The sequence below is a fragment of the Solanum lycopersicum genome, chromosome 8 (assembly GCF_036512215.1).
Source record: "Solanum lycopersicum chromosome 8, SLM_r2.1".
Taxonomy (NCBI): Eukaryota; Viridiplantae; Streptophyta; class Magnoliopsida; order Solanales; family Solanaceae; genus Solanum; species Solanum lycopersicum.
Window position 1 is genome coordinate 54573079 of NC_090807.1, and position 144179 is coordinate 54717257.

Sequence of the window (144179 nt, forward strand, 5' to 3'; positions counted from 1 at the left end):
AAATTAAAGTTTATATAGAAAATTAGTATCCTACAAAAGATAGAGGAAATTAAGACACATAAAATATTATAAACGTAATACAATATATTGTTATTTCAACATATTACCCTTATTCCATTTACTTCACTATGATGAATATTTTGTTTAACCATATACATATGGATAGTTTGCACTTAAAAAAAATACACAAAACAAAAATTTATTGTATATGCTTAAAAAAATGAAAAAAAAACATACGATATTGCATATGAAGAGAAAAATCGATATTATTTTATATATTCAATACTAACTTAAATATAAACATTCCATATTATTATATCTTATAAATATTGTTTTATCGAAAAAAATTATTTCGAAACAGTTCGTTTTATTTTAAGATATTTTCGACTTTTAGGAGTCGTCACTTAATTTTGAGAAAATTAACAAAACTTGTTTCCTTTCAAACAACTTAAACAGGGAAATTGTTTTGAAAACTTTAAAGGGTTCGGGATTCCTATTAGCGTCTTAGGAAGGTTTCGAAAAAGCACCTAAGACGCTCCGCTAACTACGGTTTTCCGGCAATTAACAATTTGACTATTTATTTTTAAAGATTTGCAAATTTTGAACTTCTAGGTAATTTTTACAAGTTTTGAAATGTTTATCGTTTGTCTTGCAATTTTGCGAATCTGTTCGAAGTTGAACTTTATTAGAGCTTTACTTAGCCAAATTTACTAGTTGAAATATTTTGTCGTTTTAGATTCGGTTTTAGTTTTAAGGTTTGATAAAATAAAAGGCGTCCGACGGGGGTTTTGGAGTTTCTAATCCTAAACTAACGGCATTTAAGTAAAAACACGTAAACAAATAGTAAAGTGGGAGAGAGAGAGAGAGAGATTTGGGTCCAAACTCGGGTTCTGTTCGCCTTGACCGAGTTTTGGACCCACCTGTTTTTGGGTTTTGACCAATTCACCTGTCCTATTCTAAACATACAAAATAAAATATCGAGAGAAAAAAACAACGAGGGCTTATGCCCGTTACAAATAAAATACAAAATAAAAATAAAATAAGAGTCTTCTAGTCCATCTTCTTCCATCCCCTCGACACTTGACTTTCTACGTTTGCCTTTTCTTTCTTTTTTCTCTTTTTCCGGTCGGTTGACTCATTTGGAGACGAGTCATAATGACTCTCTCGGAACCCAAGGGATAAAGAATCCATGAGGATTCACATGAGTTCACATGTAACAAGGCAAAAATAAAAGAAACAAGAGTAAGTCTCGACTAGTATCACTAAAATGCTACATCAGCAAGTCAAACTCAAACATTAGACTATGATAAAAAGAAAAATATTATTTTATTTATCATTGCTTTCAAAGGGAAACTTAAGCAACCGACCAAGGTTTTGCTTATAACATATGATTGAACAGTAACTCTTGACGGCATGCTATCAAAGATTAAAAAAAACAAACTTAAGTCATAGGCTTAACTAATAATTAATGAACAAGCTTCTAAGACTATATGGTAAAATTAACAATGATGATTTTGACGAGATATACTTGGAACAGAGAAATGATTAATAAATTTTCTTAAAATCGATTAGTACGTTGGCATGGAAGCTAATGACAAAGGCATGTCAATAATCATGCAGAAAGATACAGAAGCAGTTCCAATTCAAGCAGGCTATTAAACGACGAACAATAATCAACCCAACAAGGAGACACAACAAACAAACTAGCGAAGAAATGCGTGCGGTCGAAATGGGCAAAGAAATTAGTAACAAAACAAGGGGAAACCCATATCGAATATCATATCTCATCTGATATTGAAACAAGCCGCGACTTGACAAACAACGACTAAATAAACTTAACATGAAGAGACACAAGGATGGAAACAAACACAAAACCGATGGGTCAAAATGTAAACAACCCAACCGTACATATCCACGTTCGAGTATCTCGATACCACTCAACCCAAAACAAAACGAAAGATAGCAGATTGATTAACAGCATTACATGTCATCAGGCGATGGCTCTTCAAAACAGAACAGAGTCATGGCTAATACGACAGGATCTACGCTAACGACGGACTGACTCGTAAAAAAACCGAGAGCAACATGAACGAACAGACACGAACAAAAACAGAACCAATGCGAGACACATTTCGAATTCAAACAACAATAACATCAGGTGCAACAACTCCTGTTTTTAACAACACCAACAACAACTTAAACCCTTAAAGAAAAAAGATTAACATGAAAAGTATACCTTCTTCATGGCAGCGACTGAGACGAAAACGAGCAGCAGCGACGGCAACTTCCACACCAAACGGAAAAATGCGAACACGAGATGAAGAATCACGAATCGCGGAAACGAACGACTCGCCGGTCCTCTATGATAGAGCGGTACTTCTGGAGTTTCTGAAACCTTTCTTCCAATAAACAGTGAAGCCAAGGATTCTTCCTCTCTTTTCCTTTCAACCTCAAAAATCTCTAACCCAATTTCTAACCACGAAAATCTTTTTTTTTTGTTTTTAGCTTTCTCGGAAAACAATATAGCAATCCGAGAACTTCTTTCCAAAATTCTCTCGGCCAAATTTCTCTAGCCCTGAAACTTCCCTCTTGTTCTATTACCACAGACAAAGAGCAGAATGTTATTTTTCTTCAGAAATTTTTTAGCCAAAACCTCCAACTCAAATCCTGAAAGGAGGGAGTTTATATAGAGGGAGAATTTTTAGGGTTCTTGGGGTCGGAGGGCGAGGGGAATTCTAACAAAGCTAGGGTGAAAATCGACATTTCCCTCAAAACGAAATTCAAAATCCTCCCAAACTTATCCAAAGCGATTCAAGCGGGAAGGGAGGTAGAGGGTCGAGATAAAATCGACCGTCCTTGCGAGCTTCGTGGCGCCATCGAGGCCAAGGACCGTTTTTCAGCCTTCTTTGGTGCCAGACCTGCGGGAACGTACGACTTGCAGGAGGAAACGGCTCCGAAGATGTTGCGCAGCTCGCGTGAGAGGGGTGGAGAGAGAGGAGGGGGGAGAGCGTGGGAGGGAGACGTGGGGTGGATTTTGGGGATTTTGTGAGTATCGCGTGAGAGGGGTCGCATCTGGGGGGGGGGTAATTTTTCCATTTTGGGGGTCTGTTTTCTGGGTTCTTTTGTTCTTTTCTCTTCTGGGAATGGCGTAGGGGGGGAAGAAAGAAGAAAGGGGAAAGGGAAAGGTGGGTCAGGTCTGTCGGGAATGGGGCGGGTTAGGATGAAATGGATGTTGGGCCGGTAAAAGGGAAATGGGTTGCTGATGTGAGGATTGGGTTGAGGGGTTTTTATTGGGTTGAGGGGTAATTGGACTGGACTGAAAGTGTTGGTGCTGGGAATTAGGAATAAGTTGGGCTGAAATAAAAAAAAAGAAATGGGCTGGATAGAGTTAACCAAAATGGGGAAAGGGAATTGGGTTAAGTGGGAATAAATTGGGCCTGGGAATTAGGAAGTAAAACTTAGGAGGGAAAGGGCCCAAATTCAGTTCTTCAAAAAGGATTAAAGGGAAAAAGAGTTAAATTTACTAAATAGCCAATCGATTTAAAATAAAACGAATTTGGTATAAATTTATTGACGAGCTTACTTATTTAGTAACATAATTATTTAAATTGTAAAATAGCGACTCAAAATAAAATTGTGATTTAAAATAAAGTAGTTAAATAAAACATTTAAACGTATATTTTGATGGTCTTTGAGATAAGCATAAGATATACTACTTATATACAAAATTATGTAAATATGTATATCACCTAAAAATTATGGCAAAAGGTATTCGAAGTAACATAACTTTCATGTATTATATTATTATATTCGTAAAATTTATAAAACTAATTAATTTAAAATATTTGAAAAATTTAGGAAGCTCGATAATTAATTTATACCGACACAGGTCAAAAATTGGGTGTCAACAACTGTCCCTCATTTTACTTGGGTTGATGTAAGCAACTCGAAGAAAATGAAACTGACCGAACCAATTTTGACCAGCTCCCTTCGCTTTTTAAAGGAAGGATTTGACAAAGGGTTTAGGAATTATGGCCAAACCCTCGAAGCGGGTTTCCTACTTATCTCAGGCTATATGAGAATTCAGGCCACTTGTAGTTCGATGAGCTTGATTTACCGCATGATTTTTAAAAAATCAAAAGCCACTTTGATACCAAATTATGAAGGTATCGGAATGCTCGAGAACAGAATTTGAGAGCGAATGTTGGAATACAGCCGAGTTTTCAACATTCAACCCGCCTACATATCCGTAAACCGTCAGAATCAGGTTGTGTGTAGTTCGATTCAATCGGTGGAAAAGGAAACCTATTACGCTAGATAACCTTCGGTTTTGGACAAGTGACAAGTTAAACGAGTATGAAAAAGAGGCTTGTAACCTCTTAGCCATGAATGTGGCGCGCTTCACACCCGTAATTAAGAACCTACACGGACATAATTTCTGAAACTCTTGGCGCACTGTCACTCAGATTGGAAACTTGCTTCAAATAGATTGAATCTTCCAGATGCGAGACTGAAACTGACAGAACTAAAGAAAACCCCGCTTGCCCCAAGAGGGGTGGTTCGATTGTGGTGGAAGTCGCTCCTCTGCTCGCGTCCTAAGAGTTTGACACTTCTCCTTTGGACTGTGTCCCAGTTCGCTGCTAAGAAAAGTTCCACGTTGTGCTGCATTCTTTTTAATGTCATCCGCACCTGTGGTTTTTTAGAGAATTCATCCTTTTAGATGCTCTCGATAATGACTGAGATAAAACTCGTCAGCTTAAAAATGCAATTAGAATGGGAGACAGTGTCTTTTTACCGTACCGACACTTCATTGTTCTCCTCAAACCAACGTCGACTCAATCGGTCTGACGTCCGCCAAATAAAGCTTATGCCTTATGTTTTGCCATATGATCTTCAATGTATTCTATAATTGATGTCGAAATAAATAAATAGATTCTGATGCGATATTGATGTCTCTTTTGTCGTCATCTTCGATGCTCTTCTTGGTGCTTATTTTTATCAAAACAAAAGATGCAGTTGAGGCCAATGGATAAATGTTGTTCTTGGGATACACAATTTCCCTTTCTTTATCTGTGTATGTCCTCTTGCGGGGCATGAGTATCTTCCCGCAATGTCTAAATTTCAGCGAAGCATAAAATCTTCTCGCGATGAATAAATTTTGACGAGGCACGAAATCTTCTCATCGTACATAATTGTCAGCGAGGCATGAAATTTTCTCGTCTTACATAATTGTTAACTCTCAATGCATGATTTTCCGCAATGCATGATTTTTCACGATGCATGATTTTCGACGAGGCATGGATTCTTCTCGTCATGCATAAATTTCGTCGAGGTATGAATTTTCCTCTCGATCTCTAAATTTCAACGAGGCATGAAGTCTTCTCGCGATGTATAAATTTTGGCGAAGCATGACACCTTCTCGCGATGTATAAATTTTGACGAGGCATGAAATCTTCTCATCGTACATAGTTGTTGACTCGCAATGCATGATGCTCCGCGATGCATGATTTTTCTGTGATGCATGATTTCCGCAATGCATGATTTCTACAGTATATGATTTCCGCGATGCATAATTTTCCGCATTGCATGATCTTCAGTGTATGAATTTCACGATGCATGACTTCCGCGATGCATGATTTCTGCAGTATATGATTTCCGCGATGCATGATTTTCCGCAATGCATGATCCTCAGTGTATGAATTCCCCGATGCATGACTTCGCGATGCATGATTTCTGCAGTATATGATTTCCGCGATGCATGATTTTCTGCATTGCATGATCTTCCGTGATGCATGATTTCTGCAGTATATGATTTCCGCGATGCATGATTTTCCGCAATGCATGATCTTCAGTGTATGAAATCCCGCGATGCATGGTTTTTATCTCGCAATGCATTAATACTCATATCGTCTATGTTGATGATAATGGCAATGACGACCTCCAAATAATATATCGACTGAATCGATAACTAAATAATAAAATAACCGTCTCTTCTGGAGTAGTACATTGTCTCGATTAACATTAATTATCTCGCTTTGATAACGCAACGCAAATAGCGTCCTTTACGAAAATCGTGAAACCTTCGTTGAGATTCCTGTTTGATTCACCTTTGGATCTGGCTAGACCCCTTTCGTAAATTTCATATTGTTGGGAATGACTTGAAATAAACAAACCACATTCTCAAGCCCCTGGCACAAACAATACGAACTGCGTTCTGCTTTCTGCAAAATCACTAGTTTTAGAGATAGTTTTCTCCTCTTTGGGAGCTCTCCGTATTCATCCGTCGGAAGAATTCGGCCGATTTCAAAGCAAAGCTATAAACCTGCATCCACAGAAAAATTGTCACTTTTAAAACATACTGATCTATGTCGATTTCTTCAGTTGTTTGCTCCTCGTCTCGGTATCTCCGGTTGATTTCCCGATTTCCCAACTCTTGATAGATAAGAAGAAATATCTTACGCCAAAACAAATGAAACTAAGAGGAAAATTTTTAAAAGAAATGGGAAATCTTTAAGAAATAGTATGTTGAAAAAGTCATTGCCAAGTCATGTCATATCAGGCTTTACGAGCTCCTTTGAATCCGACACTTGCTGATGAGTTTCAGAGGCATTCCGGACTTGTAGGGAAAACCCATAACGAAATTTTGAGGCCATCCCCAAAATTTCTGTCCCAGTTTACTGTATTGCTTATCTTTCTACTGTAGCTCAACAGATTGCGGGATTTTTGAGATCCTCTCAAAAATTCTGTCCCAGTCGCAAATCTCAAAACGTCTTTGGTTTGATCCGCTGAAAAGAAGGCTTCTTCTGGAGAATTTTTGAGTCCCCCTCAAAAATTTTGTCCCAGTTTCTATTGCAAGAGGGGGAAATAGAACTTACGAGATATATGACCGAGCCCTTGTGGCGCCTATGTATCCCGTTGAGGCGGGAATCAGGTCAAACGTAGTTCCCCTTAAAGGTTAACAAGTATAAAATTTACAAACAAACCCGACCGAGGCCGACAAAGACCGCCTACGTATCTCATTCTTGAAAATTCAGGTCGAACGTAGTTCAGATACAAAGAAATAATTAAAGGGGAAAATGGGGTGACCGAAGCCGACATAGGCCGCCTATGTATCTCGTTCTTGAGAATTCAGGTCAGACGTAGTTCATTACAAAGAGGGATAATAAGTCTAAATAAATACAGGCAAACAGAACAATTACAAATAAATACTAGAAAAATGCAAAAATGAAACTTCACGCATAGTATCTCTTGACAGCATCTGAGTTGATAGGTTTGGGCCATACAGTGCCATCCATCTCGGACAGGACCAAAGCACCTCCAGATAGTACTTTATGAACCATGTAAGGACCTTGCCTGTTTGGTGCGAACTTCCCTTTGTACTCATCTTGATGGGGAAAAATACGTTTAAGGACCAACTGACCAACTTCAAAATTTTTGGCTCTTACTCTTTTGTGAAAAGCGCGAGTCATTCTCTGTCTATACAACTGGCCATGGCAAACGGCGACCATTCTCTTCTCATCAATCAAGGCTAGTTGATCAATCCGCTTGCTAACCCATTCGGCTTACTTAATTCGGATTCTTGGATGATCCTCAATGACGGTATCTCGACTTCAAAAGGTACGACTGCTTCTGTTCCATATACTAGCAAGTATAGAGTAGCCACAATCGATGTTCTGACCGTCATTCGATAACCTAGCAAAGCATATGGCAACATTTACTGCCAACCTCGCTGTTTGTCGATCATTTTCATCAAAATCTTTTTGATATTCTTGTTGGCGGCCTCTACAGCTCCGTTCATTTGAGGGAAATAAGCAGTTGACCTCCGATGAATAATCTTAAATTGTTCACATATCTCTTTCATCAAATGACTGTTGAGATTTGCACCGTTATTAGTAATGATGGATTCTGGAACTCCAAATCTGCATATCAGATTGTTGCAGACAAAATCGGCCACCACTTTCTTGGTTACCAACTTGTAAGAGGTTGTTTCCACCCACTTGGTGAAATAATCAATGGCAACCAAAATGAATCTGTGTCCATTAGAAGCGGACGGCTCAATAGGACCGATGACATCCATTCCACAAGCTACAAATGGCCAAGGTGAACTCATAGCATTAAGTTCGTGAGGTGGCACCCGTATCAGATCGCCGTGCACTTGACATTTGTGGCATTTTTGCACGAATTTGCAACAGTCATTCTCCATAGTCATCCAGAAATAACCGGATCGAAGAACCTTTCTTGCCAAAGTAAGTCCATTCATGTGTGTACCGCAAACTCCAGCATGTATCTGTTCAATAAGCCTCACAGCTTCAACAGCATCCACACATCTTAAAAGACCCAAATCTGGAGTTCTCCTATATAGGACTTCTCCATTCAGAAAGAAATTGAGAGCCATGCGACGTATCGACTTCTTTTGATTAGATGTAGCATCTTCTGGATATGTCCCAGACTCCAAGTATCTCTTTATGTCGAAATACCAAGGCAAATCGTCTGGTTCTGATTCAACGTGTGAACAATGGACTAGATGTTCTTTCAACTCTATACCCAGCGGGTCGATGTAATCAGTATCCAGATGTTTGATCATCGAAGCGATGGTGGCAAGAGCATCGGCTAATTAATTCTGTATCCTGGGAGTATGTCTGAACTCGATCTTGCGAAACCTTTTATACAGATTTTGCACACACTGTACGTAAGGTACAATTTTTGGGTTTTTCACAGCCCATTCTCCTTGAACCTGATGAATTAGAAGGTCTGAATCTCCAATAACCAATAGCTCGTACACGTTCATGTCGATGGCCATTTTCAAACCAAGAATACAAGCTTCGTATTCAGCCATGTTTTTTGTGCAATTGAATCGTAGCTTAGCTGTCATAGGATAGTGCTGACCAGATTCTGATACCAAGACTGCTCCAACACCTTTACCCTAGTGATTCGCCGCTCCATCGAAGAATAATCTCCAACCTGGATAAGCTTCAGAGAAATCTTCACCCACAAATGACAATTCTTCATCGTGAAAATATGTCTTAAGTGGTTCATATTCTTCGTCAACGGGGTTTTCCGCAAGATGATCAGCCAAAGCTTGTGCCTTTATACCTTCTGAGTCACATACACGATATCAAACTCACTCAACAACATTTTCCATTTAGCCAACTTCCCAGTTGGCATCGTTTTCTAGAAAATGTACTTCAATGGATCCATTCTGGAAATGAGATACGTGGTGTATGAAGACAAGTAGTGTCTCAGCTTCTGGGCAAGCCACGTCAAAGAACAGCATGTTCTCTCCAGCAAAGTGTAGCGAGATTCATACGGAGTAAATTTCTTGCTTATGTAGTAGATAGACCTTTCCTTATTCCCTGTCTCGTCGTGTTGACCGAGTACACATCCAAAGGCACTATCCGAAACAGACAAATACAGTAACAGAGGACTCCCTTCCCGCGGAGGAACCAATACTGGTGGGTTAGACAAATACCTCTTGATAGCATCAAAAGTAGTTTGGCACTCCTCAGTCCACTTAGTCGGGGCGTTTTTCTTCAGCAACTTGAAAAAAGGCTCACATACCACTGTCGATTGTGCTATAAACCGGCTGATATAGTTTAACCTCCCCAAGAAACTCATCACCTCTTTTCTCATTTTTGGTGGAGGTAACTCTTGAATTGCTTTGATCTTTGAGGGGTCAAGCTCAATACCTCTTCTGCTGACTATAAACCCCAACAACTTCCCAGCTGGGACTCCAAAAGCGCATTTGGCGGGATGTAACTTCAAATTGTACCGACGCAAACGTTCAAAGAATTTTCTCAGATGTGTCGAATGATCCGAACTCTCGCGGGATTTATTAATGACATCGTCCACGTATACTTCAATTTCCTTGTGAATCATGTCATGAAAGATAGTCGTCATGGCTCTCATGTAAGTGGCACCGGCGTTCTTGAGGCCGAACGGCATCACCCTATAGTGATATACACCCCAAGGTGTAATGAATGTTGTTTTTTCCGCGTCTTCTTCATCCATCAAAATTTGGTGGTACCCTGCGTAACAATCCACAAATGATTGCATCTCATGTTTGGCACAGTTGTCAATCAGAATATGGATATTAGGCAATGGAAAATTATCCTTCGGACTAGCCTTGCTGAGGTCTCTATAGTCAACACAAATCCTGATTTTTCCATCTTTCTTGGCGACCGGAACGACATAGGCCAACCAGGTTGGATATTGCGTTACTTCAACCAATCGAGACTCTATTTGCTTGGTGATTTCTTCCTTGATCTTCATACTCAATTCAGGCATGAATTTTTGAGTCTTTTGTTTCACCGGCTCGAACCCTGGGTTGATAGGTAGCTTATGAGATACGACATCAGTACTCAAACCCTGCATATCAATGACTTCCCAAACAAACACATCACTGTATTCAGCAAGCAAATGAACCAGGCTCTCCTTCTGAGTTTCATTCAGGTGAGTGTTGATCTTAACCTCTTTGACACATTCTGAATCTCCCAAATTCACCATCTCTGTCTCCTCCAGATTCAGTTTATGTTGATTCTCGAACTGTCAAAATTCTTCTGCCACATAATCCGATTCCCCACTTTCTTCATTGTAGTCGTCAACCTCGTCGTCATTTGCCTTATTTTGCTCATTTAGCCCATGACATGACATGACATTGGCAGGTTTGTAACTTACGTTACTGAAATTATAAACAGACAAAATTAGGAAAGTAAAATATAACAAGCAATTAAATAAACAAAGTCAAAATAAGGAGGCTCTCATTTAAATAAAACAAAATGCAAACTTGGGTCATGGAACATGGCCATGTCGCCTTTTAAACATCACAACAAAATTCAAAATCAAGAAAAATGCAGAAATGGTGGGTCTCGAGCCTCTTCCGGACGACCACCAATTTTAGTATGCACAAAATAACTCCTTTCTACCACAGAGTTCAGGACATTAGGATTGGCGTGGAAGTCCAATTCCGCAGCATCTCCCCTAGTTCCGCATCACGAATGCCAGCTGGCTTGACCTCCTCCTCGATGATAGCATTGATCTCCTTGAAAAGGTCACAGATTCCTTCCCCACAGTCTTCAGGCTCGGCATGCTCACGGATTGGAAAGGATTGATACAGATGCGGGATCGGTTTGGACAACTCTTGATCCCTTTTCCTCTTCATCTTCACATCATCATCTGCGGGGATGTACCCCAAACCATACTTTGATCCTGTAGCAAGGACTGAAACTGGATCGATGATCCCTTGGGCATTTCTTCCTAATCCGAAACCTGGTTCGAACCCATTCTGCAGCATTACCGTGGCGATCATTCTGTACACGGCTGGCATGGGAGTCTGTGGAGCCAAGCCTTCATCGGTGGCATTTACCAACTCCATCGTGTAAAATCCGAACCTTGCGGTGCCTCGTCAAAGACCGGCACTTGCTTGCCTAAGTGGCTCCTTTCACTGTGAATAACTAGCTCTTCATTTTTCCATACCAGTTTCATCATTTGGTGGAGAGTAGAGGGGACAGCCCCAGCCATGTGAATAAATAGACTTCCCAAAAGAAGGTTATAGCTGGTGTCGATATCCAACACTTGGAACTTTGCCTCGAACTCAGCAGGGCCCGTTTGGAGGGTCAAATTCACCGCCCCCAAGGTGTCTCTTTGCACACCATCGAACACTCTTACGTTAGCCTAGTTTTGCTCAACCTTTCCGAGTTCAAACCTCAACTGCTTCAATGTGGACAAGGGGCATATGTTCAACCCAGATCCATCGTCTACCAAAACACGACTAACGACCTTTCCGCGGCATATCACAGTGACGTGTAGAGCTTTGTTATGGGATCTCCCTTCGGCTGGCATTTCATCATCGCAGAAGCTGATGCAGTGTCCCCGAATGACTTGGTGAATCATGGCAGCTACATTATCGCTACTCGTATCCGAGGGCACGTATGTGTCATCCAGAGCTTTCATCAAAGCCTGTCTGTAGGACAAGGAGCTCATCAGTAGGGCCCGCATAGAAATCTGGGCTGGAGTCTTCTCCAAGTGCTTGACAATGGAGTAATCTTTAGGCTTCATTCTCCTCCAGAACTCCTCGGCTTCTGCTTCACTTATGGGTCTCTTGGCATGATCTTTCTTTTGTCCTCCGAGAGCAAGCTCATCAGGAGTGTAGCATCTACCAGATCTAGTCATGCCTTGGGCCACGGTCGTTTCTATGACAAACTTGGGTTTGGCGAGAGTCTTCGAGGTCACCAAGGCAATCGCCTTCGCAGGTGTCAGAATAACGAACTCTCCTTTTTCCCTGACACTTAAAGAAGCGACATCCTTTTCCAAGTCTTCCTGCTCAACAGGAGTAATCCTCTTAGTCTCACGCTCATCTTCGTCTATTTCTATCATGTTGATGTTTCCACCCCCATGATTCGGCAATGGATTCGTGTTGACGTTCGGTGCCGCAGGCTGAAGGGAGACCACATATGGTCAAAAAGATCCTGGATCTTGTGCTTAAGATTGATACAGTCTTTAGTGTCATGTCCAACGCTGTTGGAATGATAAGCACATCTGTTTTCCGGTTTGTAGAATCTGGAGTTGATATCCACGGGCTTGGGCCCCACAGAGTGGATGTATCCGGCCGCGGATAATCTTTTGAACAGCTTGGTTCTGCTTTCAGCCAGCGCGGTAAAGTTTCTGGAGGGCTTCTTCTCAAACCTGGTACGAGAAGGATCATACTCGCTCTGTTGAGGGGGAGGAACTTCTTGATAGTTGCAAACATTTGGGCGAGGAGCTTGGGTTCTAGGGTAGGGATTTGTCTGGTAATTTGGCATTGGAGCTTGGTAATTTGGGAGGGGTCTTTGATATGCTGGAGTTTGGATTTGATATGCGGGGGAAGATGCTCGATATCTTGGCTTTACATTAGCGCAGCTGGGAGCGACATTCTGGTAAGGGGGAGGAATTTGATAAGCTTGGGGGTAATTTGGGTATGCGGAAGGAAAATTTTGGAGATTTGGGGTGGATTTTGATTAGGACAAAATCTGGGCATCTGGATAAGTGGGGGCAGCATGGTAGTTGCCGGAATGATTGGATTGTGGACGATAGGCTTGGTGAGACTTCGGTAGAGGCTTGGGGCGGTCTTGAGGACGCGAGGAGTTTCTAGGGACTTTCCTTCCCCCGTATGAAATAGCCGCAACCTCCTCCCTCTTCTTCCTCACTAGTCCGGAAGATCCACGCGATGCAGACACTCGAGCTATCTTCCCCGACTTCAGGCCATCTTCGATAGTCTCATCCACTTTGACTATCTCGGCGAACTTGGCGCCGATTAACAAGATGATTCTGTCGTAGTACTCGGGCTCCTTCACCCGTACGAACACCTCTACAATCTCTTTTTCTGTCATTGGAGGCCTCACCTTCGCTGCCTCTTTCCTCCATCTGTATGCAAATTCTCGATAGCTTTCTGTGGATTTCTGTTTCATCTTCTCCAAGGAGTACTAATCAGGTCCTATCTCGACGTTGTACGCGAATCTGTCAATGAAATCTTTAGCCAGTGAGCTCCAACTGGGCCATTTTTGAGTTTTGTGCAACGTGAACCATTCCAGGGCCTCACCGCACAGACTCCGGCTAAACAACCTCATCAGCAAAGCTTCATCTTTGCCAACTCCCACGAGTTGGTCGCAATACGCTCTTAAATGCGCCATGGGGTTGCCCACCCCTCCGAAGGTATCAAATTTCGGGATCTTGAACCCTTCAGGCAGGTTCAAGTCTGGGTGGATGCACAGTTCTTCGTAGCTTAACCCGGTGACGTCTGGAATGCATTGCAATTCTTTCATTCCCCTTTTGATCTCCTCCTTTATGTCTATCTTCGCTTCTTCCCTCGCCCTCCACTCTTTCTCCTTCTCCTCATAATGGTCCAACTCGGAGCCGTGCACCTCATGCTCGGTCGGGACTGGGACTTGGAATGTGGTTCTTTTTGGGAGGCGTGGGGATATGGAAGGGCTCGGGACGTTCTGTGCAGTTTGATAGTTTTGTGGATAGTTCTGAGGGTTGGTATTTTGGGTCAAGTGGGGATGTGGCATTTGGGAGTTGAAGGCGGTGGGATTTTGGTTCTGATTTAGGGGTGGTGGGGCTGTTTGAGCGTTCTGGGGGTGTGGTGGTATTTGTGGAGGGTTGTTTGGGAGCGATGAGGGAGTTTGATAGGAGACTGAAGCGTACTGGGGGTTTTGGATTGTCATATCTATCACGGACGGGTTATGCACGGGCGTCGATGAATGGTTCTAAGTAGGATCCAAGTTGGACGAGGGGAAGTACGTAGGAGGTCTTGCGTCGATAAAGTTGGGGCCAAATCCGGGTGGAGGCGTGTCCTGCCTTCGTTGCATCTTGACCCTCATGTCAGCTATTTGCTGCATCAGTTGCGCAATTAGCTCATTTTGCTCTGCCACGGTGGGCTGAGCCACCACAACATCAGTGAGGCTAACTTCATCATTGTTGTCTCCCATGGCTGTGTTTCTTCTGTCAGCGTTTGGTTCGAGGAAGGAATCTGCGGGACCTTTTGATCTGGTGAAGTAGGGGTGATCTGCCAGCTTTTATCAACACAAATCAGTTGAAGGTACCTGAGAGGTGAAACAACTCAAAGGCAAATTTGTTAGTGCGTATTCGGAGTACAAAATACATAATATCGCACAAAAATAGATAAACACACAAGTCGCTTTGTTTGAGGATATTTTAACCCACGAATGAGAACGGAAATATATTTTGGACAAACAGGAATTTGTTTTGTTTAATAACGCTATCTCAGGAAGGCCGAATCACGTTGAGCTATGGTCTTCTTGCATCTGCTTTTTGATGTCCGTTGATCTTATCTTCGTATCTTCGAAACACAGAGGAGAATGAAAATTTTCAGCGATAGGGGCCGGGCCGGGAAAGGCTGCCTACGTATCTCATAAGGAGAATTCAGGCCCAACGTAGTTCGAGTCTTAGGATGAAATCTTTTCATTCATTCTTTCATTGCGGTTACAAGGGAATTGAGAAACAACATTGACATTCCTAGAAGACAACATTTTGGCAATTTCTCGTCTTGTGGTTGCGTCATTCCTTTCCTTTCAAACAGTCGGAAACGGAGGCTTGTAGAAGATTTCCTCCTCATCGTCCTCCTCAATTACTTCATGGTCGGGGCCACTGTTATCTGCTTCCTGACCACGGGCGAGGTATTTTCCGCCCTTTAAGTTGCTACAGGTCGTCAATTTCTCATCGAGTGCCGCACTTCTGGCCAACAATACGGCAGTCTCAAGATCTATCTTCGCTTCTCTTGCCTTTCCTTCGTGTACCTCCAAACGAAGCAAGTTCAACCTTTTTCTTAGGCTTTCGGTTTCCATCTCAGCCTCCTTCTTTCTTTTTATCTGCGACGCCAGATCTTCATCCAAGGTCGTGACCGCAGCTTTGTAGATTGCCGTGGTCATGTCTACTTTAAGTCCTTCCTCCTTAATCTTCTGAATTTCTCGAGTGACTCGCTCGATCTTTCTTTGCAACTCATCCTCAGTGAGCTCTGTCTGGACGTTCTTGCCTTTGTCCATAGCGGTGATTCACCTTTCCTGAGATGATAGAGCGGTATTCAGGATTTGTGGTATAGGAGATGGATTTTTGCGTGAGAAACTTGAGACTCGGGAATTTTGGTCGGACATTTATAATAGTGGCTTCTGTATACTCTTTGGAATTTTGGCTAGGAGTGGGCTTACGATATCCTCAATCATAGCGACATAACACATAAACATTTAAACACATATATCGCGTCCTAAACATGCATGTGACCCTTTTGTGCCAAGGGTAGGCCTAACAATCTAAAGGATGTATTGCGCCATTTAAACAAGCAATTGTATCCCCGAAACAAGTTTCACTAGATATCATAGCGTTCGTTACATAATCAAAATCAAACGGGATACATCTTAGGAAGGGGATGTAGTGCGAATATACATATAAAATCAATCCCACGCAGGGGAGTTAAGGGTTGATGATTCAGCTCCTCTTCGGGCCTTCTCTACTTCTTCTCGGATAATGCACTTGCTGGTGAACACGTACGGCTCAGCGAATGCAGCTTTGGAAGATGTTGGTACGGCGCGTAAGGTGTTCATCTGCTCATCCAGAATAGTGTCCAAACGCATCAGACAAGCCCTTGTGTCAGCTAATTCTTGTGACGTCACAGCCAAAACCCTCTGATTTTCTAATTCCCGAAGCTAGTACTCTCACTCCTTTTGTTGAAAAACCTGCTCTTTCTTATGAAATTCTTATTTCATTCGGTCCCACTCTTGCTGAAAATGGTATGCGTGAATCTGAAGCCTTGTCTGCACGTCTTCTATTTTCCGACCCGTACGTGGTACTGGATCCACTACACCATGCAAATCATTGTGCAACCATGTCTTGTATTCGTCGACATACCCAGCTCCATACCTGTCTTCGGTAACCTCCCACTTCATGTTGACACGTCCGGCCCATTCCTGGAGGTTAATTTTAGTGAAAGGTATTTTATCCTTCTCGTTGTAATCAACAACGAAAGAGCTGGCATCCCCTTAGACGGGTACGATTTGGACTTTCCCGAATTGCCGCATCACTCTCGTCGGGTTGTAAGGACGCAGTCCTCTGATGTCGGGAAGGACTAAGAATGGCAGTTTGGGCCCTTGTGCTGCTATCATCTGGGACTTGAAGCTCGGTAATACCCACTATATGTCTCCTTCATTCAAATCATAAAACACCCTTGCCCACGCATCCCTGGTGGTGTGAATTGGAAAATTTACGGATACTCAAGTAGAACTTGTAATTATCGAGAGGACTTGTTTGAATCGGTTCGGCCAACGCCTGTGGCTGGGGGTTGTCTCTTTTACATAAATGTTCTGTCAACCACCATTGGAGTAGGATGTTACAACCTTGGAAAAACGAGAACCCATTTTTGCACAGACTCAAGGATTGGTAAATGTCAGACAAGATGACTTAGGCCAAGCAGCAGTATTTCTTTTCTTCAGATTTTCTAACGATTCCTCTGAACATGGCATTCACTACCATCACTACCCGGGTGTCATTTCTTTTCCTTCGTCTTTAGGGAACACCATAGTTCCCAAGAGGCATGCGGAGAAAGCGATAGCTTGAGTTTGTCTCCAGGTACTGTAATCATGGAATTCTTTCAGGAATAGTCTAAAATAATTGTCGTGCCCCAATCTCTCGAAAAATATCATTAGTGGAATGTCGTGGGTCTCTAACCAATTTGCATCCACTAGGAATAATATGTCTCTCAGTTCGTTCTTAGTTGGCCTATTTGGCAGGAGAATGTGATGATTGGGACATTTTTTTCCTTTTGCCACACGTCCCAATCGAGTCAAGGCAGTCTTTGATTTCTTCTAGTGTGGGCGTTATTTCGACATCTCCAAATCGAAAGACCACTCGTCATCCCAAAATTGAGTGATGACCTCGATAAACGTGGGCCATACCTTGAAGTTCATTATCGAAGGTAGTTGACCCAAGTAAATTGAGATTTCTCTCTTCTGACACTCCTTAAGATTGCCCCACCATACTCGAAAAATATCGGGCGCCTAGGTGACCATTTTGAAGTGAAGGAACTGACTCGACATCTACAAAAACATAGAACTAGTTAATTTTCAATCCTCCCGATACAATACCCAGTTAAACACGCAATACATCATTCAGATTTAAACACATAAGCATGAACGTCCTATCGAGCCGTAGGCTCTTTGGACTCAAGGTGGTCTTTTCTAATGGGCCCAACACTCCTTGGGTGTTGGGTCGTCTTAGGCCAATGCCCTACTTTTCGGGATTGGGATTCGCTCTATCTTAGTTTGACTAAGAGTGGGTTGTATTTAGAGTGGAATGGGTAACCCAAGCGGAGGGCTGAGACAATTAACGATCGTTAACAATCAAGTAGTCAACTACACTCGTTAGGGTGCCCCGAGAAGATTTTGGTTAATGAACGACTGCGAACCCGCATAATCTTTCTTTAAGTGTAAATGTAACAAGTGTCGTTTGACGGAAGTATGATATGTTATGCATGCAACAGTTTAAAAAGCTAAGAAATTAAACACTTAAACAATCAATCGCAAACAATCAAATATGTTAATCCTAGGGTTAGAATCGCCATTCCTAATTTATCGGAAAAAATTATTGAGAAAGAGTTCATTTTATTTTAAGATATTTTTGACTTTTAGGAGTCGCCACTTAATTTTGAGAAAATTAACAAAACTTGTTTCCTTTCAAACAACTTAAACAGGGAAATTGTTTTGAAAACTTTCAAGGGTTCGGGATTCCTATAAGTGTCTTAGGAAAGTTTCGAAAAAGCACCTAAAACGCTCCGCTAACTACGGTTTTCCGACAATTAACAATTTGACTATTTATTTTTGAAGATTTGCAAGTTTTGAACTTCTAGGTAAATTTTACAAGTTTTGAAATGTTTACCTTTTGTCTTGCAATTTTGCGAATCTGTTCGAAGTTGAACTTTATTAGAGCTTTACTTAGTAAAATTTACTAGTTGAAATATTTGTCTTTTTAGATTCGGTTTTAGTTTTAAGGTTTGATAAAATAAAAGGCGTCCGACGGGGGTTTTGGAGTTTCTAATCCTAAACTAACGGCATTTAAGTAAAAACACGTAAACAAATAGTAAAGTGGGAGAGAGAGAGAGAGAGAGAGAGAGAGATTTGGGTCCAAACTCGGGTTCTGTTCGCCTTGACCGAGTTTTGGACCCACCTGTTTTTGGGTTTTGACCCATTCACCTGTCCTATTCTAAACATACAAAACAAAGTATCGAGAGAAAAAACAACGAGGGCTTATGCCCATTACAAATAAAATACAAAATAAAAATAAAATAAGAGTCTTCTAGTCCATCTTCTTCCATCTCCTCGACACTTGACTTTCTACGTTTGCCTTTTCTTTCTTTTTTCTCTTTTTCCGGTCGGTTGACTCATTTGGAGACGAGTCATAATGACTCTCTCGAAACCCAAGGGATAAAGAATCCATGAGGATTCACATGAGTTCACATGTAACAAGGCAAAAATAAAAAAGAAACACGAGTAAGTCTCGACTAGTATCACTAAAATGCTACAGCAGCAAGACAAACTCAAACATTAGACTATGATAAAAAGAAAAATATTATTTTATTAATCATTGCTTTCAAAGGGAAACTTAAGCAACCGACCAAGGTTTTGCATATAACATATGATTGAACATGTAACTCTTGACGGCATGCTATCAAAGATAAAAAAAAAACAAAACTTAAGTCATAGGCTTAACTAATAATTAATGAACAAGCTTCCAGGACTATATGGTAAAATTAACAATGATGATTATGACGAGATATACTTGGAACAGAGAAATGATTAATAAATTTTCTTAAAATCGATTAGTACTTTGGCATGGAAGCTAATGACAAAGGCATGTCAATAATCATGCAGAAAAATACAGAAGCAGTTCCAATTCGAGCAGGCTATTAAACGACAAACAATAATCAACCCAACAAGGAGACACAACAAACAAACTAGCGAAGAAATGCACGAGGTCGAAATGGGCAAAGAAATCAGGAACAAAACAAGGGGAAACCCATATCGAATATCATATCTCATCTGATATTGAAACAAGCCGCGACTTGACAAACAAAGACTAAATAAACTTAACATGAAGAGACACAAGGATGGAAAAAAACACAAAACCGATGGGTCAAAACGTAAACAACCCAACCGCACATATCCACGTTCGAGTGTCTCGATACCGCTCGACCCAAAACAAAACGAAAGACAGCAGATTGATTAACAGCATTACATGTCATCAGGCGACGACTCTTCAAAATAGAACAGAGTCATGGCTATTATGACAGGATCTACACTAACAACGGACTGACTCTTAAAAAAAATAAACCGAGAGCAATTAAGGTGCAACAACTCCTGTTTTCAACAACACCAACAGCAACTTAAACCCATAAAGAAAAATGATTAAGATGAAAAGTATACCTTCTTCAGGGCAGCGACTGAGACGAAAACGAGCCGCAGCGACGGCAACTTCCACACCAAATGGAAAAATGCGAACACGAGATGATGAAACACGAATCGCGGAAACGAACGACTCGCCGGTCCTCTATGACAGAGCGGTACTTCTAGAGTTTCTGAAACCTTTCTTCCAATAAACAGTGAAGCCAAGGATTCTTCCTCTCTTTTCCTTTCAACCTCAAAAATCTCTAACCCAATTTCTAACCACGAAAATCTTTTTTTTTTCTGTTTTTAGCTTTCTCGGAAAACAATAGAGCAATTCGAGAACTTCTTTCCAAAATTCTCTCGACCAAATTTCTCTAGCCCCGAAACTTCCCTCTTGTTCTATTACCACAGACAAAGAGCAGAATGTTATTTTTCTTCAGAAATTTTTCAGCCAAAACCTCCAACTCAAATCCTGAAAACGGAGGGAGTTTATATAGAGGGAGAATTTTTAGGGTTCTTGGGGTAGGAGGGCGAGGGGAATTCTAACAAAGCTAGGGTGAAAATCGACATTTTCCTCAAAACGAAATTCAAAATCCTCCCCAACTTATCCAAAGCGATTCGAGCGGGAAGGGAGGTGGAGGGTCGAGATGAAATCGACCGTCCTTGCGAGCTTCGTGGCGCCATCTCGTGGCCAAGGACAGCTTTTCAGCCTTCTTTGGTGCCAGACCTGCGCGAACGTACGACTTGCAGAAGGAAACGGCTCCGAAGCCGTTGCACAGCTCGCGTGAGAGGGGTGGAGAGAGAGGAGGGGGAGAGCATGGGAGGGAGACGCAGGGTGGATTTTGGGGATTTTGTGAGTATCGCGTGAGAGGGGTCGCGTCTGGGGGGGATTTTTTCCGTTTTGGGGGTCTGTTTTCTAGGTTCTTTTGTTCTTTTCTCTTCTGGGAATGGCGTAAGGGGGGGGGAGAAGGAAGAAAGGGGAAAGGGAAAGGTGGGTCGGGTCGGTCGGGAACGGGGCGGGTTAGGATGAAATGGGTGTTGGGCCGGTAAAAGGGAAATGGACTGCTGATGTGAGGATTGGGTTGAGGGATTTTTATTGGGTTGAGGGGTAATTGGGCTGGACGGAAAGTGTTGGGGCTGGAAATTAGGAATAAGGTGGGCTGAAATTAAAAAAAAAAAAGAAATGGGCTGGATAGAGTTAACTAAAATGGGGAAAGGGAATTGGGTTAAGTGGGAATAAATTGGGTCTTGGAATTAGGAAGTAAAACTTAGGAGGGAAAGGGCCCAAATTCAGTTCTTCAAAAAGGATTAAAGGGAAAAAGAGTTAAATTTACTAAATAGCCAATCGATTTAAAATAAAACGAATTTGGTATAAATTTATTGACGAGCTTACTAGTTCAATAAAACATTTAAACGTATATTTTGATGGTCTTTGAGATAAGCATAAGATATACTACTTATATACAAAATTATGTAAATATGTATATCACCTAAAAATATGGCAAAAGGTATTCGAAGTAACATAACTTTCATGTATTATATTATTATATTCGTAAAATTTATAAAACTGATTAATTTAAAATATTCGGAAAATTTAGGAAGCTCGATAATTAATTTATACCGACGCGGGTCAAAAATTGGGTGTCAACAAATATTTCATATAGCCGCGTGAAACGCTGATAATTTCACTAATTTGGAATAATTTGGGATGAATTTTTAGTACTCCTAAGATAAGTTATTCCTACCTAGCGCGAATAATTATACTAATTTGAAATAATTTGAGATAATTTTTTAGTATCCCTAAGATAAGTTATTCCTTTCTTCTTCTCCATTAACTCAATGATTGTGGCATATATGCATATGTGTTGTTGAATTCATAACAAATGGATATATTGAAATATCAAGCTAAAATTTCATATCAAATTCAACCATCAAAGATATGATACATTACTTTGGGAATATGCAACATCAAAACATACCAACAGTGCAATCAACAAAAGCAAGGTGACTAGAATGGCTCCAAGCAAACTTGGTGGACAAGTACTTAGAAGAGAAATTGTTCAGATAGATGCTAAAGATTTTTAAATGTTTTGGATTATTTTACTTATCAAGTATGCAACTTTTGACTTGGTAGTAATTTTGATATGACATTGATATCATTTTCGCAAAATTTTTCAAAAAAAAAAAAGGTGCAATAATAATAATTATGAAATAACTTATTCCATGATAAAAAAAGGTTAAAATGACAAAGATACTCACCCCATAAAATTAATTTTTTGTACTTTACTTTTCACATTACTTACACTTATGGAGAGTATTTTAATAAACAAACAACTTACTATTAGAAACTAGAAAGTATGCTATATATATTCTTTTTGATATAACAAATTAAACATTTAATAAAAAATAATACCATAATAACTAATATCTTCAAAACAAACTACCCCTTATAATAATAAATATTGTTTATATTCTTAGGATATATAAATTAAATTCAAATACTTTATATTGTAATGTATTATTTAACTACTAAATCGTAGCAAATGAAAAAATTGTTATCGAAGCTATCAGAAGCACAAAACTGATGATCGATGTAGCTGCTTCTGACCAAGAATATTTTTTATATTTTACATATTTTTCATAATTTGACAAGTTTATACCTTATTATTCTATAAATGTACCTTTCTTAAGTAGACATTAAAATTGTTATGTAATTGACTTTGTATGGACTTCATCTTTTCCTTCTTTGTTCGATGTTTATTCTATGCTTGATGTTTTTTTGAAAATTCTACACTTTATTTTTTTTTAACTTATTATATATTTAAGAATTACATTAAAAATTTATAAATTATAATAATGGTAATAAGAATAACTTAAAAATAAAAAAAATTGACTTACTAAATTCTATTTATTTCACATAAACGCTTCGAGCGGTCCTATTTTCTATATTTAATTGATATATAAGAAATTACAAATAAAAATAATAACATCGAGAACATGATGATTTTTTAAAAATATTGTAAAAAGATTTTAAAATAAAAATTCACAAGAACTAATCATAATTTAACCTAGTAAAATATGTATGTACTACTACAATCATATAAAAGAAAAAAGAATCTTAATCAAGTTTTTCTTTCTCAATTTTCTGATTTGTCTTACTAATCATTTTATCAGCTTCCCATTACATTTTTAAAATACAACTTTAAGAAAAAAAAATAAAGGTATAATTAAGTTGATTTTAAAATATAATTTAAATTCTTCAATAAAGTAAATAAATGAAATATAGAGAAAAGGAAAGAAAAATTTAAAGATTAAATTAAAGTACTATAGTAATAATTTTAGTGTAACACCACTCTACATCATCTTCTTTCGAAATTCATATTTTTCTCTACTTTTGTATCATCCTGAACTCTCTTCTTCGTCCCTACAAGCATAAATCAAGAATAACCTTGTAATTGTTTTTTATTTCATGATTTTATTTGTATTGAGTCATCCAATTCAGCTTTAAAAATTAGTTAAAGTGATTAATTAAATTAATAAATAATATCACATAAATTTAAAAAACATAATTTAATAAATTAAAAGAAATATTTTTATCCATAGATTCTTTATAACTTTATTAAAAGCAACCATATGATGTGATGATCATCATTTTCTTCCTCACCCTATTGTATGATACAATGATGGAGAAGTTAAAAGAATAACTTTAAGTGAAAATTTTCTTGAAACAAAATATGAATTTATATAGTAAAAGAAAGAGAAATATCATAAGGTATCATAAACTAATAAATTTAATTTTGGGGGTTAGGAAGATTAAGAAAAAGAATTATGATTATCATTATTAAGATTATAAGTTGAAGAAGGGGGAGATATTTGTAGTTATTTTTTATTTTATTAAAGATATTAAATATATATATATATATATATATTATAATGATACGTGAAAAGTTGAGTAATTGGATATCAAGATTTTTTGTGTTATTGAAAATAAAATAATTAAAGAATAAAGAAAATGTGATGACCCATAAGGTTATTTTTGAAAATTTTAAATGTTAATTTTAATTTGAGCTAATCAATTGATGGGTAATTGACTTAATCGATAGTTAATGGGCCAAAGTGATTATTTAATAACACCCTATACTATTTGACCTTTACATAATAAAATAAGTGAGTAAAATTTATCACTTTTAATACTAATTAATTCTGAAAATAAATAAACAAAATAAAGAAGGAACAGACGAAGGGTTACAATATCTTGCCGGTTACCAATTACTTCAGGTAAAATTTCGATTGAACTTTTGATCTTTCTATGCATGTTATTGCATTAACTTCTTTATAATGTCTAGACTTTCATTAAATGTTATATATACATGTGTACAATTGAAAAGGGGGTTGTTGGAATAAATAAATCGTCAGATCTTATACATTAATACTATTATATTATTATATTGTTGCATTAGATTGAAAATGAGAATGAAGAAGGTTAATTAATGGTGTGCGCATTGTTCCGGCAGACTTTGAATATGTGAGGGACAAGGCAGTGCTAAACTTATAATTTGTTGTTATGTTTCTTTGTGATTTGTTGTCAAATTTTGGGAGCTATGTAAAATAAACTAGTGGTTGAAATTAAAGAAAGTAGTGAAAGATAATAAAATAAAATCAATGGATTAGAAGTATTGAATGAGAGAATATGCAAGTGAATATATATTCTGGAAATTTAAGGCATTGGGGGTTAATGTATGTTTGTTAAATGGTGGGCCAGTGATAGGTCATAATAAGTCAATCATTGGTTGGGAAGAAGGTGTCAAAAAGAAGGATGTTCGAAGTCATTTGAGTGTAATTTTCATATTTTTGATTATTATATTATAATTCAAGTTTTGATATATTAGTATGTATAGTTAAATATTAAATGAATAGTATTTTGTGAGTATCATTCGAATTATGATATTGAAAAAAATGAGATTAATCTTAGACTTGAACTTGAAAAATGTGATAGTTGAGAGTTAGTTGGTATCAAGAATTATGAACTTGATTATAAAATTGGGTGAATTTTTAGGTCAAGGTTAAACACATAATAATGTGAGTTTGTTAGTTCCAAAACCTTATCGTGAATATATACTTGAATAGATTCCATTAGATCGGAAGCTCAACTAAAAGGGAAGGCTCAAGTCTCGGAGTGATTATTTGATTGGCTAAAGCAATTGAATTTCTAAACCCTTGTTAAGCGTATGAAATTTATGTATTTCCTTGTGTGATGTTGAGAATGATTTGGAGGCTTATTGCTTATTTGTTGGTGTTGTATGTGTAGACACATAGTTGCATTGGATCAAATTCATACAGAATTTGAATTAAATTCATGTTCATTTGGGCTGAAATAATTTGGGCTTTACAAATATATAATTCCATCTTATTAAATTCAAATTCAAGGTTCATTCACCTTGAAGCCCAAATACATGCCACATGTCACAGTGACTAGGCATCCAAAACCAACAAGGTGACGCCACGTGTCCAAATGAGGTGTGTAGTCCCAGTCAAATGCAAGAATGAATCACAATACGTCAAGTGTCAATATGACATCATTTAGCCAATCACAAGCAACCTTGTCCACTCTCTACAACTATAAATAGAGGATAGACATGACATTCTAGGGGATACAGAAAACTCTTTAACAAGCATTCAACAAATTGGAGAAAGCTACAACATCAACATCAATAACTCTTCGAAGGAGTGATCAGTGGAGTTCTTCCCGGAGATCGACTTACAACGACGAAGCGCTTTCCAACGTCCCAGAAAATCGACAACATCTCAAGGAGGTCTACATCATACAACTATTCGGAAAATATGCTACTGAAGGTCCTCGAATCGCGAAGAAACTTAGGAGAGAGAATCAAGAGAATAACAAAATTGTACTCACAACGATTCATTAATAAAAATCACATTTTTATTTTATTTATTTTTGCTTGCAGTCGATTTTCAGCGCTTACGAAATTTGTTGCAAACAGTATGCATTGTTGTAAATTGTGCCTTGTTATCAAAATGGTTATCTCTTCATTTTTATTTGAGCATGTCATTTGCATTGATCTGAGACATGATTGTGATAAGTGTTATGTGATAAGAGGATATACCGTTTCGAGGTTCGTATCACGGGCTGCGATGAAATTTTCATTTCGAGGGACGTATCGTGCACCGCGATGGTTACTATTATCGAGGGTTTATCGCACACCGCGATGGATGCATGGCAGATATGTCCCCCATAGGTCCCAGACTGAGAGACAGCTGGTGTGTATCATTAGGTCATACATGCATCACTGTATTTGACATAGCCTTTCATGACATTGCACATTTTAATCATTAACAAACTTGAACTAGTATTTACTGATCTTGTGAGTGTTTTTCTGTGAAACTTATGACTGAAGAATATTGAGTTGTTATTGAGAATAGTAATATGTTAGAGTGTTGTTATTAACTTGTATGCTTTGTAAACTGTGAACTGTTAGGTTGACTGGTTTTATGCAGGTTGTAGTGTGGAGGTTCGAATAGGGTGTAAGGAGTACCCATATTTTGTTCTCTTATCTTTTTTTAGAGGTCTGCTTGTTGGGTACCGTGTGGTTTGGTACTCACCCCTAGCTTATACAAATTTTTGTACGTTACGAGACCGGATCTTCGTGATACCTTCGTTCTATTCGTTTTTGAGGCATCTTGTGGAGAATTGTGAGGTAGTTGTTTGTCATCTCAGCGAACCTTCCTACTCCAATTTATAATTTTGTTTTTACTTGAAAAACAACTTCATTGTATACTTGTTTTATTTCAATTCTAGTATATACATTATATTAGAGGTTTGTGCACGTGACAACCAGATTTGGGTATTGAATTATTATTGGACTTTTGTTTTATCTCTACACTTAATTAGGTGAATGGATTTTAGGCTGACTTGTCTTGGTGGGTATGACGAGTGTCATCACACTCATTTTTTAATAGTGACAAAAATAAGGTTAAAAAATGAGAGAGAGAAAAAAAATATGAATGGAGGCCATAGAGAGGTGCTACATCACCTTCTTTATTTTATGAAAAATACGTAAATTCTATAAATCTTAATAATTCACAACTAATATTTAAAATAAATATATAAACGTATTTATTGACACTACAAATTCATATGTACAACATAAATTAAGCCCAAAGAAGTTACATAAGTTAAGTAAAGGGTTAATTACTTGTGTGAATCTTTTCTAAAAAATAATTACTTTTGCTCTTTCTCTCTATGTTCTTTTTGTTTTTTTTATTGTTTTCTTTCTGCTATTTTTTTCTCTTTCTTTCTGATGATTTTTTTTCTTTATTTATTTCTCTATTTTCTTTTGTAGATTAGTCCATGATTCGTAGAATCAGTAAAATTTATATCAATAATTAATTAATTAATTAAAAAATAATTTAATCGTAATAAATGAAGAGACATAATAAATTGTAAAATAAATTAAAGTTGAATTTAAAATGTATTATACACATATTAAAATTGAATTAGAAGAGAATTAAGCATGAGTGCAAAATGTAGCAAACGAAAGAGCATTTTATGCTTTTTCAACGGAATGAATTTGTATCAATAATGAATTTAACAAGTAATTCATCGTAACAAATCAACAAATAAATTGCAAAATGAATTAAAGTTGTAATTCAAAGTGTATTGCACAAATATTAAAGTTGCATTGGAAGAGAGAATTAAGCATGAATAAAAAACTTAACTAATGAAAGAGTAGACAATGATTTATAGAGTAAATTAAACTTGTATTAACAATAAATTAAAAAAGTAATCCAATAGTAACAAATAAATTTAAAAATTTCAAAATGAATTAAATCGTTTTAAAATTATTTTTTACACAATATTAAAGTTGAATTAGAAGAGAGAATCAAAAATGAATGAAAAACGTAATTAACGAAAGACAAGACAACAATCTATCAACTGAATTAAATTCATATGATATATGAATAAAACTTATATCATATATATAAATTATCTTTGCTTTTATCACTGAGAAAATGAGTGATGATTGCAATAAGTATCAAAAATGTATTGTGTATGTCTTATAAATGTATTAAAGTGTGTTACCTAAATTATTCTTGCTTGTATATGAAAGAAAAGAGCGAAGTATACAATACGTATTATAAATGTATTATTCAAGAATAAAACATGTATTATGTGTGTCTTATAAATTACTTTTGGTTTGTACCACTACGAACGTGAGGTGATATTTACGTAAATATGTATTAAAAACATATATATTGTGCATGTATTATATGTGTGCATGCATAAACTGCAGAATGAATTAACTTATTAAAAATGCATTATACAGATATTAAAGTTGAATTAAGCATTGATAAAAAAAATGTAAATAATGAAACGCTAGATAGAGTGAATTAAACTTATATTAATAATGAATTAAAGAAGTAATCTAATAGTAACAAATAATAAACTACAAAATGAATTAAATTTGTATTAAAAGTGTATTATATAATATCAAAGATGAATAAGAAGAGAAAATTAACAATAAGTGAAAAGTATAACCAATGAAAGACAAGACAATAATCTATAGATTGAATTAAACTTGTATTATTTATGAATAAAACATGTATTATATGTCTTATAAATTATTTTGGTTTGTATCACTAAGAACATGACTGATGTTTGCAATATGAATTACAAATCTATTGTGCATATGCTATAAATTATTTTGATTTGTATCACTAAGAACATGACTGATGTTTGCAATATGTATTACAGATGTATTGTGCATATGTTATAAAATATATTATAAGAGTGCTACTTAAATTATTTTGATTGATATCACTAAAAAAAGGAGTGGAGTTTGTAATATGTATCATAAAGTATTGTTCGTGATTTTAATACAATTATGAAACATATCTAATACAACTTTAATATAATTGCGATATAGTTCCATAAATTTCACGATTTAAACTTTCAATCTAATATTTTTCCTGTAACAATTATAAGCTTATCCAAATCCACTTAAAAATTAAGATATAAACTCCAAAACGAGATTTTTTTAAAATTATTTGTAGGAACATTCTGTCCAAACTAATCACAAATTCATAAAATTCAAAAAATGAATTCAAAATTGAAGTTTTATAATGACCAATTAATAGTGAACTCTTGTTGCTATAGTTTTAAAGATTTGAAATTTCTATTTGAGAACATGATATTTTACAAATATTTAATTTTTCTATTTCTCTTCTCGTCATGTTTTTTGAGTAAAAATAATGAAATATGGGCAAAAATTATATAAAAGTAGTTATTTAAATGGAATTTCAAAGAAGAAAAATAAAGAAATTAAAAAAGAGAGAGGATGAATATAAATAATGAGAGAAAAGAGATGAAGAAGAAAAAGAATAAAAAAAAGAAGAGGACAAAGAGAAAAAAGGGGGTGAGAAAGAGGCGATACAATTTGTTTAATTTTTTTTAAAAAAAGTTATATTTAGTTAGAAAAATTATGTTATCATAGATGGTAAATATTTTTATAGTATAACATATATATGTGATTTACCCATAAGTAAAAGAGTTATAAATTGTAATAATTAATAGCTAAAATATTTATTAAAAAAATAATGATTAACTTTAAATTTTATTCATATCACGTATATTAAAATATAAAAAACATAACATATGTTAGAGTCATGCTAGCATGGAAAACTCTTAAGTTAAAAAGTTTTTAATGCTCTATTAGAAGCATGAAACTCTTAAACTAAAAAGTTCTAATGCTCTATTAGAAATTCTTTCATAAACTCTAAAGCCGATAAATATCGTTCCCGTAGTTTAAATAAGAAAATAATTAATAATTAAAATTTTACATCGCTTTAATAGACACTAATAAATTATGTATATATGTATGCACATGTATATAACAAATAATATAAACACTAGGACTTTTTATATAATTCAAATAAATAAATTAATTAAAATTTTACAGCTCTTTAATAGACGATAATAAATTATAATAAAGTTGAAGGACAACTTTCCATAAATAATAGTAATATGTTTTTTTTTAAAAAAAATCTAAAAAGAGTGACATTAACATTAGTTTTGTGCCAATAGAAAAAAAATGTGTCAGACAACCATGAAGCTTACCTGAGAAATTAGGAAGATGAAAGAAAGAAAAGCAAAAAAAGGGGATTGCCTCATAGATCAAATAGGCATAGATCGATAAGATTCAAGAAAAGAAAATATTCACAATAAAATCAAAAGACCTTATTAGATTGTTTTTAGGTCCAAGCGATGAATCTGAAATTTTACTTGTGCCTACAAGCAACTGTCTCCTATGATTTCACAAGGAAAGGTTTGTACATTCAGAATATTTTTTAGCATATTTGATCTAAGCTATCTTTATCCTAATTGTATTCAAAAATCTAAATATTATATATTTTTATTTATAATAATATTATATTTATAATAATATTATATATTTTTATTTAAATATATAATATTAATATTATATATTTTTATTTAAAAGTATTTTAAGCTTTACAGCCTTCTAAATATTGGTAAGTGGTTTAAAATGTTTTTATTTATGTAGCATTGGTGTTCACGGAATATGTAGGACACTCAATTTGTAGTGCGGAAAAAGATTTTAAATGTTTAGTACAATTTTATTTAACAAATACATAATTAATAACTCAAACAATCAAGTAAGGCGTTTGGCTATATGAGATTGTGAGATAAAATTGATATTTGGATATGTGATTTCATATTAATTTCAGCTCATGATTTCATATTAATTTCAGCTCATGATTTCATATCATGACATGGAATCTCATGTTCTCCAAAAAATATAATATGAGAATTTAATATCATGATTTGAGATTTTTAATACAAAAATTGATCCATAAGTTAATATTTTGTTAAAATAATCCCAAATTTATATTTACTAACCATTTATTTCATATGTAAATAAAATTTATAATCACATCATCACTTTTTAAAATTTATTATTCTCACCAACATAAAATTTATTATTACTTTAAATTTGATGAATATAAATGATAAAGTAGAAAATAGGGGTGGGCATTCGGTATTTCGGTTCGGTTCGGGGGTTTTTCGGTTTTTTTGGTTTTCGATTTTTGTAAATTGCATACCGAATATCGAACCGAAATATTTCGGTTCAGTTTTTATTAATTCGGTTCGATTTTTTATTTTGGTTTTTTAATGGGCCTATTTAGTGGGCTTTTTAAAATTTTAAACTTTACAATTTTTTTAAGTACAAATTTAAGGAATCCCATAGTGTAATTCAATAATTACATTCTGTCCCGATAAGTTTAATAATTACAAAAAATCCCTTAAAATTGCTGAGCCGTGATACTTTAGAAAGTTGTGATACATGGTAAATGATACATAGTAACTTAAAATTGTTAAGAAAAAATAGGGGATAAAAACGGTAAATTTAAAGTTGTTACTAAAACAGCTTAAATTGTGGTAACAGATCATTAATCAGCATTAAATCAGCACTTAATTGGATATTAATTTCATAATTTGAAAATCAAAGATTGTATCAGTTATTTAGAAAACAATTGGAGCTTCCGAAATTTTTTTGTTGTTGCAGTGGGTTTTTGAAGATGAATACTTCGATTTTGATGAGACATTCCGGAATTTGGGTGAACGAATTGCAGTATGAAAATTACAAAATTGATGGAATCGTTGTTGGAGATTCAATTTCGTTTTCTAATCTCAAAGCAGCAATTGCGGCCGAGTTGGACATTGATGTATCAAGGAAAGAAATTGAAATTCGATACATTGTAGAAGGTAACTCCTGTCCGATGAAACTTAAGAACGATATGAGTGTTAAACTATATTTTGAACTGAAAAAAAACGAGCCTGGATTTTCAATATATCCATTATGTATTGACACAATTGAGAAGAATAGTGGTACTGTACATAACTTTGATGGAAGAAGTGGAGAAATAACGTGTGTAGAAGGCACAACAAATGATACACAGGCTTTGGCAATAGTTGAAAATAGCTTATTTGAGACACATGAAAATTCAGAAGTTGGAGTTGCAAATGTTATAATCAATTCAGATATTGTTGATGTGAAGACAGGTCAGATATACAAGGATAAAGCAACACTTGAAGATGTGATGACGAAATATAAGATAAAGAACAACTTCAACTGCAAAGTGAAGAGGTCTGATCAACAAAGGTATGACAGTATTTTGATATTTTAATGTATCATGTGTTGTTTTATAATTTAATTAGTACATGAAACATTACTGTTCTATATGAAAACCTGCAAGTTTCATATGTTATTTTATAATCTAATGTATCATCATTTCAGGAATTTGTTTTTGATACATTGAAATAAGTATATTTGATACTTGAAAGTACTACTACTGATATAGTAAGGACTGTATCATTTTAAACAGTCATATCACAAATAGTGGATAAATTTCATTAAAGTTTGATACTTTTCTTAAAAATTGGTTGATACTTTTTGTGTGATTCATTGTTTGATTACTTTAAACATTATTGTTAATATATTATATATGATGTATTTGATATGTGTATTAATATGCTTAAAAAATGTACGCAGCTATGTGTTGGTATGCTTTTCAGACAAATGTGGTTGGACTATGAAGGCGTCGTGCAGGAAAAAATCTGATATATTCATTGTTAGAAATTTCAATAGTGAACATACGTGTCCGATGAGGGAGAGGGTATTAACCAAAGTCCAAGCAACAGTGGGATTTGTAAGTGGAGTGACAGCTCCAAAATTGGTCAATTATAAACGAATTTATACACCAAGGGATATAATTGATGATATTAGAGAATATTATGGTGTTGAAATATCTTACCAGCAAGCATGGCGTGCTAAAGAACGTGCACTCTCCATGATTAGAGGAAAACCATCTGCTGGATATAGACGGATGCCGCGATACATACACATGTTAAAAACTGTGTATCCAGATTCTTATATAAGAATGCATAAGACTGAAGAGGATGAATTTATGTATCTGTTCATCGCCTTAAGACCATTCATTAGGGGATTTAAATACTGCAGACCAGTAGTTGTTGTGGATGGTGCACATCTGAGTGGAGCTTACAAAGGGACATTTGTATCAGCAAGCACACTTGATGGCGCAGGTATTTTTTATTTATATTAATGATGTCTTTTTATATATTAAATATCAAATAATATAATGTGTCTGTAATCAGGTTGCATATTTCCATTGGCATATGGTGTTGTTGACACCGAAAATGATTGTTCGTGGAAATGGTTTTTCGAACAGTTCAAACATGCATTTGGCGATAGAAAAGATATGTGTGTTGTTTCAGATAGAAATGAGAGTATCATGAAGAGTGTAAGGATTGTGTTCCCCGATGTACCTCATTATGCATGCATCTGGCATCTTTGGAAGAATGTATGTGGAAACTTCAAAAGGAGCAGAAAGGCCATAAGTGATCTATTCTACTCTATGGCCAAGGCATATAGAAAGGAAGATTTTGATAAGTTGATGGCTAAGGTTGATAGAATTGATCACAGGGTTAAGGAGTACCTTGAATATGCAGGTTACGAAAAGTGGTCAAGAGTTCATGCAACAGTAAACAGAGGTAGAATGATGACTTCAAACATTGCAGAATGTATCAATGGTTGTCTTGTTGAAGCACGCCAATTAACTATATTAGAATTCTTGGAAGAGGTTAGAATTCTTTTTGGATCTTGGCATTGCAAAAACAGAGAAGTAGCCTCATACACAAAGGACACATTAGGTAGAAAATTTGAGGAATTGTTGATTATAAACGCGGCTAAAAGTTCAAAAATGGAGGTATGTATCATTATATGATACTTTATATTATATATATCTAATTCTGTGTATCATTATGCTTTTTTTAACATGATTTGGTTTTTAAAAGTTATATATTTAAAATTTTTAATGTACACAGGTTGTTCCATCATCTGAGTTTATTTTCTCGGTTTATGAAGATGGAAGAAGATATATTGTTTGTCTTGAGCGGAAAGTATGTTGTTGTGGTAGATTTCAACTAGATGAGATACCTTGTTCACATGCAATAGCTGTATTGAAAAAAAAGAATGTCACCGATATGAATCCATATTGCTCTGATTATTACAAGCCTGATGCGTTGGCAAAAACATATGAAATTCCAATGGTGCCAATGCCAGATAAGAAAGATTGGTCAGATCCTAAACACGTGGTAGCTGAAACTGTGTATCCACCTAGATACAGAAGATCATCTGGACGACCAAGAAAAAGAAGAAGAAAGAATGCAGATGAAAAGATTTCGGTGAACACAAACTGTTGTGGACAATGTGGACAAGAAGGGCACAACAGAAGAACTTGTACTTTCTACCCAAAAGAGAATTGAATTTGTCGTAATGTTTCTATGATATAAAGAATAATTTATCACGTAAACATTTAAATGAATTTCAGTTTTAATTACGACTGAAAATTGAACACTTTGTGTTTAGATAAATAAACATACAAACATGTGGTAATTACATTTGAAGTCGTGCTTATGATTATAAATACTTTCTTATTATTGGTGTTGATAAAAATACTTGTGTCAATATTTGTTTTGAATATATGAATCTTATGCTACAGTAAGATAACATAATGTACATGATACATATGGTTAATCTAGTGTATCATGTACATTTATTGTGTATTTTTTGTACACATTGTTTATATAAAGTATCATGTACTTTTAGTGTGTATCATTGGTTTGCACAATGATACATCTCCATTATATAAAAAATACAAATATATTGTTAATGTTATTGAGTACTTTAGAATGACTATAAATCATGTATCATGTGAATTTATATAATTTAACTTGTGTAATGCTTTTTTTGATATGCTTTTATTGAAATATACAGTAAATAACTTTCCTTTAAAAAAATAATAGCAATTCATATGAATATGCTATTCAATTTACCTAAATATCTTGTAAAATTTAAGGATTAGAGTGTAACATATTGTACATTATACATACGGTTTGGCCAATGTATCAGTTATTTTTAGTGTGTTTCTGGTACATATCTATGTTTGATTATAAATACTTTGATTATACTTTATTAAATGATTTAAACCTGGTTTTGTCAGTATATTTATTATGTCTATTTTTAATTAAAAATTTAAAAATCTTTACGTTTATCATTTGATATTTATATCTTCAATATAAACAAATTTGTTACGTAATGTGAAAAAAATATTCATGGAAATTGACAAAACCAAAAAAATAACATTAAAAAGGATAAAAATAGTTGTTCAATAACATATAAAAATAATAAATATAACATTAAAACATTGTTTTATCATGAAATGCTACGCTATGTGAACTAAATCTTCTTCTGGTGGTGGTGTGACTACGCCCCTGGATTTTGGTGGATCATCATTGTCGCTAACATATCCGCACTTAGCCTTCTCACTTCCATAACTCCACAGCAATGCTCCATATCTTTGACGCAGGTAATCAGGATTAAAATCAGCATAAGATATATTGATTTGGTCACTGATATACTCGGCAAATGCAGTAACATATAACCCACAGTCTCTACAAAAAATACAGAATAAATTAAAAACTTAATGATACATTAAAAAGGGCAACTGAAAAAATTCTTGATACTTACAGGCTATTGCTTTCCTGTGTAGGGATGTCTTGTGCAAATTCTATCATGAAAGGAACTTGAGGCTCCAGAAGTGAGCCATTATTGTTGTCTTTATATGCTTGACAATCAGCAAATTTTGTGCGTTCATTTTCTTCAAAAAATCCACTGTCAAGTAGGTATGAAGGAAGCATTTTAGACAACATCTTGATCTCATGAGGAATTGTTTGTTTCCTTGTGCTAATTGATGAGTCAAAAACCCTTATCAACCTGTTTTTCAACTCAACAACAGCCAACACCCAATGGAATTGTTGATCACAGTTAATTGGGATGTAGACCTCATCTACAAGATGCCATGGTAAAGCAGCTGGTATTCCAAACCCTTTGATGATGTTAATTATTGACCTCTCATGTACAGATACAACTGAAGCGCGATCAATATGTTCTTGTGTAGTAAGACTATCATCATCATCGTCCATGTAATATCTATCATAACAGTTTTTTACATGTGACATGAACAAACAGCGGGTTGTTGTGTATCTGTATTGATCCATGCTGCAAAGTTTTGATTTTTTACGAAGGTAGTAAAAAATCACATCGATGTGCTATAAACAAAATGAAAACAGAGTAAGAAATTATTTACATCTAAACAATATAAAAAAAGAAATATAATTATGTGAATATAGTATGATACTTTTGCAAATTAAATAGTATGATACTTATACATAATGTATCATTGCTAATTAAATAGTATGATACTTATAGATAATGTATCATGATGTTATAATATAGTTATGACTGATACATATTTCATAAATAGTTTAATATTTTACCTCATCAGACCAACACTTGTTTGGCTGTGACATGGCATAAAACCAATTCTTGTTCATTGGAAAAGCAACAACAAAGTCCATCATCGTAAATCCAAAAGAAGAAGATCTTGATCTGTATTTATCGTCCGATGGGTTCCTGCATATATGATACATAAGTTTTCAATGTATGTACATGATACATAACACTCAATTATTTACAGTTTTTATATAACAAAGTATCATGAATTAGTTGTATATAAAATGATTACGCCTAACACTGAGAAAAAAAATGTATAAAACTTACTTATTGTTATGATTTTTTAGAAGCCCCCTCAACAACCAATTCATGTAATCCTCAATCAGTTTCGGCGAAACTTTATCTGCAATGCCACATCCTTCGAACGGGAAATGGAGTCGAGCCATATCCTTCAATTTCTCTTTTTCCTTTTCGCTTGACCCAAAAGAAGTACAATATGGAGATTGAATCCTTCTCGAAGACATTCTATTTCTATGCGCAGGAGTGACTGCATCAGTTTTAACAGCAATCTCCGTTATTGGAATTTCAGTGGGTAATTGACTGTCGGTCAACAAGTACTGGCTGCTAGTTATATTCTTTGGATCGTAAGAATATAATGGTCTAGCATTGGTAGCATCTTTACCCAAATCTTTGATAAGCGCATCTATTGCTGCTTGAGTTGATGGCGATATTGTTGTTGAAGTTGAAGAATCCTGTATAATATGATGTAATGATTTTTAGAATAAATTTGTGTGTAATGAAATTGTGTGTCATAAATCAAAATTGAAAAATGTACCGATGAATCCGTTGTTGTTTTTTCGGGCAACACATGAGGGATGTTGTGATGAACATTGTCGTCAACGGCTTGGTCCATGATATGTTCATTTAAATCTTGGTGCGACTGATGTGCGTCACCATCCTGAATATGCAGTTTTGAAATAAAAACTGTTAATATAATTTGTGCTGATACGTAACATTGATAACAATCACACGATACATAGTATTGATTAAATATGTATGATACATGACAGAATATAAAATGAGAAAAAAAATGATCATGATACAAAGCATTGACTATATGTGCATGATACACAACATACCCAATGTATAATAAACATTACCTTTGGATCACTGACTATTGGTTCACCCTCATTTACGGCAACACCAACACCATCCACATCGACATCCCTAGCATCGTCGACGATATGATGCTCACCATTTTTACCAGAAAAACCACCACCATCCTCAGCTACACCACCCATATCATCGAGATCAACCGGTATTTGCTGAGATGTTTGTTTGTCAGACTGAAATGTGCTTGTATCAGCCTGAAAATTGATGTTCTCTTTGCTAATAGATTGCATCAGCTGGGAGTGATTTGCTTTTATCAAAATAATCAATTCCTCAAATTTCTTGTCAACCTAAATTGTAGATACATTTAGGATAAATAAAAGTTTGTTTAAAAATTACAAAATAATTTACTTACGTAAGTTTTCAAATATCCTTTCAACTCTTCAATATGAGGAATTATATTGTTGACATTCTGTGAATCTGCATATCCATGAACATCAGCAGCCGGGTTCTGAGAAACGTCTGGAACAGAACCATGTACATCAGCAGCCGATTTCGGTGACACTTGTGGAACAGAACCATGTACATCATCAGCATTCGAATGTTGAGGCAGACTTGACATGGAAACATGTACATCATCATCCGGTGTCGGAGACACATTTGATTGATCAGGCTGTTTCTGTTCTGACACCTTCTTTTTTTGAATAATCGATTTTTTTCTTCTTTTTGGCGGTGGTGGAGGAGATGTATCAGACACTCTAGAATATGTCCTCAATAACTGTTCTGGCGGTCTTGTGGAGAAATCATCTAAATCATCTTGCTCGTTTGGTTGTACTAATGGTATTGATGTAGAATGAGCATGTTCAACTTAAGCAATATCAAAAGATTCAATTTCCTCTGCTGTTGGGACAATGTTTGAACATGCATTCTAAATGTATCACAAACACATAAGATAATTTAACTGTTAGATACAGTAATAATTCATAATGTATCACAAAGACATAAATAACGATATTCCATATACAAAAATAAAATTTTACCTTTTGGAAAATGGTGGACATAAGCATTTCAAACTTTGCCTTTTCAGACACAACTCTCCAATTGCATATTCTTGGGATGACATTGCGTTCTCTCACAGCTATTTCTGAATTTAAATTGGATGCACATTCGTATATCCAAACATTTAGTGCATATGGCATCCCATATAATCGGTACAACTTTTTACTAACGTCAAAATCCTGTCTAAGTGAACCAATTAGTTTGGAAAATGATAGCTGACCCCAAGGAAAATATTGAAATCTACCATCTTCAACCATTAGAAAGTCGACAATAGATATCGCTGTGTTATCAATAGTAGCTAATACAAATGTATGAATAAAGAACAGTATAGACATTTGGAGTGCATCCTGATTGCTCTCCCAATTACCCATCTTAAACCTTTGAACTAGTTGATGCTTTGTAACACTATTGACTGCACCAGGGAAATACTTTTTAAAAAGCATACAATTAGTTTGTTCTGGGTATTTGAAATCATTGGTATTTCCTCTGACCTTAAGTCCTGTTAATAATGCAAAATCATCTATACCAAATTTCAGGACACACCCGTTGGAATGTCTAATATGCAACATATTAGGGTTGCTTTGTTCCAATTCTAAAAGCAATAAGCACTTAGTTATTTGGCCCTGAAAATTACATTTAGGGATGTCTAAAAAGGGTCCAAAAATTGTATCCTTAAACATTTGGATAACATTATCCCCCACGTATTTTTCAAAGTCCTTTAGGAAATTGTTGTTAAAGTTGACAGCAAACCTTATGGGATGTGTTGGTATCTTTTTAATCTTGTACTTCAGTGGCTGCAATTTGAAAATAAAACCGCAAATTAAAACGATATAGAAATATAACTACTAAATAAAACAACTAATAACTTAATGATACATAGTTTCAGTTTTCAGAATTTCATACTATATGAAAAACATGTGATACATGTCTATAACATGTATCATTGAATTAAATAAAACATTATAACATGTGATACATGTCTAATACATGTATCATAAACAGCGACTAAACAACATACACAAAGAATCTATATGTATCATCAACTATATCTGATGAAGCATTTATTAAACTTAATGAATGATACATTATAATAAGTTTCAAAACATGTATGAGTAAATCAACTAAACAACTAATACCTTATTGATACATGATATCATACAGGAATTCATACTACATGCAGAACATGTGATACATAGCTACTACATGTATCATTACATTTACTAAACAATGTACACACAGATTCAACATGTATCATCAAGCACATATTATACTTTACTACACTTATTGAATGATACATTATAATAATTTTCAAAAACCTAATGATACATATAAAATATTATGAAACACAACAAATTCACGTATCAGTTGACCATCTAAAACACTATACACCCTTTTTAAAATGTACAGCAAGCACACTTGATTCCTTAAAAATTCTACTAATTTAAACAACACCATTTTTAAGTACCAATATACTAACCCGAGACAATGTAGGCCTAACAACAGTGTTTGCTGCTTCTTTTTTCCTTTTGGTTGTATTTTTACAACCTTTGATGTTTCGCCATGGTCTTTGTTTGAATCCTTTTGAAGATTCATATGATCATGCAAAGACTTTTTCCTATTTTCTTTCCAATTATCATCATCGGAATCATATATCCTTCTATTGATTGACGGATCCATTACTATGAAGTAGTAGAACAATTAACAAAAACGAAAAAGAGAAGAATATACGAATTGATGATGGATTAACTATAAAAAGGGTCTGGGTTCTTACGATTCAATATTAGGAAGAAATAGTCGAATATGGATTAAGAATATAAAGAAGAAAATAGAAAAATCTGCTGGGTTGAGAAGATTCAAAGTTATGAAGAAATAGTGGGATGAAGACGATTAAGGAAAAAAAAGAAGTGAAAGGTGACTTTGGTAAGAACGGTAGAATGCAGTGGAAGTTACCCTGCTTCTATATTTTTTGAATTTTGAAATTCAAAATTTCAAAATTTGTTCTTTTATTTAAATTTAATTAAATTTAATAATTCAAAATTAAAAAGCTGATTAAAAGGTTGAGTGTTTAAATGGAAAAAATTTAAAATTCAAAAACTGATTTAAGAGGTTGATTGTTTTAATGGAGAAAAAATAGGCATTAAAATTGGTAAATGTGTATTATAGGAGAGAGAGTGTAATGTATCTAAAAACTTACACTAAAATAAAAAAAAATAGGGAATTATGTAATATTTAAAAAAAGTAGGAAAAATTGGAGAATATAAAAATTATAGTTGTGTATTTAAGTTATTTTTCCTTTTTTTAATTTTTTGTTTGATTTTTCAACTTAATGGGCTAAAAAGTAAAAATAGACAATAAATCAAAGAAGTGCATTACTAATTTACTACCAAATTTCAATATATCAATGATTCAAATCTTCAATATGTCATTAGGCATTAACACCGCAAATTTTAAATTCACAATATCACTAAAACACACAATTTGAAATTCACAATGACACTAAAACAAAAGTTGTATTGTAGATTTGTAGTTAATGTCTTCACAAATACAACATAATAATAATCTAACAAGTAACAATAAAGTCTTTCATGAACTCATAATAAACAATAATAAGCAACAAACAATGTATTTTGAACTTCTTGTCTTCTTCCATGAGATTACTTTCAACAATAACAAACAACAATAATGAGTTTCTTGACTTTCTTCCATGAGATCGCTTTCAACTTTCAAGTGTCACGTGCCAACAAAATTATTTCTTCATTGTCTTGACCCTTGGACCTTTTAAGATAAAATCAAATATTAGAAACTTAGAATACTACTTTTAAGATAAAAAATGATATGATTAAATAAATGATGTATTAAACTCACCGCTTGCAAGTCAATCATAGATCAACAATGGAAGAGTTTCTCCCACTATTTGCCATCTCTATAATTAATAAAAAAACATGTCATACAAGATACAACACAATAAGTATTTTATTTTTTCCATAAATAAAAAATAAAAAGTCTTACCAAGTTCAATTTTTTCAAGAAACTCCAAACTTTCTTCAGCACAAATAGGCTTGGTTTCTTGTCTAAGCCAATCTTGGACACAAATAAGACATTGCACACATTTGGGAGTCAATGAACTTCTAAAGGGATCTAGAATTCGACCACCGGTGCTAAATACACATTCCGATGCCACACTCGACATAGGAATAGCCAATACATCTCGAGCCAACTGTGAAAGTACTGGAAATCTAGGAGAATTAACTTTCCACTAACTCAAAATATCAAAATCTTCAGATTCAGGTTCTTGGTCTTCAAAAAGATATTTATCCAACTCAGATTTAACACCTAAACTTCCAGAATCATTCTTTTGTTTCTTCATGTGCAACTTAGCTCTAAAAGAATTTTTGGACATATTTTGAGAAATACCACTACCAGAAGAATCAGATGAGTCAGATGAAGATGGTTGACTTTTGGAACCTTTTTCATACTTACATATATCGCAAACAAATCCCTCAAGTAAGACTCTACTTTCGTATTCACTACATTTCCCGTTTCTTCCCCAAGTAATTCTTCAAGAGCAAAACTAACATAGACAGATTTATTGCGAGGATCCAAAAAAGAAGCAATAAAAATCATTTTGTTCATTTTTTCAGGAGTCCCCCAATATTTCTTGAATTTTTCTTTCATTCCCGAAGCCATTTTACTCAAATCAAGGTCATCACTTGCTATACATAATTTCAAATAAGCATCAAGTTCACATATATCTTCAAAATGAATATTATAAGTAACATACCGTGAACCTGAAACTTTCAAAGTGAGTTCATAAAATTTTTCAAGAAACTTTGTGACATTCCTCACATTAACCCAATCTTCATATTGAATTGACCCTGCGATACTTCCATCTTCACAAACATCCGTAGCAAGAAAAGAATTAAAATTACCATCATAAAGATCAAACCTCTCAAAAGCCTTCTCAAACTTTTTTGTTGTGTCTAACATCAAATAGGTGGAATTCCACCTAGTAGGCACATCTAAAGACAACATCTTATCACATTCTATCTTTTGCATTTTAACACATTTCAAGAAATTTCTTGCCCTTGAAGAAGATGATCTAACATATTTCACCATTTGTCTCACCTTTTTGATAGAAGGACCAATTTCTTTCAAACCATCTTGCACAATTAGATTAAGTATGTGAGCCATACATCTCACATGGAGATGCTTACCTTCCATCAAATTAGTTCCCCACATATCTAATTTTTTGGACAACTCTAAAACTATCACATCATTTGAAGAGGCATTATCAACCGTAACAGTAAAAACGTTATCCAACTTCCAATCAAGTAAACAATTACTAATAGACTCAGCCAAATGCTCACCTTTATGACTAATGATAGGACATAAATTCAATATTCTTTTATGAAGCACCCAATCCCTATCAATAAAGTGAGCAGTCAAACACATATAATTGATTCTTTGCACTGAAGTCCATGTGTCTATTGTGAGACAAATTCTTGGTTGTATTTCTCTTAAAGATTGTTTTAAATTTATTCTCAATTCACCATAAAGTTCATAACAATCCCTTGTTATGGTTCTACGAGAAGGAATATGAAGCAAAGGCTGGACTTTACTCATAAACTTCTTAAAGCCTTCTTTTTCAACAAAACTAAAAGGTAGTTCATCCAAAATAATCATCTCAACTAAAGCTCTCCTACATACCTCTTGCTCAAATTTCCAAGTCTCTAAATTGTTATTTTGAATATTTAATAATTTTTGAATACCGGGTGCAACAGTCGGAGGTTTATACACTTTACGCTGATAAGTTAAATGTTATATTAGTCCACTTGTTCATTTCTTGTTGTATTGTCAGCATAATATTGTTTAAAATGTAAGCACTTTACTTTAACTAATACACCATTTTCAAAAACCTTTTCAAAGTGTTGCCAAACAAGAGATCTAGGATCCATTTTTTTTGTTAAATCTATACCAATCGACAAATCATTGCTATTACTAGGGGTATTATCCGTAGACTCAGCCATACTTATTCGACTTTGATCAGCTACACCCATGTTTAATTCTGTTTGTTCAGCCATCTGTATATATAAATAAAATCACAATAAATTCCCAATAACTAGTAACAAAAACAAAATCAGAAAAAAAAATGAAAAAAGTCAAAAAAAATTAGAAAAACTGAAATTCTGAAAACAAATTACATACCTGCACCTGGCTGCTGCCTGCTGCTGTCGCGGGCGGCTGGGCGGCTGGCTGCTGCTGTCGCGGCTGGCGGCGCTGCTGCTGGTGGACGGTGGACGCCGGCTGGAGTAGAAGAGGAAGAAGAGTTGTTAAACTGCTGAAAAGGAGAGGAGAAAAGAAGAGGAAGAAGAGTTGTTAAAGTGTTGAAGAGGAGAGGATGAGGAGTGAGGAAGAGTCAAAATGATAAGGTATTAGGGTTTCTTAATTTTTAAAAAAAATTATTTAATATTAATAATTATTAAATATAATATAATTTATAAATTATAATATAATATTTCGGTTTAAATCGAAATATCGAATTCCAAAGTAATATGTACCGAAAATCGAACCGAAATACTGAAAATACAAAAAATTAAACCGAATATCGAACCGAAAACCGAAATACCGGAACCGAAATTTTGAAAAATTTTGGTTCGGTTCGGTGTTTCGATTTTTCGGTGTTTATGCCCACCCCTAGTAGAAAATGATTTGGTGAATATAAATATATAAGAACGAAGGGAATAATACTTTTTTATTTTTCATGATAAAAAAAATCTTCTTTTTCGGCTATATATGAAAATGTTTAAAGTAATTTAATGTGAAAAAAAGACAAAATTGGTGATTGTATGTTTGATAATAGCTATTTCAATATGTTTGATTTTAGTATGAAATTAATGCACTAAAAATGTGTAATTGTACACGAGTGAAACAAGACATGAACCGTTATGATAATGACACTGTCGCGCCCCATTTTCGCAGAAAACGGGTTTTGTGCGCGACCTAACAACTCTTTTGGGATTTCGATTTTGAGGAGTCGCCACCTAACGAATTAAGGCGTCTTAGGACACCTATCTAACCTAAGTCTAACTAAGGTCAACGAGCCAGAGATTAGGGTAAGGGTTCAAATTACCTCGAGGGAAAGGTGTTAGGCATCCCTCGAGGTCCACAAGTGTGGGTCCCGGCCGTATCTCATGCAATCTATGTGAGGGTTACAATTAGCAATCAAAGTCACTTCATTTATTAATTTATTTAATCTTGCTAGTGATAACAAATACAAAACAATTAATACTATTAATTTGGGCATGCAAGTCTAGGTGATAGCAATAAATAAACAATCAAGTTTTGTTTTTATTTAAGCATGTGAAACTATGTTATAAACAAAATTTATAAATATCAAACAATTAATATGTGCGAAAGTAAAGTTTGAAAATTGAGCAAGTTTTGAATATGAATTTTTTATTTTTAAAAAATGTTTGTTTCTTTATAGGGATGATGCCACGATATTGTTGATCGCGCTCCTCCACCATAGAAACAATTTTGATTTGAGGTCGGTCTAAAAATAGCTTATGTTTTTTGAAAATGATTTAAAAGATTTAGTTTACATGTAGGCACATAAATTATTTACACATAAATGCACATAATTCTTTTGAAATTCATGGGTAGGTGGTACTTCCGAGGATGCGTCGGTTTAAAAATTGGAACTAGACCTCATAGTTCCTTTGACTTTCCCACTAACGATAGGTTAGGAGATAGTACTTGTAATTTATTTCAAAAATAATGTAATAATCAATCCAAAATTCCAAAGGAAGATTGAATAATGACTTTTAAGAAAATTATGTTGCAAAGCTTTGTAAGTACTAAAAACTAGTAGAACATTAAGGTGGTAAATTTATTAAATGCAAAGGTTTTACGATGAAATATATTTAAAGCCAAATAATTTGTTAAATGCATGAAATGATTTTAGCATCACTATTATTTTAAGAAAATAACATATTGCAAGGAATGCGGAAATCTTCAAGAAGACAAATAGGACTACTCATAAAAATAATATTAACTAATTTTAGGGGGAGGGCACAAACATGCACAAACAAGTTCTATTTTTTTTGGATATGTTAAAAGTTTATTTACAAGCCTATAGACATGATTTCTAGGTGTTAAAAAAAGTAACACATATATGCATAATTTTGTAAATTTAAATATTATGAACAATTTAATCCTTAGGCATGGTTTCTACATGACAAGACAATGCTAAAAGTTAGCACTTAATCAACCTACTAAATTATTATGATTTGATTTTAACATTAAAATTAATGGAATCTAGTTATTATTTTTTAGACTTATTAACAAAGCATCAAACAATTGATTGGATTATAACACCTACAAACAATAATTCTAGGTGGTTAAAGACAAACCTATAGGCATGATTTCTAAAAATTTATGATGAACAAGTAAGCATATAAATCCCCCTCCCCTAGACGACCCCCCAAATAAATTTATATATATGATCTTTAGAGTTACAATTGTTACAGCATTCGAATAAATAAAATAGGAAAAATATATATATATACATTCAAATAAACAAATAAATCTTTCTTCAATTAATCTTCAACTTGGACTTCAAGTTTGAAACCTGTCAAAGTAATCAAATAACGGATTCTCAATGTATTGTTAAAGTAGAAAGAGCGCAATGAGAGAAGGGAGAGTGATGAGAGAATTTGTGATTGAGAGTGAATGAGTGTATGAATTGATCAAATAATGAAGGGAGAGAGTCTTATTTATATAGCAAAGAGGGGGAAACAAATAAGGAAAAGAAATATTTTAAGGAATCAATTAAAATGTATTTTCCTTATTAGAATATTTTCAAAAACAAATAGTATATCAAACATAGACAAGTAAGGAATATAATAAGAATTAAATTAGGCAAAGTAATATATTTTTATTTTTTTTAAATAAAGAAGAGTCCAAAAATCAGATTTTAAATTATTATTATGTTACCAAAATAAACAAATAAGAATAAATTAGGAAGACTAATATATTTCCTTAAATACAGAGAAATCAAAATAACAAATGTTTCAAGATCAGCCAAATATAAATTTACTTGAATATATATCAGTAAGCATCAAATCAGCCTTAATTAAGGCATCTACAATCAATTACCAAACATTAATAAGCAAAAATCACCTTACCATAAAATCTTCTAGGATTCGTACAGGCAACAAAATCATCTTAGTACCACTAAATCGATATCAATCAAGCAAGTAAGAGGGAGGAGAAACAGTGAGATAACAGTATTACATGAAAAATATGTATTAATCCGTCATATAAGCAATCTATAGTTATTTACACCAACGGTAAATGTCAACAGAGCAACATTAGTAAGTCAAATGATATAATAATCAATAACTCCAAGATTAATTTAAAAAGTAAGAAAGCCAAAAAGAAATACTCGATTTGGAGCCAATTAATATCTCCACCGAATCAGACTCAAGAAGGGAAGAGAGTAAGAGAAATTTCTAATATCTCATGAACAGATTAAGAACAAGAAACTACTAATTCATAGTATAATCAAGTATGCAAGAATTTGAAAGCTACCAGTAAACCCACATAGAAGCAAATATGAAAAAATAAATCCTAAGTTTTAGTGGTCAAATTAACAAATTTATTAAAGGATGAAACAAATTTAAAAAAGAACTAACCTTCAAGAAATCTGAGACCTTTGAACAGTGCCGAATCTCGTTGTTTCTGGTTGCTGTTCACGCTGGCCGGAGCTGCTGCTTGCTCCCACCGATGATCGCAACTGCTGGATTTTTCGCCCGTGACTGCTTGCTGCTCTCCTCGCTAGGCTGCTGGTTTCGCTGGAGGCTTCACCAATGGTCGCTTCTCGCCGGGAGGAGATGGAAGAAGCGGATGAGAGGAGGAAGAGAGGGGGCGTTGGGGCTGCTGGTCGGAGAAAGGCGAGAAGAGAGGGAAAGCGGTTGTAGTTGGAGTTGTTGTCGCTGCTGGTGGTAGCGCTGGTGTCGGAATTGTTGGCTGGCGTCTTCTCCACCAATGCGGCTGCTGGTCTTGGCCTGCTACTCCTGTCTGCGGCTCTCCAGGCGTTGCTGCTACGCGCGCTGCTGGTGCCTGGTTCTGCTGTTCTCGCCAGCAAAATGGAGAGAACGAAAGGGAGAAGGGAAGGAGGAGGTTGGGCGATGGGAGAAAGGAGACAGAGAAGAAGGAGGGAGAAGAGGAGGAAGAACAAAGGGCAGATACAATAGCTGCCAGCGGCTGCTGGCTTCAACGACGATGGAGGATCTCGCCGGAAAGAATGGGGGAAAAGAGAGAAGCGGCTGCCAAGGAGGGGGGGAAGAGAAGGAGAGAAAAATGTTTTAGGTTTTTTTTTTGGGTCTTTTGGTGTTGTGAAAATAAAGATTTAATCACAACCATTAGATTAATAAGAGATGAAGGATTAGGATTCGATCTAGGATTTATTTTTTAAGATGGACGGATGAGATCAAAAGATGAAGTTTTGAAATTAGATTGGCAAAGATATAGAATGGCTAAAATTGCAATTAAAGTGGCTAGAATATAAATGAAAGAGTGGTTGTGATTGTGATAAAAAACTTAATTGGAGTTGGCTAGAATTGGAAGAAATTAGAATAAAATAGGCTAGAATTTAAATAATATTTATTAAAATACTACATACATTAAAATATTTCTTTTGTATAATTGAAAATCATCTAAATTTTAAAACATTTGAAATAATATTTACAATAATTTTATAAAGTAAATAATACTAAAATATATAATTTTTGAGAAAAATCGACTAAAACTTCCAAACTTTAAGTAAATTTTAAAATACGTATTTAGTCGAATATAATCCTAAAAATGGTTAAAGGTCGGTCAAAATTGGGTGTCAACAGCTGCCCCTTGGTTGATTGAGAATGAAGAATTAATTGTCAAGCAACCAACGTTGACTTAGTAGCCGATTTTGTCCGACCGACGAGAGATGTCAGTTGGATCAATTGAAACGATATAGAGTTGAAAAAGGATACGACCGAGACCTTGGTTTTAAGTCGCCTACATATCTCTGGTTATACGAGAATCAGGTCGTGTGTAGTTTTAGATTCAAGAGCAAATGAAACTCTTAAAAGTTGAAAGAGCGCTAAGGTATTCAGAAAGCACGATATTGGCTTGAATGAATAAGATTAGAGTAGCGAGAAAAGAGAGATTGAGAGGCTAGAAGAGCGTGACAAATAAGCAGGAAGAGGTTATCAACATTTGAGCAAGGTTTGGAGTATGAATAGTAAAGAATTGATAAGGTCTTTGTTGTGATAGATGATAGCATGATAATTGTAATCCAAGGGCGATCGATCATATCTGCAAATTCTAGATAAAATGTTAGCTTATAAAATAGATAAAGTATGAACAATAATGATGAAATGTGAGTTCTAAATAAATGACAAGAGGTGATAAGGAGCGTATCTGTTTGAGACGTAGTGCAAGCCTTGATAGTCTTTAACTTCTTGAAGAATTGAAACCCATCTCTGAAGAATAACGTCAAACTCCAAAATGTTTGATAGTATAAACATATAATAATATAAGCAAAATGTCTGGTTGTAAGGAGAGTCTAAACGTCTTTTAAATGCGGACGAGCCTAAACATCATATTTTAAGGCGGAAAAGCCTAAATATCCTATTGTAAGGTGGAAGAGCCTAAATGTCGTATTGTAAGGCAGACGAGCCTAAACATCGTATTGTAAGGCAGAAGAGCCTAAATATCCTATTGTAAGGCGGAAGAGCCTAAATGTCGTATTGTACGGCAGACGATCCTAAATGTCGTATTGTAAGGCAGACGAGCCTAAATGCCCTATTGTAAGGCGGAAGAGCCTAAACATTCTATTGTAAGGCGGAAGAACCTGAATGTTGTATTGTAAGGCAGATGAGCCTAAACATTGTATTGTAAGGCAGATGAGCCTAAATATCCTATTGTAAGGCGGAAGAGCCTAAATGTCGTATTGTAAGGCAGACGAGCCTAAATGTCGTATTGTAAGGTAGACGAGCCTAAATACCCTATTGTAAGGCGGAAGAGCCTAAATGTCATATTATAATAAGGCGGGAGAGCTTAAATATATATTCAGTCAATCGTAGAAAAAAATTGATAATAGCCTCTTCAAAAAAATAATCTGAGGATAGTATAACTTACATAGTAGCTCCTAAATATGACAGTACGCTCATATATAATTTATTCCTGCATCCAGAGAAAAATCGTAAATTCAAAAGGCAAGAGAGGGTCATACCTGTGCTTGTTTTGCCTTTAGAGTTGCATTCCGTTGTGACGAAATTTTTGAGGATTTCTCAAAAATTTCTGCCCCAGTTTAGAGAATAAGATATATACTCGCTTTTTCAAACATCTTTATAAAAAATTTTGAGGTTTCCTCAAAAATTCTGCCCAGTTTATTAGTAAAGGAATTTTGATCCTGCTTCACTCAAAGAAAAAACTATAAGTTCCAAAGAAAGTGATTGTCTTGTATTTGTACATTAAGGCTGGACTTCGAATTCAAGTGTCAATTATGTTCATGGATTGTCAATTAGTCTAGATTTGAAATTTTAAATGAGTGTTTCGAATGACCATGGGAAAGAAAGAAAATTTATTTGATAGAGACCGGACCCATCGAGGGTTGCCTACGTATCCAAAAAGGAAATCAGGTCAAACATAGTTCAGAATTACAAGGAAAAAAGAAAGGAATAAGGAAAGCTTTGGGCATAAGGTCGGAGAACAATAAAGCCAACTTTGTTCATAAGAGTCTTGTCCATATCAATTTCTCTGATGTGATTTACGCTTCCTTGTCAAGTGCCTAAAGTACATCTTTGTAGGATCTCCTTGAACGATGATTTATTCGCCATAGAAGGATTGCAATTGTTGTTTTGTCGTCCTTGTTGCACTATAATTTTTCCTTTTTCAATCATATTCTGAATCTTATTTCTCAATGCCACACATTCTTCGATGTCATGACCTTGAATGTTTGAATGATAGGCACAATTTTTGGATAGATCAAAGTTTGAAGTAGAGTGCTTGGGAATCCATCCATTTATTGGTCTTAGAAGTCCTTTAGCCCATAATCTCTGGAAAATGTCGGTCAAATTTTCCCTTAAGGGAGTGAAGACACGAGGTTTCCTCACCTTATGTTGAGATACCTGAGGGTTGGAAGGTTTAAGAATAGCATGAATTTGCTCAATATTCTGATTTCTTTGTTTTAGAAGTATATAGGTAGATGCATCTTCATTCCTTTCATCTAATGAGTCTTTCAGGACTTGAAAAGATTTTTGTGTATCAGCAATTCTTCCAGACTGAATGTCATATTCTAACTCTTTTCCAATTCAAATTAGACTGTCGAAACTTTGAATACCAGCAAACAATAGGGTTTTGTAGTATATACCCTCAAGTGATCTGATGAGAGTTTGGACCAACTCCACTTCATGCGGTAAGTGACGTATCTTGGAGGCTTCCATTCTTCATCGTATGACATATTCCTCAAAAGATTCATGACTTAATTTCTTCAATTTGAACAAATTTAACATTGTAGGGTCAACCTTGTTATTAAACTTGTATTGTTCCACAAAATCTCGAGCCATGTCTTCCCATGCGAGCCATTTGTCGAAGTCTTGTTTGACGTACCAAGTGAAGGCTATTCCTGATAAGCTTTGAATAAATAACCTCATTTGGAGAGGTTTATTGTTTTCTAAGCCAACTAGCCTGCTGCAAAAATCTTTGAGATGTGCCATTGGATCCCCACGTCCGTCGAACATGTTGAATTTTGGAATTTTAAATCCCGACGGCAATTCAACTCTTGGGTGTAGACATAAATTTTTATACCTTAAGTCATGAGTAGGTATTGAGTTTATTCCTCCATTCACCTTTTTCTCTAAGTCATGCATTTTTCGCTGCAGTGCATCTAGCTTAGACTTCTCTATTTTGTCACCTATTCCCTCATATTGTGAAGCATCAAAATTGAGGCGTGTTGGAGACCTTTGTTGAGAGAGGGTGTGAGTAGGAATAGGACGAGGAGAGATAGTCCAAAAGGTACTTTGTTGTGGACGAGAAGATGAGTGATTTTTTCGAAGGTTGAACATATTTGTCATGTTGCGAGTTCTTAGTCGAGACAAAATCCAAATACTAGACAACCTTTAGTCAAAGAAGCAAATCAAACATAAAAGCCAGTTATTATACAGTGAGCCAAAATTATAATTTCAAATGAATGACACAATACCCTCAAAGTGCGACAATTATAACAGTTAATAGAAAAAGACACATAATTGATTCAAGTTATACTTTGCCAATTTGAAGTTTAGAGTTGAAGAAAGACTTTAACTCCATTTTGACATAATGACTTGATTTAAAATATGATGATCAAATTGACACATAAATATGCAATTTGTCTAAAGGGTGTTGGGGCCCTTTAGACAATAAGGTGGCTACTAATTATATGGATTGACGTCAAGGACCAAACCACCTAGGGCTTATGCAGCATGTATGACTTAACCAGTACTTCTAAGAGTTGGCTTGACACGAACTTGAAAGGGATTCTATGCAAGAGGCTCGTGGCTTCGCGATAGTAAAACTATCTGTTACGTCCACGCATATGCCGACTCTCTATAATGGGTATTTGAATAGGATGGAATTGGAAACCTAAATAAGCCACAAAAGTGTAAAAATGACCAAAATAAGCCACTATTTTAGTTAGAAACTAAAATAAGCTTAGTGGAAAAAAAAAGTTTCACTTTATCTAATTTTTTAAACGTTTTCCGTTAGTGTCATAACATTTATTTTTAATATATAACGGAATTTTTTCTTACACTTTATAAAGTGGAACTTTTTCTTCCACTTTCTAAAATGGAACTTTTTATTACACTTTATAAGAGAAATATTTTTCACGTTTCAAAAAAGCTTTTTCAGTGTTGTCATACAATTATGTTGATTTGACATGTCATAAAACGGAAAAAAATATTACACTATGTATTTTTATTTTTTTTGTTCTAAAAAAATTTTCAATCTCTATTTAAGGTCGTTTAAAATGATTGAAATCACCAACAACAAAAAAATCTTCTATATTTTGTTCATTCAATCTCAAAAAAAATGTCTTCTACGCCTAAAGTTAAAGTTTCAATTTATTGGGATGGTGAAATTATACATGACAGAAATACCGTTTATTATAATTGTCCTCTCAAACACAATGCTAAATATCCAATTAATGTTCGATATCATAAATTCATTTCATCAATTTATAAAAGAATGGGTATAAACAGTACTGATTATAATTTGATTATAGTCGGAAAATACCCTACTTCATTTTTATCACAAGGATAAGTTAATTTTGGAGAGTGGATTATCTATAATGACGAATCGTTGACCGACTTTTTGAGGGTTCCAAATGACTACATAGATCAAATCAAGTTAACAATACTTGAAATCTATGTTAGGAAGGAGCCTAAGATTACTCAACAACGTTCTCATTTATCAGTCGATGCCAATCCCCAATTAAAAAATCGTAATAGCGTTGATGAATTTTCAATAACTCAATCTATTGATTTTCCTAACATGACTCATTATCAAAATATTCTTACCGTCGATATGATTTTGATTTAAATGAAACTATCAATGAAAGTGATCGGTATTGCTCAATAATTATATTTCAATCATTATTTGTTGATTTTGTCGATTATTTATTAGTTTATATGATTTATTTTTCTTATTATTATATATTTTGTAGCGGTTTAACTTAGTAAGATAGGAATATTGCTCCAAGTTATGGATTAGATAATTATTTTGGTCAGTCATCACACTTTGAAATGATGAAAAATGTTGGGACATCCTCAAATTTTCATGTTTCGCCTACTTTTGGTGTAGATGATTTTCAGTATGTTCAACGTTTGATTTTTTTTATTTAAGTAAGTAAACTGCATGAGTGAAATATTTATACTTTTTTACATATATAGGGAAAACATTACACAAGATGAACCCATTGATCCTGTGAATATCGATGATCGTGACCTTCCTAATTATGGCTCACCTTCAGCTAGTGATAGTGATGATTTGCCTAATGCTGAGGAATCAGGAGATAATGTTCCATTTGAGGCATCATCTAGTGATGATGATTTTTCGACTCTCAATCGATCGCCAAGACCAATGTCCATGAGCCCGTTTCATAATCATGAAATTCCTTATCTTGATCATCTCCCAGATGGTTCAGATATCTTTGGTGATACATATGATGAGTATACATCACAACGTACGTGGCATGAACCAGAAGATTTCATGAATGGTGCTATTTATATTAAAAAAGGCATGTTATTCAATTCAAAGAAGCAGTTGCAAAGAGCAGTTAAACTTCTACATTTGAAAGTAGCAAGGGAGTACTTTGTTATTAAATCGACAAAAAAATCATGGCGACTTGTTTGCAGGCGTGTAGAACAAGGATGTCGATTTAGGTTGACTTCTTTTATTGATAAACATACTAACATGTGGAAAGTTGGAAGATACATTGAAGAACATACATGTGATATGGGTACATGTCGCGAAAGACATTTCAACTTGGATGTTGAGATGATTGCTAATGTCCTCCGTGTTGATATAGAAAGAACGCCAAGGCACTATTTTATCATTAGATGATTCTTATTTAATAAGAAAATATTCATTTTTATTTGATAATTAATATTATTATTACTTTTCAGGTTTCCCATCAAAGACTGTCAAACAGCCGTTCTTAAAGCATATGGCATTTCGATAAGTACAAGAAAAGCCTATCTTGGTCGCAAGCGGGCTTTTGAAAAAGTCTATGGTACTTGGGAGGGTTATTTTGCCGAGTTACCGAGGTTCATAGAAGCTTTGAAACACTTCAATCCTGGAACAATAGTAGAATGGAAAACAGAGCGGCGTGTCGATGTCATTGAACATGTATTCAACTATGTGTTTTGGGCTTTTAAATCATGCATTGATAGGTTTGTGCATTGTCGTCCTGTTATATCGATCGATGGAACACATGTCTATGGAAAATATGATATCAAGTTGTTGATTGCGTTACAATAGATGGTAACGGCTCTATGTTACCTTTGGCATTTGCAATAGTTGCAAATGAGATCATAGAGACATGGACTTTATTTTTGGATCATTTGCACTTGCACGTTGTGAAGGGTCGTAGAGGGGTCACATTGATATCAGATAGGCATCACGGAATACTCTCATCCGTGTATAATTATTCGAATTGGCAGGCTCCATTTGGGTTTCATCGTTTTTGTTTAAGACATTTGAAGGCCAATTTTCAAAAAAAAATCAAAAATATCACTTTGAACAACCTATTATGGGCAGCTGCAAATCACTGTCAGGAGAAAAATTTTTTGAAAAAAATGGAAATGATCAACGATATTAATGCGGAAGTATATGTGTGGCTAATGAAGAACGAACTTGACAAATGGACATTGCACAGGGATGGAGGTAAGAGATGGGGCATGCTGACGACAAACACTTCTGAATCATTCAATGGTCTTCTCAAATCAGCAAGGGGTCTACCAGTTACTGCAATGGTAAGACTCACTTACAATCAAGTTGTGAATCGATTTGTTACAAGATCAAAATTTGTTAATCATCTAGTACAGGAAAAGCAACAATGGATGCCTAAACCATTCAAGATTTTTTAGGATAATCGAAAAAAGTCAAAACATCACACACTGATCAACTATCACCAACAAAGGGAAAACATATTTGAGGTGAAAACACATATGCATCATGGTCGTGATGGTAATAAGCATATTGTAAATGCATCACAAGGAAAATGTCAATGTGGTAAATGGCAATCATACCATATTCCATGTTCTCATGCAATAAAGGGATTTGATCAAATTGGGTATCAAGCATGGGAGCATATGGCACCAGAATTCACTGTGCGTAGCTACAAAAATGCCTACTTTGGACAATTCAATCCACTCGGCGGTGAAAAGTATTGGCCTGATAGTCCCTTCCTTATGATAGCAAATAAAAATTATTTACGAAAAGTGGGCATAAATAAAATCAAAGTGTTAATAGCTACTGTATTAAATAGATAAATAACACGAACCTGCAACTTAATTGGATCATCAAACAATCCTTCAATAAAATCTTGAGTGTTATAAATAGTAGTATCTTCAGTGTCAAAACGGACAGTACCTGATGTGCCCTACAAAAATATATAAATAGTTTTATTTTTTTATTTTGAAATATTTATATAAGTTAGTAATGTTTTAAGTTTAAAATTAATTGTTAATTCTTACCGCGATATCAGGTATATAATCTCCAACATCTATTGTTGATTCATAGCTCATATGTCCAATTCCTTCCACATCTCGAGTCAATCTTGAATAAGGATCAAATGACATATGTAATAAATTCATGATATCTGACGTGCCAAACTGATGAACATGCAAATCATCAGCCTCTACTCTCACATCTGCCCCTATGTCTGGAGGAATAGGTATACCACCAGCGCCACATCCTCGAGCGCGTCCTCGAGCTCTACCTCTATGCCCCATCCGTCCACTTCTGGGTCCTCTTGCACGCACATGTTCAAATAAAGGATCTCCCTCAAAAAATGGCTCTCTAAATTGTATTCCGGCCTCAAGCAATGTATCTTTAACAATCTGAGATACCTTTTCACCATGTAAAGCAGAGGTTGTGTCTCTCTGCCACTGTAATGCAAGACTATACAATTTAAATAGTCCTCTGGACATTGCAATACTAGTACCAGCAAAATGAACAAAGCCTGACGATACGTCAACCTCTAATGTAGGCCTACCTATAAGCAATCTTCCATGCCGCATGTACCATAATCTATACCCTGCCCCGCTAGTACCATCATTTACCTCAACAGCTAAACTCTGATGTCGATTACCCCAATCACAAAAATATTTATCCATCATTTCAAGAACCTCTGCTCCAAGCCTCCTACGCTGATCATGCGCGTGGTGGTTGGTTCCCCAACTAGGAATCACAGGTACATGCTGGGAATGACCAAACTGACGCATTACTCTATCAGGCGAGTGCACTTCAACAATCTCTAGGCAAAACATAGGGACACATGCCATCCATAGAGGCTCATCGACCATACAACAATGAGGCAGTGTATGTAAAATTTCATTGTACAGTGTCCATCGAAACTATTTTTAAAATATAACAATTAAATAAAATCAACATTAACTGATTAGTATACAAATAAAATTATTATTAATTTACTTTTATATGAAATTTATATTTTTTAATTAATGAAATGTAACAACGTAGGAATCCATATACATATATACATAAATTACAGTGTGGATGATAACACATACTACATGTTCAAGCAGAGACAATTGATAGGTTAACATATAACGATTTAATCGACATCTTTTTATCGAAAAATATTATTATATATAAAGTTATTTTCGCAAAAATAACAAGTGTATATCTCACAAATTGATTCTTTAACAACTTTAATTTTGACCTTTTTCAAAGATTGAGTTCTCCCATCAATCAAGATTGCAATTGACTCGTCACCTAATTAATTAATTTATTTTCTAGTATAATAAGTTATAGTATAATATCATACTTTAATTATATTACGTAAACTCCCGGGAAATATTGATATTTAATAACCTTAATTATAATAATATTAATCTAAACTATTCTCTCTCTCTCTAAATATTTTACTTCATCAACACTCACATCTCAACTAATTAGAATAGTAATGATAGGTTTGCAAATAACATAATAATTAATAATAAATAACTTTTCGTGAATTTATAACATGAAATAAGCAATACAAAGTTTGGCTAGCTTAATGCTGCAATTTTATTTATTTATTTTAAATAAAATAAAATAGTAAAACTATTTATAGTCCAATTCATGTGGACTACTAGAGTCAGCAAAATATCATTTTTTGTTGTATTTTTATTATTATATGTGTATTATTTCATTTAATATTTAGCAATCATATATAATGAAATTTATTTTATGTACCTGATCCTCCGTCATGCGGTTTAACTGGTCTCTGATCGGGATAAGAACATGATGTGACTCGGTATCCCTATCAATTCCACGCGTCCAACGCCTAGCATATGGAAGTAACATGTCACCATCATGTTGAGGAGGAGCTGATGGCTGTACAGGCAAGATCCTCTCCCAACACCAAACCTTGATGTGACAAACAAAATAATTAAATTGTGAAGGGGAGTAAAAGAAAAAAAAATACTAATTGAGTAAGTAGTGAGAACATATATGATGATCGAGAATATTTTAACTAAATAATGTTTAAAATTCTTAGTTATTAACTATGACATAATCATGAAGAATGCTTCATATTATTAATCAAAATCTAACAAAGAATAACGATATAACTCTCTCGGCTTTCAGCTCAAGTTGGTGAAATAACTTAAGTCTGCTAACTCCAAAAGAAATTACTAAAACAAAATCACACAAATAGTAATTATCCTCATTTAGAAAGAGGGAAAATAAGTGTTATCATTCCAATTAGAAATCTAAATTAGTTATTTGCATTTATTTGCGATCAATTGAGCACTATTAGCTGACTAAATATCAAAAACATAATCGATATGAAAATTAGTCATTATGATATTTTTTTTGTTTGAATAATGAAGCGAGATGAACAATGAAGATTAATGATATAGCCGATCCAACTTGCTTGATTTTGAAGTATGGCAGGAGTTATTGTTGTATGAAACCTCTATATTTTAGTATAGTATTCCAATCGAAGCATAACAGAGATTGAGATAACATATACTACAAAGTGGAACCTATATATTTTAGTATAGTATCCACATGTGCAAGTTTTAAGCTGGCATGTGATGCAGCATCAGAAAAGGGGTAGAGAAATGCGCGCTTTAATGTTCATATGTGTGCATACTAAGCTTCTCTTGTTTCTAAACAATTTTTTTATTTTTTATTTTTAAAAAATTAGGCAAACAATCCCTTGCCGGTAAATGAAGCAGCTTCTCGCCGGAAAATATAGCATCTTACACACCTCGCCGGAAAATGAAGCAGCTTCTCGCCGGAAAATATTTCAAGAACATTAAAAAAAATAATATCATTCTAAAAAATGTTTAATGTTCCACTAACAAGCAGAAATTAAGAGAATGCTAAATCAAGATGTTAAAGAATGCTAAATCAAAAATACTATACTAATACAAGATGAGATAAATGAAACACATTTTAAATAAATAAAATATGAGATGTTAAAGAAATACCTAATTTATATAATTTGTAGGGACGAATTGTTATGTTGTCGGGTTGTGCTACTCCAAATTTTTGATTTATTTACTGTGGGGCTGCTTCATTTGTCGGATTGGGACCATCAATGTTCATCTTCAAGTAACATAAAAGCCATTAAAGTGAAAGAAACAAGGAGAAGGTGAAAAGATGAAAGTAATTTTCTATAAAGTGGAAGATTTTCTTCCACTTTACAAAGTGGAACTTTTTCTTCCACTTCATAAAGTGGAAGACTTTTCTTCCACTTTATAAAGTGGAAGAAAAAGTTTCACTTTGTAAAGTGGAAGAAAAAGTTCAGTTATACATTAAAATACACGTTATGACACTAACGGAAAACGTTTAGAAAATTTGATAAAGTGGAACTTTTTTTTCCACTAAACTTATTTTAGTTACTAACTAAAAAAGTGGCTTATTTTGGTCATTTTTATATTTTGGTGGCTTATTTTGGTTCTCAACTCAATAGGATGAGAATAGTTGTGAGAGGTGCAAAGGCACAGCATCACGAGAATAAAATTAAAAAAAAAAAGGAAGAGGGTCCCAATTTGGGGAAGTATGAGCGGAATGCCCATTATCAAAGCAATAAACATTTAGCATTTAAATTGGAAAGCGATAAAATATAGACAGTTCATAAACAATAAATAGATAAATAAGCATGAATAAAGGAAATTAAACATGTAAAGATATAAAAACTAAGCAAATAAAGAAAGACGGTATGGAATTAAACATGTAATTAAGCAAATAAGGGAAAAGGGAAGATGTGAAACATGGTAATAAAAAAAAGGAAAAGGGAAAGGGATGGAACATGGAGAGAAAACAGTAAATAAGACAACAAAATAAGCTAAACATGGTAAGCACCTAACAAATAATGAAATGACAAAAATAAAGTAAACCCCACATAAATAAGCAATTAACACGTAATGGTAAGAACCTAATGTCCCCAGCGGAGTCGTCATTATGTCGCGCCCCATTTTCGCAGAAAACGGGTTTTTTGCGCGACCTAACAACTCTTTTGGGATTTCGAGTTTGAGGAGTCGCCACCTAACGAATTAAGGCGTCTTAGGACACCTATCTAACCTAAGTCTAACTAAGGTCAACGAGCCAGAGATTAGGGTAAGGGTACAAATTACCTCGAGGGAAAGGTGTTAGGCATCCCTCGAGGTCCACAAGTGTGGGTCCCGGCCGTATCTCATGCAATCTATGTGAGGGTTACAATTAGCAATCAAAGTCACTTCATTTATTAATTTATTTAATCTTGCTAGTGATAACAAATACAAAACAATTAATACTATTAATTTGAACATGCAAGTCTAGGTGATAGCAATAAATAAACAATCAAGTTTTGTTTTTATTTAAGCATGTGAAACTATGTTATAAACAAAATTTATAAATATCAAACAATTAATATGTGTGAAAGTAAAGTTTGAAAATTGAGCAAGTTTTGAATATGAATTTTTTATTTTTTTAAAATGTTTGTTTCTTTATAGGGATGATGCCACGATATTGTTGATCGCGCTCCTCCACCATAGAAACAATTTTGATTTGAGGTCGGTCTAAAAATAGCTTATGTTTTTTGAAAATGATTTAAAAGATTTAGTTTACATGTTGGCACATAAATTATTTACACATAAATGCACATAATTCTTTTGAAATTCATGGGTAGGTGGTACTTCCGAGGATGCGTCGGTTTAAAAATTGGAACTAGACCTCATAGTTCCTTTGACTTTCCCAAAAATAATGTAATAATCAATCCAAAATTTCAAAGGAAGATTGAATAATGACTTTTAAGAAAATTATGTTGCAAAACTTTGTAAGTACTAAAAACTAGTAGAACATTAAGGTGGTAAATTTATTAAATGCAAAGGTTTTACGATGAAATATATTTAAAGCCAAATAATTTGTTAAATGCATGAAATGATTTTAGCATCATTATTATTTTAAGAAAATAACATATTGCAACGAATGCGGAAATCTTCAAGAAGACAAATAGGATTACTCATGAAATAATATTAACTAATTTTAGGGGGAGGGCACAAACATGCACGAACAAGTTCTATTTTTTTTTGGATATGTTAAAAGTTTATTACAAGCCTATAGACATGATTTCTAGGTGTTCAAAAAAGTAACACATATATGCATAATTTTGTAAATTTAAATGTTATGAACAATTTAATCCTTAGGCATGGTTTCTACATGACAAGACAATGCTAAAAGTTAGCACCTAATCAACCTACTAAATTATTATGATTTGATTTTAACATTAAAATTAATGAAATCTAGTTATTATTTTTTAGACTTATTAACAAAGCATCAAACAATTGATTGGATTATAACACCTACAAACAATAATTCTAGGTGGTTAAAGACAAACCTATAGGCATGATTTCTAAAAATCTATAATGAACAAGTAAGGAATCTAATAAGAATTAAATTAGGCAAAGTAATATATTTTTATTTTTTTTAAATAAAGAAGAGTCCAAAATCAGATTTTAAATTATTATTATGTTACCAAAATAAACAAATAAGAATAAATTAGGAAGACTAATATATTTCCTTAAATACAGAGAAATCAAAATAACAAATGTTTCAAGATCAGCCAAATATAAATTTACTTGAATATATATCAGTAAGCATCAAATCAGCCTTAATTAAGGCATCTACAATCAATTACCAAACATTAATAAGCAAAAATCACCTTACCATAAAATCTTCTAGGATTCGTACAGGCAACAAAATCATCTTAGTACCACTAAATCGATATCAATCAAGCAAGTAAGAGGGAGGAGAAACAGTGAGATAACAGTATTACATGAAAAATATGTATTAATCCGTCATATAAGCAATCTATAGTTATTTACACCAACGATAAATGTCAACAGAGCAACATTAGTAAGTCAAATGATATAATAATCAATAACTCCAAGATTAATTTAAAAAGTAAGAAAGCCAAAAAGAAATACTCGGTTTGGAGCCAATTAATATCTCCACCGAATCAGACTCAAGAAGGGAAGAGAGTAAGAGAAATTTCTAATATCTCATGAACAGATTAAGAACAAGAAACTACTAATTCATAGTATAATCAAGTATGCAAGAATTTGAAAGCTACCAGTAAACCCACATAGAAGCAAACATGAAAAAATAAATCCTAAGTTCTAGTGGTCAAATTAACAAATTTATTAAAGGATGAAACAAGTTTAAACAAGAACTAACCTTCACGAACATGAGACCTTTGAACAACGCCAAATCTCGTTGTTTCTGGTTGCTGTTCACGCTGGCCGGAGCTGCTGCTTGCTCCCACCGATGATCGCAACTGCTGGATTTTCGCCCGTGACTGCTTGCTGCTCTCCTCGCTAGGTTGCTGGTTTCGCTGGAGGCTTCACCAATGGTCGCTTCTCGCCGGGAGGAGATGGAAGAAGCGGATGAGAGGAGGAAGAGAGGGGGCGCTGGGGCTGCTGGTCGGAGAAAGGCGAGAAGAGAGGGGAAGCGGCTGTGTTTGGAGCTGTTGTCGCTGCTGCTGGTGGCGCTGGAGTCGGAGTTGTTGGCTGGCGTCGGAGTTGTTGGCTGGCGTCTTCTCCGCCGATGGGGCTGCTGGTCTTGGCCTGCTACTCCTGTCTGCGGCTCTCCAAGCGTTGCTGCTACGCGCACTGCTGGTGCCTGGTTCTGCTGTTTTCGCCAGCAAAATGGAGAGAACGAAAGGGAGAAGGGAAGGAGGAGGTTGGGCGACGGGAGAAAGGAGACAGAGAAGAAGGAGGGAGAAGAGGAGGAAGAACAAAGGGGAGATGCAATAGCTGCCAGCGGCTGCTGGCTTCAACGACGATGGAGGATCTCGCCGGCAAGAATGGGGGAAAAGAGAGAAGCGGCTGCCAAGGAGGGGGGGAAGAGAAGGAGAGAAAAATGTTTTAGGGTTTTTTTTGGGGGTCTTTTGGTGTTGTGAAAAATAAAGATTTAATCACAACCATGAGATTAATAAGAGATGAAGGATTAGGATTCGATCTAGGATTTATTTTTTAAGATGGACGGATAAGATCAAAAGATGAAGTTTTGAAATTAGATTGGCAAAGATATAGAATGGCTAAAATTGCAATTAAAGTGGCTAGAATTGAAATGAAAGAGTGACTATGATTGTAATAAAAAACTTAATTGGAATTGGCTAGAATTGGAAGAAATTAGAATAGAATAGGCTAGAATTTAAATAATATTTATTAAAATACTACATACATTAAAATATTTTTTTTGTATAATTGAAAATCATCTAAATTTTAAAACATTTGAAATACTATTTACAATAATTTTATAAAGTAAATGATACTAAAATATATAATTTTTGAGAAAAATCAACTAAAACTTTCAAACTTTAAGTAAATTTTAAAATACGTATTTAGTCGAATATAATCCTAAAAATGGTTAAAGGTCGGTCAAAATTGGGTGTCAACAGACACACAAGTAAAAATTGTCATAACTTGCATAGTGCTACATAATTATTTGCAAGAATACCAAAGTAGCAATGAAATATTTATGGTCTATGAGTACGAAAATATAGTTGCGAATGATATTGACCAATAAATGACTCAACTAACAATGTTGATTCGTCTTCTCGGTCATATGATCAAGAAATGCAAGTTCAACATGAGGAGATTGTTCATACTATATAGGGGAATATATATTTAAAACTAATACACTACAATTCATGTTCAATTTTTTTAATTGAATTAAAGTCTGATCAATGAAAGTTAGATGAAACAATTATTTAAGTGGAGAACAAATAACTTTATAGTAATTTATTATGCAATTTTATAAAAAAAATTATTTTGTAAGAATGAATAAACAATTGGGACTATTTTAATAGTGTTACATCTTATGAAATTCTTATGTTTATGAGAAAATATACAACAGAAAAATTTCATATTGTATATCCATACAAAACTTTAATTTCATTTCATGATTTCATATCACATAACTAAACAAGCCCTAAATATTATTTTTTTTCTAAATTTAAGCACTAATGGTGAGTACAATTTTATCCTATCATAGTTATAAACTCAAAAAGTATTTCACGTGAAAAACTTTTTGCTCTAAAAAAGTCAAAAATAACATCTTACTTTTGTAGGATTTTGTAAAACTTATTTCACTAAATTTAAAATAGATTTATAATCACGCTAGTAACATCTAAAGAATTGTCTCCAAAAGTTTTGAGCGATTCTTTTAATTGTCTTGTGACCGAACTGGTGCTGGTCAAACGAATAGTTGTATTTATGTTATTAAAAAAATTGGCATTTTCAAAATAGGTATAAAAACATGGTCTTTTTAAAATATTGGTCTAAATACATAGAATGTCAAAGTAGATAGGCTAGGATAATAAATAATTCATCTAAATGGAGCTTTTAATTTTGTTTATATAACAACTCAAAATAAAACAGATAAAGTGGGAACCACATGAGGCTTTTCTTTGTAATGTCTAGGGTGGGCCCCAGTTCATGCATCTAACCCAAATTCTATCTTTCCCTCATTTTCAAAATAAAATAAAATTAGTCGATAAATAATAACCAATAATAATAATAATGTTTGAATAGTATAATGGAAAATGTGAAAAAGTAAATATTTTTATATGTATGTTCGACACTTACCCCCATTGCTTTCTTGTGTGCTTCATCAATCAAAGAAAAGGGCTAAGCAAAAACTGTTTTCATCACTTTGATTTCTTTGCTTCATTTTGAAGGTACCATTTTCTTCTTGTTCATTAATTCTTGAAATTTAGTTATTTTAGAATCCATGAAGATTTCATTTTTTGAGTAAGTAAGACAAAGGGGTTTTAAGGTTTTGATTGTTAATTGCCATATATAGACTTGTGAGCTCTTTAGATTTTTTTCATTAATGTAGTTGATGTCACTAGATTCTTTGAAGTTAGAAGCAATAGAAAAACTTTTTTTTTGGTTTTGGTTTTTTCAGATTATCCTTGAGCTAGATAGGGTTCTGTGCAACTTGTTTAACAATGTTGTTGGTGATTTGAAATTCAAAAGCAGTTTTGATTTCATCTTGGAGAATGTATGTGTTGTCTTGGTTGATAGAGGAAATTCCAAAAGCAGTTTTGATTTCATCTTGGAGAATGTATGTGTTGTCTTGATTGATAGAGGAAGATGGCAAACAAGTAAAGCTTTTCAATTCTTTTAACTCAATTGATGATCAACTTTAAATGAATTCGGTAAAAAAACAAAATTGTAATTTAGTAAGATATGTGTAGTTTGATTGTAGTGTTATTTAGTTGTAATATTGCCCTCTTACTATCTGTTGTTTGTTACTACCTATTGTCTTTTGTACTTTTATTGTGTCTATTTCTAGTTTGTTTATGTCTTGAGCGAGGGTCTACTGGAAACAACATCTTGGCTGAGGTAGATTAAGGTATGGTACACTCTACTCTCCCCCGAACTTCAATCTGTGGGAACACTTGGTATGTTGTTGTTATTTAGTAAGATAGACTGCAAATGAGTGAGTTTTTGGGAGGAAATGCAATGCAAGTCTTAACCACTATGAAGTTAATGATTCCCTTATCACTTGTTGCTTGAATTGATGGGTGCCGTAATACATTTTATCAGGTCCTGGTATAGCAACTTGTCAAGGTGTCCACAAAAAGCTTTAAGGAAGTTACATTAGTGTAGAATCCGTTGAAGATAATGCAGAACATCTTTTTAAAAAAAAAAAAGAAGTTGGGGATAGAGGAAGGAGATAACAAGGTGGAGAATTGAACCCTCACTATCCAACTTACTGAGCTACTAAGATTATCCCAAAGAAGAACATCTTATTAATTCCACTTACAAAAAAATGTTGTGATGAAGTAATAATCTTGTTAATGTGGGTAAACTTCCGTGTAGAAGTAATACACCAAAAAGTAGAGAAACCAACAAACTGTCAGAGAGATTAACCAAAAACAGGAGGTTATTCTTCAAATATATAAACTTATCATGAACTCTTCCATGCTCTCCTTCCAAAGGATCCATATAAGGGCTACATAGGCTATCTCTCGTGTCCTATGTATTCTTGCTTTCTTCTAAGGTCATCTGTCTAACAGGTCCTTTACTGTGCCCAACATTATCCACTGTACGTGCTCAGGACCAGCTTCCATTCACCACAATTGGGTAACACATGAAAATGCAGCAGTAGGTTGTCCAGATATTTACGGATCTATACATAAAGCACCATCCCGTACATTAGTATTATTCCTGTTTTTTGTGTTTTTAGATTTATTTGTTACTACCGCTTGTTTCTATAGCCTTGATCATTGTATCATCTTATTGTTTTTTTAGTTTGTTCCTGCTTCTTTCTTTTGCATCTTTCTTTGAGCCGAGAGTCTATATGAAACAGCCTCTCTACCTTCAAGTAATTTGTAACTATATAGGCACTTTCTGGATGCTGTGTTAGTAATACAACTACATTTTGACTATCAGTGAAGAAATAATAATGTGAAATCATCCAGTCTGATCGAAACACAAAGCATAAGTTTTAGCTTCTTTCGTTGTAATTGACTGTATGGATATCCCTAGCAGTTTTTTGTAACTTTTGGTTTTGGTACCTTCTTGGTACTTAAGTCACTAAACCTTAACCTCATCAAAAGAAAAAAAAAAAAAAGAGATAGCATCTTTACCATCCAGAAAACAAAACCTATAAGTGCAGGTTTAGAATCACCATTCCATTGAAGTTGTGAAACAATTCACAGTTCCAGAAAATCTTAGTTATTGACAAGAATCACCAAAATACAACATATGAGAGCAAAGAAATACTATGGAAGAAACACAACTGACATAAAACTTATGTCGTAGTAGAGATGTAGATCATAATGAAGATATATTCATTGTTAACAGTCCATGTTAAGTTGGGGCATTCAAATTATGCATTCAAAACAATAGAAAGAGAGTTAAATATTTTAAGCTGTGATAGAAGTTTTCCTGAACTGTATGCTTGCATAAATGGGATCAGTTACCACCTTTTTATATGGATATCCAAGAGAATTTCTGCATTTCTGGAATTGTTGAATTTTAGTTGCATCCAATGAAATGTCTTATTAATTTTGTAATGGCTAAAATCATTTTTCAAGCTTTTTTAACAATCAGTAGTCATGGATGTTTATGCAATTATGCTACATCGGCGGATCAAATAGTGCAGTTGTATAAAGCATAGTGCAATTGGCACCTAATGTTTTTATAGCTGCTTTCACTGATAGTTTGTTTTACTCCTTTTCTTTTCACAGAAACCTTTTTTCATGACTGCAAAATTTCATGTCGCCATATGCCATCAGGAAGACGTTCTTTAATGGATTTGGAACCTGCCTACAAGATGGAGAGCATAAGAGCAGTCCAAGATATTCAGCATGAATTTTGGCCTCTTGATGAAATAAATGGAGAGAATGCTAAGTTCCCCTGTTGTTTAGTTTGGACTCCTCTACCAGTAGTCTCATGGTTGGCACCTTTCATTGGACATGTAGGAATATGCAGAGAGGACGGTTCTGCCGTGGCCTTTTCTGGTTCCAACTTTATTAACATTGATGATTTTGCATTAGGTTCTGTGGCCAAATACCTTCAACTAGACAGAAAACAGGTACAATTTACTGTAGCATGCTCTTAGCCTTTCAATTGTTTGTTGTAGCATTATGTCACTCACTAACCTCTCCCCCCATCTTCCTTAACGCATCGCCCCTACTATTTATATTCACATATAACTTCCAGCAATTCCACCTGAAACACTATGCTTAGTTAGTAGTTACCCCACATAAAGAAATAGGGCAATTTGATCTTACCAACAAAGTATTGACAAGAATTTCTGAATGGTGAATTATTGGACAGTGCTGCTTTCCACGAAACCTTGCTGCACACACATGTAAGCATGGCTATAAACACACAGAGTTTGGGTCTGCAATTACTTGGGATGATGCCATCCAATCAAGCGTTCGTCATTTTGAGCACAAATCGTACAATATATTCACTTGCAACAGCTATTCTTTTGTTGCTAATTGCCTGAACAGGCTCTGCTATGGAGGATCAATGGATTGGAACATGATCAATGTTGGTGCTCTTTTATTGTTCAAAGGACATTGGGTTGACAACATGTCAATCTTGAGATCATTTTCACCTTTTATGCTAGTTGTATGCTTTGGCATTTTCATGGTGGGATGGCCTTTTATGGTAGCATTATTGGCTTTCTCACTTCTTCTTTTAGCATGGTTTATTTTTGGTACTTACTGTCTCAAAAATCTGTTGGATTCCTAGGTTTCTTGTATCACACTGCTACAAGATTAAAATTTGTTAATCCTTAATATGTGAAGAACCCCATAGACTTTGATAACTCTGCACTCTAAAGTCACAAGTGTAGTGGAATTTGGACAATATCAAGTTACCTAATAGATATTCACTTTGATTCAATTTATGACACATTTTTCTTTTTAATCCATTGGAAAAAAGAATGAGTGACAGTTTACCTTAGTTTTGGAACATTATAAAAAAAAAATTATATTTTTAAACTGCGTGTCTAGTCAAAAATCACATTGAAACAACACGACTAGTTATAAATTGTCGTCACTGATACTTGGAATTTGGGGCGTCCATCAGTTAATTCGACTTAATGTATTATTAGTCTAGCTTTCAATTTTTAAATGCACTAAATTAGTAAGATATTATTTTATTGATTTTTGATCTTTAATAGTTTAGTTTTTGATTCGACAAATAAAAAATATTCATAAAATAGTTATATAAAGCAAATCGGTGGCTTGGAGGCTGGAGTTTGAATTTTAGCGCATTAAAATAAAGGCTTTTAAGCTTAGAATTTGTATCTATCGAACAGTTTTTTTATTTAAAAATTATTTTTTATTGCAGATATGGGCAAAAAATGTGTTCCACTCACCTTGAGCGTATATAGCAGTTAAAAATCATATTTTTCTTATATACTTGATAAGTTTTAAAATAAAATAATAAAAATAAAATGGAAAAGCCTTCTTCTTCTTCACTGCAGCTCTCTTTCTCTAATCCTTCAATTCTTCTTTTGCTTTAACCTTCATTTTTAATTATTTTTTCAGCAATTGCTTTGAAATGGCCGCAGAAAAACATAAATTAAAAAAATAAAAGTCAAATTTGAGTTAAAAATAAATTTGGCGAAACTTTATTTTTTTTGACAAGACTAATATGAATCTGAAATTATTTTCTTTGAAACCGCTAAAAGATTCAAATTCTAAAGAACTTACAACAGTGAAGAAGCGAAAAAATCAACAAATATTGATTGTTATTCAAAAAAAAATGAGATTGGAAAAAATGGCAACTATAATATTGAATTAGAATAAAGGATAGAACTTATTGGAGTATGCGATTTTAGCCGGAGGCCACTACGTGTTTTCCGGCGACAAACAAAATGAGGTAGAATGGAAGCCGGGGTGGGCATTTTGGCAAAGAAGAAAAGGCAGAAGAATTTTTATTTTTTTTTGGGGCCAAAAATAACATTTTATTTTTAATATATATTTTAATCAAGGCAACTTTCAGATAGGTATAGCAAATAAAATATTCATATTTGTATGTTATAGCAAAGTTTACAAAATTACGCTCCATAGCAAACATAGAAACTGCATAATTCGCTGTACATAAACAGTTGAAGCAAATTATATAAAACGAAGTGTATAAAACAAGAAAGAGAAAGACACTTGGATAGAGAACTATATAAAAACTAAGTGTATAAAACGAATTATATTATTATAAGTTATAGAACGATTATATACAATTTGAATTTGTATAAAATGAGAAAGAGAGAAAGACAAAAGAGACTTGACAAGGAATATACAATTGAATTGAATGGTATAAAACGAGAAAGAGAGAAATTATATACAATTTGAAAATTGTATGAAACGAGAAAGAGAGAAATGCAAATGAAACTGAGCAGGAGAATATTTTTATTGTATAATTATAAGTGTATAGGACGAAAATATATGTACTTGCATGTGTATATACAATTTTCTCATGTTTTATAAAACGAAAACACAATTTATACATTTCGCTTCTGTTTGTATAAGTGAGAAAGGCGAGGGTGTAGAGCGAGATTTGCGAGAGTGGCAGCGAGATCTGAAAGAGGGGAGAGATGGGAACAAAAATATATGTATTTATACAATTTTCTCTGCTTTATACAATTAGAAACAATTTTTATACACTTGTGTTTGTATAAAAAATGAGGAAGCGAGCGAGAGATTGGAGGAGAGTGGCGAGCGAATAATTTGGGAGAGAGAGACTCCTGACAATTTTTTTGTAAACATTTGCTATGGAACACAACTAAATCAAACTCTAGCTACTCCATTTATTTTAAGTTATTAGTTTACTATTATATACAATTTTCCCTTTTAATTATTATTATTATGGGCCCAAACACCACATGTCCTTTTCTAACTAGTTACATGTCACGTCATCACTAGCTTATAACACACAATTTTTATTTTTAGTTAATCATGAGAAAATGTTTAATAAGTATTTCTTTTTACTAATAAAAATGTTCAATAGAAATAATCTAAAATAATGTGTCCAAAGTAAAATTTACAAACAAATTTAAATGAATACAGATTACTTAAGCTTAAAATAAATTAAATCTAACCTGTTTTGCGGCGGCCTTTGTTGGTTCCAACTATATTAATAATTTTGATGATTTGGCATTTGCTTTTGTGGCCACCTCTAGTTTTTGGATTCTTTTAAAATTAAAATTTCTCATAATTTTTTATTTTAGAAAAAGTTTCCGCTAATTATTACTCCTTTTGTTCATATCATAATTTTTATTTTTAAAGTCAAATTATAAGAATTTTGACTAATATTTTAAGATATATTATATAAAAATTATAATTTATAATATTTTTAATATTATTTTTAAATATTTTAATTTTTTATTTCAAATATCAAATTAGTATAATCTAATTTAATTTTAAAAATTAATCGAAAGAAAATCGCAATATGACCAAAAAAAATGGTTGAAGGGAGCAGTAGTTTAATTATGATATAGGAGCAGTAGTTTAATTATGATATATTTGCACAACTACTCATTAAAATCATTCTTATTTATAATAAAGAATGGCTCTTTCTTGTGGCTGTATTTCTTTTATACCTAAAAAGAAATCATTGTAGTAGGGTCGCTTATACATATATTGGAATAAAAAGAAATTATTGTAGTAGGGTTGCTTGTATATTTTTTGATTAAAAAGAAATCATTGTAGTAGGGTCGTTTGTACATTTTTTTATTGGTGGGTGAGTAGGGATCGTTTAAAATTACTAATTCAAATAAGGGAACTTATTAATTTATTGATAACTGATTTAATAATTTTGGTAATGATTGTAATTTGATAAACTATTGGATTACCTCTTCTTAACGGGTAATCCAAATTTTTGATTTAAGATTTAGTTTTGTATTTTTATTTTTTATGTTTTAGATTTTCTATTATTCTAAAATGTGTCAACGTTTGCATATGTCTAATTTACAATATTTTAACTCATATACATGGTTCATTCAATTTGTCACCTTGTTTTAAAGATATTTTCAATAATTTTCTTGTGTAGAATCTTAACGGTTAAATCAATAACAAATAAATCGATAATGGATAAACCAATATCTTAAAGGTTCTATAACAATTTAACATCCATTTTTACAAACTAATAACTAATAAGTAACTTCAAAATCGAATCAGACAGATTGATATGCAGCTCTATTTGTGAGTAAAATAGTTATTTCGTAGTAATTTTTATTGTAATATCATCTTAAAACTTTCGAATAATATATTGTCTAATTTCTTATAAAATGGTTACTCTTATCTTTAATAGTTTTTGGAACTCACAACCATAAATTATACTTCATTTTTCTTCTAAAGAATAGAATATAATTTTAAAATATTATAATCATATACATTTTGAAACTTCATCCAAAATTGACTTATAAAAGATATTTCTGAAAATGATCAAATGATACCTTAATAAATTATCACACCAATCAATTGGTGGAAACCTTAATAAATCAGTAGACAACCTTTAACTATCAAACAGTCTAAACTCGTGTGTCATGCATGATAAGCTTTTGACTCATACATTATTATTATTCTATTTTGTTAGAAACCTTAATAGACGATAAAAAATTGGGGTTTGCCGCAAACATTCACGTTTTGTATTGTTTTATAATATAATATTGTATTATATTTTTTTAACAAATATAACCTTTTAAATTAATTAATTTATTTTTCATTATTAAATAATATCATATAACAATAATTTGAATGGTAAATTTAAAAAAATAGAATATAAACATAATTACTATAAAAAAAAAAAGGATCAAAATCATAAGATACTCCCCCCATTTAAAAAAGGGAAAATTGTATAAAATAGCAAACTAATAACCTAAATTAAATTGAATAGCTAGGGTTTGATTTAATTGTGCTTCATAGCAAACATTGACAAAAATTTGCCAGGCGTCTCTCTCCCAGAAGTCTCGCTCGCCACTCTCCCATTCTCGTCTCTCTCGCTTTATACACAGAAGTGTATAATTTCTGTTTCTGTTTTGTATAAAGCGAGAGAAAATTATATATACACATGCAAAAATGTATATCTTCATGTTATACACTTAATTATATAATTTACAAACATTTTACTTCAAATATTGCAGAGAAAAAGGCCAAAGAATTATACAATTGCGAATTATACAATTGCAGTGAAATACAATTTTTTCTAACTTTATACAACAGAAGTGTATATATTGTGTTTCTGTTTTTGTATAAAGCGAGAAAAACATATATCTTCTTGCTATACACTTATAATTATGCAATATACATACATTTTAATTCGATTCAACTGTATGCAAAGCTAATTATACAATTGCAGCGAAATAGGCCAGCGAATTATACAATTTAGGCCAGCGAATTATACACTTTTATATGTATTGCGAATTATACAGTTTTTATGTTTGCTATGGAGCGCAATTATGCAAAGTTTGCTATATTATACAAATATGATTTTTTTTGTTTGCTATATGTGAAAGTTGCCCTTTAAAAAATGATGGTCTAGTTTGATTTGGAATGGAGTTAAAGAAAATAAAGAAAAAATTTTAATTTGTGGTTCAAAATTAGAGTTATGTCAAATGTACTCAAATGTCTTTTAATCTTGCAGTCTTAAACATGTGACGTGAAAAGTTAAAATTAAAGTATTGCCAAAAAAAAATTAATTATTTTTTTTAAACAAACTAAAAAAAAAATAGAAATATTTTTTTTTGAAACGAAGGAAATAATTATTTTTGTCATTATATAACAATAAATTTAAACAATTTAATATGATAAAGCAACAATGAATATAAACATTAAATTGAACCTAACATTACATTATACATTAATATAAGGCCAAATATATAAGCAAATTCCTAAACTTGTTGGGTTTTTTCTCTCATGTACTTCAACTACTTCATTTTTCTATTGAATCATTGAATTCCCATAATTTGTTTCCTTTAAACAAACAATGTTGTCTGATGTGGAACCAGATTTATGAGGGGTATTGCTAGAGGATACATATATTGTTCCACAACTCATTAGTCCAATTGATTGTGAAAATGTTCGAGAATAATTGTGTTTTACTTAAGTCATTTGAACACATTAGAAAACAAATGAGACTAACACGGTTTGTATTCATTCCTTCAATCAAAATTATTATAATTCGAACACAATTAAAGGCATTTCCAATAGAAAAGCCGATCAAAATCAACCAACAGTGTTTTAAAGGAATAAATTATGGGTGGTTCAATGATTCAATAGAAAAAAATGACTTAATTAAGATACCCAAGGGAAAAAACCCAACAAGTTTAGGAATTTGTTTATATATTTGGCCTTAATATAATATAAGGAGACGTAACAATCATTAGAAGGTGTAAAAGTATGTGACTCATACTTTTTAAATAGAAAAATAAATATGTAAGATAATATAAAGTTTATTACGTGAACCACCTTAACACTTGCACAGTCGTGTGGATCTGATCTTGCACTGACATTAAAGAACAGTGCGTTTAAATATGATTAAAAAACATACTTATACGACTAATTAATGTTTTCTAATATTAATATTAAGATTCTGTCCATATAAGTAAATTTTAGTATTTAATCATATTAATTAGGCGTAACATGCTCGTTTCGATATTTATCAAAACACACACTTTTAATTAAATAATTAAATTTAAATACGCCCTCATCTATAGATAATATAACAAGTGTCTTATAAAAACTTTTAATTTAAAATTAAAATAATATTAAAAATATCTCTAAATTTAATAAAAAATTAATAATAAATCAAAAATGTATTAAATTCAATTAATCTAATAAAATAAAATAATATTTTTTGAAACAATAATTTGTAGTATTAGTGTTCTTCTCAATTTTTTTCATTTAATAGAAAAAACAATTTGATCATTATGATTCTCTCTCCTCTCTGTCTTCTTTATTGGTAAATTTGTGAAACGAAATGTGATACGAATCAATGGATTCCACTCGAAATTCTCTGGTAAATTGCAACAATTCATTTAATTTCACATAGAATTCTATTTAATTTTCATTTGTTTTGTGGATTCTTCAGAGTTGGAGTTCTTTGACAATCTCAGAGAAAATTTGTGCTTCATTTTTCCCCATTATTGCACTCATTGAAGCTTGTATGTATGCTGTTTCTGGTTGCTTCGAATGTCATTACCCTCCAAACAAAAAGTTCAGTTACGAATACACGGACCTTGCTCGACTTGCCGGGGAATCTCGATGTAATTAACATTCCATTTTTTTTTTCAAAAATTAAAATCTGATTTGGAACTGTATAGGTTGAATCATTTTTTGGTGAATTTTGATTTTTTTGCAGTTAATGTGAATGAAGTGGAAGCATTATACGAGTTGTTTAAGAAGTTGAGTTGTTCAATTATCGATGATGGTTTGATACATAAGGTGATTTGTCCTTTTTTTTTTAGGGTTTTGCTTTTGTTATCCGTCTGTTCCAATTCGTAATTTGTGATAAGTTTTTTTTTTTTTTTTTTTGGATATTAGTGCACTTAGACTAATTCAGTATATTTAGCAATTTTACAAAAAAAAATTACATATATTGCAAATTCCTTTCCAAAATGATGAAATTTTTTTAAAAATTACTCGGAATGTTGTTTGATTCTTGTTGATGATGCTTACTGTTAAAGTTACTTTATATAAAAATAAAGAAAGACCAATCTGTTTGATTCTTGGAATGAAACTAGGATGACAGTATTACTAATATGCATGTAGTTTTGCTAGAGATAGGAAAACTGGTACAAGGATCAAGACTATTAGTTAGTTATAGTTAGAATTACTGTTCAATGTAAAGTTGGTCAGAGTTACTGTTCATTGGAAAGTTAGTTAGGATTTCTATTAGATTTTGTTACTCGTTCTTTTGAGTAGTTGTATCCATTCATACGAGCATATCTACGATTGTAATAGTCATTGTAAGGCATCTTTTGAAGTACAATATCTCTTTTTTTGTCTTCTAATATTTCTGTCTCCACTAAACTCTTGATTTTCCTGTGTTAGCTTCTTAGCTTCCTCAAGTAGTCTCATGTATTAGCCTTTTCACAAATCAATTGTGCATCAGAAACCCTCTTGTCATTTGTTGGATATGTGGAATGGAGTGTTGGAAGTAAAGGTGCGCCCAACAAGGCTTGCTTTCGGGTTTTAAGTTTGATGTAAGGTTTAAGTTGGAGAGGAGGTCTGGGTTATGAGCTTAATTATTGGGTGTGGCTGAACTTAATAAATTCTTTGCAATATGTATTATTTATTTGTGTGTGTTCTATCTGCTGACATCGTAATATATCTTATCCTGAAAATTGGACGAGTCTTCGTACAAAGAGAAATATGTAGGTAGAGATTTGTGCAATTTTCAGTCCTAACCTTTCAGCGACATCTATCTCAACTTTTATCTTCATTTTCCGTGAAGTTTCACCTTTATGTTAGACATTTCTGGTCAAATGAAGGAAAGAGAATGAATATTAGTTTTTTGAACCTTTCTTTTCCTCTTATTTAAGTTCTTTCTTCATCTTCAGATAGATGATAACAGTGTTCTTATTCATTTTTTACAAATTTGCATATGCAGCATATCACTTTTTTGCAGTTTTAAGATCCTTGAGTGGTCTTTTCCCTTCCTCTTTACTTTTTCTTACTGAAGTATGTGCAGAGTTTTGAAACTATTGTCATGTTATATTTATCTTTTGCTTTCTTTTTCCAGGAAGAGCTTCAGCTAGCCTTATTTCAAACTCCACATGGTGAGAATCTCTTTTTGGACCGGGTAAATGCACTTAAACTTCTGTTGCTAGTTCATCTCATGTTCTCTCTTGGGATATCTATCTCCATTCCATGAGAACAATGCTAGCATATTATATATGATTTGTGTTAGATTTGAATATGCTAAACATGCTAATTAATGCACTTTGATGTTTCAACTGAAAAAGATGGTTTATCTGATCGGTCTATATATGAACTGCCAGCTTTGGGGTTCTTAATCGATATGAATATGTCACATAACACATTACTATAGTTGGCTGTCCATGTCATTTATCAGCACATTTAGGTGGGTCAGATGGATCAATCATCTGAAGTTTTCCATATTCTATATAAGTAGGATAGTTATTTGTCAACTGTGCTGTTAGCTTTGTGGTTCTTTACATGTGATATCTTGTTTGACTGTATTGAGGACAAGCTGCTTTCTAATAGTTGAAATATATATCAGGGAAAGCTTAAAAATGAGGAAAGAGTTAAAAGAAATCTGCCTTGCATCAACTTGTCTGACCTTAATTTCTTTATGAAGAAATTGTCTTTAGTTTCATGTTGATGAACTTTCCAAGTTCCTTTTCTGCAGGTTTTTGACCTTTTCGATGAAAAGCAGAATGGAGTTATTGAGTTTGAGGAATTTATCCATGCACTTAATATCTTCCATCCATATGCTCCAATAGATGATAAAATAGACTGTAAGGAGTGTAAACCATTCTTTTAATTAATAGTTGTTCTATTCAAATCATCTGGTGTGTGTAATTCATTGTGATCACTTTTTTTTCTCTTGCAGTTGCCTTTAGGCTGTATGATTTACGACAAACGGGGTACATTGAGCGAGAAGAAGTGAGTAATTAAGTTTGACAATTTCTGTCAACAGCTTTGAAGTTCTTTTCTTCTCCAAAGATGTGATATTACCATATGCTTTTAAAATAACTACCCCTTCTATTCGAATCTAACAATTGCTGATAACATGTACTATTAGTTTGCAGACACTAGTGTTTTAAGTTCTATTTAGAAGTACTGGAAGCGAAGGAGAATAAATTTCGCTTACGTATTGCAGGCTATAAACTATAACATATGTTAAACGTAGAAAGTTGATTGATTCTGAAACTGAAACTAGAATATAGATCTCACTGATGATGTCTCAAAAAATACTTTGGATACAAAATGATTTGTTAAGTCAGACGGGAATGGTATTGTGAAGTGATTGATCATAAACTTAGACTGCATTATTTATATAGGAGAATATAATACTACTCTGAGTGTAATGGAAGTGGAGAAGAGTGAGCACAAGGTTCATACAGAGTATTGCCCCACAAGTAATTTACTTTAACTTATTAAAAGTTGTTACAGCTGATATATACAAAGCACAAGCATTGAGATTGACAATATTTTGGCTGCAGTGACCAGTTCTTAATAGCATTACATGCTTAGAAAGCATGTTTTTAACTTGGAAGTTTCTGAACTCCTAGTTTATGTGATCAGTTCCCTGGATGATACAATGCTGATCAAAACCTGATCAGTTATCCTTCTATTAAGCCAGAACAAACTCATTTTTTTTCTTCTATTGTCAAATAAGTGCATTTGTTATAGAAGTGAGTATATTGATGCAATAATGGTAAAAGGAAAGTAAATATATGGATGTAACCATTATTGTAGCTAATTATTATTTGTGCAGATGTTGATGCAATAAAGGTTGAAATCCAGAGATAGCATTTAAGTTTATGTTAACTGAAAGTTCATTGGCAGAACCCTGTGCATAGCTAGGTCTATGGTGTAATCTACTTGCAGTGTGCTGTGTTAAAGTTGATGTCAGATTTATTTTTAGATGCATTTATCCATGAATTGATTGGAAAGTTTCTTCATTTAGGTTAAGCAAATGGTAATTGCAATTCTGATGGAATCTGAAATGAGGCTATCTGATGAACTAGTTGAGGAAATTATTGATAAGGTATGCGTTTGTCAAGATGAATCTTTTCTCCAAACCCATGTCTGCTTATCATAATTTTTATGTCTCCGTCTTTCTGATAGACATTTGCTGATGCTGATGCTGATGGGGATGGCAAGATTGACAAGAAGGACTGGAAAGAGTTCGCTATCAGATACCCATCATTGCTGAAGAACATGACTCTGCCCTATTTGAAGTAAGTAAACTGTTCTTTTGCATCATGGCTACTGTGCTTTTATTATTGTTGATTTAACCACCTGATAATAGATCTAGATCTGATTCATTTCCTCTTGTTGCTGTTTTCTGTTTCTCTTTCCCCACACTTGTTTTGTTAAATAGGAAAAGGGAAAACTGAAGAGAAACTAAACCTCCCACCTCCAACCCCACCCCCACCCCTCCTCTCCCTCCAAAATCTGGTGTTTTGAACCCCAATCAAAGAAAGAAGTAAGCTTGTGGTAGGATGGTAGCTATTCATTATTGTTGGCTGATAGAGGATATTCTTGTCATCAAAGATATGATCCTATCAAAGATGTGATCGTTTAAGATCTTAGGATAATTGTGGATATCATTACTCTGATTTTTCTCTTAATGTAAAATATATATGATTCTGTATAATCCCTGATTTCATGGGATTTAGGTGGTTCTATTCCATAATCTCTTATGTATATATAAAGCCATGTAATATGACATAGAAATATATGTATGAAATTATTCAACAATCTTATTCCACATGGTATCAGAGCTTTAGGCTTATTCCTGACCAATTTTTTTTGATGACAAGGGAAACCCGCAGTCGCTACCCTTTGGGTGCGCACAGGGTAAAAACTCCACTCCTATGCAATAGCTCGCAAATCTTATAGGAGAGGTAACTCGCACTAGGCAAGCCTGGTGCACAAGCTCGACCCAGAAGGCAAACCCCTTGATTTCGCGGGCAAGGGGTTTCAAACTTGAGACCTCCAACATGGAAGTCACAAGCTCAAACCACTGGGCAACCCGAAGGGTATTCATGACCAATTTTGTTCATCCTACCTAGACAAAAACCCATTTTTGCTACCATGTCTGAAAATGGTACTGCCGCAAACATTCCAGTCTCTGAAAATGTTTTTGCAACCGTAGAGAATAACTCTATAGTTTCAACTAGAGATTTGGAACATTCAGCTTCAATATGTAGTTGTTCATCGGCTTTCACAAGTATTTCTTACTCTTTTATTACTTATGTCTCAGACAAACTTTCTCCAACGTGGGTGGTTGATTCTGGGGCAACTTATCACATGACCGGTCTCTCTCATCTCATCATATCATATTCCCCTTGTCCTAGCTATAAAAAAATAACTATAGCTGATGATTCAGTTGTCACTGTAGTTGGTCGAGGAGACATACTACTTGGAAAATCCTTGATACTTAAAAATTTCCTTCATATCCAAAGTAATCTGTAAATCTCATTTCTATCTAGAAACTCACCAAAGATTACAAATGTCAAGTAACTTTCTTCCCTTCATATTACTTATTTTGGATCAGAACACGAAGGAGATGATTGGGCGTGCTAGTGAGAAAGGTGGTCTTTATTGTTTGGATTTTCACAATGGTGAATATATATCTAAGAATTCCTTGTCTAGTTCATTCTTGTCTGAGTCTATTATGTTAAATAAAGAGAAAGTATGGCTTTATCATCGTCGGTTAGGTCACCCTTCCTTTTATGTAATCAAAAGGATGTTTCCATCTTTGTTCAAAGATTTGATTGTGGAGTCTTCTTTGTGATGATTGTGAAATTACAAAACACAAATGTAGTTCCTTTCCAATTAGTCACAAAAGATGTCAAACTCCATTCTCTCTTATTAATGATAACTGGTGACCCTCTCCGACTCCTAATATTTCTGGTGCTAGATGGTTTATGTCATTCATTGATGATTGTACAAGAGTTACGTGAATCTATTTGCTAAAGCAAAAATCTGATTTCAGTCAAATTCTTCCTACCTTTTTTAATATGATCAAAACCCAATATGAGGTGCCAATTAAAAGATTCCGATCAGATAATGCCAAGGACTACTTTAATTAAAACCTCTCTTTTCTTCCAAAAAGAGGTAATTATTCATGAATCTTCATGTGTCAATACTCCTCAACAAAATGGGATAGCAGAGAGAAGAAATGATCTGTTACTTGACATTACTAGATCATTGTTGTTTCACAAAAAGGTGCCAAAACAGTATTGGGGGGAAGTTGTCCTAACTGCTGCACATCTTAGAAACAGAATGCCATCAAGATTTCTGAACTTTCAAAGTCCGATTGATACTCTTAGGAATTTCTTTCTAAATTAGGAAATTTCCAATAAATTGGTTCCTAGAATCTTCGGAAGTGTTGCCTATGTTCATATTCATTCTCAAAATAGAGGCAAAATTAGATCCACGTGCTCTTAAGTGTGTTTCCATAGGATGTTCTCCTACTCAAAAAGGTTACAAGTGTTATCAACCGTCATCTAAGAAATTCTTTGTTTCAGCAGATGTCATATTTGATGAGAGTGAATCCTTTTTTAATCATTCTTACAATCTGGGGGAGTCATTGAAGGGAGAGGAACCTCTAGACTTGTCACTATTTGAGTTGTCTATTTCTAGTCATGCCAAATTCTTGCCTGAGTCACCATTTGTTCGGTCACCTGAGTCTATGAATCCAAACGAACCCATTGAGTCTCCTAATCCAAATATAGATAATGGAATTCTAGAAAATAATCTACCATTGCAGGTATTTTCCAAAAGAAAGAGACAGACTGATCAAACTAGTCAGTTGCAAGCATCTCCTCAGGTTACTACTTCTAATACCCATCCTAAACCTGCTGAACCGTCAGAACCAGCAAACTAAACTGTTCATGAAGTAGAATTTAACCAACATAATGACCTTGACCTTTCCATTGCACTCAGAAAAGGAATTAGATCTTGCACACAACACCCTTTGAGCCTTTTCATGACATAGCAAAATCTATCCCCAAGTCATAAAACTTTTCTCTGTAACCTCCACACAATTTCTATCCCCAGAATTTTGTCTGAAGCATTAGAAAATAAAAAACGGGAGAAAGCTATACAGGTAGAAATGGAAGAGTTGGAGAAAAACAAAACTTGGGATATTGTGAAATTACCAAAAGAAAAAAGGTTGATCGGGTGAAGATGGGTGTTTACATGAAATATAAGTCAGATGGGTCCATGAAAAGATAAAAAGCACCTTTGGTAGCAAAGGGTTATACACAGACCTGTCGAATTGATTATTTGGAGACCTTTGCCCCGGTTGCAAAAATGAATACAGTGAGAATCTTATTATCATTGGCTGCGGTTTTTAATTGGAACCGGCAACAATTTGATGTAAAAATTGCATTTTTACATGGAGACTTAGATGAGGAGATCTATATGGAGGTGCCACCTAGTTTTGAAAGCAAGAAGGGAATGGTGTGCAGACTGAAGAAGACACTTTATGGATTAAAACAATCACCTCGTGCATTTTTTGGAAGATTTACAAAGGTTATGATCGAACTAGGGTATCAACAAAGTCAAGGAGACCACACCTTGTTCATAGGACACTCAAAACAGGAAAGGTGACAATATTGTTGGTTTATGTGGATGACATCGTAGTAACAGGCGATGATTCAGAGGAGATACAAAATTTGAAAAAGTGTTTACTCAAGGAATTTGACATCAAAGAGCTTGGAAAAATAAAGTATTTTTGGGGAATCGAAGTGGCACACTCAAAACAAGGAATCTTTATTTTCCAACAAAATTATGTGCTTGATTTGCTGTAGCCAATTTATGCATGATCCTAGAGAAATGCATCTTCAAGCTGTCAATCAGCTTCCACAATATCTCAAAGGAAGTCCAGGAAAAGGAATATTATTCAAAAGAGGAGGAGACATGGTTTTGGAGGCTTATACAGATGCGGACTATGCTGGTTCATTAGTGGATCGAAGGTCAAGTTCAAGATATTGCACTTTCTTAGGAGGAAATCTAGTGACTTGGAGGAGTAAAAAACAAAATGTAGTAGCTAGATCAAGTGCAGAATCTGAGTTTCGATCTATGGCTATGGGAGTTTGTGAGTTGTTATGGTTAAAGATAATCCTTGATGATTTGAAGATAAGATGGGAAGGACCTATGAGACTATATTGTTACAATAAATCAGCAATAAGTATAGCTCATAATCTTGTACAACATGATTGCACTAAGCATATTGAGGTAGACAGACATTTCATTAAGGAGAAATTAGATAGTGGACTCATTTGTACGCCATTTGTATCTACAAAAGATCAGGTGGCTGATGTTTTAACAAAAGGATTACCAAACAATGTGTTTCAAGATTTAATAAGCAAGCTAGGAATGGAAGATATCCATTCACCTACTTGAGGGGGAGTGTTGGCTGATATAGGATATTCTTGTCATCAAAGATATGATCCTTTAAGATCTTAGGATAATCGTGGATATCATTAATCTGATTTTCTCTTAATGTAAAATATATGATTCTGTATAATCCCTGATTTCATGGGATTTAGGTGATTCTATTCCACAATCTCTTATGTATATATAAAGTCATGTATATGACATAGAAATATATGAATGAAATTATTCAACAATCTTATTCCACAATTATGTCTTTTGAATATACAAAATATTATGGACATCCTTTATTATGTGTAATCCTTTTTCTTTGTTCTGTTGCCTTTATGAACTCTCTTTTGTTCGTTGGTTCAGTTGCTCAGTCAAATTCTCTTCTCTCACTGGAAGAACATTTTATATGCACAAGGCCAAAAGAAAAATGTTTCTACTGTGCTGTTTTGCTTCCTTCTTTGGTAGCAAACCAGAGAAAACAAAACTTTTATATGTTCTCTTTCTACATCATACTGTACTTTCCATGAAAACTGTTGCGTTGATTAACCAAAAACCTCTAAAAATAATGTTTTCTTGTGCTTCATTTTACAGGGACATCACTACTTCATTCCCAAGTTTTGTCTTCCACACACAGGTTGAAGACATTGAGAAAATCCATTTGTTGTGACAAGTTGTGCACTAGCCATAGCGAGGAAATATGATCGGGACAGGGAACTCTGTTAATCTGGCTAAATGGTTCGTGTCATCCCTAGAAATGTCCTCCATTACAAAAGGGAACATGTTGATCATCAAGTCTAAAGCAGCAGCCAACAGCTCTTCTTCTACTAAAATGGCTTAAGCTGTCAGCCTGTTATAAGCATCTCATTCATTTTCAGAATCAATCTTCAAAAGTCTATTGTCTTAGATGGTGATTTAAGATGATCGATTGATAAATCATCACATGTATTTCTGCCTCAACCTAGCATCTAGTTACTATTTGCAGTGTACCCCCAAAAAAAAAAGGGAAAAAGAAATTGCCGTGTATATAAATTTTTACCATGAATTTGTGTATCTGGTTGTTATCAGTTTCCAATTCAGTGATTGATGTCCTGTTTAGATTGTTCATCTGTTAAGGTCCAATCTTCATACTGTACTTATCCTTTCTTTTACTGAGGAGATTTATACTTTGCTGCATATTGTAGGGTGTGTTTTTTCTGATCTGTGTTTGGATGGATTAATGCTCAATATATGAGTTTTCCATCTTCTGTTGCAATGCAGAATGCTTCCTTGGAGAGAATTGTTCAAGTTCAGGAAACAATATTATATTTTGGATAAGATAAATTAGGCTATAACTCAATAAAACCTTCAGATTGGTGCTCTGGAGATTAATTTGAGGAAACTTACGTAAATATACTATAATAAAAAAATATTTATCATTTATAGCAATAATATTTTTTTTCACTTGATCACTTTTAATTCGTTTATAATACACGTTTAATACATATTGCAAAGAATAATTTATTATTCACATATAATATAAATTTTAATGATGAATAATACATTTATCACACATTTTAATACACTTATAATATAAAATGTGATAATTTTTTACCAAACAAACATGATATATTTCAAAAAACAATTATAATTCACATATACTGCATAAATAATTCACTTTTAATACATATTACAGATTTAACAAAACATTTCTATAAATAGTAATAAACAAAAAATATCACTAAATCAGTAATTATTTTTTAAAATGTATTAATTTATATAATTTTTCCTTAATTTAGCCTGGGATATAACTTTATTGGAAAGAAATTGGGTTGGATTTGATAAAAATCGAGGTAGATTGGGCTTAATGTTAATTTTAGAGAAAAATCCATAAACAACTATAACTTGGAGCGTAATATCATTAGCAGCTATAATTTTGACTAATTACGAATTATAGTTACTATTTTGGTATTCCTCGTATACATGATATTAGTATATACTTTAGGCCATCTTTCGAGGAAACCTTGAAGTACTTTGTAAAAAGAAATAGACAAAAGGTGTTAGTTCCCGGAATATTCTGGATATCGGGGATGGTGTAATATTGGAAAAATTACATGGAAAAATAAACTTATATCAGAAATTACTTAAAATAGTTATGGTTTGCTTTACTTATCATTCGCCTTTTACTTTTTGTCAGTATTATCAGTTTAAGCGTGCCTTTTTTCCCCTTTTAACCCCCGTTTCACACGTTACTTGTGAGACTCTGCAGATTTTTTCTTTTAACTTTTTTTCACCATAAATTTAAAATTTCTACCTTTGCCTCTCAAGTTGTTCTCTCAGATTTTCCAGGTAATTATTTTTCCGATTTCATGCTTATTTCATTATCTTGTATTTTATATTACTGCTAACTTTTTTGTTCTTTTTCAGTTTTTCTGTTTTATACATCCAAAATGAAGAAAAAACACCTTCTAAGAGAATCATTAGAGTTATACAGTCGAATCAACAATTTTTGTATGATTTTCCATCTTTTTCTTTGGGTTTAACTCAGGATGTCGAAGAAATTTCAGGATCCATGACTAAATCTTGAATTAATCAACAAGATCGTATGTCGAAATTTGGTAATACCCCATTGAAGATGCAGGAAGTCATGCATATTGCAAATTCAAAAGGAAAGACAAAAAAAAGTGAATAAACATAAAGAAGACAAATCTGTTGATGTTTTGACTTCAGCGAACAAGCGTAAAGTAAAAGAGATTGCATCTACAAGCATTAAACAAGACAAATCAGTTGAAGTTTTGGATTCAAAAAAGAAGCGTAAAGTAAAAGATATTGCATCTACTAGTAATATAGAAGATGCCCAATCTGATTCAATTGAATGACTACATTTTGAAAGAATTGAGGTAAGTTGTAGATGTTTTAAGTTCACATCTAAAATTGTACGCATATCTTAACTGTTTGAATATATTTGTATCTCTATATACAAAAATGAAATTCTATATTCAAGTTGTTGTTGCATTATTTTGATATTTGTGTTATACTTGTTGATAAATTATATAAATTATGTTTTAATTGTATTCATATTTGTATAACTTTTTATATATATATATAGATATTCACTTTGTATAACTTTGAATTTGTATATAGATATTTACTTTTTATAACTTTGTATTTGTATATAGATATTCCCTTTGTATAACTCTGTATTTGTATATGGATATTCACTTTGTATAACTTTGTATTTGTGTATAGATATTCATTTTGTATAAGTCCGTATTTGTATATAGATATTCACTTTGTATAAGTCTGTATTTGTATACAGATATTCACTTTGTATAGTTCTGTATTTGTTATACAGTTTATGCTATTTGTCTTGTATAATTATATATTTGAAATTGTATAATACATTTACATTATTTATTAGGGAGTACAATTTTTTCTCAAGGAAGATTCACTTTACACAACACACGTGCAATGTTATACCAATATTGGGGTAATGGATCAATTACGCTCCAAATTGCCTTCAGTTGAGTTCAATCAATTTTGCGCATCATCTTGTTTTGCTCAAATATCAAGTATGTATTGTTGTCATGTTCAAGCACAATTGTTTAGATGTTTTATGTTGCGAGAGGTAGAGGGTAGTTCTTCTAATGTCATTACATAAATGGTACCACTCTACGTTTCACCCGTAGAGATTTCTGTCTTGTTTCTGAGCTTAAATGCAGTGATGATCTGTCAACATTTATGTTCACACTGAAAAAACAAATAGACTTCTTCAGATGTATTTTCAGAAGAAAAAAAAGTGTATCAAAAGCAGAATTTGTTTAGAGTTTTAATAATAAGGTATGGGGTGATAACGATGAAAATGCATTGAAGTTTGGAATTCTGTATTTCAAACATTCTTACATTCTATCTGAAGAGTCATTCTCTACAACAATTGATCGAATCGACTTTGACTTGGTAGAATCTGAAATGTATATGGATTATTCATGGGGTAACAAAGCTTTTGAGGAGCTAACAAAAAATTTGATTGGAAAAAATGAACAAAACAGGGAAGTACTACAAAATTCATGAATTTCCTATTGCTATTCAAGTGTGATTTTGTGAGTGTTGTTCACAAGTAGACAAAAAAATGGTTGTTAAAAAATCTGACCATATTCCTAGAATTCTCAATGGAATCACCAAAAAGGATTATCCCCGCATTGATTACTTCATGAAAGAAATGTTTCACGATGTCAATAATTCGGTATGTACTTTTGCCTACTTTTAATATGTGTTGTTCTTTATTTTATATACAAATATTGTTTATCATATTTATACATATACAATAAGTAGAACTTTCATTTTTATACATGTACAAGTGTTTATACATATATAAATTTTGTGTTCTTCGTAAATAATGTATGTAGTTACTCACTAATTATACATATATATATATATATATATATACACACACACATATACATACACATATATATATATATATATATATATACATATACATACATACATACATATATATATATACATACATACATACATATATATATATACATACATACATACATATATATATATATATATATGCAATGATTTTGTTATAAATTTCAGATTACTTTTCGGAACATAACTCCAACTCCATTGAAAATTGCAATCATTCCATTGCCGCCAGATTATGTCCAATCTGATACAGCTTCACCATCAGTAGCACCTTCCAACATTGAAGCAGATGATGTTATACAATCTCATGAGTCATATGATGACTTTCAAGACCCTCCGAAATCAATTAACAACAAGGGAAAGAAAAAAGTTGTATCTGATTCTGATATCTTAACTATCAAGAAGCGGCTCAGGCAATTTGTCTAGGTTATACCAAAAATCCCACCCAAAGTTGTTCAAGATCACGATACACAAATGCCACAAACATGCAATGCCCCAGTCTCTCCATCAGTGAAGACTCGACGTGTGAAGCACATAAAGCAACCTGTTGTTATTGTAACCAAGCCAGCCATCAAACAATTGCCTCTCAAACGTAAAAAATCAAATGCTACAGGTGTTACAACATCGAACAACGATTCATCTCAAATCAACATTTCGCGTGCTGAATTTGATTCATTCAAATTGTCTGTAAGTATAATATTATTGCACATATTGTTGTATATTTATTTTTAAAATTTTTGAAATTCTTACCTTCATGTATTTCTAGGTAAAAGAATAGTTTACAAATTTAAGAAAGTTGATAAAAAAAACAACATCAATGTTGTACTGAATGCCATTATAACAAAAAATTAACTGCGAAGGTTTTGTATTCAAACATATAATTACATTTGTTATATAAATTCAATTGTGCATGTTGAGTTTTGAATGTTTATTTCAGGATTCTGATACAGAAATTTCACCAAAATCTCCAATTGGGCATGCCACAGTCACCTATACACTCTCCATCTTCAAGTTTCAGACAACGACGTTCGAATGAAATGAATAACTTAGAGAACATGAGGTAATTCAATAATATCCAAATGTATATGTACAACTTTCCACTGTTTATTTCTGTTATTACGTATATATACAAATTGTAATCTAAATTTTTTACACAATATTTGTTTGCATAATTGTTATACAATATATGTTCATATGTTAATTTTTGAACGTCGTACTATTTTTGTATATGTATTTATATTTTTAAGCCTATTGATCAGTCTTTGAAACTTTTTATCATTGATGAATTATCACCGAATGAAAAGATTTTGGAGGTTTGATTTTTTTTCCTGTTGTCTTTGTATACTTTTGTTTGTATTTGATATATTTTTAGAAATTAATTAAATCCAAGACTGTTGGTCAATCTTTGAAGGTTTCCATCATTGACGAGTTATCACCAGATGATACAATTGTAGAGTTTTCATTATGAACTTATATGATGTTTTTGTATATGTCTATATACATTGATAATTTTGTATCTTGAATTTATGAAAATTTGTTTCAGGATTCTGATTTAGAAGTCCCATCGAAATCTTCAATTGGGGGTGTGCCACAGTCACCTATAAGTTCCGGACTACAACGTCCAAATGAAATGAATAACTTAGAGAACAGTGAAGTAATTTAATATTATTTGAACGTATATGTGCAACTTTTAACTGTTTATTTTTATAATTACATATATATATATATATAAATTAAAATCTATATTTATTATGCAACACCCGTTTGTATAATTATTATACAATAAATGTTCATATGGTAATTTATGAACATTGTTATTTATTGAAGGTTGTCATAATAGTTGAGTTTTCACCATATCAAGAAAAAGAGGAGGTTTGATTATGTTCTTAACTTATGTTTTTTTTTTATATATCTATGCTTTGAACTTTTATGTATAAAGTCTCTGTTTGCATACACATTTATTAAAAAATTATTTTTTTAAGCTTGTTGGTCTGTCGTTGAAGGTTCTCATCATGGACAAGTTATCACCGGGTGTTTCCATCACTGGTGGGTTGTCACTAGATCAGAAAAAAGAGGAGGTTTGATTATATTCTTAACTTATGTTTTTGTATATGTATAATATGCTCAACTTTTATGTATAAAGTCTCCGTTTTCATACACATTTAGTAAAAATTGTTTTTTTAAACATGTTTTCCTGTCATTGAAGGCTCTCATCACTGGCGAGTTATCACCGGATGTTCCCATCACTGGCGGGTTGTCACTAGATCAGGAAAAAGAGGAGGTTTGATTATGTTCTTAACTTATGTTTTTTATATGTATTTATGATTTGACCTTTTATATATAAAGTCTTTGTTTGTATACGCATTTATTAAAAATTTGTTTTTAAAGCCTGTTGGTCAGTCTTTGAAGGTTCCCATCACTATCAAGTTATCACCGTATGATACAATTTTAGAGGTTTGATTATAACTTATATGACGTTTTTGTATATGTCTATATACACTGATAATTTGTATAACTGATTGGCTCTTTTATTATTTTAAGCCTGTTGGTCAAGATGTACCTCATGAAGAACACATCATATCTGTTGCACCAATTTGAATGATATCTCCTGCTGATGCAAGCTACAATACAGTTTTAACAGAATCTCCGATACTAATTCTCGATCGACATCTTTCGAGACTCAACCCAGAAAGAAGTATTGTCTTATATTCAGGGGCAGGAGTGGTGGATATGACACTAATGCATCGAATTAGATGTCCAGGTCGATATAATGCATCGCCATATGTTACAACTTTTGAATCTTCTTCTGGTATAATTTTAAATTTTATACATATAGTTTGATTTATACATATACAGTCATGATTTATATAGTCTAACAATTACGTATTATCTCATTTCAGATTGTTCTTCAAAGTTGTCGTAATCTTTGATCAGAAGCATCAGTTTGATTCTATTAGTGGAACACATGACACATCGCTATATATCGATTTCTGGATATGGTTAAGACAAGGTCTTCTTGCTAGACACCAAAACAAGCGAGTGTGGAGTTAATTTGTATAATATATATAATTTCACAATTATGTATATTACATATCAGTTGTAAACCTTTTAACTTCAACAATAGGAAAACCTTTGATGATCGATATAAAAAGAAATAACGTACCTTAAAAGGGCACATGAATTTTGTTGTATGCATTGTATCGGATAAATATTGGTTCTATAAACTAGCTAATCATGTACAAGTGCTGAATGATTCAGTATAATTTTTGCTACATTATTTTTACAATATAAATTCATTGCATTTGTATAATATTTTCTTTTTTTGTGTTTACTTTAATTCCTACAACACAAAAATGTGATATTGTACTATTTGAGGAAAAAACTTCAGCACTATTGACTGTTATTTTAACACGCCGATTCACAACATTTGGGATGTATATTTTGAAACCAATACTCTTGCGTCTAAGGCCAGCTATGAAGAGACCATTCTTGAATATATTAATGGGTATAGGATACATGTTGTGCCATGGTTTACTATTGATAATATATTCATTCCGATTAATGTGAAGGAGAGATTACATTGGGTATTGATTGTTGTGTCTTTTAATGAACGTTGTATAATGGTATATGATTCACTCAGAAGATCCATCCATGATTCGTATGTACTCACTGAGATAAAAAAGAATATGCACAACTGATACCCATGTATCTTTCAATGTACGGATTTTATCAAAAGAAAGGATTGGATGTACTTTCACATCTGAAATACAAATTGCATCACAGATTATGACTCTTTTGACATCGTATATGTGGATGATATTCTTCAGCAACCTCTTGGCAGCTTGTAAGTTATTATACACTTGTCTTTTTTTTATGACTTCTTTTTCATAGTTCAAATGTTGAAAAATATCTTGTATTATTATGTTTTTGTATATAGGAATTGTGTTCTATACATTTCGGCATATACAGAGTTCTTGAGTGATGACAATGGCATTCCAACAGGTCCATTTGATCTTGACCTTATGCGTAGCATATATACAACGCTATTGTGAAATTATGGCATGCACAAAAATCAAGTTTAGGCGATTCGTGACAGTGAAGCACCAGACAAACCAATCAGATCAAAAGTTGATGCGGTCAGTATTGAACATATCACAATCACTTAGTTTTATTGTATCTTTTGTGTTTGTTTTGAAATTCTGTATTAGCAGTAATACTTTTTGAATATTCCAGTTTTGATGGGAACAACATTTTGTTGCCTCTATTATTTTGTTTAATGAACTCCGTTTTACTATTTTATTTGTTGGGTGTTTCATATATATTTTTACATTTTTTTTGTGAATATAACTACTATATACTATTTTATACAAATAAATAGTTTGACATGTTATAAAATAATTATTGAATAATTATTTAACTTAATTGAGAAATCATTATACAAATGTAATTATTCTCATATAAATAACAAAAATTTGTATCAGTTATATTTTCAGTTTGTTTGTTAGTTTTTTTTATGTCCTATGCAATTATACAGTCCAATTGAAGTATAAACTGAACTCACTAATTCGGCAAACGTCACCTTTTGATTTTCGAATTCGTCAAAACTTTTTATACAAAATAATTTCAAAAATATCAAATTTTATCTGCAGGTTGTATACCAAAATATAAATGCAGACATCAAGTTTACATTTATACAAACATTAACTTATACAAATACTAACTCCACATAAAATATAGTTATCAATATTATACATATTCAAGTAGCAGTTCAACTTAAACTACTTTATACAATTTTACAATAAAATCACTTTATACCAACTAATTTATACAATAATTAACACATTTAATTCTTTCAACTATTTTATATAATTAATCACTGAAATAGCTCAATTAAACAAATGTAGAGTTAAAGTCTAGATTAATAAGAAAACTAATTTATACTTAGTTGAACTTCCACAAATTCACTAATAACACCTATCAGAAATAGTTATACATAGATGGTACCTGTTGAATTCATTTGTAAATTGTAATACATCGGGGGTACATGTTAAACAATATAATACCATTGAAATATATTGAAATATCATTTTAAAAGTAAATTGAAATATCATCTGTGATCATGTATCAATACAACTAAAATAATATTCAAATGACAAAATTCAAGCAATATTAAATGTATAAAATCATCATACACATTTCAAATTGGATCTTTTCTAAGCTTTTCGAGGATGTACAACATGTATTTGTCCCCTTAGATTCAAACATCACTCTTGCTGGTTTTTCGTGAGACTTTTTTCTTGGTCTTCCAGGTTGCCTTTTGCATTCTGGAGGCAGAATTAAAATAGTCATTATGTATTCAGGGCCCATCCACTCTGTTTTATCTGAAAATGGGTATATTGAAAAATCATAAATCTTCAACATGGTTGTCGGTGTGTACAAAATTCGAACAGAACTCATCTGGTCCTAAACTCTTGAACTTCACAATAACCCAAGCATGTTCACATGGTATTTCTTTATACTGAAAGCTTCCACAAGTACACTTTTTCTTCTGAAGACAAACTATATAATTTCTACCTTTATTATTGACATTTTGAGCATATTCTGTTGATGGAAAAACATGAAATATACAAAAATAAATCAAAACAGATTATTATGTACAAATTTATACAAATATAAAGATATCATACCATCATTCGTGTACTCATTGCTTCATTGATTTTGAGTGTCTCCTGAAATTTTCCAATCAAGGGAGTAAATGTTAATGATGCCTCATTTTTGTTATCATAATTCCATCTGCCGAACATGAGCCTAACTTCCTTTATAAAATCATAAATTGACAATTCTCTTGCTGAAACTAATGCCACATTTATACTTTCTGCGATATTCAATGTCATTGACAGATCACGATGAACCAGTGCATGCATCCTAGACCATTTATCATATCCAACCAGCTTCAAGTATTCCTTTACTCGTATATCTACTTTCTCTACTATTTTCATTAGTCTATCAAACTGATTACATGTCTTAGCCATTTTATAGGATAATGGACTTAATTTTTCATTCGATTTTCTGTACTTTGTCTGAACATTCTTCCAAATGTGTCACATACAAGCATAGTGTTGCACATTATTATACACTTGCGTAACAACCTTTATGATGCTTTCATTTCTATCAGACACAATACACATATTGTTTCTTTCCCCATATGATTCTTTTAGTTGTTCAAAGAACCATGTCCAAGAGGCATCATTCTCTGAATCTAAGACACCGAATGCTAGTGGGAAGATATGACCTACAAATATATATTTATATAGTTACAGAGTTGCAGATTATAAGTATATATACAAAGAGTTATGTATAACACTCATTCAAAATTCATATATTTATACGTAATATAAAATACATATTTATATACCTGCACCGTCAGTCGTGGTAGATGCTACAAAAGTTCCATTATAAGGTCCTTGGAGATGACTCCCATCAACTACAACTACATGTCGATAATGGTCAAATCCTTTGATGAAAGGATCCAATGCAATAAATAGGTATAAAAACCTATCTTCATCTGTTTTTAGTGAGTGTATATGTGATCCTGCATATGTAATACCCAATATATACAAATACAAAGGTGAGTTATTGTACGATCCTCCTAGCGCCCCCCTCAAAGAAATTAAAGTCCTTTCTTTAGCTCTCCAAGCCAACATGTAAGATATATCAACACCAAGATCCAACTTCATATCTTTTTTTTATATGTTAGAACGTGTGTATTTTTATGATCTACCAATTTAGGCTTAAAGTTCCACCAACTAAGTTGCTTGTTACTTGTCGTTGTGAATAAACCCTATCTTTCAGTGAATATATATGTTCAGCGTTGAACACTCTTATTGTAAACATTCCTGATTTATTAATATCTGAGGCCTTCATTAACCAGTTGCATTCATTGGAGAAACACACAAGTGTATAACTACACGTAAAATAATTAAGATATACAGATAAGTCAAAATTATACACTTAATAACAGTTGAACAGATTTATACAAATGATGTTACCTGATTGAATTTGACCTTTTTGTCTTGAACTGAAACCGCTTCACAATTGCATATTGCTCCATCACGCACTTCAATGTAGCTTAATTAATGTCACTTGATCAATCTTTACATATATATGATGTATCAGTAATCACCATGCTGCAATTCTCTACTTAAAGGTATTGAGGGGATTTACTATCTCTGCAATTGTTAGTTTCTGTTTTTCAAATTTCTCAAAATCAGTTATACAAAGTGATCCCAAAATATCGGATGTTCCGTTAGTTGAGCTTTCACGAAGTTCATTGTTTTGATAACACCTGTTAGAGATAGTTATACAAAGGGGGTATTTGTTAAATTCATTTATAGACTTTTTAGCATAGCATATACTAGCACCCCCATCTCACTGTGTATCACCATCCTAATACTGGTCTGATCAACCTTATATTCAATTCTTAGTACCTTCACAATCACATCCACATATAGTTGAGTTGCAATTATATTATATAACTCTGTAAAAGAGTCATCTTCTCCAAAAACAACTCCCTCAAAAACATAGTCAACATAACAGTTTTCAAATTGCATTACCAAGATAGCCATGGAAGACATTCCTGTATACATCAAATATCAGTATAAATCAGTTGTTATTAATACATATACACCTACACTAATTATACAACTTTACAAATCAAAGTCACTTTATAACAACTAATTTATACAATAATTAACACAATTCAATTCTTCCAACTTTTTTATACAATTAACTACCGAAACAACTCAGTTATACATCTATAGACGTTTATATGAACACTAACTTATATAGTCACTAACTACACATAAACTGCAAATATCAATGAGTTGTACATATTCAAACATCAATTAAACTAAAACTAATTTATACAATTTTACAAATCTAAATCACTCTATACAAACTAAATTATACAAAAATTAACTTTATACAATTAATCACTGAAACAATTTAGTTATACATCTACAAATATAACAGTCTACGTTTATAGAAATACTAACTTGTACAGTCACTAACTATACATAAACTACAAATATCAATGAATTATACACATACAAATCGCAATTCAACTACAACTAATTTATGCAATCACTCTATACAAAATAAATTATATGAAAATTAACTTTATACAATTAATCACTGAAACAACTCAGTTATACATCTACAGACATAACAGTCTACGTTTATACGAACACTAACTTATACAGTCACTAACTACACATAAACTAAAATATCAATGAATTATACATATACTAATGCATTCAACTAAAACTAATTTATACAATTTCACAAATCTAAATAACTATATACAAACTAAATTATAGAAAAATGAATTTTATACAATTAATAACTGAAACAACTCAGTTATACATCTACAGATATAACAATCTACATTTATACGAACACTAACTTATACAATCACTAACTACACATAAACTAAAACTATCAATGAATTATACAATATACAAATCACAATTCAACTAAAACTAATTTATACAATTTTACAAATCTAAATCACTCTATATAAACTAAATTATACAAAAATTAACTTTATATAATTAATCACAGAAATAACTCGGTTATACATCTACAGATATAAAAGTCTACATTTATACGAATACGAACTTATACAGTCACTAACTACACATAAACTACAAATATCAATGAATCTGACATATTCAAATCGCAATTCAACTAAAATTAATTTATACAATTTACAAATCCAAATCACTCTATACAAACTAACTCCACATGAAACAATTGAAACATACATTCAATCAAAGTTTTGATTATCGATTAAGATTTGAATTTTAATTAAATAATTTATACAATTGAAACAGTTTTTTCGACCTAAATATCAATCGACTAAACCGAATCTCCAAAGCATAAAACAGAAAAGAGATGAAACTATATATCTAAACTGAATCGATTCATTGTATTATGTACTTGTTGTATAATCAATGATGAAATCGACGCCTATTCGACAATCTCAGAAGAAAATTGAGTTGTCGGCGGTGATTTGAATCGAGTTACTCAATTTTGTTGCAGAAGAAAAGTACTCAATTCTGTTGCAGAAGGAAATTACTCAATTCTGTTGCAGAATGAAGGTACTCAATTCTGCTGAGTGAATTAAGGTATTTATACCATCTGAGATTACCGCCATTTACTTTTAAAAAAAGAATTCCTTTTGTATAAGCTATTACAGCTGTAGCAACTAGCTACTGTTTGTAATTATGAAACTTCAACTAAATTGAATAATAATTTTAAATATATTGGCTACTTGTGAAAGTTTCCCATAAATTTTTAAACATTTTTCAGTTTGTGCTGAAGCAGGCACGTCTCGAACTATCAGAATTGAATAAATGAAATAAAATTTTAAATATTTTTTTGAAACATGCTGAAGCAGGCACATTGACGAAGACGTATCTGCTTGAGCACAACTGCCTCTTATATAATAAGAGAAAATATTTTTTAACTTGTCCGAAGCACGTCTCTATCAACATATTTGTTTCACCACAAACTATCAAAATAAAACAAAAGAATTAGATTTTTAAATATTTTTTTCGAGACACACTAAATCAGACACATCGATAAAAACTTAACTTGTTCCGGCACTAACTATCTCTTATATAAAAAGAGAAAATACTTGCTTGATTTTAAGAAAATGCAAAAAGTTTTTAACTCGAATCTCTATTGATGATTAGTTATCTTGAATCGAAGTGTTTATAGAAGGGCTAAATAATAAGTTTGCACACAAATCCATTGTCAAGTGACAGGTATTTTGATAAATAAATAATAACATTCTTTGTTTGAAATATACATGCCATAGTAGTAGTATATTTAACTAGAAAAAATCAGCTAAGTAGTCGAGTGTTTTAACTTTGAACAACTCATGGCAGGCAGGTGTCAAAAGCTGTGAGTCCTTTGTCAGTTGTGAGAGTGTATATATACATACATACAGTCAACATACACCTTCTGGTTCTCTCACACACGCCTCAAACAAAACCATCATCGCCATCAAAGCTGCTCGATATCTCAATCGTTTCACTTTCTGCAACTTTTCTCTCCTCTCTGCATCTCAATCAATGTCATCCGCTGCCTCTTCCTCCAAAACCGACGACGCTGAAGCTCTACGCCGTAGCCGTATTCTCTCTAGCCCCCTATATTACGATGTGCCTCCTTCTAAGGTACAACCCCGACATGCTCGCCTTTAATTTTTCCATGAATCTCTCTGGTGTTCATTTTTTTTTGTTCCATCAGGTTCCGTTGATATACTCGTCATCCTACGACATTGCTTTTTTTGGGATTGAAAAACTGTAAGAATTATGCTACCTTTCGGAATGAAATTTGTTCGAAAACTATTTGTTTACTATTTTTGCTAGTCAATACCTATAAAGGGAAGCATAGTTGAGTGAAGTTCTAGGAGTGCTTAGGTCTGAGCCGTGTATGTTAAAAGAATGACAAAAGTCGCATCATTAATGAGATGAGTGGATTTTTTATAAGGCTTGGACAATTCTCCGTTCCTTTGAGCTAGCTTTTGGAGTATGAATTAGTCTAAGACCTAGTTTCACATGGTATCATAGCGGGGCTTCCCAAAATCAAAAATTGCCCCGCACTATATGCTAAGCACTGGTCGTGAGGTGGGGTGTTAAAAGAGTAACAAATGGTTAATAAGATGGGTGGAGGATATAAGGCTTGGGAAATTCTCTACCTTTTGAGCCAACTTTGTGAGTTAGGCGTAAGACCTAGTTTCACAGTGTAGTGTAATTCTGGATGAGAGAAAATTATTGGTGAAATTCTACAAGTGCAAGTACTAAAGCTGGTTAGTCTAAGTTGTGATTTTGAATGTCAGCGAATTTGCATTTGCTAGTGTTTGGAACGGATTGATATCTGTTCTTGGTAAATCAGGACAATATGAGATACAGAGCCTTAAATTATGCAATGTTAATTATGTACTTGAGTGGAAGAAATTTTCGATGTTGTGAAAGGTCAAAAGGAGTGTATAGGGGGTAAATGAAGGAAAAGAGAAAACAGATGTATAGTTGACTCTAAACTGAATGAACAGTATCTCTGTATTACATCCGTCTTCCCTGTTGAAGTCTACTGCATTCAACACTAAACTATTTGTCTTACAAGAGTTTGTTGTGTGTGGGAATCAATTCTTCCTATGTGTTCTTTTATTAGTTATATTGACATTAATTCCAAGAGTCTGTAGGTTACTAGAGATAACTTCCCTTAATATGATTTCATCTCTACCTCGTCTCTTTTTATCACAGTCAATAGTCATAATTATCATATTGTCACACTTATTGCCAAGACAAGATGATTTTAGAGGATATGTGAAAATCATATCATTCAATCCTTTTTAATTTTATTCACTCAGTCTTGATAAGTATATGCCGAACATCCAGATGTAACAACATTCATCTTGTGTATACATTGTATAATAGTGTCACTATGTAGAGGTTGCATTTCTTTAGTTTAGTTTTTTCTTTCATTACCTTCTTTTCTTCCATCCTATAAAATGGAAATGGTTAGAGAGGGTTGGAATCATGGTTTTGATACTTTTCTTTGCTTCAATTTGAAGCCACACATCATTTCTCCCACTGATTGTTCACCTTCTTGTGTGAATTTCATCTCTACCATTTCTCAGCCAAGGGCGCCTAAGAAGGTATAAATGTGCATTATAGAAACTAAAACATTGTGTCACTCATCAACAAACAACTTAAAAACCTCTCATCCCCAAAACTCTCGCTTGCCTCTGGGAGAGAGTTTTATAAAGGACATGTGTGGCGGTAGGGGGTGAAAACTTGAGAATAGAGATATTAGCACTTACATATGAAGGGCATGGGTGTGACAAAATGACAAGGGCCTCACGTCTATACCTTGCATTCCCTGCAGGTCAGGTGAGTTATCCTTGTTTGCGGTGCTGAATTTCTGTTTACTTTATTATTTGTTAGGCATTAATGTCTATTAGTTTTCCTTCTAAAAAGATATTATGATTATTCTGAAAGAGCTACTGCCTTTTCTAGGTTTAAATTTAACTGGATACCTCATACAAGAATTTAACTTCACAGGCATCCATTTGACTCTTCTAAATGGGGTCGAATCTGTCGGTTTCTCACTAAGGAAGGTATCATGGACCAAAAGCATGTAGTTGAGCCTGTGGAGGCAACTAAAGATGATCTGCTAGTGGTAGCAACTTCGACTGGTTAATAGCATCATAGTGATTTATTGAGTTACTTAAATTAAATCCTTTTGTATTGTTTTTCTAACAGTTGGTTGAGTCAATTTTAAACATGCTCTTTCACTTTATCTCCACTAAGCACATTTGTGTATTCTTTGTCAATGCACCTTTGTGGGCTAATTTAATCAACTCAGTGGACTGACAATTTCTGAGGAGCACGATATCAGAACCTTTGCTGTCTAAGTTATAATCACTTCCATTTGACTAAACATATATACCATCATTTATGATATTCTGATTCCATCCACCTGTTAGTTGAGTTCACTTTATCTAAAGATTAGAGGATCACTATTTGAAATAATTACTTTGGAAGCCTTATACTTACAACACATCCACTTATACTTTTCTTGCATGTACCGAATTTACTAGTCACTTTAGGATGCTCTTGTTTTTTTTTCCAGTCTAGGTGCTGTAGCTCTACTTATCTGTCAACTGTAGTCAGTGGGACTAGCATTGATACGGACTGTCCTTGTACCTGGCTATGTTGATGGGTGTCTGATACATTTCTGGTGTAGGTGCATTCTGAATCATACCTGAAAAGTTTGAACAGCAGCTTGAATGTCTCCATGATTATTGAGGTAAGAATCAGAACTGATGTTTGCTGCTGTCGGTGTAGGTGCAGAATCATACCTTTTTTACGCATTAAGAGTTGGTTTTCTTGTTTCCATACTCTTTCTTATCTCATGACTCGACCTTTTAGGTCCCTCCTGTTGCGATGCTTCCTAATTGCCTTGTGCAAAAGAAAGTGCTCCACCCCTTCCGCAAGCAGGTGAATTTTGTAATTTGCAGATCATTTTGTTTTTCCTAATTCTCTGGTTCAGATTTTGTTGATAATTCTCTGAAGGTGGGAGGAACAATTTTGGCTGCAAAGCTTGCAAAAGAACGAGGATGGGCTATTAATGTTGGTGGTGGATTTCATCATTGCTCATCAGAGAAGGGAGGCGGTTTTTGTGTTTATGCTGATATATCTCTTTGTATACATTTTGCATTTGTGCGTCTAAATATCTCAAGGTACATCAAATGGTCATTCATGTATACTTTGTGGCTATGTACAGTTGAAGGTCATGACATCTCAATGAAATCAATAATAAACTTTTTTCTTGTAGGGTCATGATAATTGACCTTGATGCACACCAAGGAAATGGCCATGAAATGGACTTCTCTGATGACAGTATGTTTCTCGTCATTCATCTTTCCTTTTGTGTGCCATTGTAATGTAATTAATTGGTGTTGGTTGGATGCATGCAGGAAGAGTCTTTATCCTTGATATGTACAATCCCAGAATTTATCCACTTGTGAGTTCCCATCTTGAATAATCTGCTGCATCTTGAATGAACAGTTACTTTCCTCTCCTTTCCTTGTTTCTAACATGCCCCACCCCTTACCCAAACAGTTGTCTGTTGATTTCTGATTCTCTTTCAATTGCACTGATAGTATGAAAAGGTATCAGTGTCTGATCGGATCTGTTGTGAATCTGTTCTATTTCTTTTAGGATTTTGAAGCCAGGCGTTACATTGATCTGAAAGTCGAAGTTAAGGTTAGACTCGAAACCATAAAACAAGTTACTTCCTTACTCGAACTACGCTGACATCTGTGGCTGGCAACTTTTGCAGAGTGGGACTGCGACAGATGAATACTTAACTAAGCTAGATCATGCACTTGAGGTGTGTAATTAGATTTTTTGTCACCACTTTCCACATGTCTTCTTTTACTCAATAGTGTAATTCATTGTAGCAAGGTGCGGCGCTTTGTTGTGCCCATGTGCTGGTGACCTGTCCTAGCATGTCTAGATCAAATTGGTTACTGTATTTTTAAGTCCTCATGTGAACTCAGCAGTTATAAATTTTATTGTTTGCTAAATGAGGAGGGTTTTCCAAGGATCAATGGAGCGGAAATATTTGTTTTTTTATGTATGTAGCTGAAAAATGATCGACAGATTGTCTTTGGTGCTGATTTAGAAGTGATGCAACAGCAACTTTTTTACTTTACTTGAACTCAAGTCCTCTCTGTTGTGTGTACTACTATCTTCTGACATAAAAGTAATAATTGTTAATGGAAATGGTTAGTTTCCTCCCATCATTGCAAAAGTTCCATATTTCTTTTGTTAGATGACTACAGTTAGGAATGCTACAAATAGTTTATTAGCGACGTTGCAGATTATTTTGTCAACATTGTCACTAATACCTTAATTTGTTTTGGTGATTTGATTGTTTCTGGAACTAATGTACCTTGGTTCTGACCATTGCTCTTGGCACAAATTCTACAACCCAGTCTTAGAAAAACCACAATGATTTTCTATGAATTAATTCTGCAATATCTAGTGTTATTGGAATCGCCTAGAACTCTCTAGGAAGAATGCTGTAGAGTGTAGCTCTTTGCTCTTTGGTTGAGATGGAGTCGGGGGGACAAAGAAACCCTTAAAGGTATCAAAAAGTGCATCATAAAGAGTCAAAAAGCTCCCTTATGAACTGAGTACAGTTAAATTTTGGTGTAAAGAAAGAAGTGTAGAGTTACCAAATCCTTACTAAATTTTTTAGGAGCTGTAAGAAGAACCAGGTCATCCTTTTGTTTATCTACATTGTGAATATGGCGTCTTGCATTTCCTTACTGATGAATGTACAGTTACTCTTCTGTAAAAAAATAAAAAAGAGGAGTCAAAATCTTGGTTTTATTCCTATAATACTGTGTAAGAAAGATATTAGCTTTTGTGCAGTGGAATGAATATCTTTGGAGCTTTGACATAAAATCATACTTCTGTGAAGTGTGTGCGCGCTTCTTTGTTGTAAAGGAATCATTTGATATAAAAGCATTTATGCCTCTGTCTACTGATTCTTCTGTGTTTTTTTATTTGTCATTTGATATAAAAGCATTTATGCCTCTGTCTACTGATTCTTCTATGTTTTTTTATTTGTCAGTAACATTCAGACGTAGTTAAAAGATACTTCTTTTTTCATAGTGAGTTCTGCATTATTGTGTTGAGTTACCTTGTATTCATGACTTTGTTATCCTGATGACTTCCAGGTTGCAGAGAAGAGATTTGATCCTGATTTCATTGTTTATAATGCTGGTACTGATATCTTGGATGGGGATCCACTTGGCAGGTTGAAGGTACGACCCACCAATGGGAAACAAGCTACTTGTGGCTTGCATGTCTGTTACGGAAAAGACACATAGGAGATAGAATTCTAGATTTTTCAAATTATTACAAGCTTATAAAATCTTGAACATTTTTAATACAGCTAATTGGGAGGTTTTTTATAACAAAAAATAATCATAAATTTTGGGATGTAAGACTGTAATCTTGTTTCCTTTGAATCAAAATATAAAAGGGTAAACTACATGTTTTCCTCTTGAAATATAGGGGAAGATATGAGATATCCCAATTCTGCTCCAAGCATAAGACACAATTGAGAACTGAATTATGGAACATACATGCAGTGGACATATTACATTCCTTCCGTCTAATTTTACCTGACATCATTACTGGACTAGTAATTTTAAATATTAGAAATCAACTTGTATACAAGTGTTGGAGAAAATAGTTGAGTAATTGGTGAATATTAGCTTGGTGGAGAAGTCATACTTTGATGTTTATATTTTCTATGGAAAAGGATCAAAAATACCCTTGAACTATCTGAAATAGCTCAAATATACCTTTGAACTATATTTCGGCTCAAATATACCCTTCCCGTCTATAGGGTCAAAAATACCCTTCTCATTAACAGATTCTGTTAAATGTCACTTCGATCCACATGGCATGCCACATAAGCTAATAGAGTTCCACTCATGCCATGTAGACTAATAAACTTTCCCCTCCTAGTTTGCCCCAATTTTCTCCATTTTCCTTAGAATTTCACTGAAGAACATAGAACCCCTCTTCCTCATTTCTCCATTTCCTTAGAAACGATTTTGCCGCTAAGGTTTCAAAGTACATAACTTCTTGATTCTCTTTCTTAATTCTAACCCCTCCTAAGCGTCTTTCTTAATTCTAATTTTGGTCTGTGTCATAACAGTGGCCAATCAACCCATCCATGAACAACCACTCAATAGAAATGGCTTTCTTTCAAATGGAATTGGAATGAAGCAAAGTATATCAACAAAGTAGTGCATTGATCCAAACAGTGTTTCTGGTGCCCTGTACCATAATGTCACCCGCCTGAACAATGGAGTCTGTTGTTGGAAGTCAAAAAAAACAAGCTCAAAAGGGTCAACTATATGCTAGAAATGGAGAAATGAGGGAAAGGGGGGTTCTATGTTCTCTGGTGAAATCGTTTTTAAATTCTAAGGGAAATGGAGAAAATTGGGGGAAATTAGGGTAGGTTTATTAGTCTACGTGGCATGAGTGGAACTATATTGGCTTATGTGGCATGCCATGTGGATCCAAGTGGTGTTTATCAAATTCTGTTAATGAGAAAGGATTTTTGACCTTATAGTTTGACGGGAAGGGTATATTTGAGCCGAAATATAGTTTAAGGGTATATTTGAGCTATTTCGGATAGTTCAAGGGTATTTTTGACCCTTTTCCGTATTTTTTATTATTTAAATAAAATATGTATTCCTGATAATTTTGAATTGCAAAAAATAAAATAATTAAATGGTGGTAAACATCTCAGCATGTCTCATGATAGAAAATGTATCATATAAAGTATGATTGATAGTTGCTCGGGCCTAAAGGATTTGTGTCTTTGAATTTTACTAGAACTTAGCCACAGAAAGGTGAAATATCCATAATGCTCCTCTCTTTTCAAATCTGTCAAGTAGCCAAATACAGGTGCATGCCTTGAATGTGTAGCATTACTATTTGGTTTGATTGAAGCAGTTTCAGTTTCTGGAAGAACTAAGTTGCACGGACTCTTCAAAAATGTTATTGAGTGCGAATCAGATCCTCCAAAAGTAGTGCATTTTTGGTGAATCAGACGTTGGTGGGGCAACATTTTTGGAGAGTCCCAACACACATTGCGTATGAATGAAGCTGCCAGATATATTCCTCATACAACTGCAGACCCTATAGTCTTCTTTCATTTCTGTGCCAAAAAAGGGAGAGTACTGAGTTTATGCCAAATCTTTTGTACGTACTGTCATTTTTAATTCCATATATGGCCGTGCAGATCAGTCCTGATGGCATTGCTAGTAGGGATGAAAAAGTTTTCAGGTTTGCTCGAGAGAGAAGCATCCCCCTCATCATGCTCACATCAGGTCAATCCACCATGTCTTATTCAATATTTCACCTTGCTTAATCATTTTGGTGGAATTATGCCATATGTTACCTGTAACTGATCTTTTTAATTACATTTTCAGGCGGTTACATGAAATCGAGTGCCAAAGTTATTGCTGATTCCATCGTAAATCTCTCTAGTAAATCCCTGATAGATATGAAGAGCTAGCTTACTAACTGGGCAAGCATGTCTTTGCATAGCTACTTAAAAAGGCCTGAAATTGACCTATGTGGTAAAGTCGAGATTGCTCATTTGTGTTGTAAGGAAATAGATTAACTTCCCTTGATAGTGAATGCTTGTATGGGATTCTAGAGATGGGAAAAGCAGAGGCGAACTTGTGAAGATTTGTGTGCCTTAATGCATTTAGGCTAGAATGTAAATTGTGTAAGTGCTAGTTCATGTTCATGTAGCTTGAAATCATTGATACGTCAGGATATGGTCTCTGCTGTCATGGATTGTGATGCAGGAAGGAGCATAATTTAACGTTATGGCTCAATCTTGGCAATAGATTGGAACCTGTTTGTACGTTGTTGTGCTTATGTTGATTATCTAGAGAGTTGTGCAATCAAGTTCTCGTCGTACCTCCTGTAGTCCTATCTCATGTTTCCAGCAGCCCATATGATGTTAAAGTCATATCCAGAGACTTCATTTATGTTGGTCTATATGGCTTCAAATGCCCATCTCTCCCTCTACTGGAAAATGGAAATAGACATAAAACCATTTCCTTATCAGGGTCATCTTTTACCCTATTGATTTGCTGTCTCTTTCTAATCATTTCCCCTTGAAACCCCTGTTAGCATACTTACTGAGATTTGATGTAGTAAACTAAAGAAAACAAAATTATGACAGAACAATAGATCTAGAGGGTTAGAAATGACGGATCTATTAATCATGTTATATGAGTTTTTTTTTTTTTTTTTGCTTAATAATAAGACTTATCAATTTGAGAGACACTAAGTAGATACTTGATATGGTTTTAGAGTCTGAAGTTAGTTTTCCTGTTTCATAGAGTCATAAAATTGTTGAAAAGTTTGATTTTGTTCTGTTTGTGGACAACCGGTCCCTAAACATCCTTGAGCTTTTGATCTTGGTTATCTTGTGATTTTTTTGAGCTACAATGCTTCTAATTTTTTTGTAGCTATTTAAAAGCATGACTTCACTTGCATTAGTTTGAATCCTTCAATATGTTTCATTTGAATAAAATATTTTATTTTTAATTATAATTTTTTATCATTGAAAAAGAATTGTGAAGCCATATAGACCGAAGTGATTCGTGAACCCATAGAAAGATAAAAGATACTCAGATGAAGATATAGATATTAGAGTCAGTGGAACTTCTATCGTTCTTAATGTCATGTACAGCTAACAAGCCGTATGAAATTGCAATTACTTTCAAGGAGGTCTCTTAATTTAACTTTTTTTTTTTTTAGAATTTATAGGTTGGATTTATAGTTATTGTTTATGCCAAAAAGCTTGATAATTTCTCGTAACAATTTAGATGTTCATGAGAAAAGCTAGCTAGATTATCTTTCGATGTATTTAAATTTGAAATTGTTTGCTTTAATGTGATGAATTGTTCATCTGCTTTCTTGTATGTTTGTTTTGGGGAATTACTTCGAAGAGTATTTGTGGTCATATAAAATGCTTTCAAGCAAGAAAATGATATTACTATTGCATTTGCTGCTCAAGGTGAAGTAATGGCCAAGAGTAGGAACAAAATTGGATTTTACAATTACAAAGAATATGATCGCATTACTAGCAATTGTTGCAAGAAGTTTTGCAATTATTTTAAACAACAAAGACCAAATTGTCAAAGAGTGTCCTACATGCCCTCGAAATCATAATATCAATGTTTTTCAAGAGAGATAAATGATTTCACTATTGATAATTCTTCTGGCTTGTACAGTAAATTCTTCAGGCTCATGAAATTTGGTGTTTTCACCAAACAGTGACATCTATTTTTTATTTTTTTTCATTGTTCCAGCAACTTGCCTAAGTTATGTAATCATATCATAATCAAATTTCTGTAAATAAAAAAGTATATATGAACAACTAATACTAGTAAGGTGAGACTGATTTTATCTCACAAGTTTGTGACTTCAAGTATCACACTCCATATCTATCCATTTATGAAATGAAGAAAACCTAATACTCCTATAATTAGTGTTATTTGAATGAGATATAAAACAAAGATATAGTAGTTAGTTAATTGAGCAGCGAAGCAATGATTTGAGCTAGTAATGATGTGAATACAAACCTATGTTCCTGTCTTATTTTAGCTTCTCATATATTATTATTATTATTAGTAGTAGTAGTAGTAGTCGTATTAGATGATTAATCATAACAAATTGACTATACCTTCGAAAATAGAAACAGTGAATGTTGCATCTCTTGGGACAATGATACCTTATTTGGTCAATTGTTGGATTAGTAGCACTCATTATACAAAAATTATGCTCACCTAAATGAGAGTAAGTTAGGTGTAACTTAATGTATATCAATAGAATCTTCATCTCATATTAATTAGTAAGCTTCTTCAATAAATTTAATGTATGAAGTGAACCTTCACCTAATTGACAACGAAAGCCTAGCATGCGGGTGGACAATTGATTTTCGTAGAAATAAATGAATTTCTTATTATTTTTTTTTTCATTTAGTATGTGTCTAATAAATATTACTCATTTTGATGCTATTTGTATATAATATTATTTTATAGAATAATAAATTTCATTGAAGTTCATCTGATAGGACTACTAATTCTACACACATTTCTTTTATTTTGAATATCTAATTAAAACAATTCATCATATATTCAAATATGTAATTTAAGTAATGTCACGCTCGAAACCTACACCCTGGACGTGGACTGCATCGAACGACCATTGCTGACCTTAAGCGAACCCTTGGTCTGGCTTACTTAACTCCGCAGAAGGGTGTATTTATCTCAGATAAAGAATTAAAAGCATTCTCATCAAATAACTTAAATAATTGTCTTGGCCAAAGTGACACTTAAGTCTCAATACTGTGACATGTGAAATATAGGATAAAGGAGACTCAAAAAACTGAACTACTACAATGTCTATGAAGCCTCTAAACTGACTGAGATGGATGTTGGGACATACCTCACAATATCCTAATGAACTAAGCTAGAAAATCAATAAAAGGCTCCGGAATGTAAGGAGGCTCACCAAGTGACTGTGGAATGCTCAACGGGATCAACAGTGTGCTGCATGCTGATTCCATGTTGATTCTAGTTACCTGCGTCTACATCATGAAACGATGCAGGCCAACTGACATCAGTACATTGAATGTACGAGTATGCGAGTTGGAATGCTAAAACTCACTTAAGCTTGAAAAGAGTAAGAAAGAACATTTATCTTGGCTCTACTCGTCTCATGATCTACTAACTCTTATTCAATATATGCAGTTTAAAAGTAATTGCAATATAAAGAAATACTAACTGCAAATATGCTATAAATTCTGATGTATACAAGTATACAAATAATATCTGAGATGTATGTAAAAATACAAATAACTGATGTGCATGAAAATATAATACTTTTATGGGAGCTTCTCTAACCGACAATCATCACTTAAGAGCTATAGTGATGATACAACGTTACTCGTCCCACGCTGCTCGGCCATCCTAACATTGCCAGGGTATAGGACCTGAACTGGCTAATGGATCCACAAGTAAACTACAAAGATTGTTCATCAAAAAAGTATGACCCTTTTCTACCCATGATGGATACATGGAGACTTGAGTTAGGGCCCGTTTGGATGGGCTTAATAAAAGCAGCTTTAAAAAAGTACTTTTGAAAGTGCTGAAACTTATTTTTAAAATAAGCAGTTATGCGTTTGGATAAAAGTGCTGAAGTTGTTATGTCAAACGTGAAAAGAGAAAAATGGAAGAAAGAGATGTTAGGGTTATATGGGTAATTTGAAGATTGTATAAAAATTTAAGGGTAAAAAGATAAAAATATGGTCAACTTAAAACAACTTATAAGCTATAAAAAAAACACCCCTACCCAAGCTTTTAACTTTTGGCTTAAAATAAGTTTTTTTTTTAACTTAAAATAAGTTATTTTGAGTATTGTCAAACAATTAAATAAGTCAAAAACCAGCTTTTAAGTCAGTTTGACCAGCTTTTAAGCTAAGCCAAACAGGCTCTTAATCTGAACTTGACCCCACATCGATGCTCAATACTACTCCCAACATATATATATATATATATATACATATATATATATATACATACATATATATATATATATATATATATATATATATATATATATATATATATATATACATACATACATACATACATACATATATATATATATATATATATATATACTGACTCTTATGTCTTTAAAACATACTGATTCTGTGATTTGAGATTAATATTCTTTCTTCTATTAAAACTAGTCATAAGCTCTGTCGAAGTTAGTTTTCTTTCTTTCTCAAAAGTTTGAAAACATTTTAGTTCAAGCTTTAAGGGACTACTTAGTTCCCTTATAACTCTTGAGAAATGAACTCAACTTTATGTTTTTTGCTTACTCGAAACTTAACTCTTAGGTAGAGCTATTAATATGGGCTAGCCCATCCAATTCGGGCTAACCCATACAAGCTTTGACATTTTACGTATCAGGTCGGGTTAGCCCATTTTTGGTGTGGGCCAGAAAACGATGAGCCTAACCCACAAGTACGTGGGTTGCAGGCTTGCCGGGCCAACACACTTTTTTTTAAAATCATATTTTTTTATAATTATTAAATTAAATTATAAATTATTATTTCAAAATATTATCATAAATATTGACAAAACAATATTACATGATGTTAATGTTACTACTTGTTAATCAAACCAATGAATAAAATGATCTTTGTAATATTTGGTAAGTTTTTTTTTCCAAATAAAAGTATAAATATCTAAATAGAAATATTAATATAACTGTTTTGAATTTAGACTCTCTTTAATTTTAAATTTTAATATTATATTTTTTAAATAATTTTATTTGCCCATGGCCGGCCGTACTGATATTTCTCAAGAGTCAAGACGCACAAATCAGCATGCCTATCCTGGCTGGGCTAAAAGCCCTTCTCTTAAATGCACTGCAAAAATCTTAGCTCATTCATATTAAATTCCAGGTTAGACCAGGCCGGCCCAACATGCCCGGCCCATTGTCACGACACGCACCTATACCCTAGAAGTTAGGGCATTCCTTAGGTCGTGGACCGGCGTACCTGACCTCTCGGAAGTCTTGTACAAGTCCTTCCGTATCGTTCATCGCATATAAGCATATGAAAAGTAGTGCGGAATTAAATCTTTTCACAAACATTCTATAAGTCTTTAAAATATCTTTCATATAAAACGCATAGGAAATACTAAGTCTCTTTTCATCAAATCTTAGACACAAGAGTACTTTGGGACACGACCCATACACAATAGAAATAAGTACTACTAAGTCTAATACAATACTTCGATAAAGGAAATAAAAGACATCTATGCCCTCGAGTCAAATAAAGACATACTTCAATGATTTTCTAATTCAAGCTTAGCTCTCCAAAAACACATTCACCTATGAACCACTTAGAGATAGATAAAGGCATGGAATTAGTACAAACACATGTACTAAGTATGACATAATGCATAAAAATCATGAAAACAGACATTTATTGAAAATATGCATCTTTTGACTTAAATATCATAATATAATTATAAGAACAACTTTTAGAACCTTAGAAATACATAAGAAATCACTTAGGCAATTTAGGACATTGCTAAGAAATCTTACAGTGAATTATATCACTATATAGTGAATTATATCATCATAGACACGTTATATCATGCAATTTCCTCACTAGAAGCTATCCTACGACTTACTTAAGTAAGACAAAGAGAGATCGCACATACACCCTCTCTAGTCACACCTAAATGATCTTTAAGACCACCTATAATGAGATATACACACCTACAATACATCAACCACATCAACATGAGATCTTCCTACCAAAGGTGATTCTAAGGTTCACTTGAGTGAGTTGTGAAACGACCGCCCATACAATCCCTTTCACACACGCTTAAGAGATCCTTATAGACTACCTAAGTAGAATCATTCTCACTTAATATAACAACATACATATAATATGACATTCTCTTTTCCAAAGGTTATCAAAAGACTTACTTAAGTAAATCAAGAAGATAACTTTCATGATTGACCTCTTCAAGATTATCTAAATAATCCTTAAGACTACCTAAGACTTATATTATGTCTACATAATCAACCAACTTACCTAACTAGAGTCATTCTTAAGACTTATCTAGGTAAGATACGAAGTGACTATTCCTTGCCCCCTTCACACCTTAACTAGACAACCCTTAACTACTCTAGACAAGTACTTATTCATTTAACATACTTTCTTATCTTAAGTCATTACATTCGTTAGCTCATTTAAGACTCATTCATCACATAAGGACATTTAAGTAATGGTCTTGAAGAAGACCTAGGGACTCTCACTAACATCTTCAAAGCTTACTGTGCAATGTCTAGATAGCGTCCCATACCACCACCTAAACTTCATAGAACTTCTCCAATACTAGTAGGTATCCCATATGACGAGAATATGCAATAACCGACATAGACCATAGTAGCAAAGCATGAAATTCGGAGTTCTAACCTACTCTGATGAGGGTGCTCTACTTGTCAATGGTAGAACTTGGACACATCCCATGTAGACACATGGTTAAGGAATATGAAGGTCTTACCTTGTACTCTAGCCTCATCCTTTAACTAGAGCTACTTACCTTACCATACTCACTCAGTGCTAGCCTTTGTTCTCATAGAGTAATTTACATTAAAGGATCATACAAAGGGGTTCCGTATCAAGTTCATAATCCAATCACATTCACCCTAGCAAAGAGGTCCTCTAGGGCTACCTTACAATGGCGACAAAGATAGTTCATCATGACTTTCCTAAGAAAGATATGATGTCGTTCCAGCCAATCAAACTTAATTCGATCATTCATTACATGAAGGATACCGTTACTACTTTCGGCTTCAATGTTCATAACCTTACCACTAGGTTCAAGGTTTCACATAAAGAACCTCTTAGCATCATTCAAGGTCACATGTCATTCATACATTCAAGACTAAGAGGATTTAGCATCCTAAGTCAAGACATCACATATTCACCTTTATATATGTATCAAGTAAGGGACACAAGTCTACCAACACAAGACACAACATACTTTACATGTAACATAACACTTTAGAAGCACATACACATAACCAACATCATCATCTTTAGGTCATGTTATATACTACTATAACATCATCAATATAACCCTTATAAACTCATATAGTCAAGTAGGAACGATCATGCATCAACTCTAAGACTACACACATAAAGATATAGTCATAGTCTAATATGATCACCTAACAACATCAATGGAACACATACTTTCACATTACTAACATGTAGGTAGATATGATCATACTTCACATAATCAACTATACAAATCGTCATAATACTTCAAGTAGTGCCGACAAGGCCATGATCATCATTATACATAAAGTAACGCCGACGAAGCCACATCAATTGCAAGCAAAACACATAGCACCATCACCATAAGTGGACCATATCAATTACAACATAATTCAAGTCTAATTAACATAAAATAAAGAGAATTAGGGAAGCATACCACCAATCCATTCTCTCCACTTCAATCCATGTCTAAATCATCCAATTCAATACCATAAGGCCCTTATCCATGACTATGAACATCAATTCAATACAATTATCTCAATACTCAATGAATCTAAGTCATTTCAATATAGATTTATCAATCTAAGACCAATTAAACATCAATTGAATACAATTCTTACATCATTCGATAGCCTATAGAAAACTACACTAGAATTCATAAGCATTAGAACAATATTACTTAGCCCATAAAATAGTAAAAAACTAGGGTTCATCAATTACATGGGTTCATAATTTAATTGAGTTAAAATCATAAAATTAACAATTCAATCAATAATTAATTCTTTAAAACCTTTAAGGCAAGAACCCATGGATAGATTTCAATTAAAATCATCTTTTAAGAACTCTTTGAAAATCACTTTGAAGATTAACTCCTTGATGAATAGAGTTTCAAGGATCAAAAAACATACCTTATTGATGCTGATCCACCAATTTGATGAAGAATCACCACTCAAATCTCCAATCCAAGCTCTTCCTTGAGTTTTGGTTTCAATGGAGTTCTAGAATTTCTAAGGGATTTTGATTTTGATTTTTAAGAGTGAATTCTCCTAAGTGTTAATACCCAAAGTACCCCTATGTAACCTCTTTCTATATTTGAACGTGGGGTGAATTTACAACTTCACCCCTAGAATTAACAGTAAGCTGCGCAGGAACTAGCCCTCACATATGGTTGCAAACGACTGGTCGTTTCCCAACCAAGGGACTGTTCTGTTGGTCCGTGATTTGGGAATGAGGCTGGTCCTTAGCTTGTACTTCTCCCACGCCTAAGTCCTGAACCACGACACCCATCGACGAGGTGTTGACTGGCCCACGATCCGTCTACTGCCTCTATCGTTTGGGACTGTTTTGGGCAGTCTTGGCTCAAATGAAGGGTCCTTCCTCAAGGACCATTAGATGGTCCTTGGGGATGATTGCTCAGACGTTTCAAACTTGAATATGTTCGTATACAATTTTAGGACCTACCACACCAATTTCATCCAAAACAAAAACGTAAAGCTCGACGAAACATGCCAAAACACACAAGGTTGTTTCAAGGCAAACCTTTCAAACATCATAGACGTTCTTGGACGTTTGACCTCCAAACCTCATGAAATTTGACACACTGCCTATAGACACTATAATAACTCATGTTAAAACCTCATAAGCTCATGAAACACACATTTAGGCATATAACCACACATGAGGTACATAGGTGACTTAGTCGTCGAACATCTTGGTCGTCCCTTGACGTTTTACTTCCAAATCACCTAAAACTCTAGACATTGCCTCAATACCACATTGTAGACCATTTTAGAACCTTAGACCCTCATGACAAACATGTTAGGCTATAGCTTCACCTAAGTCATTTTTGAGGTATTACACCCATATTGACGGCTCTACTCTTAAGGAATATTTAGTTCCCTTTTAGCATTTGAGAATTTAACGCAACTTTTTACTTGAACCTTAAAACAAAGTTAAAACGTTTGTTTAAAACTCTTTAATGCTTTAGGAACTTACTTTGACTTGCTTCTTAACTTTTAGACTTGACTTTAACTCTCTTGACTTTGATCTTAATTTTCCTTGAATTGGATTATGGATTCAAGGATCATAATCTCATGTTTATGGATGATTTCATTATAATTAGATGTACTTTATGTGTTGGAATAAACTAGGAATGATAGGTACATCACTTAGGAACTAGTACAGAAAGATAAGGAAAGAATGGGAACGTGGCGCTCTGAGAGGCGCGGAGCACCAGAACCTGAAGGACAGACACCGTCCTCAGGTGCTTTGGCTGACGCGGCGCGCCAGGGCCTGACAGACAGAGTCTGTCTTGAGGCGCTCTAATAGACGCGGCGCCCCAGGGCCTGTCAGACGGGTCTTCTGACTTTTCTTCTCCGATTTTCAAATCTAAACCTCCCAAACTTCCATGGATCTTTCCCCAAACACTTAGAATCATTAATATACACAATACCCAATAGATTGGACCCGAAAACAATCCGAAAACAATCCGAAAACATGAATCTAACCTACTAGAGATCAACTACAATTCAACCAACAAGAACTTCACAACTTTTCATAAAAAAACTTCAAGATTTTCATTCAAATAAACTCTAATTTGTTGTATTGAATCAAATTGGGGGTGTGGGTGAAAGAACCTAAAATCGAATGATCTCACATACCTTGATATGGATCACTCCCGATGAAATTCATGCAACGATCTTGGCGTTCTTGGATAATTCTTGATCTTCCTCTTCTTTTCCCTTTTCTCCCAATCCTAAGCGTTTCTTTGTTTTTCTAGAACTGATTTATGACTTGGTTTTACCCCTAATATAACCTAAAAACGAATTAGGAAGGGTGAAAAGACAACTTTACTCTTACTAAAATCCGTATTGGATTTTCCTCAGCTCAACAACTCAACTTCTGAAAGACATATCTTCCTCATACGACATCGAATTTTCACAAACTTTGCGGCATTGGAAATATCTTCCTAAGGGCATTCCAATCACATAATGAACTCATCCAAACTCCTCCTTAGCTGGAAGTTATGATCGTTTGAAAATGACCAAAACTCACTTTTGAAAGCTAGAAATTTTCCAGATTTCCTTATTCCCAAAATTGATTATTCTTGGTTTCTTAACTTAATCTTAGTTAGTTCGACTTACGAGACATTACAAGTAAATCATAATGCAATGATCTATGAGAGTCTGTTGTCTTTACTATTGGAAATTCAAAAACGCTTATTTCGAGTAAAAATATTTATTTTGAAAAAATAGGATATATGACAAATCAATAAAACTACTTTTTAAATGGAATTAACTGTACTAGAAATTTCTGCTTATTAAGTAGCTGTAGAAAAATATTTATTTCAAAACCAAAATATATGTGTCACATTTACATAATTATCAATATATGTCCTATATTAATTTATTTTTTGTGATAAGTTTTTCGTATGTAGTGATACGATTTGTAAGTTATTTTTAATTTCTTTTGCTTGATGTATCTTATTATATTTAAATCATCATGTTAATATTATATCAATATTTAATTTATTTTTATTCATTTACATATAATATTAATTTAAAATCTAAATATGAATATTTTAATTTATTAAATTTTATGATAAATATTTAAAATAATTTTAATATTAAAAATGCATTGATACTTATTTTTCTTTGTCACTTGACTCTCAAAAATAGTTTTTTCTAAAAGTAAGCCAAACACAATCCTTTCATCAAAATCACTTCAAATAGAAATTACATTTTTTTTCTTGAAAAAAAAATTATTTTTAAAAAAATATTTGGAAAAAATACTTTTAAAAATAAGTAATTTTTAACAGTAATATCAAACAAGTTTTAAGTTTAGTGATATATTTTTTAAGCTATTAATAATTTAAAATAAAATTAATAATTTACAACATATTTTAATGATTTTTTCTATACTTCTTCAAATAAATCAAAGTTGAGTTGTCTAAATAGTATCTTGGTTTATAAATTTGAGGGGCTCTACATCCTGCACATGGTCACGTGAAAACATCCCCCAACCGTCTTAATCATACTCAATTCAATAAGCCCTTAAATAATCATCTTTCATTTTTGTCTAGCAATTCAATTGTCCAGTTAAAATCTAACCATGGTTACTTTTTGACTTAATTATCCTCCATTGAATCAATGTCCCTCTTCTCTCGCATTTCAACACACAGTATGGTGTGTCAGTGTGTGTTTTATATATATAAAAAAGAAACAGTGTACAGTGTGTAGTACTATCAACCAACTTATATTTCTGCAACCGAATACAGTTTGTTGTTGTAGAAACTGACAAACCGACACCCAAACACTACACTTAATCCACTGCTTTCCGACGGCGTTGTTGCCGTCGCAGGCGCCGTGCAATGACGACTCGGAGGAGATCATCCTCCCGGTTGCAATCCTTATTTCTGAAGTTCTCTACTATTTCAGCAATTACACTATTGCTGCTCTGTTTAGCTTTGGCGTTCGCATTTGCGCTTCCTGAATTAGATCAGCTGCTTAGTGGAGGAAGTAATGGAACTCGTAAAGGGACTGAATTCAGCAGTGGACCTCGGAGTAAACCTAAAGAGGATAGTTTTGCTGATATGATCGATCGAGCACTTGAAAAAGAGTTTACTGAAAATGATAAGGATGAAGGTTTGTGTTCTAGATCTGAATTTTTCACACTTCACATAACTTTGTTTCATCTTTTGCTCAGAGCAATTTACAAATTGTCACTGTTGAATTGGCAACTGGAGATATGCGTTAAAACTCTGTTTTATAATAAATCAATAATCCCCTAAACTGAAGAATTTATATGACTTCTACTTGAGGTTGTAAATCTTTCATTTTCTGCTTTCGGATTAATCCGACCTGGTATATAGTTCCATTAATTGCTATATAGAGTAAAATAAATAATATCTATGAAGATCTGCTTTTGTAGTTATCAGATGTAATTTTGGAAGGTTGGAAAATAGAAAATGAGCAGCTACTAACTGATTGAGCATATATTTTTCCTATTTAATTGGCAGTTAATGATGCGGGCAGCTTCAGTAATAGTGTGGCCGAGCAGCAGGTGTGCACATCTTACATTATCTCTCCACCTCTTCTTAGTGAATTATATTCTATAATGCGATTGTTATAAGTTCCATTTGAATTGCTATGTGTAATTATTACGTTAAAGAAGGTGACTTGTTCTAATATACTCAACTTTTGTGGTAGAGTTATTCGGTATACTGGTGAGAGAATGAGCTATTCGGTGGGTGATGCCTGCCAATTTACATCCTCAAATGGGAATAAAGCAGTAGCTGTCAAAATATAGTAATCCAACTAGGTTAAGATCGTATCCCACGTGTGTGGTGAAAAAACTTGCAATTTGCTATTGGAATCCAATCTAATGGCTACTATTTTATATGGGGTTTTAAATGGTGATTTTTTAACTAAATTAACTACGTTGTTTATATCGAATTGAAGACAAACTAGAGTTATTGTTTCTAGATATCGGAATTAAAAGAGACAACATTCACTACCAACTCACTCAGGTGTATTCATTGTGCAAAACTGACGAGTCCATTAATCTTCTAAAGTCTTTCGATGGATTAGAAGAATTTCACCTTAAGTCCTTTCGGCACTTGAGTGTTGAATTAATTGTTCATCATAATACCAGGTTAGCTATTCTATCTTTAGCTTAAGCTATCAGATGAGAGTTCGTAGCTCTAAATCCCTATTAATGATCCTTTTTCCTAATCTTAACTTTTTTTGTCAAGAAAGTCAGAATATATGCGAGTCTTTAATATTTGCAACCATTAAAAAGATAATCATTATGAAAGAATCCCTGCAAAGATTTTAGTGTGAAGAATCTATTATCCTTATTCCTACTCTAGATTCCATAGCCCTAGTTATGAGTTTTAGCTACTCATAGCTAGTTGCAAATGATAAAAGCAAATTGTAATATCTAAAGAACATTAACATGAAAAAATAAACCTTTGATTAATGCATATCTTTTGCAAGAGTATCTTGTTCTTTCCACATTAATCTTCTAAGAAAGCAATAACTAAAACTAAGAAATTATGGAGTAGTTCGTAGCAAAGAATAATGAAACCTATTTTCTATTGATAATGCGGAACGTTAATTACATTGTCCTTGTGATGTATTTATAGAAGTGGAATGAAAATCCTAATTCCAGTTGATGTTGCTTTGAATTTGCCAACTCTGGTTCCGCATAATATAGATATGCGGTGCAGACCCCACTGCGGAGTAGGAGGCCTACGCTGCGAGGTCCATTGCAAACTCCGTCTTCTTTTCAGTTTGTTGCATGTCCATCGCAAGAACTTTCAGATGCTGAATCTTGTTTCAGTCAGGCGCAATGCGGAGGCTAACGTGAGGTGCATGCCCTGCGTCGAAAACCACCTTCTTCAGCCTGTCTTGGCTGCAGTTTAGTCCTGGACGCGTTGCTTTGAGTTGTAATTCATCTTTTGGGTCAATCCTTGCTTTTTTTAGCCTGAAATCGATCTAATCATATGTATTAGCACATCACAACAGTTATACAGAAAACACATGGATATATGTGAGTTTATACTTAGAACATAGCTAAATTATGGGTAAAATATGGTGCTTGGATGCGTAAATACACCCCAGGTCATGGGACACCAAAGTCATCAAAAAGGAAGGTTGAAGAATTTCCAATGACAAGGGAGTAGATTTAAACATGATAAGTAAGTAAAACATCATAATGTCTCAACAAATGAAAGAACACAAAAACTCCACTAGTAACTGGTGAGTATTTGGGAGTTGGCCTTTCTTTTATTCTTCATCACTTATATCTATTAGTCCCCAGCTGGTTCTGAGGAATAAAACTAATTACTTATCTTACAATTTGTAACAATTGAATGGTGTCTTTTCCATTGTTTACTCTCAGGTATATAAGTTTCATTCTTCTGTTTGTTCTGCTGAGGTTTGTTACTGGTTTTAAACTTGTCTCGTATTTCTAGTTCACCTAGTGGCTAATAATATGCCGATATATATTTGAATTGTGATTATACCATGACTGACATTCTGATTGGTGTTTCTATTTCATAACTATTATACCACTTGTACTGATACTCCTTTCCCGCTTTTAGCTGTTTGAATATGTGTCGCTTCAATGTTTTATCCCTTTCTTTTCAGGCGGTGTTGGAGACTGTGGCCAGAGTTAAGCCCAAGAAAAATGACACAAAGAAAGAGGACAAGTATATACTTCGTACATTTTCACAAATTAACTTTCCGACAGTATTCATCTCCTTCTTGATTCATGTTTTTTATATTTTGTACAATTACTCTGTAGATCTTTTCAGCTTCATCATGTTTTTAAACTTGATAATGACCATGGAGCAGAAGAAACTCCAACATTAATAGATAGGAAGGTAAGCTTTTAGTTTTTCTTGATTCTGTACATGAGTTGATTGATGGTTTTTATTTTTGAAAATGAAGATCCATATACTTGGAATGTAATACTTGATAATTTATTTATTCAGGACAATGTCTTTATCATATCTAATTTCAAGTCCAAGTATCCAGTATTACAGTTAGACTTGAGGTAAGCTTTCTACATTCGTATGGACGATGACAAGCATTTGTATGGCTCGCTGTTGCTTGACATGTGTAATACGTAGGTTGATATCAGATCTAGTAGTGGTCATTGTTTCTGCAACATGTGGTGGAATTGCCTTTGCTTGTGCGGGTCAGCCGGTCAGCTCACTATCTTTACTAAGTTTTTCTTCATTACTGATAAACAAAATGACCAATATTTCTTCATTTTAAAGTGCACAATAGTTGTTCTTCTTTTGTAGTTGCAAGGTATTCAAATTTATAATTCTTAATTTATATTTCTCAGGTTATAACTGGATACTTACTAGCAGGATCTGTTGTTGGACCTGGAGGTTTTAATGTTGTCAGTGAAATGGTGCAAGTATGTAGCTTTGACAAAAAGGATCTTATTATTTGTTTCTTCTTTTCCTAATATAAATGTGAAAAAAAACTGCTTTCACTAGTTTGGGCCTGCTTAAGTGAGCATCTCGATTTTGTTAGCTTAATCAGATCATATGGATTCAAAATGATTGAAAATTGGAAAATGATAGAGACTTGCAATTTCTAAAGAACTTTTCAGATTGGTGGTTTTTGTAGTTGCATTAAGAACAATATCAATGATGTTATGCAACTGAATTAATGAAAGTTACCTGCAGTAATCAACTTAGTGTAGCTTTCTTCTTAGCTTTTAATTCATTTATCAAGTTTTATGTCAATTTCAACCTGTCTCTGCTTATAGGTTGAGACAGTGGCTCAGTTCGGCGTAATTTTTCTTCTTTTTGCTTTGGGGCTGGAGTTCTCAACCACAAAGGTTTGCTAAATAGAAAGAACATTACAAATTGGATTTTCATTTTCTTGATAAAACAGTGCAACCATTATTGATTTATGTTATATAAACTGTGGGTTGACTCTGATTTTTGTGTATTATCTAGCTCCGTATTGTTCGAGCTGTTGCAGTTCTTGGAGGCTTACTTCAAGTTCTTCTTTTTATATGTCTATGTGGAATTACAGCCTCGGTAGGTCTAAACTTGTTTTATGTAGTCAGCTTTTTATGTGACTATGGGTGCATCATTTCTTATTATTCTAGTGGTCACTTTATTGCTACGCATTGATCCCAGTTACTGGGTAATCTTATTAGTAAACATAGTGTTTAACATGTGTTGTACCGGAAGGACTGTGCAGTTTGATGCCTGAGTAGAGAGGGTGTGGGATATGGGTTGATTTGTTATCTCCTTGTGCTTCTTTGATCTTCCATTAATCCTTTTTTATCATCAACAACAAGAAGCTATGCCGTAATCCCCATCTAGCTTGCCAGCTATTTAAATCCTTACTATCCTTTTTTCTCCATTTACCATTTCATTTCAATACTTGGGGTTCTACGCTAACTGCTCTCTATATTTTTTAGTGACATTCATATCTCTAAAGAAACTAAGGAGACTCTAGGAAACATTGAACCTTATGTAAATCTATGACATGACCAAGTCTTGGTCCCAATTTGCCGCTATTGCATATGTGGACTTATTACTTCTGTCATGTTTTGTTTTTTTTGCTAAGTCTGCCGGGATTTTGAGTGATTGTAGTGTTTTGAGATAACTTCCTTCGATGTGATTTTAGGTCTTCCTTGTTCCCATTTAACATAGGGCCAGTGCGATAAATCCTCTCAAACAACGTTCTCCCTTTTGTCCTCTCTGTATTCTACTTTCACCTTTTAGATCTTGTTTAACTTTTTGTAAGTACACATCTTGCAGTATGTTGGACCTTTGAGGTCCAGCATTACCTCATAACAATGTTAGTCTTCAGACGAACTTCCTTTAAGCCTGTGAACTACACATTGTCACATGATCAATAAGCATATGCTTTGATTGCGATGTTTCCATGCTGGGAATGCATTTCATGTGCAACTTAGTGCATTTGATCAACAAGTTGTGAAATCACTAGCGGGCACATCACTCATGCATCTTATGTGAAATAAACCGTTTCTCGAACACAATAGCTTGCAATATAGTTTCAGCCTCTAAAATGAATGTGACAATTTTGAAAAAACTGAATGAATTGGTACAACTCATTAGACTCTAATGCTGTATTTATCTTACGAGGGTGAAGTCTGTCGGTTATTTTAATTTAATTTTGTTTTATAACAGAATTAGTGAAATTTAAATTGCATTCTGTATTTTAGTAACAGAAAATGTATCCAATACAGTCAATTAAAATGGAGAAGTTTTCTTCTTTACCTCATTTTATGCATAGTAGGTCAGCTGAATAAATTATTGAGCATTAAGATGTATACGCTTATGTGACTGGCACATGCTTCTTAATTATTTTGACACTTGTACATGTTGTAAGATAGAAGAAATTTGCTCCAGACCCCAGTACTATATCTCATCTTTTATGTTTACTGTTTTGCCAAAAGTTTTTCCCCGTTTGTAGCAATATAAACTTGTGCAACTTGATGATTTTGTAGTTGTGTGGCGGTAAACCTTCAGAGGGTGTATTTGTTGGAGCATTTCTCTCAATGTCTTCTACAGCTGTGGTAAGCTTGTCCACATCCATTCTATCTCCTTTAGGGTATTGTGGACTCTGGAGTCTCTGATGGTAACTGACCTTTTTCCTTTCCATAGGTGTTGAAGTTTTTGATGGAAAAGAATAGTACAAATGCACTTCACGGCCAGGTTACAATTGGCACCCTTATTTTGCAGGTGCTTTGTCTTCTCATTCATCTCCTGCACATCTTCTTTCTTTACCGTTTGCAAGATCTCACAGATTGAGACCTCTTTGAGTTTTTATTCAGCGCATGATTGATATCTACTATTTGGAAGTTCTAGTTGAATATTATTTTACTGAAAAGATGTCTAAATGGCACATGGCCAGTTCAAGTTACAGAAGAAAAATAGTCTCACCACTATTTCATCATCACAAGAATTAACACTCGCTAAACATCAAACTACTGGAGTTCAGTGGAGCTATTAATTTTTCTCCCATAAGATTTCATCACATAAGAACGGGTCATAGTTAACTTCATACTCTTCCTTGGCTCAAAGAACAGGAACGTGGTTGACTAATTCCAGGTACTTTCTTGTTCTTGCAGGATTGTGCTGTAGGTCTTCTGTTTGCTTTGCTTCCAATCCTGGGAGGCACTTCCAATGTTCTGCAAGGGTTAATATCCATGACAAAGTCGTAAGTTTGTTTACCTCACTTCGAGCACTTTCTATTCCCTCTCTGTACAAGCTTTGGTGCTGGTCAGCTATATTTGTAAGAGTTAGTTGGTTTCTGTTTGCTCTTTCTCTTTAGAATCTTCTAAGTGAAAGGAAAAGAGTGTCCTCGAACATAACTTAGACAGTCTCATGAGAACTATAGATAGATAATTATAAGGATAAAAGAAAATTGGTTTTATTATGTTTGAAGCTAATCAATCCTGCAAATCACCTCTTTTCAGAGCTCATTACTGTATGAGAACTGTTAGTTCTATGCTATTAAGTTGTCTTGTATGTCTATGCATGCATTCATATTCAGCGTTGCCTAGAGCCATCTGTTCAGTTTGGTAGATTTTAGCAACTTGACAATTGAATACTTTTATCAATAACTTTCCCATCTAGGATGTTGTTGGCAGGTCCATATTACTCAACAACATGCTCATTAGTTCTGAATTTTGATTTAACTTCTTAGGAGTTTAATTTGTCCCCTAGAATATGGTAACAACCTTTCATTATGTCACTTGAGGAGGGAGGGTCGATTGTCCTCTGGATCTGAAGTTTCTTGAGAGGCTCATGAGAATTGACTAGCTCCAAAGTGGAAGACCATGATGTATGCTCGATATAAACGTGAAGACTCATATCAAATAAAGGTTCCTAAGTGATCAACCTAAATAAATGCATCTTTACCATCAAATTGAAAAAGGAAAAAATGCCTTCTACAAACTTATGCATTATTATCTCGAGATAGACATATAAGGCCTAGAAAGTATGTTGAATACAGAGGTCCAACTAAATTATGCAAAGTGAAAGGTGGATGACCAGTGATTGTATCAATTGTGAACATGTAGTGTCTGCCAATACTTCCTAATTTGCAAGGCAAGGAAGCTCCATTCGTCCATCTCATGATTAGATGGACGTGCATGGAAAAACTTATTTCAGATTCTAGCAACCCATTAGTATATTGTATAAGCGAGAACTCTCTTTGCAGCGGATGAGCTTATTGAAGAAAATATATTTTCACGAGGGTCTTCTAAAAGAATTTAATGGAAGTTAAATTTGATGGGTGGAGGGTTGATGGACATATTCCCTAACAGAGTTTGTATAGGAACCATTTTTTATTGGTTAAATGTTAAAGGCATAGAGAAATGAGATTATTACGATGAACACGGAAAATGAGTACCTATGGGCTATGAGAACGTAAATCATAAAGAACCGCTACATGATTGTAGCAAAATTTCACCTAAATTCCCCAAGTTTTTTCTTGGATGGGCAGTAAGGGAGCTTAGGATTGATTCTTGAGAGCCATATAGTAATATTTTACCTTCTTAATGATTCTTTGCATTTAAATCCTATCTTCTGATACAGCTGATATAGTTTAAATATTTGGCAGAGCTATCAAAATGAGATCAAGACTTCGGTATTTCTGTTTATTTGGTGCCAGATTCTGTAACTTTGGTACTCTCATTCTTTTGCTCAGAGACAGTGCTTTTAGACTGTTGTTAGTTGTGAAATAACTTTCATTCTTTTGCTCAGAGACAGTGCTTTTAGACTGTTGTTAGTTGAGAAATAAAGAACAACCTTTAAATGTTTGGCATGGAGAATTTGCAAGTATGCCATACTTATTGATTGGTCTCGTGTAAAGAGCACCTTTTCGGTATCCTTCTGAAGGAGAAATTTACTTCAAATGGAATGGCTTAGGAAAATTTCTTTTTGCAACTAAATTTTGCATTTCTTCTTTTAATGGTTGCGTTTCAGCAGAAACGTCAGTTTCAACATGCCTCAGTTCTTTATGGTATTGTAGTAACACCAATGTAACTCCATTATATCATATTATGGTTGTTGGCTCTATTATGTAGTCGTCATATACTGAACTTACTGCTACTGGCCTATTACATAGCATATATAATTAGAATACTGATACTGGTGTACCACTGTATTGTTTGTCCTCCATAATGAAACTTCTGGGGATTGGGGAATGTGGGATTTAGAAAAATAGATGCTAGGCTAGTACTTCTGGAATTTTGGTGCTTTAAATTGTTTGAAACTCTTGCCTGATGTTAATTTTGCTCCAATCCTACTTATTTATTGCATTATACTGATTCATCTATCAGCCAGGTTGGTCATGTTGCTCTCATTTTTGGCTATTTTGTCAATATTATCACGGAAGTGTGTTCCATGGTTCCTGAAGCTGATGATAAGCTTGTCATCACAGGTATGAACTTCCTGACTCTAAAGAAGTTCCTCTGTTAGGCAATAGCACCTTCTGAGATCTGTTGGGAGAGCAATAATTGGAGAGAATTTTAAATTGAAGTCTCACAAAAATATGCCAAACACTTATTTATAGGTGTGTTCTACTGTAGAGCGTAGAGTATCAGTTAAGACCTTACTCTACAAAGTACAGCGGTGCATTTATTGCATGCTTGGTCCATTTATATAGTCGCACATTTTATTGTACTGCTTGACCCAATAATTAGGCTGGACTGAAACAGCTCCAGCCTCCATGAACATTGTTCATCAGTTTTCTTGAGTTCTTCATGACTAATTGTGGGCATGACGGTCAGTGGTATTTACAATTTCTCTGAGAATTCTAATTATGTCCTTTATTTCGCAGACTAATGAACTGTATCAATTGGCTTCAGTGGCATTTTGCCTCCTTGTAGCTTGGGTTGGTTATTCTTCTATATCTCAGCCTTTATACTTGTATAATAAAATATGCATTTGGATTATCTTTTCTGTTCTTTCTGGTTATGCATCAATTCCTGCTGAGTGCTGACCCAACCTCTCTCTACATCCCCTGGTAGAAAGATTCAGGACTAGCACTTTCGAAATTGGAGTAAATGTTTGTTATGACCTCCTCAAGGTGCTGCAATGTTAGATTTGCTTGTTCTTATCATTTTTGAATTGAAACCTTGTTAGAATGCTCTTCACAAGGATATGTTCATATTGCCAAGATATTCCCAGTTCAAAATTCTCTAGCTCTTCACAAACAGCTCCTCAACTGTGCTGCAGTCAAGAAGAGCTCAGAACAGCTTGTCCATGCATGGCCTGCCTTTTAAAGTCTTCTGTTCCAATTTCTTCATCAACTTTACCAATCTCTGCTATATTAATGTGTTCACTATATAGTGCATATAATTTTAGTTCTTGAGTTTTTTTCTCAAAAAAGGTGCATGCTGGATTTGGTTCTTTTGGTGCATGCTAAGAACTGTTTTTTTCTTGTTTTCTTATCAATTAATGTTTTTTTGCTATTGTTTGTACAATTTCAGTGTAGCGATAAGCTTGGTCTAAGCTTAGAGTTGGGTTCATTTGCTGCTGGAGTGATGATTTCAACAACTGATCTTGCCCAACATACTCTTGAACAAGTAAGACTTCATTATGATTTTTGTTTTTACATTACAAACACAAGGACAAGAAGGAATCATGGAATCAATGAGCATTAGGATACAAGATAAGAAGCCTATCTGATATTTGAATACGTTTTATATTGTTGTTGAGGATGTGTATTTGCCTGCTATTGAACTACTGATACAAAGATATACTTCAACCATGCCTAGTGAAGATTTGATTCTTATTTCTACTTTCCGAGAACTATATTTTTCTTCAGTGTCCAAGATGTTTGATCTGTGTATACCCTGATTTCAGGTTGATCATAAACAATCTTCAAATGCTGCTCTTTGTCCAAAGCTTTATTTGTTCTACTTGCTAAATAATTCCAAGCATAGTCGATAATAATTTAATTGAAATCGGAGGGGATAGTGTTGGTTTTTAAACAAAGGAATTAGCAAAATAACCGGGAAAGGCTTAGAGGGAAAAAAATTGCAATGTTGTCAAAAAGAACTAAAAAAAAAAATACACAGAGACATACACTTACAGCTTCAGTTTCTAACTAAAAACTAGAAAAATATGGTGCTAACTTATCTGCAAATTCAAATAACAAAGAAAGAGGAAACTCACTCCTAAATTCAAGCCACAATGGACTCTAATAAAAATAATTTGAAATCCTAAAAGTTAGCAACTGATAAACTGAATTTTTGCAAAAGAAATGTTTTAGAGATAATGCAGCTAGTTGTTTTATTTCTACAATATTTTGTGACATTTTCAACACTCCTTGTATCATGGATGGAATTGACCTCGTGAATAAATCTGTTAGTTCATATTTGGTCTTGCAAGACTTGTGTTCATCTTCTGTTGGATTGAATAAGAAATTTCTTCCTCTCATTTCAACTTGTAAAATTTAACAGATTTGACTAAACTTGTATTCAAACGACAATTTAAATCATTTTTCCATTAGCTGGCCAACACGCAACAAATTTTGATCAATATTAGGCACCTAGAGAACATCTGAAATTATTTTTATACCTGAACTTGTTTTGATTGCAACGGTCTCTTTCCCTTTGCAGGAATAGTCATCATTTCTGATTCTGATTTTATGATTTTTCTATTTTGAATAAACATGAAATCTTAAAAAAGATTTGTCATATGTCATGTGGTTCGTACATCCTCTGTCAAACATCCAAAAATCACATTTCTTGGTTGAGAAGTATATAGCCACACATAAGTGGTCTTCTCCTTCATTGACAACTTGGGCATTTGCTTCATATTTTTGAGATTTGCTTTTGCAAATCACAACTTCATGACCAAACTGGTTGCAGATTTTGCACTGTGCGTCTGGCCTCTTCTAAAATTTATTATATAAATGGAGAATAACCTTTTTTCTCCATAATGCAGACAAGGTGGGTAGTTTTTCCTTCAAGTAAAACCTTGTTTTGAGTCTTGTGTTTGACTGCTAAAGCTCCTTCAACCATACCATCTTGCCTCATAAGCCTTCTTGGTTCTTGTGCCTTCAATGCAGTTAGCAATTTTGTCAAGGTAATCTTGGAAAGATCTTGTGTTTTCCAAGGTAGTTATGGAATTCATATCTTTCAGCATTGTAACATGAATTTTTTTAACAATTCTTGAATCTTTAAATATAGTGTTAAGCACTCTTACCTTGTAACAATGACAAGAAGTTGGTTCGAGTACTCTTTGATGGTCTCAGATTCCTTCATCTTTTGGAATTTGAAATGACGAATTTCCCTTATTAAATTCAACACTTCATGCCTAACATGTTTTCTCTCTTGTGTATTCTTGCTTCTTATAATCCCAAAATTTTCTTTTGCTGAATTGAGAGCCATAATTCTCGGGAAAATTGTTGCAGACACCAACAAATAAAGTTGCTTTTTTAAAAAAAAATAAAAAATTCTTGTGGCTTTTGATCTGAGACACAGGGATTATTGAGTTGTTTGTGGCTTTTGATCTGACCACAATGGGATTATTGAGCAGCGGAAAAATGTCATAATCCTCTTCCACGACCCCCAAAGATCTAAAGCCTCAAGATAAGTCTCCATTCGTACTGGCCAAAGTTGATAATTTTCACCATCAAAAGGAGATCTTTGGGAAAAACTATTGTCGGAATCCACCTCTCACTTGCAGGTCCCTCAAGAAAATAGTTTTAGATATCAATTGATGGTCTTTTAGCAAAATAATTAGGGATATAACACAGCAAAATAATGAGAGAAAAATACTGTAATGCTGTCCAACAAAATTATTTTATCAGTAACTCAGAGACATAATGTAGCTCTAATTCACTTAAAGATAGAAAAATAGGCTACTAACTTATATGCAAATTGAAATAACAAAGCAAGAAAAAACTAACTTCTAAATTCAATTCACGGAGGACGCTAACAAAAATAATTTAAAATCTTAAAAGTTAGTTGTTAATAAACTGAATTTCTGCAAAAGATATATTCAAGAGATAATGCAACTAGCTATTTTAGTTCTACTATATCTCTAGGGGTGGCAATTTGAACTCATATTAGTAAAATAAGTCCATTTTGTTCATATTTAATGGTTTGGATCACTCATATTTTAATTGGTTAAATATGGGTTTCAAACTATTTTAAGAGTCTCTATAAATATGGTGGTCAAAATGGGTTAAATATGGCTATCTATTCGATCCATATTAGATCACTTATTTTCACTTTCACTTTCAAACTTAATTGAAAATCAATATTATTTTATTTTTGTATTTGAAAAACAAAAGAAAATTAGGAGTAGGTTGGTGGAAAGATGGAGAGGGGAGGTAATTTTTTTTTTTTGAAAAAATAGATATTTTTTTGTTTTTGAAAAATAAGAAAAAATCAGGGGTAGGTTGATGGAATCTAGGGGGAGGGGGTAAAAGTTTTTTTTTTCTTGAAAAAACAGATTTTCTTTTGTTTTTGAAAAATAAAAAAAATTAGGGGTAGGTTGGTGGAAGGAGGGGGGGTAAATTTTTTTTACTTTTGCAAAAGCAATTTTTTTATTTTTGAAAAATAAAAAAAATTAGGGGTAGGTTGGTGAAAGGTGCCGGGGGGGGGGGGTATGTGGGGAGGGGTACATTTATGTTTTTGAAACAAATTTGTTTAAATGGGTTAGAACCATTTTGCCCAGACGATATTTGACCAAATCCATATTTGCCCATATTATATTTGGATGGATTGTGATTCAAACCATTTCTTCTCAAACATATTCAACCCATGCAAATCCAATCCAATACAACCGTTTGCCACCCCTATATATCCCGAGACATTCTCAATAGAGAAATATTCAGTTTCTGAAGATTGGTTACAATGTTAAACTAGTTGTAAGTTGGCTATTTAAAGCCCTCCTATGTTTAAGAAAAATATTGAGAGACATTGTAATCAATATTTTATTTTAAACCCTTTTTGTTGCACCATTTTTAAAAAACAGTTTGTTTCATTTTTCCTTCTGTTTATTTGATGTTGGTATAAGTAAAGGTCATTGTGGAGTAAGAATTTGATTCACTTCATTTACGAATCAAACTACAAAAAGATTGTATCCATATGCATAGTTTATAACCAATTGTAGTTCTTTTGGAGGTGAAATAGGACTGATCTTAATAAGTTCACTAGTTATAATATCATTTATTCATGTTTTGGACAATCAATGGGATTAAGAATGATTCTCATCTTCCTTGTTATGGAAATTGCATTAAGAAAGTAATGAGATTACTATAATTGCTTTTCTTTTGACAAATAAAGAGACATTAGGGACACAACTGTTATCGTCTAATTTGCAATGCAATCTGTATTCTGAGTCCATAGTATATCCCTTTTTATGGCCTGACTGTTTCTGAGCTTTTTGAATGTGTTTTGTTGGTAAGTAACCCAAAATGGGGATTTCTGCTTATTCATGTAATGATCTAAAGATTAAGCTTTTCGGTTTGAGTAAAAGGTTTGGTGTGTATTCATCTAACAGAAGTAAAAGTTCTGGTGTGTGTGGAAGTAATTGGTGTACTCTAGAGAAAAAGTGACTCATTGTCTTAAATTTAGTGCAGAGATAAGACTTGTACTGTTTCTTCCTTTCTCTGCTTGATACATTTGGTTTACAATCTGGTTCAGAGAGAAGACTTAACTGTTTCTGCCTTTTTCTGCTGGATACATTTGGTTAAGGTTTCTTTTGATGCAGGTTGAACCCATACGCAACTTCTTTGCTGCTCTTTTTCTTGCCAGTATTGGGATGCTCATCCATGTTCATTTCCTCTGGAACCATGTTGATATCCTACTTGCATCAGTGATATTAGTGGTCATTGTGAAAACTGTTGTGACTTCTGCAGTTGTTAAGGCCTTTGGCTACAACAACAAAACTTCACTGCTAGTATGGCTCCACTTCTGTGTTGAATTTTAGCTTTTTGTGTGTAAGTAACTAACTTTTGTTAACAAAGGGAGATTGACATTTTGTAGGTTGGAATGTCTTTAGCACAAATAGGAGAATTTGCTTTTGTGTTGCTCAGTCGCGCTTCTAATCTTCATCTAGTTGAGGTAATTGGTACTACTGTTCTCTATGTGACAGGATTTTCTAGTTGCTTATCCCACTTCTAAAAGTTCCTAAAGGATAAAAACGGAACTCACATTGCATTAAATCATTTCAGCCTGCCTATCTCTTCCCTAGCGCTTCTATTTGATAAGAATTCATTAGTTTGATGGATGAATGTGCAATTACAACTTTCAGGGTAAATTGTACCTGCTGCTTCTAGGGACAACAGCTCTCAGTCTGGTATGAGCTACTAACTTTCTTTTTTAATTACCTTCAGGGGTCTCAGTTCTGAATGATCCTGCAAATCTTATTCATTTTAAAATTATATCTGTTAGAATAGAAATAAGTATTTATAAGTATTTACTACTTAGAATAGGAATAGGAATAAGAATAGAAATAGGAATAGAAATAGGAATCCTAGTCGGAAAAGGGTTCCAATGTAGTGTCTATAAATAGGGTCTCAATGTAAAATTTAGATACACTATTCAATAATATTTTCTCATATATTTTTCACATGGTATCAGAGCATTGGTGAGAACAAACAAGTCACCATATATCTGCCAATTTCCGGTGACGATTGGGACTGATTTTATCAAATTTTTTTCTGTGGGTGTTGCGCGAAAACCAACATCACCACGAGGCTCGGAAATCTTCCATGACCAAACCCCAGCTAGAACCACCGGAAAACGCCACCGCATGCGCTCTCACGCACCGATCAAATGTGGTAGATTCCGGCGAGATCTGGCTCACGCGCCGGCGCGTGAGGGCTTTTCTGACCATATTTTTTTGAGAACTTTTTCGACAGTTGGGTCGTCCATGCCGACCCAGCTCATACTGGTTCTAACTAGATTCGATCACCGGAATTAGGGTTTCGGTGATTTTTCGGGCCGTTTCCGGCAAGATTCAGGCGAAATCAGAAGTTTCAGGGCATTGTGGGCAGCTTCCAATATTTTCAGACTAGTGTAGCACTTTCGACAGTTTTCGGCGTACATACCAGTCTATGGAGAATAGACGAGGGAGAGAATGTTTTGGAAAACCTCGATCCAGGTGTAGTCATTGTCATAAACCTGGACACACTCGTTACATGTTATATTTTGCATGGTCCACCACCCAGTTATGATCCTGTTGTTCTAAAGGAATATAGAGTTCCTTCGGTATCGTGCAAATAAACAAACGTCTCCACAAGTAGCTTTGGTTGCACAACCGCATGTTTCTGTAGCGGGTAATTTTTTTACTTGTGTGTCACAGTTTAACACTCTTAGATCATGGGTCATAGACTCGGGGGCTTCTGATCATATATCTGGTAATAAATCACTTTTGTCTGATATTGTTTATTCACAATCTCTTTTGGCTATTACTTTAGCCAATAGGATCCAAACAAAACCAAAAGGGATTGGAAAAGCCAAACCCGTATCTTCTGTCACCCTAGACTCCGTTCTTTATGTCCCTGGTTCTCCTTTTAATATAGCATCGGTTAGTCGTTTGACGAAATTCCTATATCGTACCATAACTTTTTTTGATGATTTTATTCTCATTCAGGACCGCAATACAGGACAGATGATTGGAACAGGGCATGAATCACAACGCCTTTACTATCTTACCTCTTCTAATTCTCTAACAGCATGCTCCGTTACAGATTCCCAGATCTAATTCACAAACGTTTGGGACATCCAAGTCTATCCAAACTGCAAAAGTTGGTCCCTAGTTTGTTTAGTTTATCCACATTAGATTGTGAGTTGTGTCAACTTAGGAAACAGATTCGTGCTACATTTTCACATAGTTCTGAGGGTCGTTCAAAGTCTATTTTTTCATTAGTTCATTCTGATATCTGGGGTCCTAGTAGAGTCAGTTCCACCTTAGGATTTCGTTATTTTGTTAGTTTTATTGATGATTATTCGAGATGTACTTAGGTTTTCTTAATGAAAGATTGTTCTGAGTAATTTTCTATATTCAAAGGTTTCTTTGCTGAAATACAAAATCAGTTTGGTGTTTTCATTCGTACTTTCCGTAGTGATAATGCCTTAGAATACTTGTCATCCCAGTTTCAGGAATTTATGTCTCGCCACGGAATTATTCACCAAACATCTTGTCCATACACTTCTCAACAAAATGGTGCCGCAGAAAGAAAGAATTGGTATCTCATAGAGACTGCTCGCGCTCTCCTCATTGAATCCCATGTTCCGCTGCGTTTTTGGGGCGATGCAGTCCTTTCATCTTGTTATTTAATTAACAGAATGCCCTCTTCTTCTATTCAAAATCAAGTTCGACATTCCATATTGTTTCTAAGTCACATCTCTATCCTATCCCCCCTCGTGTCTTTGGGAGCACATGCTTTGTTCATAATTTAGCCCCAGGGAAAGATAGATTAGTTCCTCGTGCCCTCAAATGTGTCTTTCTTGGTTACTCTAGGGTTCAAAAAGGATATCGTTGTTATTCACATGATCTTCATCGATACATTATGTCTGCTGATGTTACATATTGTGTCTTAGCCTTATTATACATCTTCTGATCATCCTTGTGTATCTGTGGTCTTACCCATACCTCAAGTTTTACCTGTGCCAACCTTTGAAGAATCTACAGTTACTTCTACATCTCCGGTTGTAGGGCCACCACTACTAACTTATCTTCGCCGTCCACGTCTAGCCCTAGTCCCAGATGATTCATGTCATGTGCCAGAACCCTGCTCCTACTGCGGACTTGACTCCTCCTAGCCAACCACTTGCACTTCAAAAAGGTATACGATCCACTTGAAATACTAATCCACATTATACCTTCTAAAGTTATCATCGTCTATCATCACCCCCATTATGCCTTTGTGTCGTCTTTGTCCTCTATTTCCATCCCTAAAACTACAGGTGAGACACTTTCTCATTTTGGATGGAGACAGGCTATGGTTGATGAGATGTCTACTTTGCATAAAAGTGGTACTTGGGAGCTTGTCTCCCTTCCTGCAGGTAAATCTATGGTTGGTTGTCGTTGGGTTATGCGGTCAAAATTTGCCCAGACGGTCAGGTTGATCGGCTTAACGCTCGCCTTGTTGCCAATGGTATACTCAGATATTTGGGCTAGATTATATCGACACTTTCGCTCCTGTGGCTAAAATAACATCTGTCTGCCTTATTCTATCTATGGTTGTCGTTCGTTATTGGCCTCTTTATCAGTTGGACATTAAAAATGCTTTTCTACATGGTCATCTTGAGGAAGAAGTCTATATGGAGCAACCACCTGGTTTTGTTGCTCAGGGGGAGTCTAGTAGCCTTGTATGTCGATTGCGTAGGTCACTCTATGGTCTGAAACAATCTCCTCGAGCTTGGTCTGGGAAGTTCAGCATAGTATTTCTATAGTTTGGCATGACTCGTAGTGGAGCTGATCACTCGGTGTTTTATCGGCATTCTGCACAAAGTCGATGTATCTATTTGGTTGTTTACGTTGATGATATTGTTATCACCAGTAATGATTAAGATGGTATCACTGATTTGAAGCAACATCTCTTTAAGCATTTCCAGACTAAAGACCTTGGCAGATTGAAGTATTTTCTAGGCATTGAGGTTGCTCAATCTAGTTCAAGTATAGTTGCTTCCCAACGCAAGTCTGCCTTAGACATTCTTGAGGAGACAGGAGTGATGGATGTAGACCTATTAACACTCCTATGGATCCCAATGTTAAACTCCTTCCAGGACAGGGGGAGCCACTTAGTAATCCTGAAAGGTATAGACGGCTCGTTGGAAAGTTGAATTATCTCACAGTGACTAGACCTGACATCTCTTTTCCTGTGAGTGTTGTAAGTCATTTTATGACTTCCCCTTGTCAAAGTCATTGGAAAGCAGTGGTTCGTATTCTGCGATATATAAAGTCAGCTCCTGGGAAAGGACTACTCTTTGAGGATCAAGGTCATGAGCATATCATTGGATATATAGATGCTGATTGGGCAGGATCACCCTCTGACAGACATTCGACATTCGGATATTGTGTTTTAGTAGGAGGTAATATGGTGGTCTGGAAGAGTAAGAAATAGAATGTGGTTGCTCGATCTAGTGCGGAATCAGAACATCGATCAGTGGCGACAACAACTTGTGAGCTAGTTTGGATCAAACAGATACCGGGAGAACTAAAATTTGGCAAAATTGATCAGATGGAACTCGTTGTGATAATCAAGTGGCTCTTCATATCACATCAAATCCAGTGTTTCATGAAAGGACCAAGTCACTTTGTCGGAGAAAAAATACTCTCAGGAGATATTGTTACAAAATTCGTGAAGTCAAATGATCAACTTGCAGATATCTTCACCAAGTCCCTCATAGTCCTCGTATTAATTACATTTGTAACAAGCTAGGTACATATGATTTGTATGCACCAACTTGAGGGGGAGTGTTGGAATAGAAATAAGTATTTACTACTTAGAATAGGAATAGGAATAAAAATAGAAATAGGAATAAGAATAGGAGTCCTAGTCGGAAAAGGGTTCCAATGTAGTGTCTATAAATAAGGTCTCAATGTAAAATTTAGATACACAATTCAATGATATTTCTCATATATTTCTCACAATATCGTTATTTTTGACTATTAAGACCCATATAGAACACATGTCCTCTCTTTTCTTTCACTTATTATTATTTACTTCTATGTTTGGAGATTGAGTTACTTGTTATTGGTGAAGGCTTATTTTCAGTCTCTCAGTACCAATTACAGAGAGATAATGCTTATACATCCAAGGTGCATTTAGCTAGGGGAAATTAACATTTTGCCAGGATACTCCATGCATCCTTTTATAGCCATTTAAAATAACTTAGGAGCCATTTGGACTAAATTTTTCAAAAAAACTTTAAAAAGAAGCTTGTGTAAGTTGAAAATGTGTTTGAATAGTTTTAACTTCTAAAAAGATTTTTGAGCAGACGAATATGTGTGAATAGCTACTAGCACTTCTTCAAATTCAAAAAGTTTTTTTTTCAGATTTTCTCAGAAAATTATTTTTGGAAATTTTTATGAATACTGTATTAAAAAAATAGAACTTCGGTTTTTGCAAGAAACATGCACAAACACACTCCTTCCCCTATCAGTGTTTCGTGTGCCAGTGGAAGCACGTGCAGGCAAGATATAGATCAAAATAGAAGTACCCTCTTAAATGAAAGCATCTCCGTGATTGCATATAAAGAACAAATTATTTTCTATGCACAGTCTGCCCTTAGTTCTGCTTTCTAGTGAATTATGACAAATCTTTTGGCAGGTGACTACGCCATTGCTTTTCAAGCTTATACCTGGTGTAGTTCATCTTGGTGTGCTGCTTAGGTGGTTCCCACCTGATAGTCCAAGTGAGGTAATTACTCCCTTGGGTGGTCATACCACGAGGACAAAGATTTGGCATTTGCACTAGTTTAGGCTCATGAGTATCTCATTTTATTAAATGTTCTCTTGGACTTGTTCATTTGCAGTTTGGATTCAAAAGTGACAATTTCCGATCTGATAGTGCTAAACAAAGGATTGCACTGGTATCCAAGGATCTGATTCACGAAGGTTAAATTGTGAGCAAGGTGTAGATGACCTATTTTGCTTGGAGTTGTATCCTAGTTCACAGCCTGAGTGGTGCTACAAAGGTTGTGGACTCTACTATTTCTTGCCTCTTCCTAATGCAAGGGACTTGATATGTTTTTCTTGTTATAAATCTTGACCAAAATAGAGAAAGGAAAAAGCTATACATGCCTCCAAAGGGGGACAAACCTGGATACAGAGGTAGTCTAACTGCAAACACAGCTAACAAGTCGAAGCACCGTTCACCTAAGGTAATAGATAGTTTTCAAAGTTACTTGATTCTTTCTTGTTTGTTCCTTATAAATGTAAAGTAATTTTGGTATATGATGTAATTGTAACTACTGTATGAATTCTCACTCTAATTTAATTTACGTTCCACAATGTAACAGTTCATATTTTTATGATATGAGGTCAACTGTATAAAAATGTGATACCTTAATTTGTTGTTTTGTGAAAGTGATGTTGTTCTTTACTTCACCTATTAGCTTAATATGGTAGTTAGCTCACGCCAGAAACCAACCAATATAAACGGCAAAAAGGAAAATCAGAAACTAGTGAGGTTTGCTTCCTTGTAGCTTATTATGGTAGAATGGTAGTTATACCGGTTAGTAAATAGCTTTTGGGGAAAAAGTATTGATGCTGTGATATTTAAGTTTGACGAAATTATGTCACAATTGTTCAATACTCAAGTTTGCATGGTAAGTGCAGAGCATTTGCAATCTTCCATTTTCAACACTATAATCAAGTGCATTTACCTCCTGGTTATCCTAGCTACTAGAGCTGTATTAATCTTTATACGGGTGAAGTGTCAAATGTATTTGGAAATGAGAGTCTTTAGATGCAGTGGTTGCATTTGCCAACAAAATTTCACGTAAAAGTTGTTGAAAGCTACTGTTCTCACATTTGATTAGATGCACGGATATATTATGCAGAGGTGATCTCTGCTTCTTTTATTCATATTTTTTCTCTTTGAAATTATCTACTAATTTAGTAGAGGGTAAAATGCAGATTTCTTGTTATTGTTTGAACTTCTGTGAGTACATATTATGTTGACTTCACATTGTTTTCTTTCCACCATATTTTCCATGTAATTCAGAAGAATGATGTAACTAAGCTGGTAGCCACTCTGTTTTTCTAAGGTTTACTTTGTCATTTATTGTTTTCTTCTCGACTAATTTTGTATGTATTCATTCAATCCATCTTTTTTTTTTTTGTGAATTAAGAAAGGTTTTAGTAAACAATGTATTTATATATTCTTATAGGAAAAGGGTAAAAGAAATAGGGAAAATATCATAAAACAAGCTATTATAGAAAGCATATTGAAAACTCTATCTATGCCTCTTTTCTGCAAAAACTGATTTGGTTATTTCTGAGATTTTTTTAAAAAAAACAGAACACAGCGATTTTCTCGCTATTCACACTGAAGTCGGTTTGTTGGTTCTTCAAAGTGACTCATTTCTTTAAAATTTGATTCTATATATCCATAATTGACAATGAATGTCAAATATTTTAGTGTTGTGGGTGGCATTTTGGGCACTGAAAATACGAAAATAGTTGCATCAGTTATATAATTGATGGTGTTGTGATGAAGGAGTATGGAGATTTGATTGAATCAATTTCAAAGCATTAAGTACCCGAATGATGAAAGTGACAAGCCTGGCTAATCGATGATAAATTCAACCACTTGCACACTTTCTTGCAAGCACGAAATTGTATATCGTGGCTAATGTGAGTTTGAAGATTGGGAAGAACCTTAGAATAAAAGCTTATTGGAAGTGTGACAATAATAATTTCAAGTGGCCTTAGCCCTTACATATGGGGCCTGATTTTAAAAGACTATATCTTCATCAACATGTAAATGTTGCATCAAAAGTTATGCTGATTTACGTTGGAGGTTGTAGAATTAAGCCTATGCATGAACAAACAAATTGAAGTTTTATTTCACTTGGAATGACAGTCCCCTCAGGCTCTCAAGGAGATTGTCAAGGTTGCCATTAATCAGGAGGTGCTTGAATTGATTCTTCTCCGGTTATATATAGTTATTCATGCATGCTACAAGCTTCAAATTTTAACTTGATGCCCCGGCCTCTCACCGCTAACCGCCTTTGGTCCCAAATCTTTGGTGTTGCTTTTTCCAATATACGTTGGTTACATTTCTTTATGTTATTTGTACCAGTAACCGGTTTATGGATGAATGCTCTAGGAGTAGTCGGTCTAGCGCTGAACCTACGTGCCTATGACTTCGTTTCTCAGGAAATTCGCGCAGCGGAAGATCCTGAATTTGAGACTTTCTACACCTAAAATATTCTCTTAAACGAAGGTATTCGCGCTTGGATGGCGGCTCAAGATCAGCCTCATGAAAACCTTATATTCCCTGAGGAGGTTCTACCACGTGGAAAGGCTCTTTAATGGAACTTTAGCCTTAGTTGGTCGTGACCAAGAAAGCACTGGTTTCGCTTCCTCTCTTAAAATTCCAGTTTTCATATCACTTGATACATACAAGCCCTCCTTGAGTTGTTCATGTGTATATATATTTGAAATGTCAAGATTAATAGATTAGTGCCTAGTCTAACTAACTAAACGGATCAGTTCCCAGTGTAACTAATAAACTCCTAATATAACCAACTATATCTAAGAAATGTTATGTCATTTTTTCTTTTATTTAAAGTACAGGCAACGTTTCCATGTCCCCCTCCTAATTATTTTACTTATATATATATTAAGCTCATAGTCTAATGATGATGGCTCGAATAAATAAATAAAAGATGTTGCTAGAATTGGGATCTCTTTCAAAGAGAAAAAGCTTAAATATCTGGATTTGCAGGCCAATGAGATCACATTGAGTCGTTTTTTAAAGTTTAGTAGACTTCCTATCTACTCCTCCAGCAAAGACACTACAGGACTCTAATAATAATTTGATCACAATACATCAGCAAGCATTATATTATATTGCATCTTAAAGATTACGTTCATAAGAACAATATATATACTCACTCCATTGTTATTTATATAATTGAGATTCAAACATGCGGATACTTTAAGTTTGCGTGTCTTCGCTCTTTCAAGGCCCCTGAAAGACCGAAACCATTAGGCTACATTGTATTATTATGTGAAGAGAGTCCAAAATATGTTATTTTATCATTGTACTTGTATATACGTGTATAATTTTCTGACGAAATGGACACCCTGACATGAGTGTAGCTACGCCCCTATTCAAGACTAACAACTCTCAAGGGTAAAATGGGAAGAACGGTATCGATTATATATGCATTGATTTTGTGATTTGACAAATATCAAGGAACATCTATTTTTTAATAAGGACGACATATAAACAGAAACGGAGGAAATATTGCTTTTTAAGTCCTCAAATGGAGGTTCATTTTGATTTTAGGAACATTATTACTACGTAAGAGCCCTACTAATGGTGTTAGAAATTAGTCATAAGCTTGACATACACAAAAAATGAGGACATCTAAAATTGGAAAAAAAAAACAAAAAAATATAGTAAGTGATATTATGCTTAGTAGGATATGATGTAATCTTACATGAAAAGTACAGCAAAACATTAACCTTAGACAAATCATTACAATTGTTTATGGAAATTTATTTATGTCTTTCATCAGTGATGGAACAATAAAATTTTTAAAATGGAATAGAAAAAATGTATTTATGAGGGGACCAAGGGTGAATGATGCTGGTAGTCCATATTAATAAATGATTATTTTTATAGACATCTACTTAGTTTAATTAATTTCCTACACTTGTTATAGTATATATATAGTAAATATAAGCAGAATCTTTCTAATTATTTTAACTCAAACAACAGTAATTGTAGTTCCAGTAAGAAGAGCAGTACTTTTTGTTGTTGGAACAGCAAGTGTGAGCTCAAGGTCTGGCAGTGGTGAATCTTGAACTGAAATATCATGACTTGTAAAAGTTGTTGAATTAATAAATGTAAAATTGTTGGAAAATTGTTGACTACTTGACTTTGAATCTTTGCTTGATGAAGTTGTATTGAAATTTATCATGGAAATATTTGTATCCTCTGGCTGTGTGTGTGACTTGTCACATGAAATATTTGTCTTGATAACCATTTTATCAAATAGCAACATAGTTGATTTATCCATGCCAACCTGGTAGATATATATATTAGGTTATAATTACAAAAGAGTAAAAAATGAAGTTGTAATTACTAGCTAGTTGAATTTAAAAGAGAGGCTAATATAAAAAGAATATAGGAAACTATAGATTAATAGAAAATTAGAGTTGTTTAATTTATAAAATATGAAAAGTTGAATTATTCAAAATCAAAGTTTTCTCTAGTCACCAACCTGAAATTTAGTAGTCTGATTGATTTGATTTTATGTTGAATATGATATATAAAGGTGAAGAGTTTCTATGCAAGAAGTATCTTTAGAATTTGAAATCAAAAACTTTGACTAAATTAAGAGAGATTTAGTGAAGATACACATTTAAATTTGATGTGAATTATAATTTTTGTCTTTAACCCGCTTAATACTGAAAAATCCCGAGGCTCGACTAACTGAACTTTAAAATGCCCCTCATTTGTGCATCTAACGAACTAACATGTTTTGCTCGTCGTCCAGCTGGACATTTCACACACAAATAAGGTTGATATCACTTGCTATGTCATGTGACAGATGAGAGGTATTTTAAGTTCATTTAGCCAAGCCTGGGTTATATTTTAAGAACTAGTCATGGTTCAGAAACAAAAGTAATAATTCACACTAAGTTTGAAAATATCTTCACCACTTTTTTGTAAAATTAAAAGTAAAAGAGATATCCATTATGTCACCAAACTTTTTGATGGTCATATTTGAAAAAAAAAATTTAGGCATGATAAAAGAAGATAAATATATATATCTATCAAGTACCTTGTCAAAGAGACTCCTTCGACGTTTCTTTTTACTTAGAGAATTTTGTCTAAGAAAATACTTTTGAGCATGACTTGCGACTTGTGTTGGTGTCCTTGTGGTGACAAAGTTGCTAGAAATGCCTCTCCAGTCTCCTTTACCAAGTTTTTCCAATCCAACTAGAAATATCCTGTGTTCTTCCTCTGTCCATGCAACTCCTAAAAAAAATTTCCACAAAATATATTACTTGGAAAATGTTGTATAACAAGTTTGAATAATTGAATCAATAATAATTTGAAAAGTATGAAATGAATAGAACTCCATACACATACTTACTATTTGTTTAAAAACTGTTTACAAAAGATATTTATTCAATCATATCAAACTCTAATAATCCATAATAGTGGATCGTTGGAGCTTTTTCTATAGTTCATAATAGATGAATTATTTAAGTTTAAGAGAATTATTGGGATACAACTAATATTTTATTATTTTTATTTACATGTCGACCTTATTAATAATAGATATTTCGTATTTTTTATTTCACAAAATCAATATATAAATAATATTATTTTTTCTATTTTATCCTTGAGAGTTATTAGCCTTGAAATTATGAATTAGATCAACATTGGAAAATTAAATTATTAATTCATGTCCATTGGTCACAGTTCAATTAATCATAATGAATTAATTATTGAAAACTTGTCTTCAAAAGAATACTAAATAAAGATAAAATAGCAAACTTATCTAGTTTCTTAAGAGACGTGAAATATGAAATAGTAACGTATAAATAGTTGGAAGAAAGTATTATTGGATGAAATACATTAATGAGTATGACAATTCTTTTTTACATCTTCTAAAATATATTACTTAAGGAGCCAAGCACGATTCCCACTAGATCAATTGGCATTTTTAAGAAAAAAAAAACAATCAGCAATTTATCACGTGTCACTTGATAGTATTTCCTTTAATATAATAATATGATTTAGTACTCATTATTATATATTATTTATTTATTTATTTATCATTTTACTAGTGCTGGTATTACTTGTTTTGTTCATATAAACTTCAATTGAAGAAAGAAGCCACATAACCAAGTTGCAACTCTTAACTAATAACAGTACACAACTATTGTTTTTTAATTGAGAGTGGCCTTTACTTACCATTTTCGTTGTCGAAGAACATTAAAATCAAGGATAAAAAAATAATATTTGAAATAATAATTATTAGTTAATAGAAATCAATTTCTTCAATTCACTTTTGATTTAGAAGAAAAAAACATTAACATGTTAGGAATTATGTATTCCTCTCGGAGTTTCAATGTGAGTTTCGAATACCGGATGAAAAATTAAAAAAAAAAAAAAAAAGAAATACCTAAACATCAGATCTATATACTAATGACAGTAGATTTATAGCTAAACCACAAAAAAATTATGCTAATCTTATTTAGCTACGAACTAGCACAGGATTATTAAAAAAATTCAATTAAGCTTAGTTTACGATAAATTTCGTAGCTAATTTTATATTTTCTAAAAAGTGATATATATATATATATATATATATATATATATATATATATATATATTTCCAGTTGCAATTCCTTATACTCACAAGTTTTCTTATAATAAAACAGAAATTATAATAATTATATAAAAAGTTATTGAAACTCGTGAAAGAAGATCAAGTAATAAAATAATTACATAAAAGAAATTTCTCATAAATTAAATCCATATTTCCCTCAAAAAAAAAAGAAAAAAAAAAGGAGAAATCTTTACAAAAGTTTCATAAAGTAGTTGTTCATCTAGAGATAAAAATAGTATATAGAGCAACCCCAAAATCCAAACTCTATAAGCTTTCTGAAATTTAATTAAAATAGTTGGTGTCTAGACTCTAGATGAATTATAATGAAATATTTGAAGTAAATTAAACAAGGAAATAAAATAAAAAATATTACATAGTATGTAATTATAAAATAACACTAACCTTTTTTCTTATATGAAGAAGCTCTTCCAACATCAGAAAGATAACCATTTGAGATATCACAATAACTAAACTTAGATGCAGCCATTGAGGATGAAGTTTTCGACGAATTCGAAAGGCAATCAACACTAAAACTCTTCTTCATCCATGAACAAGGTACTTCAAGTTTCACACCAAAAAGTTTCATCATACCAATAGTTTTTGGATCTTCATCATAAATTATTTTTTCATCTTTATGAGTTTTGCAAGTTCTTGAATTGTGACCTGTTATACCACAGTGTGAACATTTTCTCCCCATTTATTAATTTGATGATATGAAATCTCAAAAATTAAGAGAGAGGACAGAGCTTTTTTTTTTTTTTTTTGTATATGAATATGAAGTAGTGGGGGATAAACACTGAATTATAGATAGAATTATTTAAATTAACTATTCTTAATTTATTGCATATTTTCCAACCATGTTTTAATTAATGAAAAATTGAAACTAGGGTTGACCCTCTTTCTCTTTTTCTTTTTCTCTCACTATGGTCAAGGATAAAAAGCTTATTTAATAATTAGACTATAGTATACAGTACTTTTATTAGTACCATGTGGGAATCTACTATGGTTTGTACAACTTTTACCAAGGATATTTTTATGAGACACGGGTATATGACGTTTTGAGGTAATACACTCTTTTTACTGAAGTTTGAAACAAGATTTCGGTTTTGAAAAATAAAGTTTTTCTGTCTCATATAACTTGATTTGAGTTATTTAAATTATATGGTCCAAATTATTTTTTAATTAATAAAACAAGATGAAATTAGTTATAATTTTTCTATTTTCCCTTAAATTACTTTTGTCATTTAAAGTCTGATATATTCTTTAATTTTGTCATTTAGAGTTGATATATCCATCGTTAATTAGAAAATGTCTCATATGTACCTTTGTCATTATACAAACAACTCAGGTATATCCATACGTTTACAAAATGAGCTCATATATAACAGAAGTGGAAAAATAGTTTTAAATATATATTTTTTTTAAACAAAATCATGTAGGAATATATATGATCCTTCTAGCAAAATTTAAGGTATATTTTAATTTTTCATACATAAGTAATTATTTGACTTCTTTGATTATCAGTATTTGAGTTTTTTATTCTTATTTTATGTTTTTCTTTCCTTCATTGGTGTCAAGAAAAAAAAATTCAAAACTAAGTTTTTGTGGCTATGTTATAACTTAAAATTATTTTTCGGCTATATTAAAATTATTTTTTCGGCTATATTGTAATTTAATATTTATATTTAGAAAAAAAATGGGTCATCTATGATAAATTTTATAAGGAAATTAGTGAAATAAAAATAAATTTGACCATCAAAATAATAAACTTCACTTAGTACTGGGAGTTTATCCGGTGATTGTTTGTTTCTTTTGTTACTTGAGCTTGAGTTCTCACATAATAAGATTTCCATAGTTACAAAAAAAAAAATATTAAAATTAGTCATTTGAAACAAAAAAAAATACACCCTGAGGAGGATTAAATATATTCATATTTCTTAAGTATAAAGAATGTAAAGTTTCAAAATAAAGTTCCTCTATTTTTAATTTTGATATTGATTTTAATGAATAACACGCAAATAATATATATCAGAGAAA

General features: G+C 33.5%; 11 protein-coding genes and 3 long non-coding RNA genes across 33 annotated transcripts; 6 read left to right on the forward strand and 8 right to left on the reverse strand.

Annotated features, from left to right (window-relative positions):
* The first annotated feature begins 31219 nt into the window (after positions 1-31219).
* On the forward strand, positions 31220-33742 carry LOC138337086 (uncharacterized). Its single transcript, XM_069288059.1, has 3 exons — positions 31220-32122; positions 32513-33063; positions 33210-33742. The coding sequence occupies exons 1-3, from the start codon at positions 31539-31541 to the stop codon at positions 33230-33232; spliced, it is 1158 nt and encodes a 385-aa protein (XP_069144160.1). The 5' UTR covers positions 31220-31538; the 3' UTR covers positions 33233-33742.
* LOC101260458 (uncharacterized) lies at positions 33240-34305 on the forward strand. Its single transcript, XM_026032622.2, has 2 exons — positions 33240-33746; positions 33865-34305. The coding sequence occupies exons 1-2, from the start codon at positions 33240-33242 to the stop codon at positions 34303-34305; spliced, it is 948 nt and encodes a 315-aa protein (XP_025888407.2).
* Positions 34306-35264: 959 nt separating this feature from the next.
* On the reverse strand, positions 35265-37329 carry LOC104648908 (uncharacterized). Its single transcript, XM_026032623.2, has 5 exons — positions 37170-37329; positions 36662-37086; positions 36379-36514; positions 35570-36150; positions 35265-35493 (listed from the first exon to the last, which is right to left on the reverse strand). The coding sequence occupies exons 1-5, from the start codon at positions 37245-37247 to the stop codon at positions 35265-35267; spliced, it is 1449 nt and encodes a 482-aa protein (XP_025888408.2). The 5' UTR covers positions 37248-37329.
* Positions 37330-37413: 84 nt separating this feature from the next.
* LOC138337761 (uncharacterized) lies at positions 37414-38339 on the reverse strand. The gene is made up of 2 exons (XM_069288060.1): positions 37860-38339; positions 37414-37794 (listed from the first exon to the last, which is right to left on the reverse strand). Exons 1-2 carry the CDS (start codon positions 38064-38066, stop codon positions 37429-37431), a joined length of 573 nt encoding a protein of 190 aa, XP_069144161.1. The 5' UTR covers positions 38067-38339; the 3' UTR covers positions 37414-37428.
* Positions 38340-40994: 2655 nt separating this feature from the next.
* LOC138337763 (uncharacterized) lies at positions 40995-42269 on the reverse strand. Its single transcript, XR_011211170.1, has 3 exons — positions 41513-42269; positions 41369-41426; positions 40995-41278 (listed from the first exon to the last, which is right to left on the reverse strand). It is a non-coding gene; the product is annotated as an uncharacterized lncRNA (long non-coding RNA).
* Positions 42270-43321: 1052 nt separating this feature from the next.
* LOC138337762 (uncharacterized) lies at positions 43322-47909 on the reverse strand. The gene is made up of 3 exons (XR_011211169.1): positions 47200-47909; positions 43709-46133; positions 43322-43584 (listed from the first exon to the last, which is right to left on the reverse strand). It is a non-coding gene; the product is annotated as an uncharacterized lncRNA (long non-coding RNA).
* A 60-nt stretch (positions 47910-47969) lies between these two features.
* On the reverse strand, positions 47970-53293 carry LOC138337764 (uncharacterized). The gene is made up of 2 exons (XR_011211171.1): positions 49688-53293; positions 47970-49029 (listed from the first exon to the last, which is right to left on the reverse strand). It is a non-coding gene; the product is annotated as an uncharacterized lncRNA (long non-coding RNA).
* Positions 53294-54797: 1504 nt separating this feature from the next.
* On the reverse strand, positions 54798-62122 carry LOC101260845 (uncharacterized). Of its 14 annotated transcripts, none has more exons than XM_069288064.1 (7): positions 61982-62122; positions 58753-58870; positions 57509-57682; positions 55786-56511; positions 55593-55691; positions 55339-55497; positions 54798-55054 (listed from the first exon to the last, which is right to left on the reverse strand). In XM_069288064.1, the coding sequence occupies exons 3-7, from the start codon at positions 57617-57619 to the stop codon at positions 55052-55054; spliced, it is 1098 nt and encodes a 365-aa protein (XP_069144165.1). In that variant the 5' UTR covers positions 57620-57682; positions 58753-58870; positions 61982-62122; the 3' UTR covers positions 54798-55051. The 14 variants fall into 14 exon arrangements, with proteins under 14 accessions (XP_069144165.1, XP_069144162.1, XP_069144166.1 ...); XM_069288061.1 differs by having other exon boundaries at positions 55786-56667; XM_069288065.1 differs by lacking the exon at positions 55339-55497 and having other exon boundaries at positions 55786-56667.
* A 2213-nt stretch (positions 62123-64335) lies between these two features.
* On the forward strand, positions 64336-68178 carry LOC778264 (green ripe-like 1). 6 transcript variants are annotated; one of them, XM_069287632.1, is made up of 4 exons: positions 64336-64487; positions 64718-64916; positions 67011-67357; positions 67603-68178. In XM_069287632.1, the coding sequence occupies exons 3-4, from the start codon at positions 67049-67051 to the stop codon at positions 68023-68025; spliced, it is 732 nt and encodes a 243-aa protein (XP_069143733.1). In that variant the 5' UTR covers positions 64336-64487; positions 64718-64916; positions 67011-67048; the 3' UTR covers positions 68026-68178. The 6 variants fall into 6 exon arrangements, with proteins under 6 accessions (XP_069143733.1, XP_019070582.1, XP_010324963.1 ...); XM_019215037.3 differs by having other exon boundaries at positions 64343-64487; positions 64718-65167; XM_010326661.4 differs by lacking the exon at positions 64718-64916 and adding an exon at positions 65108-65167 and having other exon boundaries at positions 64343-64487.
* A 6007-nt stretch (positions 68179-74185) lies between these two features.
* CBL10 (calcineurin B-like 10) lies at positions 74186-83543 on the forward strand. The gene is made up of 9 exons (NM_001252116.2): positions 74186-74295; positions 74368-74542; positions 74638-74720; positions 76021-76080; positions 76651-76759; positions 76855-76907; positions 77935-78015; positions 78096-78208; positions 82962-83543. The coding sequence occupies exons 1-9, from the start codon at positions 74272-74274 to the stop codon at positions 83035-83037; spliced, it is 774 nt and encodes a 257-aa protein (NP_001239045.1). The 5' UTR covers positions 74186-74271; the 3' UTR covers positions 83038-83543.
* Positions 83544-92187: 8644 nt separating this feature from the next.
* On the reverse strand, positions 92188-92815 carry LOC138338046 (uncharacterized). Its single transcript, XM_069288509.1, has 2 exons — positions 92485-92815; positions 92188-92384 (listed from the first exon to the last, which is right to left on the reverse strand). Exons 1-2 carry the CDS (start codon positions 92813-92815, stop codon positions 92188-92190), a joined length of 528 nt encoding a protein of 175 aa, XP_069144610.1.
* A 3870-nt stretch (positions 92816-96685) lies between these two features.
* LOC101261348 (histone deacetylase 2) lies at positions 96686-104825 on the forward strand. The gene is made up of 13 exons (XM_004245058.5): positions 96686-97024; positions 97098-97153; positions 98915-99032; positions 99600-99662; positions 99785-99853; positions 99929-100095; positions 100191-100255; positions 100333-100379; positions 100577-100621; positions 100698-100748; positions 102106-102192; positions 104193-104280; positions 104383-104825. Exons 1-13 carry the CDS (start codon positions 96923-96925, stop codon positions 104466-104468), a joined length of 1044 nt encoding a protein of 347 aa, XP_004245106.1. The 5' UTR covers positions 96686-96922; the 3' UTR covers positions 104469-104825.
* Positions 104826-115651: 10826 nt separating this feature from the next.
* Positions 115652-136143, forward strand: LOC101261643 (K(+) efflux antiporter 4). Of its 2 annotated transcripts, XM_004245059.5 has the most exons (20): positions 115652-116212; positions 116587-116630; positions 118721-118782; positions 118878-118956; positions 119068-119129; positions 119206-119281; positions 119427-119501; positions 119859-119930; positions 120052-120135; positions 121581-121649; positions 121738-121815; positions 122205-122293; positions 124426-124522; positions 124922-124975; positions 125574-125669; positions 129814-130002; positions 130089-130166; positions 130357-130401; positions 135386-135475; positions 135591-136143. In XM_004245059.5, the coding sequence occupies exons 1-20, from the start codon at positions 115939-115941 to the stop codon at positions 135675-135677; spliced, it is 1800 nt and encodes a 599-aa protein (XP_004245107.1). In that variant the 5' UTR covers positions 115652-115938; the 3' UTR covers positions 135678-136143. The 2 variants fall into 2 exon arrangements, with proteins under 2 accessions (XP_004245107.1, XP_025888070.1); XM_026032285.2 differs by lacking the exon at positions 135386-135475.
* Positions 136144-139394: 3251 nt separating this feature from the next.
* On the reverse strand, positions 139395-143013 carry LOC101261941 (transcription factor MYBS3-like). Its single transcript, XM_004245060.5, has 3 exons — positions 142545-143013; positions 140583-140779; positions 139395-139820 (listed from the first exon to the last, which is right to left on the reverse strand). Exons 1-3 carry the CDS (start codon positions 142837-142839, stop codon positions 139503-139505), a joined length of 810 nt encoding a protein of 269 aa, XP_004245108.1. The 5' UTR covers positions 142840-143013; the 3' UTR covers positions 139395-139502.
* Between the last annotated feature and the right edge of the window lie 1166 nt (positions 143014-144179).

What these genes read in the sequence shown, in the direction of transcription:
- LOC101261941 (XM_004245060.5), bottom strand. Translation starts at nt 142,839, where the DNA reads ATGGGGAGAAAATGTTCACACTGTGGTATAACAGGTCACAATTCAAGA. An exon ending in TTCTTCATATAAGAAAAAAG is followed by an intron (nt 140,780 to 142,544) that starts GTTAGTGTTATT and finishes AATTTTTTTTAG; the next exon opens with GAGTTGCATGGACAGAGGAA. An exon ending in GAAGGAGTCTCTTTGACAAG is followed by an intron (nt 139,821 to 140,582) that starts GTACTTGATAGA and finishes TATATCTACCAG; the next exon opens with GTTGGCATGGATAAATCAAC.
- LOC101260845 (XM_010326733.4), bottom strand. An exon ending in ATTATATACCTGATATCGCG is followed by an intron (nt 55,692 to 55,785) that starts GTAAGAATTAAC and finishes ATATTTTTGTAG; the next exon opens with GGCACATCAGGTACTGTCCG. An exon ending in ATGATCCAATTAAGTTGCAG is followed by an intron (nt 55,498 to 55,592) that starts GTTCGTGTTATT and finishes TGCTATCATAAG; the next exon opens with GAAGGGACTATCAGGCCAAT.
- LOC101261348 (XM_004245058.5), top strand. Translation starts at nt 96,923, where the DNA reads ATGTCATCCGCTGCCTCTTCCTCCAAAACCGACGACGCTGAAGCTCTA. An exon ending in TTTTTTGGGATTGAAAAACT is followed by an intron (nt 97,154 to 98,914) that starts GTAAGAATTATG and finishes TTAACTTCACAG; the next exon opens with GCATCCATTTGACTCTTCTA. An exon ending in ATCCACTTGGCAGGTTGAAG is followed by an intron (nt 102,193 to 104,192) that starts GTACGACCCACC and finishes ATGGCCGTGCAG; the next exon opens with ATCAGTCCTGATGGCATTGC.
- CBL10 (NM_001252116.2), top strand. Translation starts at nt 74,272, where the DNA reads ATGGATTCCACTCGAAATTCTCTG. An exon ending in ACTTGCCGGGGAATCTCGAT is followed by an intron (nt 74,543 to 74,637) that starts GTAATTAACATT and finishes ATTTTTTTGCAG; the next exon opens with TTAATGTGAATGAAGTGGAA. An exon ending in ATGATGGTTTGATACATAAG is followed by an intron (nt 74,721 to 76,020) that starts GTGATTTGTCCT and finishes TTCTTTTTCCAG; the next exon opens with GAAGAGCTTCAGCTAGCCTT.
- LOC138337086 (XM_069288059.1), top strand. Translation starts at nt 31,539, where the DNA reads ATGAATACTTCGATTTTGATGAGACATTCCGGAATTTGGGTGAACGAA. An exon ending in AAGAGGTCTGATCAACAAAG is followed by an intron (nt 32,123 to 32,512) that starts GTATGACAGTAT and finishes AAATGTACGCAG; the next exon opens with CTATGTGTTGGTATGCTTTT. An exon ending in AAGCACACTTGATGGCGCAG is followed by an intron (nt 33,064 to 33,209) that starts GTATTTTTTATT and finishes TTTTTCGAACAG; the next exon opens with TTCAAACATGCATTTGGCGA.
- LOC104648908 (XM_026032623.2), bottom strand. Translation starts at nt 37,247, where the DNA reads ATGGACCAAGCCGTTGACGACAATGTTCATCACAACATCCCTCATGTG. An exon ending in ACAAGTGTTGGTCTGATGAG is followed by an intron (nt 36,151 to 36,378) that starts GTAAAATATTAA and finishes TTTTGTTTATAG; the next exon opens with CACATCGATGTGATTTTTTA. An exon ending in ACACAGGAAAGCAATAGCCT is followed by an intron (nt 35,494 to 35,569) that starts GTAAGTATCAAG and finishes TATTTTTTGTAG; the next exon opens with AGACTGTGGGTTATATGTTA.
- LOC101261643 (XM_004245059.5), top strand. Translation starts at nt 115,939, where the DNA reads ATGACGACTCGGAGGAGATCATCCTCCCGGTTGCAATCCTTATTTCTG. An exon ending in GTATTACAGTTAGACTTGAG is followed by an intron (nt 119,130 to 119,205) that starts GTAAGCTTTCTA and finishes TGTAATACGTAG; the next exon opens with GTTGATATCAGATCTAGTAG. An exon ending in ACAACAAAACTTCACTGCTA is followed by an intron (nt 130,003 to 130,088) that starts GTATGGCTCCAC and finishes GACATTTTGTAG; the next exon opens with GTTGGAATGTCTTTAGCACA.
- LOC778264 (XM_069287632.1), top strand. Translation starts at nt 67,049, where the DNA reads ATGCCATCAGGAAGACGTTCTTTAATGGATTTGGAACCTGCCTACAAG. An exon ending in TTCAACTAGACAGAAAACAG is followed by an intron (nt 67,358 to 67,602) that starts GTACAATTTACT and finishes ATTATTGGACAG; the next exon opens with TGCTGCTTTCCACGAAACCT.
- LOC138337761 (XM_069288060.1), bottom strand. Translation starts at nt 38,066, where the DNA reads ATGTCAAGTCTGCCTCAACATTCGAATGCTGATGATGTACATGGTTCT. An exon ending in AAGGATATTTGAAAACTTAC is followed by an intron (nt 37,795 to 37,859) that starts GTAAGTAAATTA and finishes TCTACAATTTAG; the next exon opens with GTTGACAAGAAATTTGAGGA.
- LOC138338046 (XM_069288509.1), bottom strand. Translation starts at nt 92,815, where the DNA reads ATGGCTAAGACATGTAATCAGTTTGATAGACTAATGAAAATAGTAGAG. An exon ending in CAAAATCAATGAAGCAATGA is followed by an intron (nt 92,385 to 92,484) that starts GTACACGAATGA and finishes TTCCATCAACAG; the next exon opens with AATATGCTCAAAATGTCAAT.
- LOC101260458 (XM_026032622.2), top strand. Translation starts at nt 33,240, where the DNA reads ATGTGTGTTGTTTCAGATAGAAATGAGAGTATCATGAAGAGTGTAAGG. An exon ending in CTAAAAGTTCAAAAATGGAG is followed by an intron (nt 33,747 to 33,864) that starts GTATGTATCATT and finishes TAATGTACACAG; the next exon opens with GTTGTTCCATCATCTGAGTT.